A 144,179-nucleotide genomic window follows, 5' to 3' on the forward strand; every position below is an offset into this window, starting at 1 on the left:
CTTTGAATAATGCTGAAATATTACTCAAGATTGGCCAAAACAGGACTGCCCTGAGTTTAAAAAAAAAAAAGACTTGCAAAGTTATTTAATCTGACTATGCTTTGATTTTTTACGAGCAAAATGGGCATAATAAAAAATCCTACTTCAGAAAGTTATAATAAAGATCCAAAGAAATGCTGCATATCAATCATTTAGAACTGGGCAATAAATGTTAACAGGTATGATTATCAGACAACAAAGTTCACCTCTCACAACTGAAGTGTTTCCTGGGCATGACCAGTCAGGTTTTGCCATCTCTAAAACCATTGGCTTCCTAACTCTGTTGTCTCCATAATAAAAACATTTGTTATCTCTTTATACCTCCTGGCACAATTTGTTTTTGTTTTAATAAAATAAAAATAATACAATATTTAATAAAATAAAAATTTTAATAAAAGAAAACTTTTTTGTTTTTAATTTTTTAAATGTTTATTCACTTTTTTTGAGAGAGAGACAGCATGCACAAGTGGGGGAGGGGCAGAGAGAGAGGGAGACACAGAATCCGAAGCAGGCTCCAGGCCCTGAGCTGTCAGCACAGAGCCTCACGTGGGGCTTGAACTCGTGAACAATAAGATTATGACCTGAGCTGAAGTTGGACGCTTAACTGACTGAGCCACACAGCCTCCCCAAAACCTTTTTATTTTGAACTTTTTATTTTGAGATAATTATAGATCCATGTACAGTCGTAAGAAATAATATAGAGGGATCCCACATACCTATTACCCAATTCTCTCCAGGGTAAACAGTTCACAGAACTATATATAGTACAGTATCACAACCAAGATACTGACATTGATAAAATTCAGAGGTCTTCTTCAGATTTCCTCAGTTTTACTTGTACTCATTTATATATGTGTGTGTTTAGTTCTATATAATTGTATCACACATGCAGATCCGTATGTCTAACATCACAGTCTAGATACAGAACAGATCCATCACAAAGACCCCTTGTGCTATACGTGTATAACCATACCCACTTTTCTCCTGCAGCCTCCCCACCTCTCTCCCTAAACTCTGGCAACCACTAATTGGTATTGGGCTTTTCTCATTCAGAGTAATTCATGGCCATTCAACTAGATTGTTGTTTATATCATTCATTTGTTCCTATGTATTGCTGAGTAGTATTTGATGATGTATGTATACCCTGTTAAACTATTCACCCCTCAAAGGACATCTGGATTGTTTGCTGTGCTTCGCTACTAGAAATAAAGCTGTGATGAATATTTGTGTACGGGTTTTGTGTAAATATACGTTTTTGTTTCTCTGGGGTAAATGCCCAAGACAGCGACTTCTGGGTGAGAATGGTAATTACATGTTTAGTTTCATAAGACATTGCTGAGCTCTTTTCCAGAGTGCCCCATTTTACAGCAAGGTATAAGTGATCCAGCTTTTTGGCAGTCTTACCAGCATTTAGTATTATCGTTATTTTTTTTTAAATTTTAGCTTTTCTACTAGGTGTGCAGTAATAACTCATTGTGGCTTTAATTTGCATGTCCCCAGTGACTACTGATGTTAAACATATTTTCATGTGCTTTTTGGCCCTCTGCCTCTCTCCTCATCAGTGAAACATCTCTTCATATATTTTGCCCTTTTTATAATTGGATTATTTGCTCTTTACTGTTGAGCTTGGAGAGTTCTTTATATATTTTAGGTATAAGGATATAAGGCCTTATAGTACATTTTACTTTTAGAGTAAAATATCAATATTGGATTATGAGTAGCATAACATATGTACTAGTAAAATATGTGACAATAGTTGCACAAAGAATGAGAGGAGGTAAATGAAAGTATACTGTGGTATGGTTCTTACGTTCTGTATGAACCGACAGTGGTAATCCGTGCCAAACCATGAGAAGTTAGAGATGCATATTGTAACCACGTAAAAGATGCATCAAGGGGAATCATTAAAAGAGAGAAATATAAGTCAGTAGAAGAGATCAGGCGGACTACCGAAAGATGGCAAGAAAGGAGGACTGAGGGAACAAAGGACAGCTGAAACAACTAGGAAACGAATAACAAAATGACACACATCAACGTAGCCATATCAATTATTGTATCACAGTAAATGTTAGTGGACACGACCTTCAATTTAAAAAGAACTTTTAAAAGGCCCAACTGTTGAGATGTTTACAAGGGACACACATAAGTATAAAATCGTAGATAGGTTATAAGTAAAATGATAGAAAATATTTATTATACAAGCACAGATTATTAGGTGGTGTGGCTATATTAATACTGGACACAATAAACTTCAAAACAAGGAGTACTGCCAGAGATAAAAAGAGACATTATGTTATATAGGTCAATTTATTAAGGAGACCTACCCATCCTATATGCAAAGGTAACTGCTAACAGAGTTTCAAAGTATATGTGGGAAAAAACTGACAAAACTAGATGGAGAAATAGACAAATCCACAATCATATTTTGAGATTCAATACACCACTCTCAGTAAATGACTGTAAAACAAAGGGAAGTATGAAGGATACAGAAGAGTTGAATATTACAAAGAACTCAACGTAGTAAAGAACACACACTGCACACGTCAAATACACTTTTCAAGTGAACATGGGGTATTCATCGAGAGAGACAATATGTTGAGATGTAAGAGCACTCTAAAACTTAAAGCTTTAGGGGTGCCAGGGTGGCTCAGTCAGTTAAGCAGCCGACTTTGGCTCAGGTCATGATCTCGTGGTCTGTGAGTTCGAGCCCTGCGTCGGGCTCTGTGCTGACAGCTCAGAGCCTGGAGCCTGTTTCAGCTTCTGTGTCTCCCTCTCTCTGACCCTCGCCTGTTCATGCTCTGTCTCTCCCTGTCTCAAAAATAAATAAAACATTAAAAAAAAAAAACTTAAAGCTTTAAATCACACAGAATATTGTATGACCACATTGCTAGACATTAATAATAAAAAAGACACCTGGAAAATTTCCAAAGATTTGGAAATGAAGTAACTCAATGACACATGGGTCAAAAAAATCATAAGGGATTACAAATACTTATAACTGAACAACACTGAAAATACCACATGAGAAAATGGACACAGCAAAAACAGCAATATGAAATCCATAGCTTTAACTGCTCATGTTAGGACACAAGCCTATTTACATCTTAAAATGAGAATATAAATGAAATAGATGTCAATATTGAATTTCATTTTACAGTACCTTTGTTCAGACTATTTTCTCTTTGTGAATTGGAAACTGTAAATCAGTGAAATGAAATAAAAAGGCAACTATAGAATAGACCATCAGAGGGCACTATTCTCTAACTCCAGAGGAAAAGCCTTTACTCTGAAACAAGGAAGAAGTATTAGCTCTGCAACAGACCCGAGATAGCATTGAGATTTTATCCCTTTATTTTGAGAATGAGACAATTGAGGTGCGGGGGAAGCAAATGACTTGCCCAACATCATACAAATTTTAGGACTAACGTGAGAATTAGGCACTAGTCTCCTGACTTACAGCACATCATGATTCTTTGTGACATCAGAGACAGACCTAGACTTTCCTATGGGCATATGCTAACAAGCTCTTTTCCACTGGGATTTCCCTGCTATGAGATGTACACCTGAAGTTGCTGAAACTGCTCTCAGGAAAGGTAGGCAAAGAGGGATGGAGAGACCAGGACCTGGTGGCATTTGAGCGCCCAATAAACTGTGCTTGAAATAGTGCCACCTCTTGGATGTTTTGGTTATGCAAACCTGTGTAATTCCTTTCTATTTAAAGCCAGTTGGTACAGGGTTTTCTGTCACTTGCAACCAAGAATCTTGAATATGGGAAGCTCCTCTGCTTTGTCAGAGGGTCAATGGAATTCAGAACATGTGACTTATTTTGGAAAGAGAAAAAAAGGTTCTAGGTAACACCAGGACTGGATTTGCAAGGTGATAACTAAGGACAGAAAAACATATGAGGACATTCTCATGTTTCATTTTCCCCCAGAAATGTTAGTTCCTAAGTTGTGGATACAATTGTTTTTTTTTTTTTTTCTCTGCTGAATTCTTGGTTACATTCTTGGAAGGTAAACTATTTCAAAGACCATTAAGAAAATATGCTGGTAAAAGGTAGATGCATGCTTTGTGACCTTTAATACAATAGTGTCCCCTGACTCTCTATGGGTAAAGAGTAGGGAGTAAAAATACCGAACAGTTGATGTACTTTGCTTTACGTGGGTTATCTCACTTCTACCCCATAGCACCTTTGCAAAGAAATCTCATGTCTCTTTTACAGATGCAATAGAGACAAAGAAGTTATGAACTGCCTAACGTCATCCAGTTAGTATGTATAAATATTAGGACTTGAACTCAAGTCTGTGCTCTTGCTTTATGCTAGATGTGCTTGTATCCCATCTGAACCCAGGCCTCACAAATTTCCTAGGAACTTCAGAACATGATACTTCTGATTGAGATGTTAGCTGTTAATCATCTTTCACTAAGAGGGCATGATGAGGCGTGTTCTCTTACATTGACCCCCTAAGAGGCCTGCTGTAAGAAGCAACAACCTCTCCTTTTCCTGTCTGCCACCTGCTCAGCAGCCATAAAGCAGCAACCATGCACGAATTTATCCCCATTCACATTGGCCAGGCTGGTGTTAAGATTGGCAATGCCTGTTAGGAGTTCTATTGCCTGGAATACGGCATCCAGTCCAATGACCAGATGACAGGTGACAAGACCATTAGGGGAGGAGATGACCCTTAAATACCTTCTTCAGTGAGACAGGTGCTGGCAAGCACGTTCCCGGGGTGGTGTTTGTAGACCTGGAACCCACAGCCATTGATGAAGTTCACACTGGCCCCTACCTCCAGCTTTTCTACCCTGAGAAGCTCATCACAGGCAAGGAAGATGCTGCCAACCCGAGGGCACTACACCGTTGGCAAGGAGATCAGTGACCTTGTCTTGAACCGAATTTGGAAACTGGCCAACCAGTGTACAGGTCTTCAGGGCTTCTTGGTTTCCCATAGCTTTGGAAGGGGAACTGGTTCCAGGTTTACCTCCCTGCTGATGGAACATCTCTCTGTCAATTATGGCAAGAAGTCCAAGCTGGAGTTCTCTATTTACCCAGCCCTCCAGGTTTCCATTGCTGTAGTTGAGCCCTACAACTCCATCTTCACTACACACACCACCCTGGAGCATTCTGATTGTGCCTTCATGGTAGACGATGAGGCCATCTATGACATCTGTCAAATAAACCTCGATACTGGGGCATCTGGGTGGCTCAGTCAGTTAAGCATCTGACATCAGCTCAGATGATGATCTCACGGTTCGTGAGTTTGAGCCTCATGTCAGGCTCTGTGCTGACAGCTCAGAGTCTGAAGCCTGCTTCAGATTCTGTGTCTCCCTCTCTGCCCCTCCCCCATTCATGCTCGGTCTCTGTCAAAAATAAACATTAAAAAAAAGTTGTGTGTGTGTGTGTTTTTTTTTTTTTTGAACCTGGATATTGAATGCCCAACATACACTAACCTGAATAGTTTGATAGGTCAAATTGTGTCCTCGATCACTGCTTCCCTCAGATTTGATGGAGTCCTGAATGTTGATCTGACAGAATTCCGGACCCCACATCCACTTCTTTCTGACCACACATGCCCCTGTCATCTCTGCTGAGAAAGCCAACCATGAGCAGTTTTCTGTAGCAGAGATCACCAAGGCATGCTTTGAGCCAGCCAACCAGATGGTGAAATGGTAAATACATGGCTTGCTGCCTGTTGTACTGTGATGATGTGGTTCCCAAAGATGTCACTAATGTCAATGCCACCATCAAGACCAAGCGCACCATCCAGTTTGTGGACTTGTGCCCACTGGATTCAAAGTTGACATTAATTACCAGCCTCCCACCGTGGTACCTGGTGGAGACCCGGCCAAAGTACAGAGAGTTGTGTGCATGCTGACCAACACCACAGTCATTGCTGAGGCCTGGGATCCCTTGGACCACAAGTTTGACCTGATATATACCAAGCATGCCTTTGTTCACTAGTATGTGGGTGAGGGAATGGAGGAAGGAGAGTCTTCTGAGGCTTGTGAGGACATGGCTGCCTGAGAAGGATTATGAGGAGGTTGCTGTGGATTCTGATGGAAGGAAAGGGTGAAAGGGAGAGGAATACTAAAGTTAAAAATGTTATAAAGATACTGCTTTTACAGGGAAGCTTCTTCTGTTTTAAGAATAAAGGTTGCACTCATAACTGGTGAAGAAATTGAATCAGTTACCAAAAATCTCCCAACAAATAAGACTTCTGGGCCAGATGGCTTCCCAGGGGAATTCTAGCAGACTCATTCTATGAAGCCACCAGAGACCTCACACAAAAAAGGAGAACTACAGGCCAATATCCCTGATGAATATGGATGCAAAAATTCTCAACAAGATACTAGCAAATCGAATTCAAAGCATATAAAAAATTATTCACCATGATCAAGTGGGATTCATTCCTGGGCTGCAGAGCTGGTTCAAAATTCACAAATCAATCAATGTGATACATCACATCAATAAAAGAAAGGATAAGAACCATATGATCCTGTCAATAGATGCAGAAAAAGCATTTGACAAAACATAGCATCCTTTCTTAATAAAAACCTTCAAGAAAGTCATGGTAGAAGGAACATACCTAGACATCATAAAAGCCATATATGAAAAGCCCACAGCTAATATCATCCTCAATGGGGAAAAACTGAGAGCTTTCCCCCTGAGTTCAGGAACACGACAGGGATGTCCATTCTCACCACTGTCGTTTAACATATTGTTGGAAGTCCTGGTGTCAGCAATCAGACAACAGAACGAAATAAAAGGCATCAAAATTGGCAAAGAAGAAGTCAAACTTTAAGTTTTTGCAGATGACATGATACTTTACATGGAAAACCCAAAAGACTCCACCAAAAGGCTGCTAGAACTGATACATGAATTCAACAAAGTTGCAGGGTGCAAAATCAATGTACAGAAATCGGTTGCATTTCTATACACCAATAATGAAGCAACAGAAAGAGAAATAAAGAAATAGATCCCATTTATAATTGCACCAAGAACCATAAAATACCTATGCATAAACCTAACCAAAGTTATAAAAGATATGTATGTTGAAAACTATAGAAAACTTATGAAGGAAATTGAAGAAGACAAAGAAATGGAAAAACTTTCCATGCTCGTGGATTGGAGGAACAAATATTGTTAAAATGTCAATACTATCCAAAGCTATCTACACATTCAATGCAATCCCAATCAAAATTCCACCAGCATTCTTCTCGAAGCTAGAATAAGCAATCCTAAAATTCATATGGAACAACAAAAGACCCAGAATAGCCAAAGTAATATTCAGGAAGAAAATCAAAGCAGGAAGCATCACAATCCCAGACTTTAGCCTCTACTACAAAGCTGTAATCATCAAGACAGTATGGCATTGGCACAAAAACAGACACATAGACCAATGGAATAGAATAGAGAACCCAGAATTGGACCCACAGATGTATGGCCAACTAATCTTTGACAAAGCAGGAAAGAGTATCCATGAGAAAAAAAGTCTCTTTAGCAAGTGGTACTGGGAGAACTGGACAGTGACATGCAGAAGAATGAACCTGGACCACTTTCTTACACCATACACAAAAATAAACTCAAAATGGATGAAAGACCTGAATGTGAGACAGGAAACCATCAAAACCCTGGAGGAGAAAGCAGGCAACAACCTCTTTGATCTCAGCCACAGAAATTTCTTGCTCAACATGTCTCCAAGGGCAAGCGAATCAAAAGCAAAAATGAACTGCTGGGACCTCATCAGGATAAAAAGCTTCTGCACTGCAAAAGAAATAATCAACAAAACAAAGGCAACTTACAGAATGGGAAAAGATGTTTTCAAATGACATATCGGATAAAGGGTTAGTGTCCAAAATCTATAAAGAATTTACCAAACTCAACACCAGAAAAACAAATAATCCAGTGAAGAAATGGGCAGAACACATGAATAGACACTTTTCCAAAGAAGACATCCAGATGGCCAACAGATGCATGAAAAGATGCTCAATGTCACTCATCAGGGAAATACAAATTGAACCCACACTGAGATAACGCCTCACACCAATAAGAGTCGCTAAAATTAACAACTCAAGAAACAACAGATGCTGGCAAGGATGTGGAGAAATGGGAAACCTCTTGCACTGTTGGTGGGAATGCAAACTGGTGCAGCCACTATGGAAAACAGTGTGGAGATTCCTCAAAAAATTAAAAATAGAACTACCTTATGACCCAGCAATAGCACTACTAGGTATTTCTCCAAAGGATACAGGAGTGCTGATTCATAGGGGCACAGTACCCCAATGTTTACAGCAGCACTTTCAACAATAGCCAAATTATGGAAAGAGCCCAAATGTCCAACTGATAAATGAATAAAGAAAATAAGGAATACTTCTTGGCAATGAGAAAGAATGAAATCTTGCCATTTGCAACAATGTGGATGGAACTGGAGGGTATTATGCTAAGTGAAATAAGTCAGAGAAAAACAGATATCCCATGTTTTCACTCATATGTGGATCTTGAGAAACTTAAGACCCCTGGGGGAAGGAAAGGGGGAAAAATGTTACAAACAGAGAGGAAGGGAGGAAAACCATAAGAGACTCTTACATACAAAGAACAATCTGAGGGTGGATTGGGGGATGGGAGAGAGGGGGAAATGAGTGATGGGCATTGAGGAGGGAACTTGGGATGAGCACTGGGTGTTGTATGTAAGCGATCAACCACAGGAATCTACCCCCAAAACCAAGAGCACACTTTACACCCTATATGTTAGCCAATTTGACAATAAATAATATGAAAAAAAAGAATAAAGGTTGAGCTCTGATCAGTTAATTTGTATGTAGCAGTATATACTCTCGTATATAATTACTGACCTATGCTTTAAAACACAGCACTCTGTTACAGATTCAAGCTGTCCATTTCTCTGATAGGTTTGAATACAAGTATTCCCTGTCTTAAGTGAAAAAAAAAAAGGACACAGTGATAGCATAATGTATTCAAAAGGTATACAAAAAATGCAGTTATTCAGTAGATAACCACAGTTTGAGAGAGAGTTTTGCTCAAAAGTTCCTCTCTAAATAATTTTTACCCACTTTTTCCCCCTGTTTTAGGTATAACATACATAAAATGTATAAAGAGAGCTCATCTTAAGTGCACATCTTGGTCACTTTAACATATTAATAACCATGAATCAGATTAAGATGCAGAACATGTCTAACACTGTCGAAGTTTCTTTCATGCCTTTCCATTTGGTGCTAGTCCACTCCTGCCCAGCAGCAACCACTGGTGGGGTTGGATAATGGTTACTTAGTGTTGTCTGTTCTTGAACTTATAAATTGAGTCATACAGTATCTGGTCTTTTTTTTTTTTTTTTATTAATCTGACTTCTTTACTCAACATGAGATTTGTAAGATTCATCCCTTTTGTGAGTAACGGTTCTTTCTTTTCTATCCTTGTACATTGCTCTTTTTTTAAACTGAGGTATAATGACATGTAACATTATCCTAGTTCCAGGTGTATCATTTCATATAAATACTGCAAAATGATTACCACAATGAGTCTAGTTAAATCTGCCACTAAACCTAATGACAACATTTTTTTTTCTTGTAACAAGAACTTTTAAGTCTATTCTCTTAGCAACTTGCAAACAGGCAATATAGTATTATCAACTATCACCATTCTCCCATTTCTCCCATTTCTTCACCCATGGTACCTTCACCCGTTTCTCCCAGCCTTCACCCCCTACTTCTGGAAACCACCAATCTGTTCTCCATATCTATGAGTTTGTGACTGTGTGTATTTAGGACTCCCCATGTAAGTGAGGTCATACTGTATTTTGTCTTTCTCTGACTTATTTCAGTATAATGCCTTCAAGGTCCATCCATGTTGTCACAAATGGCAGTACAGTAAATCCTTGGATTAAGAGTAACTTGTTCTGTGAGTTTTCCACAAGACAAGCAAACATTTCTAATAAATTTTAACTTGATAAACGAGTGATGTTAACTTGCAATACGAGTAGTACATGATGCTGAATATCACATAATCACAGCTGAGCCAATGATTCTTGAAATTCGTGTTGATATACAAGTGCTTTGGATTACAGGCATGTTTCTGGAGCAAATCATGCTTGCAAACCAATGTTTTACTATATTTTCTTCTTTTGATGGCAGAATAGTATTCCATTATGTATGTATATACCACACTTGGTTTATTCATGCATCCACTGATGGGCACTTAGGTTGCTTTCCTGTCTTGGCTATTGTGATAATGCTGCAGTGAACGTGATGGTAAGGGGATGCAGATCTTTTTGTTTTAACTTTCTTCAGTTATATACCCATAGAATTTCTTGATCATATGGTAGTACTAGTTTTAATTTTTTGGGTGACCTCCCCATACTGTTTTCAGTAGTGGATGCAAAAATGTATGCTTCCACCAATAGCACACTAGCAATATCTCCTCTCCACACTCTTGCCAATACTTCTTTCTTTTTGGTAAGAGTCATTTTAACAGGTGTGAGGTGATATCTCACTGTGGTTTTGATTTGCATTTCCCTGATGATTAGTGATGTTGAGCACATTTTCATGTATCTATTGGCCATTTGTATATTTCCTTTGGCAAAATGTCCATGCAGATCCTCTGCCCATTTTTCAGTCAGATGGCTTTTACGGTATTGAGTTGTATAGTTTGGATATTAACATTTCATCAGAAGATTTGCAAATAGTTTCCCTCAGTAAGTTGCGTTCTCATTTTGCTGATGGTTACTTTGCTGTGCAGAAGTTTTTTAGTTTGATGTAGTCCTAGTTGTTTATTTTTGCTTTTTCTGCCTTTGCTTTTGAGGTTGAATCCAAAAAATCATCACCAAGATTAATGTCAAGAAGATAACCACCTTTTTTTCTAAGAGATTTATGCTATCAGGTTTAACATTCAAATATGTAAGTTGTTGTCTTTTGTTTTTGTTTTTTAGAGAGAGAAAGCACATGAGCATGGGAGAAGGGCTGAGGGAGAGGGAGAGGCAGAGAGAGAGAGAGAGACAGAGAGAGAGAGAGAGAGAATCTAAATAGGTGCCACGCATTGTGTGGAGCCCGATGAGAGGCTCAGCCCCACGACCCTGGGACCATGTCCTGAGCCAAAATCAAGAGTTGGATGTTCAATTGACTGAGCTACCTGGTGCCCCTGTAAGTCATTTTTAAAATTGGAATTGACATACAAATGTTACATTAGTTTCAAGTGTACAACATAGTGATTTGACCACTCTGTACATTATGCTGTGCTGACCACAAATGGAGCTCCTATCTGTCACCATACAATATAATTGACTATATTCCTATTCTATACCTTTGATCCCCACGATTTATTCGTTCTCTAAGTGGAAGCCTATACCTCCCACTTAATCTTCACCAATTTTTCCCATCCCCCAGCCCCTTCTCCTCTAGCAACCATGTTTGTCTTTTATGGGTCTGTTTCTGCATATTTGTTTGCCTGCTTGTTCATTAGATTCCACATATAAGTGACATCATGGTATTTGTTTTTCTTTGCCTGACCAATAGGTCACTTAGCATCATTTAGCATAATGCCCTGTAAGTCCATACATATTGTTGCTAATGTCAAGATCTCATTTTTTCTGATGGCTGAGTAATATTTCAGTGTGTGTGTGTGTGTGTGTGTGTGTGTGTGTGTCCATTCATCATCTGTTCCTGTATCAATGGACACATAGGTTGTTTACATATCTTGGCTATTGTAAATAATGTTGCAATAAACATGGGGGTGCTTATATCTTTTCAAATTAATGTTTTCATTTTCTTTGGGTAAATACTCAGTAGTGGAATTACTGGATTATATGACATTTCTATTTTTAACTTTTTTGAGGAAACCCATACTGTTTTCCACTGTGACTATACCAATTTGTATTCCCACCAACAGTGCACAAGGGTTCCCTTTTCTGCACATTCTAACACTTGTTATTTCTTGTCTTTTTTATTCTAGCCATTTGAACATGACTAAGGTCATACCTCATTGTGGTTTTCATTTGCATTTCCTTGATGATTAAGGATGTTGAGCCTCCTTCTTGTTTCTGTTTGCCACCTGTGTGTCTTCTTTGGGAAAGTGTCTATTCAGGTCTTCTGCCCATTTTTTAATCAGACTGTTTATTTTGGTGTTGAGTTGTATAGTTGTATAAGTTCTTTATATATTTTAGACATTAAACCCTTATCAGATATGTCTTTTGCAGATATCTTCTACCATTTGGTAGGTTGTCTTTTGTTTTGTTAATGGTTTCCTTCATTATGTGAAAGCTTTTTATTTTGGTTTAGTCCCACTGGTTTATTTTTGCTTTTGTTTCCTTGCTGAGGAGATATATTGATGAAGATGTTGCCAAGGCTGATGTTAAATAGATTATTATGTTTTCTTATAGGAGTTTTATGGTTTCAGGTCTTACATTTAGGTCTTTAATCCATTTTGAGTTTATTTTTGTGTATAAGAAAGTGGTCCAGTTTCATTCATTTGCATGTAGGTGTCCAGTTTTCCCAGCAGCATTTATCAAAGAAAATACAGTTTTCTCCCCAATTGTATATTCTTGCCTCCTTTGTCACAGATTAATTAACTATATAAGAGTGATTTTAGGAGCATCTGGGTGTCTCAGATGGTTAAGCAACCGACTCTTGATTTTGGCTCAGGTCGTGGTCTTGCTACTAGTGAGTTTGAGCTCTGCATCGGGCTCTCCGCTGATAGCAAGGAGCCTGCTCTCTGCCTCCCTCACTTGCCCTCACTCTCTGCCCCTCCTGCTCGCTTGTGTGCACTCTCTCTCTCAAATAAATAAACATTAAAAATAAATAATAAATGGATGGAGACCTCATGAGGGTCTTCCAATTAAAAAAAATGGGCTTATTTTTGGGCTTTTTATTTTGTTCCATTGACTTATAGGTCTGTATTTATACCATACTGTTTTGAGTAATATAGCTCTGTAGTATATCTGGAAATCTGGTGTTGTGATACCTCCAGCTTTGTTCTTCCTTCTCCAGATTTCTTTGGTTATTTGACATATTTTGTAGTTCCAGACAAATTTTAGTATTTTTTGTTCTATTTCTATGAAAAATTCTATTGGTATTTTGAATCTACTGATTGCTTTGGATAGTACAGACATTTAATGATATTAATTTTTCCAATCCATAAACATGGTATGTCTTTCCATTTGTTTCTGTTATCTTCAATTTCTTACATCAGTGTTTTATAGTTTTCAGAATACAGAGTTTTCACTGCTTTGGTGAAATTTATTCCTAGGTATTTTATTGTTTTTCATGCAGTTGTAAATGGAATTGTTTGTTAATCTTTTTCTGCTACTTCATTATTCATGTATAAAATGGAACCTATTTATGGTATTTTGTATCCTACAACTTTACTAAATTCATTTATTACTTTGAATAGTTTTTTTGTGTGTGTGGAATCTTTAGCATTTTGTATGTATGGTATCATGCCATCTGCAAATAATGACAGATTTACTTCTTACCAATTTGGATGGTTTGTATTTCTTTTTCTCATCTGATTGTTGTGGTTAGTATTTCCAGTACTATCTACAATAAAAGTGGTGTGAGTGAATATCCTGGTCTTGTTTCTGATCTTAGAGGAAAAGCTTTCAGTTTGAAAGCCAAAATCAAGTCTCATCATTGAGTATGATATTATATGATATTAGCTGAGGGTTTTTCATGTATGGACTTATTATTTTTGAGGTCTATTCCCTCTAACCCCATTTTGTTAAGGATTTTCATCATGAACAAATGTTGAATTTTGTCGAATGCTTTTTCAGCATCTATTGAGATGATCACATGATTCTTATTTTTTCTTTTGTTAATGTGGTATTAAACCATTCTTGCATTCCTGGAGTAAATACCACTTGATTATGGTGAATAATCCTTTTAATGTATTGTTGAGTGTGGTTTGCTAATATTTTGTTGACAATTTTTTCATCTGTTTATCAAGGATATTGGCCTGTAGCTTTTTTTTGTTTTTTGTATAGGGTAATGTTGGCCTGTAGAATGTATTTGGAACTTTTCCTTCCTCTTCTGTTTTTGGAACAGTTTGAGAAGAATAGGTATTAACTCTTCTGTACATGTTTGGTAGAATTCACCTATAAAGCCATCTAGTCCTGGACTTTTGTTTGTTGGAAGTTTTTTGATTACCAATTCAATTTTGTTTTTAGTAATTGGTTTGTTTAGATTTTCTATTTCTCCTGATTTAGTTTTGGAAGATTGTATGTTTTGAGGAATTCATCCATTTCTTCTTGGTTGTCCAATTTGGTGGCATATAATTTTTTGTAGTAGTCTCTTACTTATCCTTTGTATTTCTGTGGTGTCAATCATTACTTCTCTTTCATTTCTGATTTTATTTATTTATATGGGTCCTTTTTCTTTTTTTCTTGATGAGTCAGCTAAAGTTTTATCACTTTTATTTATCTTTTCAAAGAAGTAGTCCTTGGTTTCAGGGATCTTTTCTGTTTCTTTTGAAAGTCTCTATGTCATTAATTTCTGCTCTGTTCTTTATTATTACCTTCCTTCTACTAACCTTGGGATTTGTTCTTTTTCTAGTTCCTTTAAGTTTAGATTGTTTGAGATTTTTCTTGTTCCTCAAGGTGGACCTATCTCTATAAATTTTCCTCTTAGGACTGCTTTCACTGGATCCTAAAGATTTTGGACTGCTGTTGGGTGTTCATTTTCCTTTGTTTCCATGAATTTCTAAATTTCCTCTTTGATTTATTGGTTGACTCTTTCATTGTTTAGTAGCATTGTTTAGTAGCATTGATGTCGTTTCATATCACTGTGCCATAAAATGATGCTTAATATGATTTTAATCTCCTTAAATTTATTGAGACTTATTTTGTGGCCTAACGTGTGATCTCTCCTGGAGAATGTTCCATGTACACTTGAAAATAATGTATATTCTGTCATTTTTAGATGGAATGTTCCATATATATTTGTTAAGTCTATCTGGCCTAATGTGTTGTTCAAAAATACTGCTTCCTTATTTATTTTCTGGCTGGCTGATCTATTCACTGAAGTAAGTGGGATGTTAAAGTCCCCTAATATCATTGTTTTACTGTCAGTTTCTCTGTTTATGTCTGTTAATATCTGGTTTATGTATTTAGGTGAGCCTATGTTATGTGCATAGATACTTACAATCGTTTTATCCTCTTCTCTGATCAATCTCTTTATCATTAGTAATGCCCTTATTTGTATCTTGTTACAATTATTGCTTTTTAAGTCAATTTTACCTGATATAAGTATTGCTAACCAGCTTTTTCTCTTCTTTGCCTCCTTCCATTGGCATGGAATATCTTTTCCATCCCCTTAACTTTCAGCCTGTATCTGTCTTTAGATCTGGAGTTTCTCGTACTCAAAAAAAAACAAAAACAAAAACAGGTATTATTATTATCATCATCATCATCATCAACTTAGTCATCCTATGTCTTTTGATTGGAGCAATTAGGGCATTTACATTTATTTTATTATTTTTTTTTAATTTTTTTTTATTTTTTTAAAATTACATCCAAATTAGCATATAGTGAAACAATGATTTCAGGAGTAGATTCCTTAGTGCCCCTTACTCATTTAGCCCATCACCCCTCCTACAACCCTTCCAGTAACCCTCAGTTTGTTTTCCATATTTATGAGTCTCTTCTGTTTTGTCCCCTTCCCTGTTTTTATATTATTTTTATTTCCCTTCCCTTTTGTTCATCTGTTTTGTCTCTTAAAGTCCTCATATGAGTGAAGTTATATGATTTTTGTCTTTCTCTAATTTCACTTAGCATAATACCCTCCAGTTCCATCCACGTAGTTGCAAATGGCAAGATTTCATTCTTTTTGATTGCCAAGTAATACTCCATTTATATATATATACACACACACACACACACACACACACACACACATTTTCTTTATCCATTCATCCATTGATGGACATTTGGGCTCTTTCCATACTTTGGCTATTGTTGATAGTGCTGCTATAAACATGGGGGTGCATGTGTCCCTTCGAAACAGCACACCTGTATCCTGTGGATAAAAGGGCATTTACATTTAAAGTAATTATTGGTAAGTATGTACTTATTGCCATTTTGTTAATTGTTTTTGGGTTATTTTTGCAGTTTTTCCCTGTTCCTTTCTACTTCTGTTTCTCTCTGTCCTCTTTCCTTATGATTGATGACTTTCTTTAGTGTTGTGCTTTTATTCTTTAAAGCTTTTTTTTTTTTTTTTTGTCTATTTAGGTTTTTGGCATGGTTAGCATGAGGTTCATATATAACATCCTAAGAATATAGCAGTCTATGTTGATTGTCATTTAAGTTCATTAAAATCACTAAATTTTTACTCCCCGCCTTTCACATTTTATGTATGTTGTCGTATCTTACATCTTTAAAAAATCCCAATTTTTAGATATAATTGATTTCACTACTTTGTCTTTTAACCTTCATACTAGCTTTGTGATTGCTTATTACCTGTACTGTATGTTTGCTTTTACTCATGAAATTTTTTCTTTTCATAATTTTCTTCCAATCATGACCTTTTCTTATCCACTTAAAGAAGTCCCTTTAATATTTTTTTATAAGGTTCATTTTGTAGTGATGAACCTTTTAAAACTTTTTTCTTTTTGGCTTGGGGAACTCTATTCTGTCCTTCGATTTTGAATGATAACATTGTCAGGTGGAGTATTCTTGGTTGTAAATTTTTTCCTTCAGCTCTTTATTTTTATATTTATTTTTTTAATGTGTATTTATTTTTGACAGAGTGTGAGCAGGGGACGGGCAGAGAGAGAGGGAGACACAGAATCTGAAGCAGGCTCCAGGCTCTGAGCTGTCGGCACAAAGCCTGATGCAGGGCTTGAACTCACAAACCATGAGGTCACGACCTGAGCCAAAGTCAGATGCTTACCCAACTGGGCCATCCGGGTGTCACTCCTTCAGCACTTTAAATATATTGTTCCACTCCCTTCTGGCCTACAGTTTCTGCTGAAAACTCAGCTGATAGGCTTATGGCATTTCCATACGTATGTAACTAGTTGCTTCTCAAAATCTTGCTGTCTCTTTGATCTTTGACATTTTAATTATTAGGTATTGTGGTGTGGACCTGTTTGGGTTCATCTTGTTTGGAACTCTGTGCTTCCTCAACCTGGATGTATATTTTCTTCCCCAGATTAAACAATTCCCCAGCTATTATTAAAATGATTCTTCTGCCCCTTCCTCTCTTCTCCTTCTTGGACCCCTATAATGCAAGTGTTTGTGTGTTTGCAGTTCAAAGGATCTGTTAACATGTCCTCATTTTAAAAACATCTTTTTTCTTTTTGCTGTTCAGTGTAGGTGCTTTCTGTTACCGTCTTCCAGTTCGCTGATCCTTTTTTCTGCATGCTCTAATCTATGAGGATTTTCCATAATATTTTTTATTTCAGTTATTTTTTTCAGCTGATTTTTTAAAATATTTACTATCTCTTAACATTCTGAATTCATCCACTCTTCTCTCCAGTCCAGTGAGCATCTTTATGATCATTACTTTGAAGTCCTTATCAAGTAGGTTGGTTATCTCTGTTTCATTTCTTTTTCTGAGATTTTTGTCTTTTTTCATTTGAAGCGTACTCCTAGGTCTCATTTTGCTTGACTTTTTGTGTTTCTGTAAACTAGGTAGAATAGGTGCTTCTAAACTCCAAGGAGTGTTCTTGTGCACAGTTGTCTCCTGTGTAGGTTATGTGTGCCTGGTGACTTTGGCTGGCTGGAGGTGTGGGGGAGGGGAGATCACAGAGCACTCCACACAGGGAGCGTCCTGGCAGGGTGGCTGGAGCCAAGGTGAGTGCAGGTTAGGTGCCCTGGCAAGGTATGGGGAGCTGAGAGAGTGCAAAGCTGGGATGTTTTGAAATGTTTCGAGATGCTTTGTGCCTGGGTCACTTTGGTGAGATGGCTAGAGCTGTGTGTGTGTTCATTGCGAGTATCCTGGTGTGTGCCCCACTGGGGCCACTTTGGTGCAATGGCTGGGTGTGGTGTGAGTTTGGGGTTGGGACTCTGAGGCAGTGGGCTGGCTAGGATGTCTGGACCTGCACCTGTCCATGCTACTGATGTGGAAGGGGAATGACAACTGTGGTGCTCACCAGGCTCCAACCGAGAGTTCCAGCAGCAGCCCCATTTGGCAGAGTTCGAGGGAGAGAGCTTTTATATTCTGGTTGCCTTTTTAAACCACAGCTTTTTTCTGCCCCCAGGAAGACAAACCTGGTCCCTGCTCCTCAGTACTCTCTCTCCCCAGTGCAGCTCCCAGCATAGGGGGTGGGGGTGCCTTTCATTACTGGGTATCTCTCCCTCACTGTTCTCTCTGTGGTCTTTTGTGCTACAGCTGCTCAGTCAACCCGGGTCTTCAGGGAGCATTGTTCTATATATATAGGCATAAATTTGATGTGTCCCCGGAAAGTGAATTCAGGGTTTTCCATCACCATGTCGTCTTGGACCAGAAAGTCTAGTCTTTCATTCATTAATTTTTGTGTTTGGTGCAAAACAGTAGTCTAGTTTTTTCTTTTGCATGTGGCTAGCCAGTATTCCCAACACCATTTATCAAAGAGATGGTCCTTTTCCCATGGTACATTCTTGGCTCTTTTGCCATAAATTAACCATATATGCATGGGGTTTTTTTGGGGGGGGCAGGGTTAGTCTGTTTCATCAATCTGTGCTTTTATGCCAAATATCATACTATTTGGATTACTACAGCTTTGTAATATAGTTTGAAATCAGAACAAAGCTGGATGCACCATTGCTATATGTTAATACATCTTCCATACTTACCTTTGTAATGTTAAGAGAATGGGGCTTTAGGAATTATCCAGCTAGTTTCAATCTTACCAAGAAAACATGAATAGTCTGAAGAGTGTATTTTTCCCAGTCAAGGTTGCCTACCACAGTCTCCGTGTTTCCAAACCCGACTTCATCAGATTCTCTTCTAATTCACATTTCCTAAGTATCTCTTGGCATGTATGTTCAGAAGTGTTTATAGGGAATTTACACAAAAGCATAATGGAAGAGAGAGCAGCTGGTAAAACTGAGATGGTTTAACAAGGAAAGGGAAGGAAGCTTTAACTTAAATGAAAAGCTTGTTAGCATCTATAAAAATCTTGCAATTAGGCACCCTTTTCATTGTTCTGAAAAGGGCCCCTTATCTAAACCCACACCCCATCCTGAATGTCCACATGTCTCATGATTAATGTTTGTGGAGGTGGTTTAGAAAGAAGCCGCCAAGGCAGGCTTTCTCCCTTTTTAATGGAAAGGCTCATCAACAGCCTCAGGAATAAGCCAGATGGCAGGGGCAGGGGCAACCTGGGACTAGAAGCAGGCCTCTTAGTGATCCAGGAGACCTCGTGGGCAGGAAACTAGACTTTGGGTTAAGTAAATCCAGTTATACTCTAAGTGAGGATCTGAGAGTCAGAAACAGCTGTGGATGAGCCCAAATAGGGAGAAAGCCCTTTTTGCTCTTCTCAATGCTTATCGTCCTGTGCCCCAAATCCTGAGTTGTCTGTTGTGTCCAGGGAGGGTAAAGCTCAGGAAGGGTGGTGTTACTTTCTATGTTCTGGGTTTCAGTAAGAGAAAAATCTAGGTACAACACATTAGAATTAGAAACAAGTGTCATTTGAGACCTAAATGGACATGTCTATAACTGAGGTCCAGAACGTGATCGAAGTCCTTTTTACTCAATGTGGCCCACAGAGCAGTAGCCATGTCTCCTGGGAGTTTGCTAGAAGTAGGGGAACATGGGCCCCACCCCAGGCCCGCTGAGCCAGAATGTGCACTTTACTAAGACCCCTACACATCCGTATGCAGATTAGTCTGACAAGTCCTGCCCTAGAGTCATTCAGATAGTCATCAGTGAGAAAAGTGAACTGACCAGATGAAGGACATCATTACATTACAAGGGGCTGGGGTAGGAGAGAGATGCTGATCCAAAGATACTAGTTGACAACAGCTCCCCGTCGGGCTTATTGATTCAGTCCTTGGTCTCCAGCTTCGAGTGCCCACAGCACCTAAGTGACCCAGTATTGCTCCGTGTGACCAGCCTGAAAGCCGCTTCCAGTGGTTCTTTCAGCCATTGAGCAAGTCCCTCCCCTTTGAGAGCAGGCTTCTTTCTAAAGACATCTGAGGACTGAAACAAGTAACCGTCACAGAAGATCTGGGCTAATTCTGATCCCCATCATGCTGCAGTTAGTTGTGGAACTCACACATTCAAGAGTTTTCAGAATGCTAATTCCATGTTTTATTTCCTCATACCACATTTAGTTCATCTGCCTTTTTACATCCTGATTTACACAAGCAAACTGCAAATGAAAAAACAGGCATTCTTTAATCCTCCAAAATACATGTATGAAACATAGCACAAACCCTAGTATTTATACATACACAGGCTTAGCTGAAGCAGCTTTATCGCAATTTGTTAAAATTAGCATTACAGTTTAAGTGTTTAGGCCTAGAAAGGTTTGCATCATCTACTATACATAGTTATTTCAGAAGCAGTTAGGACTTAACTAATTGGGGAAAAAAACCTTTAACAGAATGCACTAATGACAATTGTGTAAACTTAAATTATTTATAATTAAACATGTAGGGTCCTGATTCACAAAACTTAGTGCACATCATGATTCATTTATGATTTTCACAGAGAAGATAAGCATTATGTAGAATATTCCCTTGGTAAAATCTAGAATGGTTTTTGGAAGAATGTCAATATGCTTACTGGAAACCAGACAAAGAGTAACAGAACAAAAATTTCAGAAACTGCATTTGGTTTGAAAATGTAAGTAGATAGCAGCAATCTGAATCCCCATGGGCCACAACACAAGGGCTGGTGCCATTGCTGACATTACTCTTGGTGTGTACAGGAGGACAAACAATTCTGCCCTTTAAAAAACAAACAAAATCACTTTCCCTAATCACCACAGGTGAACTAGGGATACCAGTCTCCTAATGCCTAAATCAGCAAATTTAAAGAAAAAAAAGTACCTTCAGTTCAATGGACTTTAGAGGTGAAAGCTTGAGGGAGGGTGACCAACCTATTAACTATTCCAATTATAAAAGAAACAACATAGATTACCCTTGAAGCATTTCAATGGATTCGATAGTGATTTTAACTATACAACAAAGGAGACGACTCAGAGAATTCACAAAGCCACCTGTTTTTAAAATGAAGTGATAAATTTCAGTGAATCAGGTCCCTGGTAAAGGCTTTAAAAAAACCAAAAATTTACAGTAAACGCCTTCAACTCTGGAATGCAGGTATAGTACAGTCACCAGTACGTTACATTTACAAAACTGTTTAGTCAATAGGTGTTCCAGAGTAAGAAAATGTACAAGCCAGTTCACAGTGACTTTAGATACAAGGTTATTAAAATACGTTGTTAATCATAAAAATACTTTACTATGTACACGTACACTGTATAAACTCTAGATTTACCTACTGAAGGGAAGCCTCTAAATCCATTTCAGGCCGAGCGGCCCAAGACACAGGGCTGTTCTGGAACTCGGTCTTCATACCACTCACGGGCAGAGCATCACGCGGTCAGTTTTCAATAAAACAGCAATGTGTTTTTCCTTCTACAGAAGGTCAGTTGGAAGGGTCCGTTTTACTTCCACTGTATTTTACTTTCCTAAATGCTGGTCCAAGTAACTCCGGACACTCACACAATTCGTCTGCAATTTGGTTACACTTTAAGATGAGGCTATAGTTCATTTCATCAGTGATTACACTGTCTCCCTTATAGTCAGGATGGTTTGAGATAAACTCTCTCATCCATCGGGCAACTGTCATTAGTTCTCCTGGGGGGAAAAAATTAAGACAACATAAGAGAAGTGTGTTTGTTTTGTTTTGTTAAGTTGCCACTTAATGACCAGCATAAACACAATCCTGAAGAAAAATCAGTATGACCTCCTGGTGTACCCACCAGAGGGTGGGGAGAAAGGTTTTCCAGAAGAATTACTCCAGGGGAAGAATTTTAGGTTGCAGGCAGGTAACTAGAACACATGCATCCCAAGGTTAGATGCACCCACTTGGGGACACAGCCACCTCTTCAGAAATGGGGAGCCACTAGCATGTCACAAAGACGAGGACTAGAGCTAACACTGCCTGCTGTGTGACAGGCAAGCTGGGGAGTGAGCAGATCAAAGTTCTCAGACAAGGGGACATTTTCTTTTCATTCTGTCTATACGAGAAGATGGTCTTAACTAGGGTGGTAATCATTTCACAATATATGTAAATCAAGCCGTCATGCTGTGTACCTTAAACTCACACAGGGATTCATGTCCATTATTCCTCAAAAAAAACTGGAAAGAAATCAAAAAAGGGAACTAACACATGTATTGGAGCACATGTCCTCCTGTTAAGCTGAAGAGCTGCGACTGATGCAGGCACTGTAGGGTATGGAGGTCCCAGAACCATCTTTGATCAAAGAGGTGAAAAAAATAAGGAAAGGAATAGTTAAGAATGAAGGGAGAGATTGGCAGATACACCATCTTTGGAGTGTGTATCCTTTGAGACTCCAGGAAGTTTATGGAAGCCTCAAGTGAAATGTAGATGACATTGTTATTCTTATTCACAGCTGACAGTTCCCTTGTGCTGGGCCCTTGGTAGGCATGGTTGGTCAATGTGATCTCAAAACAAAAAAGAGGATTCTGGGGTGCTCACTGTATGCAAGGTGGCTGAAGAAGCAGACATCGTGGCTGTCACTTATTTAACCTAGAGTTACTTAGCCCTATAGAGCTGTTGATGATGATGTCCAACAAATACAGCTTCCCATAAATGACTAAAAGGCAATTTAGATACTGTATTTCATTGTCCAAGATGCCATCAACTTAAAGATGCACCACTGCTTTATGAACTATTAAGACAAAAAAGTTCTTATAATTAAAATGTCGATGATTATAAGGTGTCTCCTGCAGAGACCTCAATGTGAAAAATACACTGATAAAATATGGTATATTTGAAAAGACTACATTAAGAAACAATTGTAAGATTTTGAGATTCTGCCTCCATTAAGATTTCAAACAAAAGCAAAGGATACCATACCAGATGCTCTCTTCTTAATTAGCTTTAGGTAGTTCAGAATACTACATCTAGTGTCCACATCCACCTCCATGTTTTCAAGGTAAGAGTTCAGAATCGGTATCAGCCCAGGAAACACACCCTCCTAGGAGAAGCGGGACACATAATTAGTGCCCTGCCCACTGGTGCAGGTGGTGAGGTGCAATGGGCAGGGCATCTACCTTCCCGTTGATGATGGTGTCTATGCTCATCAGGGTGTAGTCCTCCGTGGTCAGTTCCGAGGTGTTCTGGACCTTCCCGTAGCCATCCACCACAGTGTTCCCACCTGCCAGATGAAAGGATGGAGGAGCTTTAGGGGCTTGTGAAAGCCTAGAGTGGGTGACCCTGGGGTGCCTGGCTGGCTCAGTAGGGTCAACATCCGACTCTTGATTTCAGCGCAGGTCATGATCTCAGGGTTCATGGGATCGAGCCCCATGTTGGACTCGGTGCTAACAGCCCAGGGCCAGCTTGGGATTCTCTCTCCCCCTCTGTTTGCCCCTCCCTGGCTGGCACCACTTCTCTCAAGATAAACACTTAGAAAATAAAAATAAAATGAGTGACCCTAGAAATCCAAGAGAATGAATACCTTTGCAAATATCTTTCCTGAAATAAAACATTCCCCGCAAGACAGCATCTCGTTTCTGTGCAACTTTCATGTTTTCATCAACCTAAGGGAGAAAAATAATCACGGCTACATCAGAACATTCTTCATCCAACAGAGAAGGGGTGGTGCCTTCCTTGCTTTTGCAATTAAGACTCACCCCCTCAGAATTCTACTTTCACCTTCAATGCTTTCTGGTTGGAACAAGAGACTTCACTTTTTTGTAGGGCCTGGGTCATTCCAACACAGATTAGTATGTGCTTTTTAGTAAGAATGAGAAAACTTTAAGAGAAGTTTACTTTAAAAAAAATCACAACAAAAACTTAAATTCACATAGGCTGTCTGCATTTCAAAATACCTTTGTGACTGAACCTTGTAAGAAATCTGTGGAGGGCAGGTGGTTGGTTCTCTTCACACAGCACAGTGACTCACACAAGATGCCAGGGTTACAAAAAGCAAAAGAACCCAGAGAACTTCTGGCTCAGTGCTATGCCTTCCCTACCACTAGGGTTTTGCTTTCCTCACTGGTGAGGAAAGGAAAAGAGTTGATAGGTAGTCAGATCTGGAATAAGATTAGTCCTCTAAGAACAGAGGGTCACCAGTATGTTTAGCGCTCTAAGAAGAGAGGGTTCAATCAGGTAGTTCTGGCCACATCAACTATTCATGAGCCCCAATATTTTCTTTAAGAAGTACATACCCAGAAGACTGCTAGGTCATGTGGTATGCCCAGGCCACACACCAGACCAGTTAAATCGGAGCTTTTGACTATGGGTCCCGAGTATCAGTGTCTTTATTTTCTATCAAAGCATCGGTGACACATAATGTTATGTTAGTTTCCAGTGTACAACACAGTGATGCAACAACTGTTGTGCTGTGTTCACTGCAAGTATAGCTCCCGTCTGTCACCATATGATACTATTACAGTATCATTGACTATATTCTCTATGCTTCTTTCATCCCGGTGACTTATCCCATAACTGAAGCCTATACCTCCCACTGTCCTTCCCCATTTACTCACTTCCCCACTCCCTCCCCTTTGGCAACCATCAGTTCTCTGTATTTATGGGTCTGTTTTTTGTTCATTTTGCTTTTTTGGATTCCACACAGAAATGAAATCATAAGGTATTTGTCTTTCTCTGATTTAGGGATAATACTCTCTAGGTCCATCCACATTGTTGCAAATGGCAAGACCTCATTCTTTTTTATGGCTGAGCAATATTCCATTGTATATGTATATACCACATCTTTAATCCATCTATTGGGCACTTGAATTGCATCTGTATCTTGGCTACTGTAAATAATACTGCAATAAACATAGTAGGGGTATGTATCTTTTTGAATTAATATTTTCATGTTCTTTGGGTAAATACCCAACAGTTGAATTAACTGAATCATATGGTAATTCTATTTTTAATTTTTTGAGGAACCTCCATACTGTTTTCCATAGTGGCTGCACCAATTTGCATTCCCACCAATAGTGCACAAGGGTTCCTTTTTCTCCACATCCTTGCCAACATTGTTATTTCTTGTATTTTTAATTCTAGCCATTTGACAGGGGTAAAGTGGTATCTCACTGTGGTTTTCATTTGTATTTCCCTGATAATTAGTGATGCTGAAGAATTTTTCATGTCTGTTGGCCATCTGTATGTCTTCTTTGGAAAGATGTCTATTCAGGTCCTCTGTCCATTTTTTAATCAGATAGATTTGAAGTGGGTGGTTTTTTTTTTTTCTTTTTAAGTTTATTTATCTTGAAAGAGAGCAAGGAAGAGCGCACACAAGCAGGAGAGGCAGGGTGAGAGGGAGAGAGAGAGAATCCCAAGCAGGCTCTGCACTGTCAGCACAGAGCCTGATGTGGGGCTCGATCCCATGAACTGTGAGATCACAACCTGAGCGAAAAATCAAGAGTTAGACACTTAACCGACTGAGCCACCCAGCCACCCCTCTTTTGGTGAGATTTTTAAATATATTTTGGATATTAAACCCTTATCACATATATCATTTGCAGATATATTCCCCTATTCAGTAGGTTGCCTTTTTGTTTTGCTGATGATTTTTTTTTCTATGCAAAAGCTTTTTATTTTGAGGTAATCCCAATAGTTGTCTTTGGCTTTTCTTTGCCAGAGGAGACAAATCTAGACAAATATTGCTAACAGTACATGTCAAAGATTAATACTTATGCTTTCAGGTCTCACATTTAGGTCTTTAATCCTTGTTGAGCTGATTTTTGTGTATGAGGTAAGAAAGTCCAGTTTTCCCAACACCGTTTGTTGAGAAGACTGCCTTTTCCTGTATATTCTTGTCTCTTTTTTTGTCATAGATTGCATAAGAATGGGTTTATTTTGGACCTCTCTATTCTGTTCCATTCACCTGTATGTCTATTTTTGGGCCAGTATACCTTACTGTTTCAATTACAATAGCTTTGTAATATGTCATCTTGGAATCTGGAATTGTGTTACCTCCAGCTTTGCTCTTTCTCAAGACTGCTTTGGCTATTTGGGGGAAGTTGGTTTTTTGTTTTTTTTTTTTTTTTTTTTTTTGGTTTGGTTTGGTTCCATACAATTCTAGGGTTATTCTAGTTCTATGAAAAATACTGTTGGTATTTTGATAGGGGTTTATTGAATCTGCAGGTTGCTATGGGTAGTAGAGATATTTTAACAATATTCTTCCAGTCCATAAGCCTGGTATGTCTATTTCTTAGTGTCATCTTCAATTTCTTCCATCAAGAGTATAGGTTTTTCACCTCCTTGGCTAAGTTTATTTCTAGATATTTTATTTTTTTTTGGTTTAACTGAATATAAAATTGTTTTCTTTCTGCTACTTGGTTATTAGTGTATAGAAATGCAACAGACTTTGTATCCTGCAGCTTTACTGAAATCATTTATTATTTCAAATAGGTTTTTCTGGTGGGCTCTTTAGAGTTTTCTACATAGTATCATGTCATCTGCAAATAATGAGTTTTACTCATTCATTACCAATTCAAATGCCTTTGATTTCTTTTTCTTGTCAACTATTAGGACTAGGAGGACTTCCAGGACTATGTTGACTAAGTCTTGTTCCTGATCTTAGAGGAAAAGCTCTCAATTTTTCATCACCAACTAAGATATTAGCTGTGGATTTTCCATACATGGCCTTTACTATGTTGAGGTATGTTCCCCCTCAACCCACTTTACTGGGAGTGTTCATGAATGGATGTTGAATTTTGTCCAATTTTTTTTTCCTGTATCTACTAAAATAAAGATTTTTATTGTTCTCTGTTAATGTGGTCTATCACATTAATTAATTTGCAACTACTGAACCAGCCTGCATCCCCAGAATAAATCTCACTTGATTGTGGTGAATGATCCTTTCAATACGTTGTTGAATATAATTTGCTAATATTTTGTTGAGAACTTTCAGATTTTGTTCATCAAAAGGTATGAGCCTACAGTATCTTCACCTGGTTTTGATAATATAATGTATTCAGAAGCTCTCCTTCCTATTCTATTTTTTGGAACAGTTTGAGGAGAACAAGTATGAACTCTTCCTTAAATGTTTGGTAGAATTCACCTGTAAATCCATCTGGTCCTGGACTTCTGAGTTTTTGCATTACCAATTCAATGCCATTAGTAGTATTTGGTCTGTTCACATTTTCTAGCTCTTCCTGATAGAGTTTTGGAAGATTCTGTTTCTAGGAATGTATTCCATTTCTTCTTGGTTGTCCAATTTGTTGGCATGTAATTTTCTGTTGTAGTCTCTCATAGTCCTTTCTGTGATGTCAGCTGTTACTTCTCATTTCCTCCTTTACTTACTTGTGTCCTTTTTCTTGAGGAATCTAAAGGTGTTTATATTTCATTTATTTTTTTGAAGAGCCAGTTCTTGTTTCATTGATCTTTTCTATTTTTTTAGTGTCCATTTAATTTATTTCTGCTCTGCTCCTTCCTCCTTCTAACTTCGGGCTTTGTTCTCCTTTTTTCTAGGCCATTTAGATGTAAGGCTCTTTGAAATTTTTGTTTCTTGAGGTAGGCCTGCATTGCTGTGAATTTCCTTCTTATAACTTTTCCTCCTTTTCACTCTGTCCCCCAAATTTGGACCATTGTGTAATTTCATTTTCATTTGTCTCCACGTACAAAAACATCTTTATTGTCAATTCTTTATTTTTCCAATGACTTTTTAAGACCCTTAAAGTAGAGCTTTTAAAGTAGTACTTTATTTCCCATAATGAAATTTTAGGAGAATCTTAACATGTACAAGTTAAAGGGTCTTGTTGAACTAGATGGATAGTGCCAAGTCTTTGATTACTGAGCCTGTCTCCCATACTCAATTTCTGTTGTCATGTTTAAGATACATGACCTTCTGAATAATCTAGACACTTCTAGAAACATATCCAAATAACAGTCTAAAATTCCATCATGGCTACGAATGGGTTTTCTTTTCTAAAATTTTTTCTTAGCCTTGATCAAAGTTCACAAAGGACTAGTTTAATTTTTGCTTTTCTGAATTTCTCTTACAAGCATACTGTACTACTGCACTTCATATTCTCAGTTTGACTGCTTAGGTTTACTTTAGTCTTTTATTTTCATTCTCTGATCATATGGCCTGTCAGTTAGTGAGTAACAGACAAGGCACTCTAAGTGATTTACCTCCATGAATCCCACATGTTCTTACAACAGCCGTGTAGCCCACTTCTACACATGCAAATGAAGGCACGGTGATGGTAGCACCTTTGCTCAGCTTAAAAAGCCAGTAAGGAATACAAGTGATTTATGAATTTAATGCTCATAATGCAGCCACATCAGAGACACCACACTACAGTGCCTTTAAATTCTTTTATGCTCCTTAAGAAATGTCTGCTATAGTTAAAGGAATAACAACAACAAAAATCTAACATTATCTTGGAAGAATACAGAAAACTGCTTTCTCTATTTCATTTAATACTTACTTCTCAAATTTTGTTATTAGTTTCTTATTTCTACTATCTCTTTAAAGGTTATTACCTAGCCCTTTGTTTTCCACACTTGTCCTTGTTTTAGGTAGGCAAACACCCTACTTATGCTGTTACTTTCTATCATCTGTTTTAGCTTTTTAGTAGAATAGTCTATTCAAATTTGTTTTTATCTTACTTTCATCATTTTATGTTCTCTGGGCTATACTGTCTTACCACTCTGAATGTGGTTAGTCCCACCCCAAATTTTTGTTCATTAGCACTGGGAAGTTCTTCGTTCTTTTCCCATCCTTTTTAAACTAGCAGGTTAGAGGTAAAAAATCTTACTTCTATACTATTAGTTTTTCTTGCTTTGTTATGAAATTCTCTAAATGTCAAGCATTAAAGGATACCTACTATAAATCTCCTTCCACTTTCCCCTCAGTTGGTAAGAGTTCTGGCATGCTTTTAGCTCTAATAATCTATTGAGGAATAGCCTGGATTTTGAAGTTTGGGAATAGAATTGTTTTCTTTACCTCTATGGATTCTGTGAACTTTTCTCTATCTCTTAGCATTTGATGTTGTAGATGAGGAAGGAGATCAACTAGTTTCTTTTCCTCTTGGTAGCTATCCAATCTGAATTCTCTCTCCTGTTCAAATGGTTGATTTCCTTCTTTAGGATTCAGAAATTCCTAGATTTGGGTTCTTTAAATAGTTGTTTCACCCTTAATGGACTCTTTCAGTCAGAGAAATTTCTATTTCTCTGATTACTGGATCCCATTTTTTTTTTTTTTTTTCAACGTTTATTTATTTTTGGGACAGAGAGAGACAGAGCATGAACGGGGGAGGGGTAGAGAGAGAGGGAGACACAGAATCGGAAACAGGCTCCAGGCTCCGAGCCATCAGCCCAGAGCCCGACCCGGGGCTCGAACTCCCGGACCGCGAGATCGTGACCTGGCTGAAGTCGGACGCTTAACCGACTGCGCCACCCAGGCGCCCCTGGATCCCATTTTTTATATAGATCATTTCTCCTAAAGTATTACAAACATTCAACTTTCCAGAGCAATTCTCCATGTTTCAGTTTTTCCATAATTTCCGTTTCTTTGTCATTCTGAGATAAATCTCAATTTGGTTTCCCAAATCATTAACTAGGATCTTCAGTAACATGGGCTCTACTGGTGAATATATGAAGTTTTAAAAGTGTAGCTTTTTTTAAGAACTCTTCTCCAAATGCTCTCTGGTCCATACGCTTGCTTATTTTACACACATGACTCTTCTCTAGAATTTTTTCAAGGGCACTAATTAGCATTTAAGAATTCTTCCGTTTTTCTTTAATTAACTAGTTCACTGAGGAGAAGGCATTCTGTAAACCCAACTGGGCCCTTTAAGGCTATTAAAAGTTACCCATTTTCTATGGACTTTCAGACACCTATTCATATTTGTTAACAAAGGCTTAGGCAGGTAGCTTACAGGGAATTTTCCTTATATGGGCTGATCCCTCTTGGCAGGGACACCCATATGGGCAAATGGACTCACACAATTCTGTGGCTTACTTTTGGCCTGGGCATTCAGAGCAGGCAGAGATAGGCTGATGGCCAAACTTCCCTCAGGGTGTGTGGGCGGGACAAGTCCCACCTGATGGAGGGAGTAGGCAGTGAGGTGGGAGCAGATGCTGAGTTAGGCATTTATTTCTTTCTTCCATGCTTGCTCTGACAGGGCTGCTATCCTTCTCCTTTCTCTGGAAATAAAACCTCAGCAGACCCCTCACTGGGCCCAACCACCTTTCCCAGACACTTTCTGTGGCCAGAGACCGAGTGGCCCCAGAACCAAAGGTTTCTAGTTAGTTAGCTGCTGCCTCATGGCCTGAAATTGTTCCAAGGCTTTGCTGGGAAACTGCTTCCAGAGAGCTCCTTTTTTGGTTTTGTTGGGCTGAAGCTGATTAACTATTAGTTGTTTTTCTGATAGTCCCATCTACATTGTCCAGAAACACCTCCAGTTTATTCCACCGACGTGACCCTTCCCTGCAGTTATACATTGCCCTCTCAGTTTTAATATGGTCACTAAAGTGGCATTTGGGGGAAAATGAAATCAATATGTGGATTCTAACCATCACCCTGAATTGAAAGCCTCTATAAAAGTGGTTATTCAAAAGCAACCCCAAATCTCTTTCAACTGGGCAAAGGAGCTAGTGTTAGCACTTTGTTTTCGAGGAATCTCCACCAGTGCAGTACCAAAATCTACAGCCTAAGCTTAGGTTTAAAAGGAAAAGAGAATAGAGTGGAGGGAGAAGCATCTTATTCTAAATGGTGAAAATTCAAAATAAGGTCAGATTTAAAATATTATATGTAAACGAGCCATAGATAATCCATAGATACCTAGACTGATCACTGCCCTCAAACACATTCTTACCTTTGATAGTGGAATGAGAAAATCCAGTTTGTATGAAAGGATCACTCTTGTAAGCAGCACCACAAACACCACATATGCAGAGTTCTCAAAGTCTGTTAACTGAACCTACACAAGCAGGAACCCAGAAAAGTTATGGACCAACCACATAAACATGCTCTTCCCTACAGGCCCCTCCTCAGATCATGTCATTCCCAAGCCAGCTCCGACTTCCCCCACCCAGGGCTTGAAGCCCTCTGCCCACAATCTCTTCTCAGAAATCAATCCACCTTAGCTTTTAGACCTGCTTTTATCAAGCACAAAATTGATTTGAATGTCCTTCCAAGAACCTTTGAGAAGAGCATCAGAAGGGTGATGGGCAGAGGACGGGTATATGTAAGTCACTTCCTGCCCAAGTGTATCTTACCTCCATGGGTCGGAATTCTACTCTCCATCCAATGTCAGAGTTTGGAGGAGGCGGCTTAAATCTCATTGTCTGCCAATTTGTGGACTGAATGTTCTATATAAAATCAAACAAATGGAAAATAAAACCAATTTTCCATATGTCCAGTAAAATATTAAGATGGTTTGGTCTTTATTAAGGGATGATTGATTATTCACTGTTAATACCAAGTACTCTTTAATTTACAAATACAAAAAGGTACCATTTGAGATTTTCTTGGTGTGTGACCTGTTAGGTAAACAAACATTTAACAAAAGTTGGGTGATATGCTGGCAGCACAGAAATAACTGAAGCCATCTTTTCATGTGTCATGTTTGAATTTTTCACGTTTATGCAAGCAAGAGAAAATATTGAAAAAAATGCAGAACCAGAGATATAACCAGTCAGAATCCTAAAATAGGGTACTTTAAACCAATTTAAAATTTCTTAATTCTTTACTGCACTAGATAATGAAAGGCATAGGACATTTCTCCTATTACTAGCTGTACACAGGTACAGAAAATGACCTCCATCTTGGTTAGTGAAGTGAAATGCATTTAAAACAGAGGAGATGGGGCGCCTGGATGGCTCAGTCAGTTAAGCGTCTGACTTCGGCTCAGGTCATGATCTCGTGGTTCAATAGTTCAAGCCCCACGTCAGGCTCTGTGCTGACAGCTCAGATCCTAGAGCCTACTTCAGATTCTGTGTGTGTGTGTGTGTGTGTGTGTGTGTGTGTGTGTGTCTCTCTCTGCCCCTCACCTGCTCACACTCTGTCTCTCTCCCAAAAACAAACAAACATTAAAAAAAAAATTAGAGGAGATACCTCAAAATGGTCTGATTCATTGGCATCATCCAAGTGTATTTTCTCTTCAAATAGAGTCAGTGGGTCTCTGATGAAGAGATGAGCGACATGCTGAGCCAGGAGATGATCAATGCCTGTCAAGAGATTACACAGGACTCCCATCAAAGCTGTAGGCTCCACCGTGTCTATGTCCAGTCAGGAGACAGGACAGCTCAGCAGGTGTGAAGAGAGGGCACTGAGAAGCTTAGGAAGTGGCTGGTTAGTTCGGTCTCTGTATGTCACCCACGGTTTTGTTCTACAGACCCTGAGCACACGCCAGAGTTTTATTTGCTACTTACACAATGCCTGGTTGGGGCACTGGTGTGGACCTAGATACAGACCTCCAAAGTAAGTTCCTTTGCTAAAAGCCAAGAAGATCTCAGAATTAGAAACTTGAAACTTTAGGAACAGGCAGCCAAATAAGACAAGTTATAGACTTCACACCAGGAACAGAAACCAGGGGTCGGCAAAGAGTTGTAAAGAATTTTGAAGAACTAAAGGTGTACAATCAAATCTGGAGAACACGAGTGGCTACTCACCTTCCTGCAGCAGCTGTTCGTAGATTTCTTTATCAATTGTCAAGTCGATGTCATTGTATTTCTCCCCACACTCAGATAAATAACTGTCTATTGAATCATATCGGGATTTACTGATCCTATAGCTATTGTTCTTCAGTGGCTAAAATTGAAAAAAATATAAATGAATGCCATAGAAAATAAGCTCTGGAAATAAACTAATGCCCCAAATAGTTCTACTAAAATGATTTTTTATATATAACAGTTACATACAAATGTCCAACCTTAAGATCCTCAAATAAGTTAATCCTGAGAAGTTATTAGGGAAAATTATGTTTTTAACAATTTTGGAAGTAATTTAAGTAGCTGTTCTGATAGGATTTAAATATACTTTTTTTTCTTTTAATTCTTCCTAAGCTAAGAAAATAAATGCAAAGTTTAGAAGCAAACCTATTAATGTAAAACGAAGCTATTAAGATCATTTCTCCTTTACAGTTTCTCTCTCCTTCGGCAACCTGCTGAACAATGTACGAACGCTTACAGCAAGATGAGAGCAGTGGTATTGCAGTCCTGGTGGAGAACATCCAGGGTGCTCGAGAGGGCTTTACAAATCGTGCCCCGGTCCCAGTTCTGGAGATACTGGTGTATTAGATCGAAAATGGGCCTGGGGGACTAGTTTTAATCATGTCCATAGGTGGTTCTGATGCACACTCCAGCTTGGGAGAGGTGAACAGTCATATAAAACAAGAGGCACTAACCTACCCTTATTAGGTAAACCTAACCCCTTTCAATGCGGCAAAATAATCTTTGACAACAGATTCCACAGCAGAAATCTTCATATACAAAATATTCATGTAGCACCAAAAAGCCTTCTGGTAGTAGCAGCCCATCAGCACGGACTTCCAAAATATAGAAAAATAGCACTACTAGTTTTAGAAGAGGATGAAACAAATACAAATTTCATCAACAAGTGATGAAACCTCCTCACCCAAACCAAATCGTTTCCCACGTATTCACCCAACACAAACACTAGGACATCAAAGACAGGTTGATAACCTGTCAATTTCTTCCCATATGTGACTAACCCACTCAAGACAAAAAAAAAAAAAAGGGAGACTTTCAAAATGGCAAATAGTTACAATAACCCCATTTTACCTGCTTGATTTAAAAGGCTATTAAGGAAAATCACTCCCACCTCCAGTCCTCTCTCCTCCCGAGTTCTATCATCTACAGATGCAGAAATCACTCCCCAGCGACAATCAATGTCTGACACATAGCCTCGGTAAAAAGGAGACGCAGCACTCAAAGCCATCTAAAAACAAACAAGAGTCAGCACCTGCAGGTTCAAAGTGTCACATACAAGGTGAGAAAAGCACCATGCAGTTATCTCTGGTCTAGAACAATCAGTTTATGCAACCCCTATGGAGTTATACTCCATCTGTCTGTACCTGCCTTCTCACAGTCAAAGACACCAGAAGAGACTCAAGTTCTTGGATTTGATGCATTTTAATTTTTTTAAAATGTTTTTATTTACTTTTGAGACAGAGACAGAGCATGAGCAGGGGAGGGGCAGAGAGAGAGAGAGGGAGACACAGAATCCGAAGCAGGCTCCAGGCTCTGAACTGTCAGCACAGACCCTGACGCGGGGCTCAAACTCACGGACCGTGAGACCATGACCTGAGCCGAAGTCGGAAGCCTAACCGACTGAGCCACCCAGGCGCTCCGGATTTGATGCATTTTAAATCATCCCCTCTCTCATATGAGAATGTGAAGGATGGGAGGGGGAAATGGCTGCAATCAAACTTAACACTTTAACCCTCAAATGTCTTACTAGCAACAGTAAACTCTTACAGCTTAGAGTCTTAGTCCATTAGCTCTGAATGTGTATTATTTATGTCAGTTCATTTCTGAATGAAGTCTTACGTGAACTTCAATAGCACATGGTCAGCAAATTCTGCACAAGCACCCTCTAGACAAAGAAGCGTTTAAAGTAAGATGTCATTTCTACTTACGACAATTGGACAGATGGTGGCCAGCTGATCATAAAGGTATCTGGCCTCAGATATGCTGCAGGCTTGGAACGTTACCTGTTTAAGAATTGTAAGTTATTAACAACAAATCATGAACATCCTTCCCAAAGATTACTCTGACAAGGAAGATGGCTGGAAAAGGGACCACGGTTACTCCATTGCTAATAACATTTAATACAGAATGTTTTTAAAAAGTTGTCATGGTTGAATTTTGCCAAAATATGGTATTTCACCATGTTCACAACTAATATAAACAACCATTTCCTAAGTTAAGTAAGATTGAAATGTCAGGAAAAAAAAGTAAGACACTCGAGAAATAATGAGTTCAGCAAGGCATTTCCTCTTGTGCTGGCTCATTTCCCTCTATAGCTTTCCATTCACTTCAGTTATAGCTGAAGGGTTATATAAATTTGGGTACAAAAGCGTGGGTTTCAAAGTTCCCTGGCAGCAGTATAAAGTATAGCTTGGAACAGGACATAACTAGAGGAAGAGAGAGTTAGTTAAAATACTGCAACTAACCCGGAAGAACCAAGCACGGCTGGTGCAAGGGGCACACCCAAGTCCAAGCAGCCCCTGGGGGCCGGTGGGGTACAGATAACAAAAGTGTGACTTGAGTTTTGGCTTGGGTGTTCCTACAACAGACAGTGAGCAGAGGCACCAAGACACGATGGGCGTAAAAGGCCAGGAGCAGATAAAGAAGCCCTTTAAAGAGGTGGGGTCTCCAGGGCTGATGCCCAGAAGAAAAGTCTGGGGGTGGAGAAATAGGGAGAAGGCTCAGGTCACGTTCTGAAGATGGACAGGGAGCCCACGTAAGAGGGGCAAGCAGAACACTTAAGAGTAAGGCAGAGAAAAAACATCACATGACTGATTAGCACAAATCTAAAAACAATTACCCGAAAGAAACCAAAAAGGTTCTGCCTGCCTTGGGGTGAGGAGCAGTGGAAGGAAGGGACTGGGAACACAAATCATGACTGTGTTAGCACATCCGTATAAACTGCCAACTGGGAACAGCTTTCATGTCCTCTGTTATTTAACAATGAAAATTTTGAATTTCGTGTTGGTACAGGAGGTGATTTATGAGCTTAATCCTTGAGGAAGCAGCTGAGCGAATATGTTTATTGTTATAATCCCAACCAGGTATTTCCCATAGTTCTAGCCAGGTCTCAGAGGAACTTCTGTTCGAGACTCACAGCCTACCTGCAGAATTCTATTCACGTCAGGGTGGTAACTAATTACAGAAAATAATTATTTAGACAACTTGCTGTAATTTCTGTTAATGATTCAATGCTGTATTTTAATTCAAATGTACTAGCAATTAATCAGTCACTACAAACTAATTCATCATAGACATCAAGGAATAAGCTTATCAAAGGTTAAAATAAAGATTAAGAGGGACTGGTAATTAGGTCACTCTTAACCAAAACAAGGGCAGTTTCTGCAATGTGGTGAGAACTCAGGAATCACCTTGTGCAAGGGAAGTATAAAATGGCAAGTGAGAAAACAGAAGACAGTAAGCTGAGTATTTAGACCCTTCCGAGCTGGGAATCCCCACGAAAATGTGAGTTCTCTGAGGGCAGGGATGGGCCTTGCTGTTCTCTATTCCAAATGTGAAGTAAAGTGACACTTACCTGGTGCTTAATAAGCATTTGTTAAATGAATTCGTGTATCTTGAAGGAAAGAGGGTGCCAAAGAGGAGACTACGGGGGAGTAAAGAAGTTTTATTTTCATAAAATGGTGAGATACTTAAAAAATAGGGACTCTAGAGGCCACATTCAGATGGACGGAGATTAAAAATACCTCAATGTTCCCCAAGTGTTTTGACTGCTGAATTCTCTGAATATGCATCCCTTAGTTTGTTTAGATCCTTTTTTGTTACTCTTGAGGTATAGTAGTGTGTGTCTGTTATTTCTATCTTTAAATAGATACAATGTAAGTGTTTTCTCTCCAGTTTTTTGACTGGCTTCTCTTAGACAGCCTGGCATATACTAGGCAACTCATAGGGAAATCTAGGGGTAAAGTATCCTTAAGAAAATTAGCACCTGGAACTCAATAGTTAAGTCACAACAGTGAAGTGACTTAGTTATTCTAAATCTATTTAGTAACTGGCTTCAGTACTCTAGAGCTATCTTCAAATCAAACAGGACTATGGTTAATGGCTTCAGTGGGGAAAGGAAAACAAAGAATTCTTATGCCTCAAAGTATGAATATTCAGGTTTGGCTTCTGGTGTCCTTTTAAAGTATCATATAGGAGGAGAAGAAATGTCACTAGGAAACAGAGGGGAAAAAAAGAGAAAGTATGAAAAACAGATGTTGGAAACCTGAATCTCTAAAATTTATCTAGAACCCAGTTTTGAAGCCACCTGATTTTCTTAGAGGGGGAAAACCTAGCACAATGTACACCAACTTACTAAGCGATTCCTGAAAAACTCCCCAAGAGTCAAGAATCTGAGCGTGGTTAAATGATTTTTTTGTTTTGTACAATTAAGTCTTCATTAACCTTTAAAAATTACTTTAAAACTTTTTCTGCTTTACTTTGCTAAGTTGTTTCTACTTTTCCACATGAGAGATACAAAACAGGGTTTTCTGTGGGGAGGTATGGAATTCATCTTATTTCCCATACACCATACATGACCTGTGGTAACGACTTTTTAAGTGGAGTATTCAAAGTACGGTCTTGGACATGCCATCGAGAAAAAAGAAACCTTAATCCTAAATCCACAACAAAGCTTAAATTGGACGGAAAAGTGCATCTCCAGGCAATAAAATGTTACTACCCACCATTAGAGCACATTTACTTGTATAGTAGTACAAGGGAAAGACCATCCTGGTGGAATGAAGTGATTGTGCTATCCCTGGCAAGGCTCCTTGGTTTCATATTAAACCAAGAAAAGGCAATCAGTACTCCCATTGCACTGACACAACTTTATTTATTTATTTATTTATTTTATTATTATTTTTTTTCAACGTTCTTTTATTTATTTTTGGGACAGTGAGAGACAGAGCATGAACGGGGGAGGGGCAGAGAGAGAGGGAGACACAGAATCAGAAACAGGCTCTAGGCTCCGAGCCATCAGCCCAGAGCCTGACGCGGGGCTCGAACTCACGCACCTCGAGATCGTGACCTGGCTGAAGTCGGACGCTTAACCGACTGCACCACCCAGGCGCCCCTGACAACTTTAAAGCCATGCACTAAACCCTAGATCTTAATGGTGCTCTTAAAAAACAAACAAACAAACAAAAAACTGGTAATTAAGACAGGAAAGCAGGTATACAGGCCAAAGTCAAAAGCTCCCTTTATGAAATGTGACCATTTGTAAAGAAACCTACTGGCCTATATTTGTTTGGAAGACACACTTTATACTACCTATGTAAGCCAGGAAAATCAGAAAAAAAAAATTATGGTCATGTAGACACATTTAGCATAGAACAATGGGACTCTGGCATTCAATTTTCATTATCCCTAGTTGTAAAAATAAGCACATCGGAGCTATATGTGCAAGAAGGTGCATGGCTATGCTGCAGCTGTTCAAGATGATGGGAATTCTGTGCTTTTGGCCTCTGGGTGCTAAGCAGGCAGAGTGGAGGCCCAGTGACCTCAGAAGGGGGCCGGGCTTTGCACCCTTCCAGGCCTCTAAGGACACCATTTCTAATCTTCAAGTAATTAGAACTGGATACAATCTCCTTAGACAGTAACAAGTAGCCTCTATTTTTATTTGAAAATTTCAATTTGTGCAACTCCTAACTCCTGTTCTAACATGATTTTAAGCAAACGAAGGGTTATTAAAACCAGCACTTCTGTTGACAAAAACAATGAAGTAAATACTAGCTTAGAGTCAGACCCAGAAGGGGCCTTAATATAAATCTTCCTGTTAACGGATAAGAATACCAAGACCAAAAGAAGTGAATGGAGCTCCCCAAATACCTGAGGAGTAACAACTGAGACCCTAGTGCAGGCCCACATGCTGCCTGATAGGTTCTGTGCCCTCCCGCCCAGGTCCTTGGGCACAATGCCTGTGCCAAGGGCATCCACCATCTCATTAGATCCACAGAAAGTTCTAATCAAGTAAACACAGAAAGGCTACCCTACCCCGTGTGACTTAGCCCGGGGCAAGACACACACAGGTGGCTAAATAGTTCTTTTTATGCCACTAGATGGCCTTGCCTGAATATGAAAATTTCAAGTCCAGACAGTCCTTCCCTTGGATCACAAAATCACTGGAGTGCATCCAGAGTTCATTTTCACAAACAGATCTGAATGATGTTACAAGCTCTAAGCCAGACCATCCATCACTAGAAAAGATTAGAGACTCATCATGGAATACTTCACACTGTAAATTAATTAACAATTAATTATATTTGCAGTAAACTGGAGATTCTGTCAATTCTCCATCAAGATAGCTACTAATGAATTTACTAAAATCACTAGTTTTCAGAAAGGCACACTTGGCTTTCAGTTCAACTTGATTAAAACGTTAACTTTTTAAAATGCACATTTATTAAAAAAAAAAAAAAAAAAAGAAGTTAGTAAACAGAAAGGGACAAAGGCACACTGCCTCTCTGTATACTTGAAGCCATACCTGAAGACAGCAATTACCCATCCCAAATCCCATGGCATCCATGTAAATATGATCAGGCTTGGAAGCCCTTGCTGCCTCCTCATCCTCAGGAAATGTTTCCATAAATGGAGATGGTGTATTCTTGTCCTTAAATACTGTATTGTTAAATTAAAAATAAAAAAAGGGAAATGGGTGAGATTCCAGGATGAAACAACAATTCCACAGCTGTCTCTTTCCCACGCTATCGCCTCACTCTGGACTTACTTGGTACATTGATGACAACCTTTTCTCCTCTCCTGTGTCGGATATTTCTTGTTAGGGTACTAAAACAGACAATCAAACGTCAAGAATCGGTTACCTAAGAACATCATGTACAAGAATTTGATCCTATACAAATAAACAGAACGAAACCCTCCCTCAAAGTAATTCTCTGAGGCAATCCTACTGAATATTTATGTGGATCAAGATACTCGAAGGGAATGTTCTGTAAGAAGGCTCTGCGGTCACACCACTTTTTCCCCCTCTTGCTCAAGAATGCCATTCTCCTCCCTGTTCAACCCTGGGTTCCCAGTTCCCTGTAACTTACCAGATCAAATTCAAGTGTCTGGGGTATGCCATGGTCTGGTCTCACTGTATGTTACCGTTCCCTGTGTTAACTACAAAGACGCCAAACTTGAGTACTCACTTTCCCTAGGCATCTCTGGAGCCCCAATACCTTGGTACTGCCCTACCCAAACTGCAACATTAATACTTCTCCTCTAGACCCAGAGTGTCTAATCCAGAAGCCACCGGGCCCACTGTGGCTACTGTGCACTTGAAATGTGGCTAGTCCTAATTAAAATATGGTGTAAAGATAATATACACACCGAATTTGGAAGACTTACTACAAAAATAAAGAGGTCTTATCAATAACTTTAAAATATTGGTTACATGTTGAAATAATTTTGGATAATTAAAGAAAAAATAAAGTCCATCTTTTTTACTTTTTTCACGTGGCTATTAGAAAATTTAAAATTATATCTGGGGCTGTCAGTATGATTCTAGCAGACAGTGGTGATATAGCCTCAGCATGCAGGCCACCTCTTTCACGTGCCTGCTGTGTCCCCTCAGTCAGAAGCATCCTCTTTTCTCCAAGGAGGGTCTCTGGTGCATCTACCTTTTGTCATCCAGCATCATCTACCTTTTCTTGCAGCCGAGTATCTCTATTTTCCCCTTGGCACAATATAACACTTGAAATTGGGAATTATGTCTATAAATCTGTTTTCCCCAAAGTCTCTGCATATAGCAGATGTGCAGACCTGTTAAAGGAGTGAATGCTGACAAGTCCCGTGGTTCCTGCCTGTAGGTGAGGAGCCTAGGTTTAGGCTGTCAGAGGAAACTCAAGGTACAAAGCAAGATCTGACGAGTGTGGGCCCTGAAGCAACTTAAAACCCAGGAATGAAACTACAAACAGACCTAGAAGTTAATAGAGCAGAAGGTACAGAGTTGTACATATTTTGCCTCATTCTAAAGGTATACTGAGTGAGAGGAGTAGATCACTTAGTTATTTCTACCTTTTCTGTCCCTCTCTAAGAGAAAACTTCCCCAAACAGGCATTTAAGGAACTAGGATTGAAAAGAACCTGCACATTAAAGAAGACAATGACTTTAATGTGGATCAAAATATTCTGATGGAATGTTCTCTCAGCAGGCTCTGCAGTAACACCACTTCCTCTGCCTCTTGCTCGAGAATGCTGTCACACACTAAAGAAGCGAATCGCTTTAAGATGACTTGGAAAATGGGCAAGTCAGCCGGGTTCTGAGCAGCATCAAACAACCAACCAAATGAACATATGCCCGCTGGCTTCTCTGGTTAGTTACAAGAGGAGCCTGAACTCTTAACTGCGACAAGGATTCTGGGAAGGAGCACCTTACTCCTAGAAGGCATGGTAATTAGTGAGGCACATCTGCATTCATTCGCAGAGCCATACTCACCTGAAGCGGGGATGCTTGTTTATGGCTTCATCAGGAAAGAAGAGGGACTTGGAAGCTCCTCCTTCGAGTGGATTGGGTTTAAACTCTGGCAGCGTGAACCCAGGACAGCCTAATCTACAACAAATCAAAGAACTAAGTAGGCAGGATTTGTCTTCAAAAGTTAACTGTATCTCACCATCACCGCACCTGTTAAGAACCACGCCTCTCCATGTTACCCACTAAGGAAAGTCAGCACACGGACACCATGTAAATACTTGTTTGTGCTTTACAAACACCCCCTCGGCACTTGGTCTTCTTCAGCATCATCTTTTGTGATTGCAGCCCTTTAGTGACTGTATTAGAGACCTTTCATCCACCTGCAATCTCTACAGAGCTTATTCACCTCCACCCATCTCTTCACTTAATAGCAAGGACCAACAGCACAGAAGTCCCTAGGCTACATCATATCAACTGTCATGGGTTATGGGTTCCCCCTACACAGTTTCTGAGATGTCTTCCTTTACTAGCTCTTATGTCTCGGATTGTCTTTTGACCCCTGCACACCACCACCACCCCCAACCTGTTGATAAGCTTTGTTCAAATATCGTAGGGCTCTCATGTTTTTTGCCTCTCCAGGTCACCTCACGAGTCCATCATGATTAGGTAGTGTCTAGGGGAGCCTCTGTGGCTCAGGTCATGATCTCACGGTTCGTGGGTTTGAGCCCCGTGTCGGGCTCTGTGCTGACAGCTTGGAGCCTGGAGCCTGCTTCAGATTCTGTCTGTCTGTCTGTCTCTCTGCTCCTGTCCTGCTCACACTCTGTGTCTCTCAAAAATAAACATTAAAAAATTAAAAAAAAAAAAAAAAAAAAAAAAAAAGATTAGGTAGTGTCTCTACAGGTGCCCCCATCCACCCCTGAGATCTCCCTCTGATGTCTGAAACCCAACCTTATTATCTTACTTGACCCAAAGAAGAGCTTTAATTCCACGCAAAAATGAAGCTCTGTATCTATCCCTAGAGGTAAAGCTCAAATTCCACATCAACTGCAGTGATGCCACCAGTTCCTCAGGTTAAGAAGTTTAAGGTCATAGTTAAGTGTGCTGGTCTGAGAGAGGACAAAGACTGACAGTTCATGAAGGCAAAACAAGGCAGGCCCTTGTCAGGGCTTTAGATCAGTGGTAGGAAACTTTTGGCCTTAGAGCCAAGACTAGCCCATGCCTTATTTTCAGCCCCTACCTTTTATAAAATAAAGTACCCGTTGGCTGCCCACATCCGCCTTGTGAACAACAATTGAATTTGCTGATCTTATCTGGGAAACAGTTTCCAGCTTTCATGAGGGTTCCTGAGAATTCTTGCACCTATGTCCATTCTCTACTATGAGCCTGCAAACTCAGGAAAAGTCCTGTAAGAGTGGCAAACTTCAATCTTGGGGATTCTTAGCCAACCAGAATTAGGCTGAATGGAAAGGACAAGGAGAATGTGTCTGGCAGGACAAGGCAATCAGAACTCAGATCTTCAGACTCCTATAGCACTGCTTTTCTTCCAGACCAGCACCATCCATCAAAACTCTATGCCACAATAGGAATGTTTAATGTATGTCTGCACTGTCCAATACCCGTGTGTCCCACGCATGTGGCTAGTGAGCACCTGACTTGAAGCTAGTGTGACTGAGGAACTAAATTTTCCATTTAAGTTGGCTTAAATTTAAAAATTCACTTGGCCACTGTTTGGGCTTCGGGATCCATGAGATTTTGCCTCTTTACAGAGAGAAAAATCACACTATTTACACTTAAGAAACCAAGTACTCCTTTCTCTCTTGACCCCAAAAGAAAACTTTCCTTATCATTCATTCACTACGAATATAAGGTGAACCTTCTACAACTAAATAATAATTGTTTCGTTTAACAAATCCAAAAATGCCCTATCAAAAAAATGTATGATGAAGCTTTTTAAAAAAAAAAATCCATTTTTGGAAGAAAACTTATTCTTCTGTCCCAAGTCTCCCTTTATAACTCCTACTGCTTTTGGGATAACAACTCAAATTCTCAGTTAACCTCATCTGGCCCCGCCAACTACGTGCCCAGGCTCCCCTTCACCTGCAGCACCCCGGTCCCACCGGCTAGCCTTCTTTTGGTTCTCTCAAGGCTCCGTGCTTTCCCCATTCATCCTGAGACGTCTACCCACTCTGCTCCCTCTTCCTAGGCCATCCTGCCCCTCCGTACTCCCAATTCCCAACAGGGCTTTGGACTTCATTCCAATCATCAGCCACGCCCCCCCCCCCCCCCCCCCCCAGCAGAGTCCACCCAACAACCTCGTCCCGGTCTCTGTTCCATGTCTTTTCCTCACGGCACTGCCTCGACTTCACGTTCGGTGGATCTGTAGGGATTTGATCACTCGGTCTCCGCACAGGTAAAGACTCTGCCGTTTGCATTTATGACTGCATCCCCACACTGCATGGGTCTGGCATGGAGCAGGCACTCAAGTATCTGAGTGACAGGCACAGTCGTGATTTTTCACCTCCTCAAAAATCTAGGGCAAAGGACCATGCCAACTCTCTTCCAAGCAAACCCATCCACCCTCCTTCAGCTGGGGATTTTCTTTTGGCAGGGAAAGAGGAGCGGCCTGCATAATGGCACGAAGGAATCACAGAAAACAAGACGTCCAAGTTGTTTAAATAGTTTCAACTATTTCTATGTTAAGATGGAGATTTTCTACAAAGAAAATTCCTATTCAGCATCCTTCCCAGACCAGTGATAAGATTCAGAATGCCTATGTTCGTTATACTTTTATCAGGAAAAAAAGGGAGGGTATAAAGATAGTTCTAAGTGTTCCAGTCCAAGGAAACCAATCCCCAAACAAAGCTCTTTTGAACTTTGAGGAGGTAAACACACTTTGCCACAACCTGACAGATATCTAGCATAGATGAACCAGATTGACAATTTGGTAGAACTGCATTCCTATGCAGAACTCCTGGGTTTAATTTTATGCTATTTATAGACCTCCTTCTATGCTAGGAATATAGCTTCACCGTTTATTATTCACTTTACTCGATATTTACTTTTATGAGCTTTCAGCCATAACTAGATTTGAAGACAAACTGTAAATTGCCTTTTCATCACAACACTCAAACATGGCCTGATGACCCCCTCATTCATAGTTAAGATGGATCAATAGTGGACCAGAAGTGCTGATGCCAGCCCTCCAACAGGTGATCCTCCAATCACCACCAATATCACCAATCGCTAGTGGGTACACAGGTTTGGGGAAGCAACTGTCAGAGTTGAGTGAGAAGAGCACATGATAATCATGAGAGACTCTGCTACTCTTTACAGGGTTAGAACTGCGTGGCAGACATGCTGCTCCTACCAGCCGGGCTGGGGCTGGGGCTGGACTCTGCCACAAGGCTATCAGTCACGGGGGTCCCCACGGTCATGCCCACTGAGGCCAGACCAATGCTCTCACCACAATGCTCTGGGCCACCACCCACCAACTGGAACTGGCATGAAATTTTTGCCTGCAGCTCTCACATTACAGATTCTATCAAAGTATGAACTGTCTGTAAAGTATGAGAACTGTACAGTCAAATGCTTGGGTCATGATTTGCTTTTTATAACCTGAAGCTCTGAACTAACTATCTGCTGGGGCATGTTAATATAGGAACTAACCTGGGAAATGAAGTTATTGTGCAAAGAGCCTGATTTTCTCCTAATAAAGAGGTCGCCTCCTTCCGGCGTTTTCTCATGTTGTCTTCAACTGTGTTGAACTCGGACATAGTTCCTCCGTACGGTTGTCCAGGTGTGCCTTCAATCATGTAACTGCCATACTCTGGTCTCCACAGGGTAGGATGGCTACAGAAGAGGGAAAATTCCATTCCATCATATTTTGCTGCTGTCTACTCAATTTTTAGAAGTTTTTAAAAAGTCAATTCAAAAAATTTAGAAACCATTCAGTATAAATGAAGCTAAGAACTCCTTCACAGTTCCCAAAGGCTGGTAATTCTCCAGAGCTCTTTAACCATGTAAGGGTTATAAGTACTGGACCCAAAATATTTTTAAGTAACTGAGAACCACACACAGGGCAATCACTGTCCAAGACAAGCTAGTCCACTTTGCAACAAAGGAGAGGAAGCCTTTGGCCTTAAGGGCTCTTTCAGTTCAATGCTAGACTCCAAACTCAAATGCTGCCTCCCAAAATCGAGTGAGCAGAAAACTGAACTGGAAAGTACATGCCCCTTCACCTCTTTGCCTACTTAAGGAAATACTGCAAAAACATCCCGTCAGCCAAACACCCTCCTCTGTAAGCTCAATCTGGCACCATGGTTTGTGATCTCAGTAACGCTTTGTCAATGGTTTGTTGTTTTTGTTTTTTCTTGTACATTTATTAATATTAAAGAGGTTTTATATTGAGCTCATAGTTCTAAGTGCTTTATAATACGTTAAGATATTAATGTCCACACCCTACATGGAAAGTATTATTATCCCTACTTTACAGGTGAGGAAACTAAGGCACAGAGAAATAACTTGTGCAAGGTTGCACCCAGCTATGAAGTAGGGGAGCCAGGATTTGAATCCAGACAACTTGGGAGGACCAGAACCTGTGCCCTCAACTACTATGCCACCCTGTCTCCTATACATCTGAGGAAAGATTCTATTTTAATAGTTCTATCAGTTTCAGAAACACTGTAACAATCCTTCAGTTTATCAGCTTACTTTGGGTTTGTCCTTTCCCCCTTTTCTTGTAGAGTTTCAAGAACTTCTTCTCCAGACAGGACCAACTGGACTCTCTTATTTTCATGATCAAAAGACACCAACATGTATTCCACCTATTGAAAGTAAAAGAGAGATTAACCTTCTTCCAGACTCAGGTTCAGTGTGACCTTTAGAAGAAGGCAGGAAAATCAAGGTTGGAAAGGGCCCACAGTAACTAGAGACTGTCACATCTGCTTACACTGCACACAATGAGTGTTCTTTTGCATCATATGAAAACCTGGAGAAACTCGTCAGTCAACAGTGGCACTGTTTGAGGACAAGAACTTTTTCCCTAATTATTTCTTTCTCCTGCTCTATTTAATATGCTAAACAAAGGTCAAGATGCCCATTTTCACAGACTGCACTTCAAAAGAAGTATTTCAAAGCTAAGATTCTGTAAATCTCAGTTACACAAAGAAGCTGCATTTTAAAATTTATTTCCTCAAATGGCTTACTGAAGGTAAGTAGTTATCTGGGCATTCTAATCATGGTAGATTAATAACCTGCCAGTGGATAAGGATAAATGGAACTGTAAGTCCCACTATTGGAGAGTTAATTCATAATCATAAACACACCAATATGGAGAGGTTATTTTAGGAGTTTCAACAATTTACTTTTGGTTTCTCATGAGTAACTTAAGACAACTTGCCCACTCTGAAACCATACAAAATTTACAGTGTAAGGTGCACTACTGCATTGATAACACCACCTGGTGGAATTCTGATAAAAATCAGGAGTTAAATACCAAAGTAGGTCTTTTCTGGGTGGAGTACAAATAGAACATGCTTTTGTTTTCCTGAAAACACATGCTTTAAATTATGATAGTATAAATAGTGAAGACTATGAATCACAATTTATGGTTGAAATAAAACATTACCTGTATATAAGTGAAAAGGTATGGAATCAGATCATACAGGCAAACACTTGAGAATACCCTCTGCACAAGATACCGAAACAGAGAAAAGGTAGGAAACTGGTGCCCACAAAGCATACTCAGTTGGCAGATGTATTTTGTTTGACTTATTAAAAAAAAAAAAAAAAAAAGGAAGCAACAATACATCCACTATCTCCACTATCTACCTGACATTTGACATGCAAATCCAGATTTCCAGCCTTAAAAACAAATGTCCAGGGGCACCTAGGTGGCTCAGTCGGTTAAACACTTCAACTCAGGTCTTGAGTGATCTCAGGGTTCCTGGGTCCACGCTGACAATGTGGAGCCTGCTTGGGATTCTCCCTAACCACCCCCACCCCTGGGGCCCCTTTCACGCATGCATGTGTGTGCGTGTGCATGCTCTCTCTCTCTCCGCCCCACCCCCCCCAAATAAGCTCAAAAATTTTTTTTTAATTTAAAAAACAAAAAACTCCACAAATGCCCAAAAGCCCAGTATTGCCCTTTTGAAGGGCAGGGTATGAGCTCCTCTCCTCGGAGGGCCATGCTCTGGTCTGCAGTGGCCTATTCTCTTTACTTATTATGTGTACCTGCCTGGCTTTGGAAGGCATTTCAGTCAGGCGCCCCATCACAGACACAGTAATGTTCAACCGGAGACTGTTTTACACCTCAGCTAAGAGATATAATTATAAAGGAGGAAAGAATGTTAGTAACCATAGGAAATAGCCTAGCAGGTTTAAACAACACACTTTTGAACCAACTTTTATTAGTTGTTACTAGGGACTGAATGTGCTCCACCCAACCCCTACCAAATTCATATGTTGAAGCCCTTAATCCCCAATGGGATAGGATTAGTGCCCTTATTAAAAGAAATGGAAAAGATCACCTCTCTTGCCACCATGTGAGGACACCGCAAGAAGGCAGCTATTCAGAAGCCAGGAAGAGGGCCCTCATCCCAAAATGAATCTGTCCCGACCTTTCACAGTGGACTTCCCAACGTCCAGGACCATGAGAAACAGAAGTCTGTTGTTTAAGCCACCCAGTCTGTGGTGTGTGGTACAGTAGCCTGAACTAAGATAGCAGTTTTATTGATGAGTTTAAGTTCCCATTCTTGTTTTTGTATTAGAACATTTTTAGTTCAAAAAATAGGTAAGACTACTTGGCTTAGCTACATGAAACAGAAATGTGAAATCTGCACTTGTAGGATCACTCAATGTCAAATTCCTGAAAACTGTGGGCGGCAGAATCTGAAACTGCTCCCATATTTAAGCACAGGTTTTCAGATAGTTTCTCCTTCCTCATCAGCAGAGCTGATGGAACAGGAAACTAAGTCTCAGGATAGATACATGAAAATATCCTAAGTAAAAGACACAAATTTACCTTTAAATGAGCATAATGAGAAAGGATAGGCCACGAATTTTCCTATGCAGACCCAACCTCCAAACCATCATTCAAAGTAGGCATCATCACCTATTTTACAGATGTGCTAAGATGTGCACAGAGGCTGAGTAAGCTTGCCCTAGACCACAAATGTCAGAGCAGATGTGAACCCAGCCTGCCTGGCCTCCAGGCTCAGCACACCTTGCTGCTAGGACTATAGAGGATGCCAATCTTGGTTAGTGATGAGAAGCTTTTTAAAGAATCGTTATAAGCCATATGAAGCAGGGACAGAATAGAACACTGGCTGAAAATATAAAAAATGGATTATGACTCAATTTTATGAAATGGACCTGACATTCTACCATAGAAGCTGAAACATCACAGGTACAGTTACAGATTTAAATAGATGCCTCAGCCAATCTCTTAGGCCCAGGACAGAGCTTCTGGCTCTATGATGCCTTACTAACTCTCTCAGGAGTCTTCCTACTTCAGTACTTCCTCCTTTGACCACTGGCTGCAACACGTCTGCAAGGCATCATCTGCTATCTGGGTTATCTTCTTAACCAGATAACATGTTTCCTGTGGGACAGATGAAGAGAGACTTCCTAGCTTACTGGGTTCCCATCATTTATCTATTACCAAAGTGAGTAATAACTTTTGTATCTATGATACAAGCTAAAGTAGAATAAACTCTGGTTGGTTTCCTAGGTTTGAAAAAATTGAAATCCTTAGTTTTCAAAATCACTCTGAGGCCCTAAGTTTAAAGCATGGGAATGACACTGAAGAGCAAAAAGCTCAAACTTGGTCTGAGTTTTAAATATCAGCCAAATGGATGACATTTAAAATGCTTACAAAAGAAATGCTCCTTAATTAAAAAATAATCATCCATGATCTCATTAAGTGAATGAAACAAACACATCAGAATATTTACCAAATGGGGGCGCCTAGGTGGCTCAGTCAATTAAGCATCCGACTTCAGCTCAGGTCATGATCTCACAGTTCAAGCTCACAGTTCAAGCTCCCTGTCCGGTTCTGTGCTGACAGCTCAGAACCTGCTTCAGATTCTGTGTTTCCCTCTCTCTATCTGCCCCTCCCCAGCTCGCTCGCTCTGTCTCTCTGTCTCTCAAAAATAAACATTAAAAAAAAAAAAAAAAAAAAAAAAAAAAAAAGAACATTTACCAAATGAGAAAAAACAAACAAACATACTTTTGGATAAAAATCAAAGATCAGTTAGAAGCCTGAAGAATTTTCTGAATGCTTTTCAAACTCAAATTTAGGGTGTTCTGAAGCAATCACCCCCTATAGTGGCTTTGATTTTCCTGCGTCAGTGCTCAGAATGGTTCCTTCAGCTCCTAGTTTTATCTTTTTTAAAATCTTCCTCGAGGGGCGCCTGGGTGGCTTGGTCGGTTAAGCATCCGACTTCGGCTCAGGTCATGATCTCACGGTCCATGAGTTTGAGCCCCGCGTTGGGCTCTGTGCTGACAGCTCAGAGCCTGGAGCCTGTTTCAGATTCTGTGTCTCCCTCTCTCTCTGCTCCTCCCCTGTTCATGCTCTGTCTCTTTCTGTCTCAAAAATAAATAAACGTTAAAATCTTCCTCGACCCACCTCAATACACTTAAGTTTATTTGTAATTCTAGATCACACAAGCAGTCAAATAATTAACTCAGTCTCTCCTAACAGCCAAACTAGAGCCAAAATGGAGTTTGGTTCAGTGAGCTAGCTGTTCAGTGATAATAAAGTCAAACAGTAAGGCAATGCTTTCCCAATGTAAAATACCTAAAGCCACAGTGACTTTATTATTATCTGGATTTTGTCCCCATCTTAAACCCTTTCTGCAAACAAAGAATGAGAGTAAAAGACAAAATCAAAGAGAAAATAACAAAACAGGATACAGAAGCCCTTCTGAATAAAACAGATTCCAAGGATTAAACCGTACCAGCTTCCTAACTTTGAGTAGCATCTAGGCTGTGTATTCAGAGTTACAGCAACATCTATGTACATTGCATACATACACAATTCCAAGATATTGTAAGTGGACTGCAGAGTAACTAATTCAAATTTGTGTAATCAACATATTTGGAAGTAGCAAAAATAGCCATTGGGCTCTATTCTCAGTACACAGATTACAACTCCCTAAATGTAACTTAGGGACACTGCTACTTGGTACCCATTAGTTATCTTTTTAAATGGGAGAAGAGACACAATAAAAATAACCAACCACTATGTAAGATGCTTATTTTAAAATGTGCACTTTTTCTATACATTAAAAATTTTTTAATTTCATTGTGAAAAAGGCTAAATTTTATCCCACTAGAATAAAAGCCACTAATATCTCTGAGCTGTTGAATCAAAGACAAAGGCACATTCAAAAGACTATTGTGTAGTTTATGTGTTATATAGTGTTGCTAGGAATGACCTGAATACAATAATCCACTAGTTATTCAGTGCAGGTTTCCACAAGCACGAGGTGCTTTATGTTCATCTAAAATTAGGCCAAGAAAAGTAAAGAATCTTAATTGAGGGTGATGTAAGTTCTCAGGACAATGCTGAATATATAGTCGACCGTTAAGCGATCATGGCATCAGAGTTCAAGATAACAATAGTAACTGTTAATATATTCAAGTTTTGTAGGATTTATGTGGTCTTTAAATGACATTTACCACTAGTTTAAAATAAATCTCCTTTGTAAAAAATACTTTTGATACTCTACCATGAAGGTAAGTGTTTCAGAGAGCTTGGAATTTGAGAAAAAGCTAGACATTTTATAAAACACGAATTTTAAGATTTCTACTCTCTGGAAGTAAAAACAGTACTTAATTAGGAAAGCAATCTAGTTCTATAAGGCTCAGAAGCAGTTACAGGCAGTTCCCTATTTAGAGAGATGATACTCTAAGAAATTCTTTTGTCTCCAGCCATCCTCTTGAACTTCAAAATTCAGGGCCAGGTCCTCAGCTCCACTGTTGGCTCTCTTCCAGTGGCCCAAGCAGTAGTCTTGACTCTTGCTAGAATAACCTGCTTCTGAGATGCAGTTTTCTCCTTACACTAACTCCAAAACAAGCCCACAGCCACTTTGAGGGTTAAGGCCCCAGTTAGAGTTGATGACCAATCAGTGCCAAAACCCATGGTCTTGCTCCTCCACCCTCCCCGCCCCCCTTTGTCCTTTCACCCGCTCAACAAGGCCCAGTGTTGGGTAGGTGCTGACAATACTGTGAAGAGTCAGGCAGGTGTGGCTCCTTTTTCTCAAGCTTCCTCCGTTGCTGCTAAAGCCACAGCCAATAACACAGAAGGGTCTGGGTGAGCACTGGAGATAACCAAACAGAGCTGTGCATGTGTAATAGGAGGAGCTGATCCAGTCTAGTTCAGAAGGCTTCCTGGAGGAAAGGGACTGGCCAAAGGGGGGGGGGGTCTATTGATGTTTCAATAACTTCCCACAGGATTCCCATGCTTTCCCCAACCACCATCCTGACTGTAGCATCATCGCCTCTCTGGCTGGTCAGAGATGCAGATAAACTGGGCCCTCCCCAAAGAGATCATGCCATGACAGTCCTTCTCTAGATTATAAGTTATTTTAAAGCTAGCGGCCATGCCTTCTATCCAGAAGACAGTTTTCTCACATGGCAAAATAAAAGGACCAATATTTTTGAGCACTCTCAACCATTCAGTTGGATGGCATCCAATTCCATATGATGGGTACCAGCATGATACCCAAACTTAGAGCACCCCAAGAGGTGTTAGCCACAGTGATGCTTTTTTTTCAACCCCAGTACTTAAATGGGGAAGAGGCAAATGATAAGACCAAAAGAATAGCTGTGCTTAAGATAGTGAATAAACTTACATAAGAAATTCTTACATGAATGTAGTGAAATTTGATATGACTCAGAATCTGGTTTTAAGGTGGACTCCCAGGTTAGACACATCTAACATTACAAATATCAAAACCAGTGTTTTATGTGGTAATGTCTGAGCATTTGGGGGGACCAGTAACTAGGAAGTAGAAACTGGAATACATGTGCTTTTATAGATTCATGTATATGGTGATGTTCTAAACTGTTGATATGTTAGAGTAAACTGCCCTATGTTCCCTAAAGAAATGTTTTAGTAGTTTAGTCTACAGTTATGTCAAATTCTTATAATATTTGATGTATTTTGACTTTCTCTCCTACTGTGAAATGTCATTTCATACCACAGAATTACACAGGGTGTACTCTAGGGAACTTTACACTTTTAGAAACCAAAATAAATGTGGCCTTGCCCTGACCTGGTCTTCTGTTGCCATCCTAGATTAGGACTTAAGCTGACAGAGTAGGTTGCTTTTTATTTATAATATGTTAATCTCAATCTTAACAATGCATAACATCTGTGAATTTCCTGTATGATTAGGTGAAGTAACTTCCTTGAATCATTATCTTGGCCCACACAGAGAAAAATTCTTCACATGCCAACATTAGTAATACGAAGTCTAAGTGAAAAAATTTAAGACTTTAAAAGAGACAAAATGGGAGCTTCTGGGAAGATTATGAGAGAGAATGACACCTTTCACTAAAAGAAAAACAAATTCACACTGTCCATTATAGTAGATAGTAAGCATACGTAGCTATTCCAATTTAGATTTAAAATAAAATTAAAAATTCAGTTCCCAAGTCCCACTGGCCACATAGGGCTCTGGCTACCCTACTGAATAGAGCAAACATTTCTATTACTACAGAGAGTAACATTGAACCTCACTGGACTAAAACCTAAAAGAAACCTCAGTCCTGGAATTGTACATGGGCCTATTAACTCACTACATAGGAAATCCCCAAAAGTACATCTGCTCTTTCATGCTCTATTAACAGCAGGAGACATTTATTTTCTGGGCCTCTGAATTTATGTTCATCAGATTTTTTTTTTAACCATACCACTACACTTCAAGCATATTTCAGTTTCAATTTTCTGATGGTTATAAAGACCACGTTAAGGCATTCCTACCTTCTTTCTGAATCAAACCTAGCAGAACCCAGCCAGTCTTCTCACACAAATTAACCTCACAAAAAGTAATTCATCAAGTAAAGTTACCAAAGGTCATGTTTCCCATGGCCACCAATTTTACACAGGCACTCGACCAAAAAAAAAAAAAAAAAAAACCACCCACAAAAACAAACCCTAAACCTAAACTGCAGACCATTGCTCCTCAAGAAACAATACTGTAAGTATAGTTTTTATTTACCTCAAAACATCTCTTAGATCTGTAGCTTCTGAGTTTTAAGGACAAGTCAATTCCTTGGCTCTTTCCTGCAAACATATTCCTCTGCCAGAGGAATATGGCAGGCCCACCTGGCGGGCAAGTCACGGGGGATGGGGTGGGCAAAGGGAATGGACAACTGGGCCATGTCTGTGGAGCTTCCTGTGGTAGGTGGGCAGACATGGAGAGTCTGTGGGGCAGGGGACAGGTAGGAAGAGGGACAGGCGCTTGAAAGGAGCTGGGCATGGATAGATGTGGGAGAGGGGTGAACTTTGCGGGGCTCGGGGTTGGAGAGGTGGGTGCAACTGACCACTACACCTTCCTGTGTGTGCTCAGGCATGACACAGGCAGTTGACCTGTGTGCCCCAGGCAGCTGGAGCCAGATGCTGAGCCAGAAAATTGGGTGAGTGTGGAGTCCCAGATGGGGTGGCCGGGAGGGGAAGGTAGGCCAGGTCAGGGATGGGCCAGGAGTGAAAACTGGGTTGACATGGGCCAGGCTGTCTGCAGGGGTCAGGGCTCCTCTGCCAGAGGAATACGTCACCACAGGGCTGACAAGAAAAAAGGTATCCTGGTCCCCATCCAGATAAAGGCTGCTTTTGATCAACTATTGCGTAGTGCTCAGTATGGGGAGGTGTGTGTCAAGAACCTCTGAGGTGGCTCCTACCACGTGTGGGCAAGCTTAGGGCTTTAGCAAGGGTCATGCTTGTTGCTGAAGAGAACATGCACCCTCCACGATGGTGCCCAGCTCTGCCCGATGCACTCCTAGAACTGGACAATCAAGAAGACAAGTATAGGGGCGCCTGGGTGGCTCAGTCGGTTAAGCATCCGACTTCGGCTCAGGTCATGATCTCACAGTCTGTGGGTTCGAGCCCTGCATCGGGCTCTGTGCTGACAGCTCAGAGCCTGGAGCCTGCTTCCGATTCTGTGTCTCCCTCTCTCTCTGCCCCTCCCCTGCTCATGCTCTGTCTCTGTCGCAAAAATAAAAACATTAAAAAAAAATTTAAGAAAACAAGTATAATATTTCAAGGTGTGTTTATAAATTCAGTGGGCTTAAATTCAAGGACTGCCAAAAAAAAGTAGAAGAAATTTGGAGTTTTAGTTTTTAGGAACCAGTGGTAGACTAACCCACCAAAGGGGTTAAAAAAAAAAAAAAAGTGCTTTCTAAAGAGACTGAGTGACAGCCAACTGTAAAGCAGATACATTCTACCTCCCAAGTGACCGCTGTGCTCAGGCCCATCTAGGCCCCCAGAGCCAGGGTCATGGGGGGCTGGGGAGAGCATGGATTCAACACCATATTCCACCATCACAAGAATCTGAGCACAGATGCTCTTTCATAATCACATCTCATAAAGGTAGCATCAGGGCTCCACTTCAGGAATGACACCTGGATGTTTGGGCAGATCCCTCCAAGAGAGCAATGCTAACCTCCTTAAGATCAGATTTGGAAGATGGAGACCCTTGTTAATAGAGACTCCTTTCCTGCCATATTTGAAATTCCTGTTAAAGAGTAAGTCAAAGGTCCTGATTTTGGCCCAATACCTGCTGGCCTGGGCTGAGGTTGACGCAGGCTGCATAACTAACAACTGAGATCAGCCTGGGTTTCATATAAAGGGCTCATCCGCATCTGCCTTTTCACCGGGCTCCGTTGCCAGCAGAAGATTAGCTGGGAAGGCTGCAGTCATGTTACTAAACCTGCTAGCATTCATCCTGCAGACCGAGAAATTTACCAAGCATATTCAATATTACAGTTTTGAAAGAATGTTGGCATTTCACTTCTAGAAGGGAATCACTGGCCATCTGGTAACGAAAAATACTTAAACATCTGTGACTCTAAGACATTTGTATTTTTACTCAGAAACAAGAGCCTACTTCCTTCATCACCACCATCCCTACCTCTATTTTTTTCTTCTTTTTCTTTCCACCTTCAATCTCATCTTGTGTTGGAGCCCATGAAAACTGTAACAGAGAGCTTTTCCTCCTGCTCATTTGGGAGCTAGGAGTTCATGTTTTGGTGTCCATCAGTTTCTGGGAAGGAGTACATATAAAAACTGCATGTGGGGTGCCTGGGTGGCTCAGTCAGTTAAGTATCTGACTTGATCTCAGCTCAGGACATGATCTCATGGTTTGTGAGATCAAGCCCCAAATCAGGCTGTGGCTGGCAGCTCAAAATGTGCTTGGGAGTCTCTCTCTCTGTCCCTCCCTTGCTTGCACTCTCTCGTGCTCTCTCAAAGAAACTTAAAAACAAAAACAAAAACAAAACAAAACACCTGCATGCAAAAGTGCCTAAACCAGAAGTATACAGCACCACTCAGATGCTACTGGCTATTGTTTTCTACCTCTTGGGCAGAGGTATATTTATTGAGGCAGAATAGGAGTCTTAGAGGGGTTTTTCAAATGCTAGTTACAAGCCTGAAATGAGCCAAAGTAGGCAGTAATCAACATCACATAAAAATTTTGAAATTGAGGGGTACTGGGGGGCTCAGTCCATTAAGCATCTGACTCTTGGTTTTGGCTCAGGTCATGATCTCACGGTTCGTGAAATTGAGCCCCACGTCAGGCTCTGCGAGGACAGTGTGCAGCCTGCTTGGGATTCTCTCCCCATCTTCTGTCTGCCCCTCCCCTGCTCATGCTCTCTCTCAAAATAAAAAGGTTTTTTTTTTTTTTTTTTTCAAATCAAGAATAAAATACCAGAATGTGTCACTCATGGGAATGGAAATACCATTTCACCAACGTTTTGTTTCATTTGGCATTTGTTTCCAGTACTATTGGTCTCAGTCAAAAGTGAAAGCTCCTAGTGTAGAACGGGGCCTAATTCTGCAATCAGGCAGTCCTGGGTTCCTGCACCAAGCAGATCCAGTCATTCCCTTCCTTGAAACTTTCAAGTGGCTCCCACTGGGCTAAACGACCCAACACCCCTCACCAGGAACATTAAGGCTAGTCTTCCGACCTCTGCCTCCTTTATTTCCCACCTCCCTCCTCCCCATTGTGTTGTGGCCACACTGGCCACACTTCTTTCTCCAAAAACCAAGTCAGGACCTTGACAGCCCTTCTATTCTCTCTGCTTAGAAAGATTTTACCTCAGCCCTGCCAACAGCTAGCTTCTGAGGGTCTCAATGCCACCTTTTCGGAGAAATCTTTGCTGACCACCCACTACCACAACCTTCTTCTTGTCCCCACCCCCAAGAGGCACCAACCTGCTCAGAACAGCCTTAATTTTCCCTCTTTTCTTACAAATATTACAATTATGGACATTTGGAATGTGTTTTAGTCTCTGAGCCTTACTTTCATCATCTGGAAAAATAGGAGGAAAAAAAAAGTCCTTTCCAGCTCTAAACGAGTAAAGGTATCCACTGCTTTTCAAATATTTGAACCAAGCCACTTTGTTGGTAGGAAAGAGCTACATCAGCAGGGGTTTCCCCACTATCTATCTGGAAGTGAAGTGTTCCTATAAAAACTTTCATAAGCAGAACTGGTGTAAGGCGAGGAGCGTTTCTGGTTTTCCAAAAATTCGCGGTAGGCCACTCACTGTTACAAAAGACCTACCTCAGTATGGTAACTTTGTTTTCACAGCAGCAAGAATTCTCTTTAGATTTCTTTCAGTTAGTGAAACACATACTAATCTAATATACGTCTTTTGTAAGAGAAACGCCGTCATGCAAAGTTTCAGAAAGTGAGGGATAACTGTACCTGTTTTTGTTAATTGAAAGAAATCTGAAGGAGATTTTCTGCCTTTACAAAAAGGCAAAGGGTCACCTGGTGGCTCAGTCGGGTAAGCGTCTGACTCTTGATTTCAGCTCCTCAGGTCAAGATCTCACAGCTCTGCACTGATACTGTGGGACCTGCTTGGGATTCTTTCTCTGCCCCTCCCCCGCTCATGCTCTCCCTCTCTCTCAAAATAATTAAAAAAAAAAAAAAAAAAAGGTGAAAACAACATCCCCGCAGCGAGCCCTTATACCAGAGAGCACCTGGAGCAGCTAGAGGGCCCCGCCAGGCCCCTTCCCTGGGAGCCACACCCAGCGTGTCAGCCTCTAGTCACCATAGCTCTAAACTGGGTCAGTGAGCATCTGGGCTTGATCTCGATTTATTCTGGCCACCCATTAGCAAGATATGTCCTAAGGTATCAAAAAAGTCTAAAAGAGGTTATTTGGGGGTCTGGGAATGCTAAAAAATTCTTCCATATAAATAACAGTAATTGCTTCTTCACTTTACACGATTTTGGGTTAGAAAAGATTTCAGAGGGATGCCCTTTCGGAGAGTGGGGGGAAAGCTGTATTTCTACTAAATTTTTCTAGAAAATCTTAGTATATGACCATCCATTGTTCTTTCACTGGTGCAAATACATTACTTACTCGGTGTTGCCAGGAAGGTAATTTTATTCAAATGCATTGTCTTGTTTCCCAAAGCTTACTCCTTTCAAGCACATGATCTCTTAAACATTTTTATGTATATTATCTTTCTAAAATTGATTACAACCTCTTCTGCCATAACAATAGGAAGATCCTAAACACACTGTCACTTTTTATTAAGGCTTTGGAATTCATTAGCTATTTTATTTCTCTAACTAGAATTACAGCAGAGGAAGATCCTTAGAGGAACACCGGGCTGCCGTGTCTAGATATGCTTTTCACAGCTGCTCTCTGAATTGCTTTCTCTTGCTTCTGCCTCAATTGATTTGTATGTAGCTCATCCTAAACTAAGAAACCAGATGCCAAGCTTGCAGCAACTGTGTATAAAGTGAGTGCTCTCTGGGTAAAGGCTTAAGACACTTCTAGGAGTAAAATGCATAAACTTTGTATTTAGAAGCCTTTTGTTTACTTCCTAGTCCTCTCTGTATTTGAGTACTAAAGCCCACAGAGCAGGACCCCTAGATACAACTTAATACAGAAATGGCAGCCTTGGGGGCCAAGAAGAGAGGACCACCATCCTTAGCACAGGCAGCACTACTGAAAGTGTGTTAGATAAAAAGGTACCTTCCAGGGCACCGGGGTGGCTCAGTCATATAAGCATCTGACTTTGGGTCAGGTCATGATCTCACGATTCGTGGGTTCAAGCCCTGCATTGGGCTTGCTGCTGTCAGTGCAGAGCCTGCTTCAGATCCTCTGTTCCTCTCCTTTCTACCCCTCCCCCCATTCACACGGTTCTCTCTCTCTCTCAAAAATAATGAAAGATTAAAAAAAAAAAAAGTACCTTCGGGGCGCCTGGGTGGCTCAGTCGTTTACGTGTCTGACATCGGCTCAGGTCATGATCTTGCAGTTCTGTGAGTTCGAGCCCCATGTCAGGCTCTGTGCTGACAGCTCAGAGCCTGCAGCCTGCTTCAGATTCTGTGTCTCTCTTTCTCTCTCTCTCTCTGCCCCTCCTCAGCTTGCACTCTGTCTCTCTCTCAAAAATAAACACTAGAAAACATAAAAAAAAAAAAAAAAAACAACTACCTTCCAAATACCTGACTTATGTAAATATGTGAACATTTCCAGTGGGAAATGAAGGAAGCACTCCCAAATAACCTCCTTAGGTTTGTCTGAGGTTTAAAGTTCTCAGAGTATATCCTTTCAAACAAAAACTTTTTTTTAAAATAAAAAATGTTAACTTTCTAAGGATTGAAGGTCACTAACTCTTGAAAACACTTCAGACAAGTGCCAGTCAACTTTTACAGGTACTTTAAGATCTTTATGATCTCTCCAGAGCATTAAAATATGTGAAGCCCTGTGTATGGAGCCCATGACCCCTGCAGGTAATCCAAATGGGGCAGAGTCACAGCCTAGATTCTTACTAGCTTCCAAGAAAAGGGTCAGGAAGTCTCTTGCCTAAGGGTTTTAACTCTGCTAAATCAACATCCAGTTAAAAAAAAAAAAAAAAAAAAAAGGCACTAACCAAATCCAATGGACTAAAAAAAGGACCTCAGGGGGAAGGGAGACAAGACCAGTGGGTCTGTGTGAACATTTATGTAATTAGGAACATCTGGTTTGGGGTTCTTTCATAATCTTACTCTGGAAACTACTACCGTATCGCAAATTCTGATCATGACAGACGCAAAAAAAACCTAAGCATAAGGAAACTTTCAGAAGAGTGTCCAACAAAGTACAACTGTAGCCACATATACTCTCCAAGGATATACCAATCCAGATAACCAAGTTTTCTGAATACCTATCAACATGTATCTAAAATGAGTTCTTTTGGCCAGAAGTCTGAGACTTAATCATGTTTCCCCAACTTCTTAAACAATGTCTGAGAACACCAACCTTTAAGTGGAGATTCAGGATCATCATTCTAATATACTCAATCCATTACAATCATTCTAAATATACTACTCCAGAGACAACTTAATAGCCACAAAGGTATTACTTAAGTGATACCCAAACTCACATGCCATCCAGTTCAACTGAAATAGTTCAATTCTGTTTCTTGCTAAAATTATAATCAAGATTTCAAGGACCCTATGAACTGTGAAGATATCCATGGGCTTTGTGCCATTTATTTTGGCCAGAAACCAATTTTTGTTTTTCCCCCCAAGTTCTTAATATGTTTGAGATAGGCTGTTGCCACAGCCTTCAGTTCCTGCCTAACCAGCAAATCCAGTGGCTTCCTTTCAGTTCTTATCCTTCCACACCTCTCAAAAACCTGCGAGCCCTCTTCCTGCACACAGCAGTCTTACTACCCCTCACACCGTTCCCTCTCAGGATGCCACACTTTATCCCTGTCCCTTAAAATGTGTATCCATCATGGGGCGCTGGGGTGGCTCAGTCAGTTAAGTGTCCGACTTAAGCTCAGGTCATGATCTCACAGTAAGTTGGAGCCCCGCGTGGGGCTCTGTGCTGACAGCTCAGAGCCTGGAGCCTGCTTCAGATTCTGTGTCTCCCTCTCTCTCTGCCCCTTCCCCATTCATGCTCGGTCTCTTTCAAAAATAAACATTAAAAAAAAAAATTTTTTTTTTAATGTGTATCCATCCGGGTTCTGAGGTGCTGCCAAGGTTTCCTCTCCCTGGTCTGTCTTGCTCTCCACTTTGGTTTTAACCACCATCTTTAGGCCTGTGGACTTACAGTAGGCCTGGACTCACAATACTAGGTCTCCTGACATGGCCTACTAGCAAGGACCTTCAACAGACTGAACCCAACCCACCTTTCTAGCCTCAACTTCTAGCCATTCCCTTTCCTCTGCTTTGGTCCTGTGTTACAGCAGTACTCTCTCAACTTCAGGCACCTCCATAACCTCACATTTGCACATGCCCTTTCCTTGCCTTTCTCCTTCTCCCTTTGAGTTCCACCAAAAGGTTCACTCCCCATCCCTAAGAACCCCAGGATCTCTAGATGTACGGCAAACTCCTCCTCTCCTCCCTCCCCCTTGTTCACCCACCTTCCACTCGAGTTCAAAAGCAGAGAGCTTTTGATTTCTCTCTTCAACCCCATGACCTAACACAGGAAGCCCTTGATATATAGGAAGTACACACCAAATACTTAATTTAAAAATTATCCAGGGGCGCCTGGGTGGCTCAGTCGGTTAAGCATCTAACTTCAGCTCAGGTCAGGATACTGCGGTTCGTAGGTTCCAGCCCTGCATTGGGTTCTGTGCTGACAACTCATAACTTGGAGCTTGCTTCAGATTCTGTGTCTCCCTCCCTCTCTCTCTGTCCCTCCCCCACTTGCACTCTCTCTCAAAAGTGAACATTAAAAAATTTTTTAAAAATTATCCATCATGTGGAACTAGACTGTATTATACTAAGCCAAATAGATTAGTCAGAGAAAGACAAATATCATATGATTGCACTCATATGTGGAATTTAAGAAACAAAAATAGATGAACATAGGGAAGGAAGGAAAGTAAGATAAGAACAGAGGAAAAAAAAAACCATAAGAGACTAAATACAGAGAACAAACTAAAGGTTGCTGGAGGGGAGGTGGTTGGGGGGATGGGCTAAATGGGTGATGGGCATTAGGAGGGCACTTGTTGGGATGAACACTGGGTGTTATAAATAAGTGATGAATCACTGGGTTCTACTCCTGAAACCATTACTCCACTCTATGTTAACTTGAATTTAAATAAATTAAAAAAATTATCCATCATGAAAATATAGCCTTTAGTGTTTTGCCGTAAGTAAATAAAACCTAAGTATCAGCTTTTCTGAGGAAAACATTTTTGCAATACCATCGTGCTTTTAATAGAAAAGTTGTGGGGCGCCTGAGTGGCTCAGCTGGTTGAGTGTCCATCCAGATCTTGATTTTCGGCTCAGGTCACGATCTCAGGGTCATGGGATCCAACCCTGCATCAGGCTCTGCCCTGAGTATGGAGCCTGCTTAAGATTTTGTATCTCTTTCCGCCACTCTCCCTCGCTTGCACTCACTCTAAAATTAAAAAAAGTTGTGAGGCTCAAATAGGCTCACCTAAGACATTAAAAACAAATTTCTAGAAACCTAATATCTATGACTATATAATTAGATTATTTTGTCAGTAGCCAGTGAAGTACTTTATCTTAGATGAATGCTAAAACCCAAAAGGTGACAGGGTAAGGAAATAAATTCTACCATTTCTTGTACACATTTCCTGATTTTTGTAAGTTGTATGGAATTTAAAGTATTCTGAAACAAATTGTTAAAAGATACAATTAGAAACTATACACACACACACACACACACACATATAGGTCAACATGAAATTCAAAACCAAATGATATGACTTTTTTTTATTAGTCTTACAGATGAGAAATTGTGGTCTAAAGAACTTAAGTTCCATACCTAATATCACACAGTTATTTGGAGGAAGATTCAAGGCTTAGACTTGCATCTTCAAATTAAAGTCCATTCATAAAATGTATGCAAACTTTTAAAATGACTGTATTTTCAACAAATACCCAGTTGTAGGATGAGAACAGTGATGTGAAATGATGAACATGACAACATAAAAGCAAAGAAAATCTTGACTTTAAAAAGTTGCCTAAATCTTGGTTACTGGAGGTATTTTATAACCACAAGGGCAGCCAGCCTCTGGACAAAGTTTCCAAAGGAGGAGCAGAGCTTAAAAAAAAAAAAAAAAAAAAAAAAGAAAGAAAGAAAAAAGAAAGAGAAAAAGACCTCTGCTCAAGATGGAGTAAAAGCAACCAATTTTACCTTCCCTCCTGAAACAACCAAAACCAGAGTATATGAAAGAGCAGCTTTTTCAAGACACTGGTGCCAAAGACACAAAGTGCCAAAGAGAGGTGCACAGATAAACCCAGAGGATCAGCAGAGGGCTCCTCCTTAGGAATTCAGTAGTAAGTCAATCCATACATGAGGCAAGTACCCAAAGCTAGGGCAGAGTTGTATTCCCACAAGCCAGAAAGGAACAACTTCTAATTCAGGGGCACTGGGGCAAATGCTCATAAAGGTCTTGCCTCAGTAGAAGAATTAGCCCTAAACTAGAGACTTCTCTGGATCTGCCTAATTACAAAATCAGGACCTCAAAGGATTAACCTATCTCCAAATTAACTATATTCAAGAACAAAGCTTAAGAATACTCAGGAAAACCCAAGTAACAAGCACCCAACAAGGTAAAGAATCCAATAAAAGATTACCAGGCATGCAAAGAAGCAGTGAAGCATATTCAGAATGAAAAGAATTAAAACTGAACTTAACCTTGAATAGCAAAGATGAAAGTATTAGCAAAGTCACTAAAACAGTTATTAATTACAACTGTATCCCACATGTTCAAAAATGAGGTTAGAATATAAGATAAATATGCAAAAATCAATTTTATTTCAATATATTAGCAATCAATAATCAGAAATTGAAACTTAATAGCATTTACAATAGGAAAAAAATATGAAACCATGATAAACCTAACAAAAGATATGCAAGACTTGTACATTAAGAATGACGAAATACTGGGGCACCTGGGTGGCTCAGGTTAAGCCTTCAACTCTTGATTTTGGCTCAGGTCCTGAGATCAAGCTCCGCATGGACAGTGCAGGAGCCTACTTGGGATTCTCTCTCCTGCTCTGTCTGCCCCTCCCCCACTCCTCTTTCTCTCCACCCCCCCCCCCCAAATAAACTTAAAAAAACAAACAAACTATAAAACACTGATGAGAGAAATTAAAGCTGTACTTGTTCTTGGGTCAGAAGACTCATTATGGTTAAAATGTCAATTCTTCCCAAACTGATCTATGGATTCAATCCAATTGCAGTCAAAACCCCAGGAGGGTTTGTTTGTTTTTGGTAGAAACTGCCAAACTGGTTCTAAAATTCATGTAGAAGTTCAAAGGGCTCAGAAGAGTCAAACCAAACTTTGCTGGAAAAGAACAAAGCTGGAGAGCTAACACTGCCTGATCTCACAATGTATTATAAAGCTACAGCAATAAAAAGAGTGTAGTACAGGCATAAAGATAGACATATAGATCGAATACAAAGAATCCAGAAATAAAACCACACACACAGACAACTGGTATCAGACAAACCACAAAGGCCATATACCTCTGGCAGTGGAGAAAGGATAGTCTTTTCAACAAATTGTGCTGGGGCAACCAAAAGCAACAATCCATACCTTATACCACAGACAAAAGTAATTCAAAATGGGTCGTAAACCTAAATGTAAAGCCTAAGATTATAAAACTTCTAGAAGAAAATAAGGGAGCAAACTTTTGTGATCTTGGATTAAGGAAAGATTTCTTAGATACCACACCAAAAGTATAAAAGAACAAGTGGACAAACTGGACTTCATTAAAATGAACAACTTCTCTGTTCTTCAAAAGACACCATTTGAGGCAATGAAAACAGACTGGGAGAACACATGTGCAATGTCTATTATCTGGGAAGAATTACATCCAAAATATATAAAGAATTCTCAAATTCGGTAACAAGAGAACAACTCAGGGGGCACCTGAGTGGCTCAGTCGATTAAGCGTCCAGCTTCGGCTCAGGTCATGATCTCACGGTTCATGAGTTCAAGTCCCTCATCGGGTTCTGTGCAGCTCAGACCCTGGAGCCTGTTTCAGGTTCTGTGTCTCCCTCTCTCTCTGCCCCTCCCTGTTCACAGTCTCTCTCTTTCTCTCAAAAATAAACATTAAAAAGAAAATGTTTTTAAAGTGTTATAGTTTCCTTAAAAAGTTAAACACATCACTCCTAGGGAATAATCAAGGTAGATAAAAGCATTAAGTACAAAGACATAATGTTCATTTAAATTTTGTTTGTAAAAGCTAAAAATTGGATACAATCTAAACAGTGGATAAACAAATCATAGTATATCCATGCGATGGAATACTACTCAGCAATGAAAGGGATGAACTACTTATACATGCAGCAAAAGGAATGAACCTCAAAATATATATGCAGCTTAAAAAGCCATACCAAAAAAGTACATGCTACAGGGTTTCCTAGATATAAAACTCTTAGGAAATGCAAATTCTATATGGTGACAGAAAGGAGATCATTGGTTGCCTGTGAAGTGGGGAGGAAAGGGGGGTATTACAAAGGGGCACAAGAACATTTTTAGAATGATGGATGTTATTGTGATTGTAGTGATAGTTTCACAGGTGTATACCTATATCAAAACTTATCAAACTGTACATTTTAAATATGTGCAGTTTGATGTTTATCAGTTCATCTAAATAAAGGTGTTGAAATGTTTTTAAAAACCCACCTAACTTGGTTCAATCATGAACCAACAGAGATTACCAAGCTTATTAGAATACGCTCCCATCCAATACCAGCAGCACCCGTAATGCCCCAAATACAGTTTTCTAAATTTAACAACACATTCAGATGCCTGGAGTATATAAAATGTTCAGAAGCACAAATCCATTTTTTCCTTGATTTCACCACTGTGCTTTAGACATATGAATAAATGCTGTAAAACAATGTACACAGTGACGGCAGAGACATAAAGATAAAACAACTTGGGTTTATAGGTCACAAAACACTCAATGACCTATGTAAGAAACCTGAATCTTGACAATGACTATCAAGAAATAGTTGTGCTCAATATCTAATTCTACTAAGTCAGGGTCTAGTAATGTATTTTTAAGACAATTTAGATTGTTAAAAGCAATTTAGAAATACTATAATTACCATCAATACCATCAAAAATAACTAAGCTAATGAAATATATATCTGAATAAACAAATGTAAGTTTGTTAGTTTAAAAATAAACCCTACATACAGGGATTACCTCATTCCCCAATGACTATGGCTATTTTTTTTCTTCAAGTTTGTATTTAAATTCCAGCTAGTTACCATACAGTGTATTCTTAGTTTTAGTTGTAGAATTTAGGGATTCATCACTTACATACAATACCCAGTGCTCATCACAATTGCCCTAATAGCCATCACCTATTGATCCACCCCCTGTCCACCTCCCTTCCAGTAACCCTCAGTTTGTTCTCTATAGCTGAGAATCAGTTTGACCCTGAGTATTTAGATGAGATATAGCAGATATTTTAAAACTTCCAAGTAGGGGCACCTGGGTAGCTCAGTTGGTTAAGTGACTGGCTCTTGATCTGCGTTCAGGTCATGATCTCACTGTTGTGTCACTCTGCACTGACAGCATGGAGCCTGCCTCCAATTCTCTCTTCTCTCTCCCTCTCTCTGCCCCTCTGCCACTCACGCTCTTGCTCACACACTCTCATTCAAACATTAAAAAAAAAAAAAATCTTCCAAGTAAACATTTTAAGTTACCATTTATGAGTCTTTGTTTAGTAAGTTAGGCACTTCCTTGTACACCATTTCATCAACATTATCCTATTTAATCTTAATAACCCTATGAGGTATTATCATCCCTATTTTATAGATAATAAAACTGAGGTTGAGATTAAGCAATTTGTCCAAGCTTCACATTCATTTACACTCAAATGGCTGCTTTTATCCATTCTAGATTTATAGCTCAGGGTTATGTTACTTTTCTTACAGGATCATAAGCTTATTAATCAGCAAGCTATGCATTTTCTAAATAGTCATTTAAGCATTCTTACCCTACACAAGCAAATTTGTAGTTCAAAGTCAATGGATGACCTATCAGCACTGAATATACCCCACCCCAGTTTTACTGGCTTTATGCAAAGAACACACTCAAGTATTAAAGGCATATTATATTTTCCTAAGATCACATGCACTTTTCTGCAAACTACAGGACAATTACCTTCTTAACTTTGACAGCCACTACACTGGGTTAAAAAAAATTAGAAAAATTAAACGTTTGCTTTCAAATGTTGTTTCCTGACACCTTTACAACCTGTAGTGTGAACTGTGCAAAAGGAGATTTGATGAAATCTCATACATCGTAAATAATCCGAAACCTGGTATAACGTGTTTAAGAAATGGACCTGGAGTCAGACAGATTTCAACTCTGATAATGCCTCTGCCATTATTAAGTAGCAGAAAGGCCAGGAAGGTAACTAACACGAGAGTGATTAGGAAAAAATGAAAAGTTGTATTTAGTGCCACGTTTGCAGCATACATTTCCTAAGTTGGTCTTTTAATGAGTACACTCTGGTTATAAACAAAAACTGTACCTGAAAAGTTGTGTGTCAGCTGTGAAAAGGGAAGGGCTTTCTTTTTTGTATACATAGAATGCTTAGCAGGCAGGAGAGCACCCAGGAACATCCATCTTACCTCTCCCCCAAAGCCCCCAACCTGGGGCAAAATGAAGTGTTTTCCTGGTACCCAGGAGTTAGAACGTCTATCTCCTACAGAAACAGAATAAATGGTGGCTAGGGTTAGGACCGGTTAAACCAAAGGTGAAACATGCATCTGTAAGCTGATCTGGGAATCTACTCATGCATAACGTTGTCACAGGAGAATACTTTGGAGTTCCAAAAAGCCAGCGTACACACACCTTTACAGTACGACCCATTTTTATCCCAGCGGCTGGTGGCAGCCTTCTCCTTTCCTCAACAGCCTGAAGATTATCTATCTCCAGGTGAATTTCAAAGAATAACATTCTGGTTTGAAATTATGTACGTTGCTTTTTAAAAATCTTATTCAAATTATACTCAAACTATAGAAGTTAGAAGGGAGATTCCAACCCTGTCATTTTCCAAAAGAGGAAACTGAGGCTCACCATCACACAGGCAGTTTGGCAGGCCTTGGACTACAACATAAGGAAACTACAACTCCAGGGTTCCTTCTGATAAACACTGTCAGGTGTAAATACTGTCATAGTAACTAGGGCAGAGCATTTCCAAGCGGCAGGGTCTCCACGGTTTGAAGGCTTTTTTTTTTTTGGAGGGGGTGGGGTGGAGAAGAGGACTTATGAGTACAACACCAAAATTTCCCAGTAAGAGCAGTAATTTGGTATCACACCAACACAGTCCAAATATCACATCTCAAACACCATTTTCTGTCTGGCAAGGCCATCCTTCATCTCCAGGGCCATACCACCCACCACACCCTTCTCTACTTTTATCTGCCCAGCCTGTTTCTGTTAATTCCCAAGGCTTCTGCATACAAACAGGCTTGCTTGCTGTATGACCCTGCCTGCAGACTTCACTTGGTGGATGTGGTCTGTGAGTCCCTCTGAGCAAGGAATACTGCTAACACTGGAGTGGATGACTGCTCTCCTGCTCTTTTCAAAGGCTCGTCTCATCAAGGAAGCCTCCTGTGATAAATAGGACAGTATGGTTTTCAAACTCCTTAAGTGGCCACCATACTAAGAAATAATTTACATGTGACTCAATACATACCTGCTCAACATGCTCTCAAATAACCCAAAAGTTTGACCTAATACTGTTTGTGGTAATTGGTACTCTTCATCTTATTCCATTTCTTTTTTTCTTTTTTTTAAGTTCTGAAGAGAAGAAAACAAATCTAGGGAAATCCAAATTTATTTCTCAACCCACTAATGGATCGTGACCTGCATGTAATAGTAACGTTTTGGGGCGCCTGGGTGGTAAGTTAAGCGTCCGACTTTGGCTCAGGTCGTGATCTCACAGTTCCTGAGTTCAAGCCCTGCATCAGGCTCTGTGCTGACAGCTTGGAACCTGGAGCCTAGAGCCTGCTTCAGACTGTGTGTCTCCCTCTCTCTCAGTCACTCCCCAGCTGGCACTCTGTCGTGCTCTCTCTCAAAAATAAACATTAAAAAAAAAATTTTTTTTAAGTAGTAACGTTCTGTAATGTAAATGAGTAATTACTTTGACATGATACTAGAAGGAAGCATCAGCAAATATTTAGGCATCAGACTCCTCCCTGCCCCCGTTCAAAACATCACCTTCTCTATCTGCCCAAACAGAGATACCACAATGGAGAATTCGTGCCTGCAATACCACAGGTCAAGGATGTAAGAGAGAACCAACTTCAGGGAACTAAGGTTTCACTTAAGTGCGCCATTTCAGGAGAAGAGTGGGGTCCCCCCTCCCCCGCCTTAACCATCTGAGCAGTCTTCACAATCTCACTTCTTCTCCTTACATCAGGCTGCCTATTTCTAACTTGATTGTCAAAACTTGAGGGTAGGAATTTTACTCTTCCTAAAAACCCTATACTCTGCCCAGACACATGATTGAAGCAGAATTTTCAAGGGGGGCTGGAGAATAGAGGATAGATCGTAAAATGCCCACAATATACAAATGAACATGTATAATATCAGATGCTGTGAAGAAACAAAGAACTTCAGAATAAAACTGAAGAATTACCAGCAAACACAATCCTGTACACCCCTTTTCTGTCCCAAGTATGACAAACCCCTTCTAGTAGAAATGTGAATGACTGATCATTATACTTTTCTAACTTAAAACAGCACAATTCCTTCAACTGTAAAAAAGCAGAATTAACTTCCAATCTTAGACAAACTAGTTTTGCAAGGAGACACAGAGATTCTGCATTGGCGTACCAGCACCTTGACGCTCAGGTCAAGAGTAATAACATGGACTAAAGATAAGCTTACACCTAAGTAAGCCATGGAAGACAGATGGTAAAAACAGACGCACTTTTCAAAAAAAGCATTTAATTATTTGAATTGTATCTACCTGCGACTTTCAAAAACGGAAGGGAGAGCGCAAAACGCTTTGGCAGAAAAAAAACTAAATCCAAAGGGGCAATGCTTTCCAGATCTTTCCCATAAACGACGGTTCAACACACTGAGAATACAAAAACATTTCACCTCTAGGCAGAACACATGTTGAAGCATCGATTTGTAAAGTTTAGACATTGGATCCAGGCCACGGAAAACCACTAACAAATCCCAACTGTGAAGCTTCAAGAATTCCCATTTAGAATTAAACAGGACAAGGAAGTTTCCTTCCCTTTAGGAAAACCGAGCCTTAATTTCTACAGAGGTGGTGCAGCAGAAGAGGGAGGAGGGTGAAGAGGGTGCGAGGTGACTGATGAGAAGTTGGGAGGTTTAAAACGTAATCTGCATGAGATGGGGCAGAAGCGAACATCCTTAAAACCTGACTCCTAGCAGCAATGGGCCTTCTAGGACAACTTTGTGCCTCTCTCACTGATCACAAAAACCCATTTTTACACGGGGCGGTAGATCTCGAAACGCGGCCGGCACATGTATCAGACTGAGAACTCCTAGAAGCACCAAATGTCACACCTGCTCAAGCTCGCGCCCTCCCAGCGCCTACCCCGTTTTTTTGAATAAAGGGGGAAACCCGTTAAGAATGAATGAATGGGATGGAGAAGTCTGGTGAGAAGGCTCAGGCAGGGCCCCACACCCCGGACGCGCGCCAGGCGAGGGCAGGGACAGCTCGTCCGAGGACCCTAGAGGCACACCGGATGACACGGACCACCGTGGGGCCCCGGGGCGCGCCTCGCAGAACAAAGGAGGCGCGGGGTGGCCTGACAGGGGCGCCAGGCGGGGGCGGAGGCCGTGGGCGCTCACCTCGTCGCCCCACTTGAGCACGTCCTTGTGCCGGTCCTTGACGGCGTGGTAGATGTGCAGGAACTGGAGGATCCCGTGCCGCCGCACGTGGTCGGCGTGGCGCTTGGTCTCCTCCCAGCTCAGCGGCGAGCCCTGGGACAGCAGCCCCATGGCTGCCCCCTCCTCCTTCTCGGGGCTGACGGCTGCCGCTCGCTCGGGGCGCTGGGCGCCAGACGGACACTCAGCTGCCCGCACAAGACGCCGGAGGCAGCAGCTGCTCCGCCCCGCGGGGGCGCCCTCGTGCCGCAGCCGGCGGAGAGAGGGAGGGTCCGCTCCTCTCCCGCTCCCCCGCGCGGGTCCTTGCCGCCCAGGTGACCGACTCAGGGGTCCGGCGCACCGCACGGGCACAGAGGCAGAGAGCAGGAGGGCAGACTGGGCGGCTCTCGGCCAGGCGGCCTCGCCAGCTCCGGCTCCCGCCCCGCTCCTGCTCCCAGGCGGTGGCGACAGACCCCACCGCCGCGGTGCGGCAGCGGCTCCCGCTTCTCTTTGCCAGTGTCGTGCACTGGCTTCTTCCTACTTGTGACCAAGACCTGCGCCGCCACCGAGCATGCCCAGTCTTCCTATCTGCTCGCTCGCCGCTCCGAGGTGCGATCCGTAGCTCCGGATTTTATAGACTACGGGCGAGGGGCGGGGAAAGAAGGCGGTGCAGAAGAGGAAGCGTGGCCAAGCGCCCAAAGAAACACTGAGGAGGATGAGGAGGAGGCGTGCGCAGGCGTGGTTGGGGCGGAGTCGAAGGGGAGGAGCTCACCGGGGGCCGGGAGAGTGAATTCGCCCCTCTAAGCAAAGGAAAAGTGTCGAAACTCGATTTCTCTAATCCAAAGGGATAAACTTTGTGTTGGAGAAGAAATGTGATCATTTGAATTAATGAACAACACTCTATATTCTCTGTGAGGTGAGAAAAGCCCTCACACTTATAAAAAAACAGGTGAGGGCAGCCAGGTATGGTAATGACTCTGTAGCTTGGTAGTCAGATAAAACACCTGTTCAATTCTCGTTTCCACTATTTACTGACTGTGGGACCTTGGGCAAGTTATTTCTACACCCGTGTAAACTTATATTAATTCTATCTCTTATGTTGTAAGAGTGTGCACGATGCAGACGTGCATAGAGTTGATGACCAATACATTACCTGGTTATTAAGAGAAATACAAGCTTGTGTATTTATACCATATGTATATATATGACAAGTATTTCTGTATTCTGTAATTATTTGACCTATATTCTTTGCACAGACACCATTCATTGCAACAAAAGGGACTTTGTCAACATCTACAGATGGATTTATTGAAGGAATCTTCTCCAAAAGCATATCCCTCATCCAAACCTAATATTCATGACTAAAATGATGTTCACGTGAGCTTAGAAAAGAGTAGAGGATTTTAGAAGCAGCTGGGGGTTGACCCTATCCTGGTGGGAAAGAGAAGGAAGGCGGTATCTCAGCCCCAAGTTATTGTTCAATAAATATGTGTTGACAGAGTGCTGATGTGTCAGCGAGGGAGAAAGTGACAGCAACTAGATCACACACATGAGGCCAAAAGTGTATTCCATGAACTACAAAGTTAACATTTCTTAAGCACTTATTAACTAACTGCTGAGAGGCTATATGACAGAAGTCCCTTCTCCCACACCCTTCCTATTGGTTGTGCCCCTCTTAGGGCTTGGGGACATGGAAACCCAAGGTTTGGTTATAATGCTACAGTGGAGTGTGTGTATGTGTGTGGGGTGTGGGAGGGGCGTGGATTTGTGGGGGTGTTTGAAGCTCAGGAGAGGTTTCAATCCCCAGCACATAGCAAGGATAAAAACCAAGCTTCATTCTAATTTGTTCACAGCCAACTCGACCTCAGCTGCTGCATCCACTCTTCTTTGTACCCTCTGCACCAACATCACCAGGCTTGTTTGGTCCTGGCTTTCCACTGACTTTTCTGCTTGGAAATCTCCACCTGACACATTCCTGTTTATCTGCTCAGTCCCAGTTATTCCTCTCCTTAATTTGGTTGCATTTGTACATGCCTCTAGTTCTACATTATGATAGAATAATTTTAAAAGTATCTCTACACTGACTTCCTCTGGGATAGAGTTAATTTATGCCTTTTATATCTTCGATTCTAGTAAAGTGCTTCCTATGTATCTTACTTCCTAAGGAAGGCAGGTAGTGTGGGAATCTAGGAGAGCAGTGTTGCTCATGTTTCACATGCAAGTGAGACATCTAAAAGATCATTTTTTATTCTCAAAATCTAGCATTTGCAAAGGCCTGCATTGTTCAATACAATAGCCATCAACTACATGTGGCTACCCAGCATCTGAGGAATGGCTAATTTGACTGTAAAACTAATTTTAGCTTTATTTTAATCCACTGAAATATACATTTCAAACTTGAAATTCCATTTGGTTACTGGAAAACTTTTACATAAATTTGGAGCAGGTTGGGAATATGAATTTACTTTTTTGCCTGTTAATTTTATAAAATGGAAATACAGATTTCCATTGAAATCTTAGTGGCCTAAGAGACCTACTATGAGTGTAATACACATACCAGATTCAAAGACCGTACAAAAATAAGCATGTAGATACCTCATTAATAATTTTATATCAAATTACATGTTGCCCTAACAGTATTTTGGATATGTTAAGATACAGTATGTGCTTAAATTAATTCACCTGTTTCTTTTCCGTTTTTAAAGGTGGTTAATGGGAAATTTAAGATTATCTTTGTGACTCGCATTCCACTTAATTGAAACAGCACAGGTGTAGACATTTACTCTTTGCAAAGCACACACTCTTCTCCTACACCTGCTGCATTTCCTCACAATGCCTGAAGCGGGACTCTTGGGAGAGTGTCAGTTTCATTTTAATGAACAAACAAGTATTGGGGCGGGGGGTTCAGTAAGAGATTTAAGTTCAAGTCTAGCCAAAATTCTATATAGCACTGCATGTAGTGAGAGGGCTGTAATTTGAGTCACTCAGTCCCAGGTTCCGGGTGACACAGAAGGGGGCCTCTCTTATTCGAATTCTAAACCAGCACCCCCGAGAGCCCCTGGGCTCAGGACAATCCCAAATGGGGTGCAGCATGATGGTACTATTTGGCAGTTATGTCAAATGTAAACTGTGGCCGCCACAGTGCCTTAATCAATTGCTGTTACAAGGAGAAAAAATCCCCAGCACAGATCAACGGAATTACAGTCAACAGTCAATCCCCTCTATTTGACAGTGTTTTTCATTTTTAGGTTTACTTCTTCGGTACTTCTACGAGTAGGTTTTCAGCGACTAGCCCCAGACAGATCGTTCAGGGCTTTATGACCACTAACGGGAAACGGTGCCCATAGACTGCAGAGTCAGCTCTCCTTCAGGCCTTGCTCAAAGCGGATTCCCGGTCACATCTTCCGCGGAAAAAAAGCCGGACTCAGTAGGCTCTAACCAACCGTTGCTACTGGCGATCAAGACGACGCTTTCACCTTTCACGCCTCCTAGCCCCGACAGTCGCAAGCCCCGCCTCCAGGGACGCCTGGAAAACTCGGACCACGGAGCAGTGAAGCTGGGGACCCGGAGCAACCGCGCGGCCGAGCTGAGCATGCTCGGAGGGCGGCTCGATAGCGGGAGGAAGCGGCGCGGGCGGCCGGCGCTGCACGCCGCGTCGTTGTTGTGATACAGCCCTCGCCACGTGACTGCGCCGGGCCCGCCTCCAGGCGCGCGGTGCCGCCTCCCCGTGACTCAGCACTTTGTGCCTGTTCTGTGCTAGAGGTCACTGCCGGGGATGCCGCTTGGGGCAAAGTTTTGGCCCTCCACTCCTGACACTCTCCCATCCCCCACACCCGGCTGCTGCTCCTAAGTGTTGCAGCAGCCATTTCAGACTCATTGCTTTTCGGGCCTCTTGAGTACGGAGGAAAAAAATCTATTTCCCTGTGGTCATGCCAGTTCCAATTTTCCCTGAGTCAGCAGCTCCGATGATAGCCTGGAGCTGACTGCCCAAAGATCAAACGAGGAAAGCAGAGGGACTTGTGCCTAAGGGTCTCTAAGGGAGAAATTTGCAGGTTCAGGCCGCTTTGCAGTCACCCGCCCCAGCCCTTACTGCTCTGTTTGGCTTGAACGTCCTCTAGATGGTATCCCGGTGGTCGCAGTAATTTACTCTTCATGGTGCACCTGCTTTATGCCGAGCACTTTGATCTAGTATCCATGGAACAATCCTGGTTGTTGCCATGTTTTATAGATAAGGCAACTGAGATCCAGTAATAGTAACAGGTAGTGGCTACTCAGGGATCTGAACTACAGTGCACTTTCTACTACAACTCATAGTCTGGGTGGAGCTGAAGGCCTCCTTCTGTGGGGCTCCTGTCTTCTTGATGGCACCTCCGCTAAGCCCTCCTCTCCTCTGACATTCCCTTTCCCCCAAAAAACCTCTGTTCTGACGGTGAGGTGTTTAAGATTTTCTTGCTTTGTGTTTTAATTATTGGTAGAAACAACTAGTTGTTTCTCAACTCAAGTGCATACAGTACAAAATGCAAAAGATGCATAAAGGATTTTTTCCCTACCATCGCATTGTACTTAGAATTTGAGTACATTGAAGAAATACCTCAGGGCTTTATCACAGAAGAGCAGTGCCTAAAAGACTGTGGTCTTCACCCTGGCTCAGGGGAGCATGCCCAGTCCTTCTAAGCAAAGTTGTGTTTGTTATCATCAGGGACACTTCCTTCTTCACCTGAGGTTTCTCTGCCAGCCTAAACATTCTCTGATGTCAATACCACTAAGTTAGTTGAAAAAGTGCAATTTTTTTTTTGTATTGTGTAGTATTTCTAACACATGTTGCTGAGATATGTTACTGTCATTCTAAGTCGTCAAAACACTGAACCACCGTCAACTTGATTTTTAAAGCCGACTTTTAGTTCATATGGATTTTTCAAAAATAAAAATGTGCTTATTTTCATATAGTCACAAAAGGTTTGCTCCCTCAAGTGAGGCCTATATTAAGATGAGGAAGCTTGAGTGTAAAGAAGATGGATAGGAGTCAATGGGGTGAGATTAAAGATGTGGGAATGAGAGAGGATGCCTTTAGAAGATCTCTCAGGAGACATGATGGAATCCGGGACACATGTGAAATGGTGAGGTTTTTCATAACAGTATCATGATCTTATCAGATGCTAGGGAAGCAGATAAGGAGGCCAAGATTGATGTGTTGGGACAGGGAAGGTAATAGCTCAGCCTAGTAGATTCACTCTCTTCACTGGAGTATGGTTAAAGAAACACACTTTTTTATTGCAGACATTTCCGAGCAAGCAGAAAAGTACAGAGGACATAGTGTAATGTACCTATTACCCATCTTCAGTATCACCACATAGCTAATCTCATCTCAGGTATTCACCCCCTCCCATTAATTTAAAGCAAATCTCACTGGCATCTGATCTCAGGTAGTTAGCTTTAAGTGACGAATGTAAAAGACAATTTGAGCAATTGGTACTGAGGGATGATCCAGGAAGATGAAAAGGAGAAAGCAATAGGCTAACCCTTAATGGAAGTCAATTTCCTTCATCCTAAAATTGGAGACAGGTGATGTTATCCAATTGTTTTTATTCCAACTTTTCTAGCTATTGTTCTACATTAGGTGACCTTGCATTTGAAAACAAAACTAAAAAACCGTACCTGTCACATGTGGTATAAACTTTCACAGTGGCTGGCATGGGTAATTATTATTGTCAAAGGAGGCCCACTGTCAAATATGAGTAAGGTCTTTAAGGCATGTATTTATGTTTTTGAAGATTCCTATTTTTTCTTCCCATTGCACTCACCTTTATTCACATAGATGTAAGCTTCATTCTAGATTAGATAACACCAAATAATTGACCTTTGGCACACAGCAATTTGTGGATGATGAAATGTGAAAAAGTGCCAATCATAATTACACCTACGTGGAAAGGCAACTATACTGGATACCAAGCAATTTTGCTTCAATAAGACATGTCCAAAAAGCAAAAACAAAAACAAAGGAATAACATAATTGTACTTCCGGGAGGTATTTTTCACACACGATACCCCCTGCTGCTGCTTATTTTAGTACTTAGTTATTTAATAGTTATTTTGAAGGGAAAAATCAACTCACGAAAAACTGCCTATCCTACAATGCACGGGAGAGCCCCACACAAAGAATTATTCAACTCAAAATGTCAACAGTGTGAAGGTTGAGAAACCTTGGTCTACATGTGTTAGCATTAACTCTAAATATTACATGGGTGCCTTTCTTTAAACATTTGTGATGGGCACCTGGGTGGCTCGGTTGGTTAAGCAGCTCAGGTCATGATCTCACGGTTTGTGGGTTCGAGCCCCACATCGATCAGGCTCTGTAATGACAGAGCATGGAACCTACTTTCGGATTCTGTGTCTTCTCTCTCTGCCCCTCATCCACTCACACTCTGTTTCTCAAAAATAAATAAATGTTTATATGTAGCTATTGAATATACCACTAGTCTCCAGTGTGTTGATGGGGCCCATGATAAGAGGGAGTAAGGCCACTTCTTTATCTTGTTTCTCTTTTCCTTGTGGCCACTTCCTGACCTAGCCCTGGTCTACTCTCCTAGTCTTAGTTCTTGTCCATGTGAGACCAGTAATATATCAATATCAATATTAAATTTTTTGAATGTTTATTTGTGAGAGAGAGAGACAGAAATATGCACATGTGCATGCCCATGAACAGGGAGGTGGCAGAGAGGGAGAGAGAGAGAATCCAAAGCAGGCCTGGTGCCGTCAGAGCAGAGCTCTGTGTGGGGCTTGAACTCACGAACCATGAGATCACGACCTCAGCCGAAGTCAGATGCTCAACCAACAGAGCCACACAGATGCCCCACCAATATTAATATTAAACTGCAGAGTTCTTAGTGCCCTGCTTACATTTTTTAAAAATTCAGTTTTAAAGAATAAAAACTCATTAGGTCTTAGAAGCTCTGTTACTACTGGACAGAGAATATGGCATACCAGAAAAGTCTTGGCTTGAGTGTTAGAACTGATTTGGAATCCCAGCTCTGGCCCCTCTAGCTCTGTGACCTTGGGTAAACTCCTGTGCTTGAGTTTCATCATTTGTATAATGGGGGAAAGCAATACTTTGATGAGTGCTTGTAAAGACTGAAAATAACATGCGGAATATCTGACACATATAGTGGGGAGGGGGAGGCTCACTGAATGGTACTTCTTTTTCATCAATTAAGGCAAGGTAGGAATTTTAGGAGACACAACATCACTACGTTCAAGTAGCAGTAAGCTCAGAAAATATCTTTCTGCCACAGATGTTTTCTGCTGTTGCAATGGTAAAAGGTTGCAGTTTCCTGGAAAGACACTCCCCTATTACTCAAAAGCTCAGCACCTGTAAAAGCCAGGGCCACTAAAAACCGTCTCTGGCACTTTAATTTTTAATATTTTGTGATGACAGCCAGTGTTTTCGCTGTAAGAATAGTTTAAGCAAACCTTCACTGGCTCTTCTACCTTCTCCCTCCCCAAATAGACACCTGTACAAAGTAGAGAACAGCTTGCTAGTCAGCAGTCGACTCCGTGGCCTTGGGTAGGAACTTTATGGAGCTATGCTTAAGGTTATCAGGCCACAGCTTATATATAAGGGGATGCCAGTAAGTTCACCAAAGCCAGAGTTGCTATGAAGCATCACTTGGTGTGGACAGCTCTGCTCTGGCACAGTCCAACGGTCACCTTCAGAGGAGTGTTCAGCCAGGGAGATGGGCACCAGATAAACACGTTGTTTTGCTTGTCCTTGATCTAGGGGAGGAAGGGGAACTAGTGATCAGGAAGATTCACATTTATCCCCCCACCCCCCCCACCCCCCCCTGCAAAACAAGGCAGAGCTTCCCAAAAAGCATGGTTTGGAATACTAATGTGCCCTAACTAGCAATGGGATACCAAAATGACATTCCCTTCAGCCTTTGCAATGGCAAAGCAGGACCTGATTTGGGTGGCCAGAGCCTTCTGGTCTGGTCACATCTCACTGTGGACAGCAACATCCTTTACAGTAAAAACATTCTAAGTTTCAAGGTGTGTAATGTTGTGAAAAAGGTTCGGAAAGATTTCTATGAGGTGTTAGCCCATTTTACAGAGGAGGAAGTGGAGGCTCACAGATTAGGAAGCACACTCAAAGGCTAGCCAGAGACTTGTAAATAGCAAGTAAACAGCAGAACTTGGATTTGATTCCAGGTCTCTTTGCCTTCAGAGTCCAAATTCATTCCACTTTCCCTTTCACTGCTGAAAACAAAACTCAATCATATGTATCAACAGTAACACTTAAATTTTGAATAGGCCTTTATGGCCTGCGATGTGCTTTGGCAGAAGAAATGGGGAGTTGAGTGGTGAACGAATGAACATTTCTCTTATACCTATACTGAATCGTTTCCACATACGGGGAACTAATCAGGGTTCACGTTGCCCTCAGCAAGGTCAGGGGCACAGTCCTGTAGTTGAGGGAATGTGTGATGGGGAAATTCACTAGGTTTTCTAAGTTGTAATTAGATTGCAATGGTCATAACAACAGCTAAAACCTTGAATGTGAGAACGTGTCCTTGAAGATAGTATTATTATTGAAGTTAGAGTTAGGCACTATCTTCTAGTTTTCAAATAACTAAGTTTTTTACAGATGTCTTCTAATACTTAAGAACACAGATGAAATATGTCCATAAACTAGCTGTGAAATTAGTACCAGTGTTGGTCTGGGCTACAAAGAACTTTTGGAAGTTTGGACAATATATAAAGTTCTGTGATTATACAACTAAGGCAATTCTCTGCCAGTTGAACTAAATTTGTGTTTATTTAACAAATATGTACTACGTACCCAGTCTGCACGGGTCCTGTTCTTGGTGCCGAAGATACTGGGTGAAAGGGAAGAGCAACATTTCTGTTTTCATGGAGCTTTCTTTCTAGAGTGAGAAGACGGACAATAAACAAGAATATAAACTCAGTAATTTTAGGTGTCATTATGAAGAAAATAATAAAGAGCACCTATTGTTTTTGTGATGATTTATGTGTGTCAGACTGGTTAGTTCTGCTAATGATTTAGCTATGAGTGCTGTGATTTGTACCCTGAAAAAGACACCAGCCCTGGAGAATTTCCCTTTGCTCAGGCTGGGGATAAAATCTCTCAGTTGAAGAATTTTTCCCCCTTTATCTTCAGGTAGGGCATACAGCTTACTTCTTAGATGATTTCAAAATGAGGTAATCAGTGAGGAATGCTATTGAAAGATAGATGCTTTAGTTAACCTTTGATAGTCTCTGGTTTCTGTTATGAATCTACAGACCTTAGAAGCATAATATTTAAAACAGTATGTAAAATCTGAAGGGTTTATGAGAGATTTATAATGGGATTTATTCAGTAAGTCAAAATTGTGTCAAAATGTCAAGGAATATTTGATTTGACGTTAAATTGACTGGACTTGTTACATGATTAGGGTTTTATTTTTTCAAACGTTACTTGGGGATGAAAATGATAATTGATAGCATGCCTTTGCTAACATTACACAATACTATTCTGCAGGCAGACCATATTGATAAAAAGTTCCTAGTGCAGATGGTGGAATGCTTTAGTATTTAAAGCTAAAGAGGAAAAGTGCAAATAATCACATTTTTCAGAAATTTGGTACATTTGATGATGCCAGATTTGTAAGATATAAATAATCTAATCCATACTCAGTATATTACACCCAAAGTGGCTTATGAATCCTATTTTTTTCCTTGTAAGAAAACAATATAAATTGAACAATATAAATTGAAGATGGCATCCTCAATAAGAGTTTTCTCTCTTTTATCTATTCAAAATTTTTCTAGATGGGGGGGCACATGGCTGGCTCGGTCAGTAGAGCACCTGACTCTTGATCTCAGGGTTGTAAACTTGAGCCCCATGTTGGATGTAGAGATTACTTAAGAAAAATAAAATCTTAAAAAAAAATTCTAGATGTAAAAAAGGAGATTCAGGGTCATCGCTTTTTAACTAAAATAACATGACTTGAGGTTTCCAAGTTTTAGTTTTCAAGTTATGGCTAGTTTATACAGTTTTGACTGTTTTATATTCAGATGATTATATGGTAGTTTGTTTAAAAGGCAAAAACATGCCAACGTAAGCCAGCAAATATTTACTTGAACATTTAAAGTCTGTTACCAGCTCAGTTCAGCTAATGTGTTGTTGCATGATTGATGAAAGCTGGCTTTCTTTTAATTGTACTTAGGACACTGCAGAAATAATAAAAAACAATGGCTATTATGTTTCATTTTCTCTGAGGCTTGTAGTTCACTAATGTCATTACTATTGCATTCCCGAGTCCCAGGGGAAGGACACAAAAACTGATGCAGATTATGAGAAGTTACCAGAAAATGGGAGAGAGGAAGAAAGAACAGAGGGAAAAATGAAAGAAAGAAGAAAACGATAATAAGAAGGAAAGGAAAGAAAACAGGAGCAGCATGGGTTAGTGTCTTAGATTCCTGACGTACCAGCTCATTATGATTCACTCACTCATTCCTTCAAATATTCATGTGATAGTGATATTACTTTGGGCAGATAAATTAATTTCTTCACCTGGGTTCTGGAAGAAAGAAAGATTAAGAAAAAAAAGTAAGAGGGGGTGCCTGGGTGGCTCATTCGGTTAAGCCTCCGACTCTTGATTTCTGCTCAGGTCATGATCTCACAGTCACGGGATGAGCCCTGTGCCCGGCTCTGCGCTGAGCGTGGAGCCTGCTTGGGATTTTCTCTGTCTCCTCTTTCTCTCTGCCTCTGTCCCTCTCATGCTCTCTGTCTCTCTCTCAAAAAAATAAATAAATAAACATAAAAAAAAAAAAAGTAAGAGAAGAAACTGGTGGAAATGATCATAATTCCAGCCCTGGTTCATCATCATTGCAAGGGTAAACAACATAACATATATGAAAGTGCTTTGAAAAAATTCTCTATAGAAGAATATTCTCTATGGGTACTATTAATAAGAGGCCCATTCACCATCTAAAACTGTGTTGGAGGTTTTGCAAGTGGCCTTCCAGATGGACTCAGGCCCCAAAGCATAGACAGTAAGATGGACATCTTTTATCTTGGGAGAAAAGCGTGCAGAGTGTCCAATACTCAAGCTGAGTGTATGAGGGTATGGTAGGAGCAGAACAATGTCTCTTCAATGGCCTATGGTAAAATAAAATTAAAAAAAACAACAACACACTATAGCTTTACATATTTAAGATATGATACCTTATTGTTTGGGAAGAAATTTGGTCGATGATTCATTCTACAAAACAGGAAAAGATCAAGGCAGCTGATTCATCCAACTCAAGGCCAGGATCAGATAATTATGGAGGCTGCATTCCATTGACGGAGGCCATAGTGTGGGTCGGTCACTATGTGCACACTCTTAAGTGTCCTTAATTGTAACATTTAATTGTAACAATATGAGGTGGGCGACAGTATCTCCAGTTGAAAAATTTGAGGATTTAAGCCTACTTGTAAAGTGACATAGCTAGTAAATGGCAGAATCTAAATTCAAATCCAGGTGTTCACCACCTTGCTTCTCCCTTTCAGTTCTCTAGGCATCCCTCTGCCACCTGCTCTTCCCCAGTTCCGTAGGAGAACAGAGGTCCCAGGCCCAGGGACCTCCTGCAAAGTCAGCTGTTAGTTCTGAGGACACTGAGGTCAGGGACCTTTCTTTCCCCAGCCCTTCCCCATTTTCTGTAGCATTTCTGGAGAGTGTGGGCATTTCCTCCTCATTTCTTGTGGTGATGGCATCCATCTGGTTGCTTCAGTTTCTGCATCAGTTTCCTGCTTCTCAGTGATGGTCTAGTTCCGGTAGTCAGGGACTACTTTGTGGGGATTAACAGAGGAGCTGGGAAGGGTGGGGGTTCACTAAAAAGAGGCAGGTAGAGTAATAAAGTAAGGGTACTGAGGAAATATGAATAGATCTAATGAATATTTATTAAGTGCCTAGTAGGTGCCAGGTATGGTGCTAGGTGCTTGAACAAAAAGGTGAGCAAAAGGCATGGTAGTTCCTTCACAGTTTACAGCCATGCTGGGTAGGAAGAGACTGGTATTAAATAAAGAGCCATATGAATTAATGCATAATTTAAAATTATTGTGCTTTACGACAGTAAAAGAGTGCCATGACAGAGAATAAGGGGAGGAGGACATAGTTTAGATGGGTCAGGGGGTGGCTGTTTCAGGAAAGGCCTCTCTGGGAAAGTGACATTTAAAACAACATGTTTATCAACTGAATACTGAAATACTTGTATTGTTGAGGATTTCAGAGTAATAAAATTATTAACCTCTGATGAAAGTTACAGGTAATAGTAGGGAATACTTACTTTTATTACACACACAAAGTTTTCCTACAGCTTTTATTTATTTATTTTTATTTATTTATTTTAAATGTTTATTTTTGAGAGAGAGCACAAGTGCGGGCGGGGCAGAGAGAGAAAGAGGGAGACACAGAACCTGAAGCAGGCTCCAGGCTCTGAGCTGTCAGCACAGAGCCTGATTCGAGGCTTCAACTCGGGAACTCCGGATCAGCAAGGTCATGACCTAGGCTGAAGTCGGACACTTAACCAACTGAGCCATCTAGGTACAGTCTACAACTTTTAAAAGTAAATTGCAACTGGCGGCAAGTATTTCTACTATGACGTAATTACACATTTTCAGAAACGATTATTGTCTTTGTATCTCCTGGAGTAAACCATGATAATCACCATTTTTACAGATAAAATACCTATTGTGTTGTGAAGGGATTTCTTTTTTCCTCATATCCCCCAAGTAATCAAAGTTTACTCCTTTCTATACACGTAACAGAAATTCTTTTCTCTCCATTTAATAGATCTGTTTTGGGGCACTTGGGTGGCGCAGTCGGTTAAGCATCCGACTTCAGCCAGGTCACGATCTCAGGGTCCGTGAGTTCGAGCCCCGCATCAGGCTCCGGGCTGATGGCTCGGAGCCTGGAGCCTGTTTCCGATTCTGTGTCTCCCTCTCTCTCTGCTCCTCCCCCGTTCATGCTCTGTCTCTCTCTGTCCCAAAAATAAATAAAAAACGTTGAAAAAAAATTTTTTAATAGGTCTGTTTTAATATTAACATTCTACAATTTGTGGGCTACCTCTCATTTTTAAGTCTTAGGTAAGCACATAGTGTTTTGTGCCCAGTATAATGTTACTTAAATACTTATTTAGGATACACTACATTTTCATAGAGAATAAAGTGATGAAATTTTAGCAACCTTTAATGGTGACCAAATGAAACACTTTGAAAGCTTTTAGAAAGTATATAATAAAATATGTATTTTCCCCCTTTTTGGGATATAAATTATTCGCCTTGTTTTCTATTGAAAGTTACTGCTTAAATAGCTTACGTTAAAAAAAAAAGTTATCTTAATTAGTGGGAAAGACCATTAATCAAAATCTTTTACAATCCATCCTTACCTCTATGCAACGACTTTGTGCAAAACCATACATGTTTATTTCAAAATGTAAAAGTAATGTTTGTAAAGAATCTCACCATCATCAAAGCATTAAAAGCATTTACTTGCTGAGTAACAGGAAAGTTTGTTAAATAGTATAAATAACAAGTTTCCTCAGTTATGATTCTTATTTTTTATAATTTATGATTTCTGAGTTCAAGATTTATTTTATAATCATTTGAAACAGGGTGCTGTTGAAAAAACCAGGAGACTCCGAACAGAAGCGAGGCAAGATTTTATTCACGGCCAGGCCAAACCTGATCTCCTGATCTTAAGGAGAAAAGTGCAGAGAACGGCCCTGAACAAAGGTAGCAGTGAGCTTATATGGATTTTAGCAAGTCAGAATACGTCATTATTTAGTTAACCAATTACAATTTACAACATTTCATGGTAGCCAATTATATTGTGACATAACGACGTTAGTTTTGGCGGGAACCTATCAATTTAAAGGTCTTTGTCCTAAGAGGGTTTAAAATGACCAATCATAGTTAGACACCTGAGATGCTGTAGGGCAGTGAGTACGTGACTTTTTACATGTTGGTCTTGCCTAGGCCAGATCTTGGTAGAGGGGGTGGTGGAGCGTTTTGCATCCTAAGTTATCTGTTTAGTAAGCAGGCGAGGTCACAGAAGTGAGATAGGGCGGTTAGTAATTTCCGATAACCCTAATAGGGAACTACATAAGCTTTTGTCTCAATTATTCATGAAAGGTGTGTTTAAGCCAAACTTATATACAATAAGCTTTCTGATATCTTATAAGTTGACCTATTACACATTGTATATGATCGATGTTATAGGTAGGGTTAAAAAAGTATTTTTCCAAGAAAAAAGAAAACTTATTTAAATCGATGGCGCAGCTTACAACTAATGGCATCTTAGAACTGGCAAAATATAGTGTGAGGTACATACTGGTGTCAAAAAGCAAGTCTTGACTTCACCCATCTGGATTATATACAAAATGAAATACCATTCAATTTTAATACCCAACTTACCACAGTTCTTCTGCTGCATGAATGTCAGAACATGGCAAACTGGAATCAACTGTTGCCACTGGAACAGACTGCTTCTACTGGAAGAAAGGAGGGCTGGTGTGCTGGTAATGTTTCCCTTTTAAATTTTTCGGTTCTTTAAAACCTGGCTAGCTATTCCTTAATTATGCTAAATCCTCTCTGTCAACAATAGCTGTGTGTTTCTGCCTCTTGCCTGGACTCCAACTGATACACATCATTTCCTATCCCTCTGGCTTCTCTCCACCACTGTGTTGTTAGTATCTAGAGTTTGAGTTCTACATTATTAAACAAACTATATATATATATATACATATATATATATATATACACACATATATATACACATATATATATACACACATATATATATACATATATATGTGTATATATATATGTATATATATATGTGTGTGTGTATATGTGTGTATATATATATATATATATTTGTATTTTTAAATTTTTCTCTGTTTATTTTTTGAATAAAAAATGGGGACCTGCATTTCATCTATTTCAGACAAAAAAAATTTTTTTTGACAACTTTTTCAGTTAACAACTTTCTCACTGTATCACTGGCATACAACAAACTATACATATTTAAAGTGTACATTTTGGTAAGTTTTAGTATATGCATACAGTTGTGAAATCACAACCATAATGAAGATAATGAACATATTTATCACCTCCAAAAGTTTTCTTTTGCTCTTTTGTAATCATGCTCTCACACCCTTCCCTGCCTTTCTTCCCCATCTCTAGGCAACCACTGATCTGCTTCTTATCACTACAGGTAAGTTACACTTTCTAGAATTTTATATAAATGGGTCAAACAGTATGTACTCTTTTATTTTGTCTTGTTTATCATTATTAGTTTGTAGCTTGTTCATGTTATTGTATGTATCAATAGTTCATTCCTTTGTATTGCTGACTAGTATTCCATTATATGAACGTGCCGCAATTTACTTATCCATTTACCTGTTAATGGACATTTAGATTGTTTCCAGTTTGGGCTATTGCCAGTAAATTTGCTAGGAACATTCAAGTACAAGTCTTTGTTGTTGTTGTTATTTATAAAGAGCAATGTTTTTTAAGTTTATTTGTTTTTTAGAGACAGTGAGAGTGGGCATGGGTGTGCGTGCACATCAGTGAGGAAGGGGCAGAGAAAGAGGAGGCAGAGAATCCCAAGCAGGCTCCTGGCTGTCACAGCAGAGCCTGATGTGGGGCTGGAACTCACAAACCACAAGATCATGACCTGAACCAAAGTCAGGAGTCCAATGCTTCACCGACTGAGCCACCCAGGCGCCCCTCATGTACAAGTCTTTGAATGAATGTAAACTTTCTTTTTCCTTGGACAACGTGTTGGAGTGGAATGGCTGGTTAGATGGTAGATTTATGTTTAACTTCTTAAGTAACAGCCAAGCTAGTTCTCAAAGTTGTTGAACCACTTCACAACCCAACCAGAAGCATAGGGGAGTTCTAGTTCCTCCAAATTCTTGGCAACACTTGGTATGGTTAGTGTTTGGAGGTATTTCATTATGGTTTTAATTTGCATTTCCCTAATGACTAATTGTGTTGAGTGTCTTTTTCATGTGCTTATTTGCCATCCATATATATTCTTTGGTGAAGTGTCTGCTCAAGATAGACCATATTTGGAGCCATAAGACAAGTCTCCATAAATTTAAAAGGATTCAAGTCATACAAAGTGCGTTTTCAGGCCACAGTGGAATTAAATTTGAAATCAGTAACAAGAGTGATATCTGGAAAACCCTTAAATATTTGGATCCAGTGTTGCTGTTAAAAAATCTGATGCCTGTCTGATTTTTGTAACTTTGTAGGAGATGCTCTTTTTGTCTGGAAGTTCTCAGAATTTTCTCTTTCTCTTTCATGAGCTTAAATTTTCCAAGACCGTATCTGAGTTCTTACTTTTTCTTATTGGGCACTCAATTCTTTGCCTTTGAGTTCTTTCATCTCCCTTTAATTCAGGGATATTTATTTTTATTATTTCCTTTAACATTTTTCCCTCCCCTTATTTTTTTCTCCTTTTGGATTCCTATTTTCCATATGTCAGCTTGTCTACTTTTATCTCTATTTTTATTTCTATAATTATCTCTTATCCCATTTTTTCTCTGCCTTCTGGGAGATTACCTCAGTCTGCTCTTGCAATTTTATAATTTATTCTGTGGCTATGTTCAGCTTGCTATTTATTCCATCTACTATTCTTTCTTTCAAGATATATATATATATATATATATATATATATATATATACTTTTCATTTGGATCTCTTTGTGACTTTTTCTTGCTTCATATTACCAATATCTTTCTTTTTAATGTTTATTTATTTATTTTGAGAGAGAATGCAAGCAGGCAGAGGCAGAGAGAGGGAGACAGAGATTCTGAAGCAGCCTCCAGGCTCTGGGCTGTCAGTGCAGAACCTGATGCGGGGCTCAAACCTACGAACTACAAGATCAGGACATAAGCCGAAGTTGGATGCTTAACAGACTGAGGCACCTAGGTGCCCCTTTATTACCAATATCTTTTTCTTAACTTTGGTTGTGCTTATTTTACATTCTTACTCTGCTTGTTCCAGTTTTTCTGCTTGATACGATATATGTTGTTCAGTTTGTGGTTTTCGCTCTGTAGTGGTTCTAACCTCAGGTATTTCAGGCTGTAAGCTGTATTACCAAGGCTCAGGCCTTAGTTTACGGCTCTTTTGTGATTTTGAGTGGTTAGAAGATGAGTCCCAAGGCACAAAGCCCTGGACACCAGAACTGTGATTAACCACTCATCTGTTCTTCAACAAGCATTCCTCTGGCCAGAATCCTCCTCTAAAGTATTAAAAGGGAGAAGACCATGATCTCACATGTGATCTACTATCCCTTAGGCAGGCTTGCTGAGGATGTGTGAGGAGTGAGTGAGCCTCTCCCGCACCCCTTACCCTTACGAGGGCTATTGTTGCTGCCTTCTGACTCAAGGCGGTCCTGAGATAGGCAGGGATCCAAAGGATCAGAGAAAGGCAGAGCAGAATGTGGCCGGACTCTCTTTCCCTGATACTCCACCTCTGCGTGCGTCTTCACCCAAGGTTTATGATGGACTCTAGTCTCCCCAGGGATTTCTTAGTTTTTAAGATCAATACATTCCTGTCTCTTCTGTCGTTTCCCCAGAGCTAATTCCCTGTGGCCTGCGCCTGGTAAACATCTTGTCTGTATTTCATGGGTTGTCACTGGGGGATAGGTTACTGAGAGATTTTGAATTTTGCTATAAGGAAATTAATCTTGGGATGCCGGTGGCTCAATCGGTTAAGTATCCAGCTCTTGGTTTCGGCTCAGGTCATGATCTCACAGTTCGTGGGTTTGAGCCCCACATCAGCTTCGCACTGGCAGTGAGGAGCCTACTTGGGATTCTCTCTCCTTCTCTCTGCCCCTCCCCCCCCCCCCAATACTGTCTCTCTCTCAAAATAAATAAATAAACTTAAACAAAAAAGAAAATTAATCTGGTAGCAAAGTGAAATAAAAGGAGGAAGCAAACAATTACTAGTATAGGTAAGTAGTAATGAGGTTTGAATTGATAGTTTGTATGTTGAAATGAAAAGACATTTTTTTCTGTGTAAATGATTTGTTAGTTGAGCCCAAACTTGAAGAAGCTGCTGTTTTATTTATTTATTTATTTATTTATTTGAGTGAATTGCAAACTAAGCCCTGGGAGAAATTCAAGATGTTACAGTGAAAAAGGAAGCTAAGTGAGACCAGATTGGAGAGCAAATTGTTATTATTTAAAACTTATGGACCACCCTGGATATGCTAAGTTTTATTTAAGGAAATACTGAAACACGATCCCTACCGTTTAACAACTAACATTTTCAGGAAACGTATATCACATTTCTATGTGTGTTTTACTGCACCCACTGCCAATATTTAAACTTGTTTAATTTGAGGAATTTCCTCTTCTTAGTTTTCTTTCCCTCAATTTTTTTTTGAGAGTTGTTCCCTTTCTTTTTTTTTTTCCATAAAAATTGAGACTATGAACAGATGTCATTGTATATGTTCATATTCTTGGGTTGAAAGTTAGCAATTAAGACACTATCTTTATGCTATGATTCTTCATAAAGCAGGCTAGATGGAGAATTTTTTACCTCCTTGCAACTTTTCAGTGTGTTTGGCCTTCCACTCAATAGTAAAAAATGGTCTATTTTTAATTTAGAAGAAAAGAAAAGAAATTAGTTTGAATAACAGCATGAAAAATTTATGTTAATGATAAACATGAAAAATGTTCAGTCTTAACTCAGACAAACAATTTTTTGTTTTGTTTTTGTTTTTGGACTATCAAACTGCCCCAGAATTATATAGAAAAAGATCTTGGCAGTAAGAAGTCTCATAAAATGCTGATGAGAACGTAACTGCCGACCATACTTATACACACAGCTATAACTGCCTCTGTGTAGCAGGAGAGCCCCACCCCCACCCCATCGCATATACCAGTGCCTCTTAAACTTCAGCATGCATCAGAATCATCCAGACAGCTTGTTAAAACATGGATTGCTGGACCCCACCCCAGAATTCTGATTCAGTAAGTCTAGGGTGATGTCTGAGAACTTGCATTTTTAACAAGTTCCTAGGTTACAGTGACACCTATAGTCCAGGACCAACTTCAAGAACCACTGCCATCTATTAGCTCAATCCTGGCTGTAATGTCGCTGGAGATATTTAAAAGAACACTGTTGCCAGGGGCCGTGGCTGGCTCAGTCGGTAGAGCAGGTGACTCTTGGTCTTGGGGTTGAGAGTTTGAGCCTCTCATTGGGTGTAGAGATTACCTAAAAATAAAATCTTAAAAAACAACAAGAAAAGGAATACTACTGCCAAAAACTACCAGTGTTGAGGTCTACTCTCAGGGATTTTGATTTAATTGGTTGAGAGTGGGGTCTGGAAATCTATGTTTTATAAAAGTTCTTCGGGAGATTCTAAGGCACCCTTAGCATTGAGAAGCACTGCCACATACTCATTCTCCAACCAGCATCCAGAGGAACTCATATAGCTGCTGTTCTACTTCCACTCAAGCCTTTAACCTTAAGGTTTTATAAAAGTATTTTCATTTAAATTCGTCTGCTCATTGGTTCTGGTCACCAGCAAAACCCAAGTCATTATTTACCTTCTCCCTTACTCTTATTGGTTCAGCTGTGAATTCTCTCTTCTGGTTCAATCTCCCCTTTCTCTTCTCCCCTCTCCTCCATCTCTCTCATTTTCCTGTTGCTTCCTCTAGTGTTCTTCACTAACAATTTCGTCTATGCTCTCAGGCTTTCTACCATTGTTTCCCTTGGTCTCCTGGCCTACCTGTAGACTGGCTTGTTTCTGAAGACAGTACTTCCCTGCAGCCCTTTCAAATGCAGGCTGCTAGCTTTCCCACATTCCCTGGGTGTTGGAATCTGGACACCAGTTTGCAGTCTTTTTCCCATTTCACTGCAGCTTCCAGACATTTACTCCTCAACCCTTATGTAAATTTCTTGTGCCTTTGAGGTTAATGCTATCTGGCTATGCCATCTGCCTCTTACATTGCTGTCCACCAACCTCCTTGTCTCTCTATTCATTCACTAAAGTTTGGGCACCTGGCTCTCAGCCTTTGCTTCAACCCTACGCCCTGCCATCACCCTAGGAGATGTCTGCATCCACGTGGATGACCATCTGGCACTCTGGCATCTTCAGTCTTTGGTCTCCTCATTTTCCATGAGCTTTTTCTTGACCCTATCTTCCCATCCAATGTCACTGTTATGCTTTGGGCCTTTGCCATCATGAAGAGCTCACCATCTGTGAATTACTGTCTTCCATCATTCCAGCCCATAGTCAACCACCTAACATCATAATCATAAGAAGCTTATCCAGAATAGGATTTAATTCTCTCTTTTTAGAGGAAGGCCCTGCATGTGGGTACACAACTGGGCACATGTTGCTGATAAAGAGGCAAATAAAATCTTACATTATTTAAAATCTTATATGCAATAAAATTGATGAACTTGTGTACCTAGTATGTGAAATAATGAAATTCAGAAGCCTATTTCAATGAACTTAAATTCTTTTTTTTTTTTTTAATGTTTATTTATTTTGACAGAGAGAGAGAGAGAGCAGGGAAGGGGCAGAGAGAGAGAAACCCAAGCAGGTTCTGCACTGTCAGCACAGAGCCCGATGTAAGGCTCCATCCCACAAACCATAAGATCATGACCTGAACCAAAATCAAGAGTCAGATGCTTAACTGACTGAGCCACCCAGGCACCCCTCAGATTCTCTTTTTTTTTTAGGAAAAAGTAATCTGTTATAAAAGGAGACTCTTTTTGGGGCTTTCTACACAGAAACCTGAAATGGGTAATATATGGCCCTAGGCATCCTAAACTGCCTTACCCAGATACCTCAAAGTTTTACCCCTGACATTTTATCCTTAAGCTAGAGATAGGTAACATTATTATTATGCTTTTCTCAGATATTTAGGTTTTACAGTGAAAAAGTTTCAGATGCCTTTTGAAAAGGTTATGGGCCTTATACAAGGAATCAGCTTTCTATCATCACAACATGATTCTGCGATATGTATTAAGAATATTACAAATGTTTATACCCTTGGACATTTAAAAATTTATTTTATTTTATTTTTTTAGGTTTATTTATTTTGAGAGAGAGAGAGAGAGCGAGAGAGCGAGAGAGAGAGAGAGAGAGAGAGAGAACAAGCAAGTACAAGCAGGGGAGGGGCAGAGAGAGAGGAAGAGAGAGAATCCCAAGCAGGCTCCGTGCTGTCAGCACAGAGCCAGACACAGGGCTTGAACTCACAAACCACGAAATCACGACCTGAGCTGAAATCAAGAGTCAGATGCTCAGTCTATTGACTGAACCACCCAGGCACCCCATACCCTTGGACATTTTTATGGGCAGAGGGAACACAGGATAGGGAGGCAGGGACACATGCGGGCGGGTCCCTTCTATTTATTTCATTCCTTCAGTAAGGGATGTGTGGAAAGGGAGATTGCTTCCCATCTTTTCATCAGGCATAAAACAATGCACAGTGATCTTGAAATTCAGTTCTCTCCAGAGCTATCATTCTCGGTTGGGAGGAAGTTCAGGGATGTTGCAAGGAGACATGTTGACTTATTTATCTACGAACACACTTTGGACTATTTTTTAGTATCTCTGTGTCACTGGCTCATGGTGTTTTGTTTTCCTACTTTTTATGTGTGCATAAGGTCTGGATAGTTTGGCTGGCGATGATGGAAATGAGAGTAGCCTGAAGGGAATGGGTAAGGCACAGCTGATAATTATTCTTTGATAGAGACAGGCATACTCTGGCCCAGGTACAGATATTGGGTGCACAGAAAGATAGCAGATACAGTGGGACAGTGAAAACAGCAGAAGACCAGAAGTCAGAAAATTCAGAGTAAGGATTTTTTGACTTAATAGTCTTGTGACTTGAGACCATTTGCTTAGTTTTTCTGAGCCCCGATTTCATTACCTGTAAAATGGGGCTTGGAGTGTCTCTTTCCTCACAGGGTCGTTGTGAGGATGAAATAAATCACTTAATGTGTGTGAAAGTGCTTTCACAATAGTAAAGTACTACAGAATAAAGGTAAGGTGTTCTTGGAGGGTGGGGCATGGTACTCTCCTGAGCTCAGAGGCGAATTTGAAGATAAGTAGATAAACTGACTTGCGAAATCTGTGAGGCTGACATGTTAGCAATGATCAATTGTAAACTTACAAAAATGGTTGATGGACACCTGGGTGGCTCAGTCAGTTAAGCGTCTGACTCTAGATTTCGGCTTAGGTCATGATCTCACGGTTTGTGAGTTGCAGTCCTGGATCAGGCTCTGCACTGACAGTGTGGAGCCTGCTTGGGACTCTCTCTCTCCCTCTCTCTCTCTCTGCCCCTCCCCAGCTCACTCTCACTCTCTCTCTTTCTCAAAGCAAGTAAATAAAAACTTTAAAAAAATGGTCAAGATAAGTTGTAGTTTGGGGAATTATAAAATGAGTGAAGATGAAGAAAATATCAGAAATTTAGTAATTAATTTTGAAAATATGCTGCATAGTTAAGCTACATCAAATGTTTTACTATGCAAATAAAAACACATATAAGCCCTTTCATAAGACCTTTTTCTTTTAGAATAATGATTTCCTGATTTAAAAATATTCCCTAGATCCCAGTTAGATGTAGGAATGGTTTAGGTGTTCTACTTTTACTTATCAAGAATAATCTTTTATAATTTACTTAAACAATCAAACAAACAATAATCAAGCAAAAAACAAAAGTCGATTCCAAAATCCTCAATCATAATCACATTTTTCTGGCAAAGGTATGGATGTTCCTCCTAAGGAACATATCTCCTAAGTTGTTTTTTTTTTTTAATGTTTATTTATTTTTGGGAGAAAGAGAGAGAGGGAGAGAGAGGAGACATAGAATCAGAAGCAGGCTCCAGGCTCTGAGTTGTCAGCACAGAGCCCCATGTGGGGCTTGAACCCACAAACTATGATATCATTTACCTGAGCTGAATTCAGACGCTCAATGGACTGAGCCACCCAGGCCCCCCCTCATATCTTCCAAGTTTTGACTTCAGTTAGTCCTTTATCCCTCACATCCTGGGCTTCAAAAACCCCATTGCTTGTTTTATGCACACCAGTTCTCAAATTGGGTTCCCTTCCATCATCTCCAAAACCATCTTCTTAACCTATGCTTGTTAACCTATGTTCGTTAACCTTCTGCCTGGGTAACTTCCAGAACCTTCAGTGCAATGTTCTGTGGTCATACTTTGGCGTTGTTTCAAAGCAGTGCAAAATTATTTATTGAATCTTTACTGCTTTCTACTCCTTTGCCTTTTCTTTAAGCTAAACCAATCCTTTTGCCTGTATGTCCACCAAACAGAATGTTTTGTTCATTTTAGGTTTTTAGTACATGTTGAATCCAAGAGAATAGTTTTGTTTATCAAACTTGCAGTGTAAGCTGGACACTATTTGAGCAAACACAAATGTATGTATCCCTGTTTATTATATAAAACATGAGTTTAGAGTTTTTGATTTGAAACCACCATATAGGATGGTGAAAAGCATAACCACTTCCTTCTTCCCGGGAAGCAGGAGCAGTGTCCCAGGAAGCTGGACACTATTTCAGCAATCACAAATGTATGTATTCCTGTTTATTATATAAAACATGAGTTTAGAGTTTTCGATTTGAAACCACCCTATGGGATGGTGAAAAGCATAACACACTCCCTTCTTCCCGGGAAGCAGTTCTTGGGAACTGTAGAGGTTGTCCAGGATCCCAGCAGAGAAGTTGGACTGGTTAGAGGTGACAGTGGAGCTGTGAAGTGGATGAATTTGGCCAAAGGAGCATATGATTGAGAAAGAAAGGAGTAATTTTCTAAAGGGAAGAATGGCAGTTGGGCAAGCTTGGAGGAAGGAGAATGGGAGAGCTGAAATGTGAAAGAATTCAAAAATATTTGTAAGAATGTAAAGTCCATGAGGACAGGGATATTTTTGTCTGTGTTGTCCATGGTTGTATCTATTTCTAGCACCCAGAATAGCACCAGACATGAAACAGACACTCAATAAACATTCGCTAAATGAGTAAGTATATGAGGAATAGATGATTCGTGTGTAAAAGATGTCAGAGAGTGTGAAAAAGGTCAGGGCTAAAACAAAGTCGCACAAACGTCATGGCAAATGCTAGATAATGGGAGATTGAGAAACAGAAACTGAATCTGTTTTTTTGCAAAGCTTGTTGGTTCCTCATCTCCCAAATTCCCCTCAAAATGATCAAATGAATATGTGAATAGGGTGACTCCAAGTCAGCCCTATCCACATGACAGAAATAGCAAGCAATTTTTACTGGATCCTATATGGATGGGTGGTTCTTCATTGGAAGCCCAAGAGTGGAAGTACTCTTGTTCTGAAACCATGACATCTTTGGAATGCAAATGGAAAAGGCCTAGTAGTTTCCCTTTAAGGGGGACAGGCAATGAGGTAGGCAGTGAGGCCATTAGTGGCACATTCTTTGCCCTCTCTCCTGTTCTGCATGTCTTATGAAAGCCTGAAATCACTATTCAGGCTCCATCCAGAGACCACACTCTGTAGGTCATCCCTCCCAGTCTATTAGAAGGCTGTACTGATGTGGGAAACAAAGGCAAATGAAAAACTGAATTTCCTTTCTGCCTACAGTGCATTGACAAGTCCTTGGGACAGGCAGAGTGACATTCCTTTGGAAGCTCAGCTACCTTGATGATGACCCTTTGCTAAGGGCAAAAGGGAAACTTAGGTTAACATTATCCCAACCTTCAAGATTGTGTAAGTCTACTTTAACATATAAAATTCCTTTGGAAACTTCCTTTATCTCTACCCCCAAAGATATATGTCAGCAATCATCCTCCAAGCATATGGCCCCCGGATATGCATCTGAAGAGTCTCTTGACTAAGGTTTTACTAGACAGTTATAAATGACCTTTTCCTAACAATAGCTAGCCCCCTCAAGGCCCTGGAAACCATGTTTCTAAAATTCTTTAGTGACTTGTGCTGTCTCTAATCCCCTCCCAATCTGAGGGTATATAATCAGTCACTCATCACAACCGCGGTGCAACTCTTTCTGCCGATGGATCCTGTCCCTGTGCTTTAACAAAACCATCTTTTTGCACCAAAAATGTCTCAAGAATTCTTTCTTGGCTGTTGGTTCTGAACCCCAAAACTTCAATCCACATCATTTGGCATCCTAACATGGGGTTGAGACTTCTCATCTGGACTCTGAGCCTCGGTACAAACTTGGTGAGTATTTTCTCTTCTCTTCCTTTACTTTCATTTCATTTCAGGGACTTTTCAGGGAGTATGGTCTTATTGGAACAATATTTTCTTTCCCTTTTCTTTTCTTTTCTTTTCTTTTCTTTTCTTTTCTTTTCTTTTGTCAATGTTTATTTATTTTGAGAGTGCATGGGACAAGGGCAGAGAGCAAGGGAGGGAAAGAGAATCCCAAGCAGGCTCCGCAGTATCAGCACAGAGCCCAGTGGAGGACTTGAACCCATGAACTGTGAGATCTTGACCCAAGATCTGAAATCAAGAGTCAGACATTTAACCGACTGAGCCACCCAGGTGTCCCAGTCTTATTGGAACACTTTCATGTCGATTGCTCAGGCTGCAATCCTCTAGCTTGTGGCTACTCTACAGGGAGGGGAAAGCCTGCCTTTTGGCTGGAAGTTAGTACCATGGCCAGAATGGAAAAAAGACCCAGAAACTTGATGCCTTCTTTTTATTCCTGTCCTTGCACAAAGTTGTCTGTCTGGGGCATAGGACAGCCACCTAAATAACCAGGACAATTGCTAATCTTAAGACTCCTATGTGAGGTTTCTTTTTCATTGGTCTAATATGATGCCTTCCACATCCCTGGTCTAGCAGCTTCTGGCCAACAGACTTCCACTGGGAGTGGCCAGAACCCAATTGAATTAAAGCCCAACCAGGGACCATTTCCTAGAGATGTTAGCTATAAAAACTATATGTGTTGGAATGTCATTTAGACTATGATGGACTTCTATCTTTACTGTTTTATCTCAATGTCCGTTAATAACTACTTAAGCTACAGAATTGGGGAATTTCCCCTTGTAAAGCTTTTCTAGTGTTTTCCATGGGTTAAAAACAGCACAACCTTCACAGCAAGGCAATAGCGTGGCCTTCACAGGAAGGCTTGGACATGGTATGGCACAGTATTTCAGTCCATTTACCAGGCACCCATCCGTAGCCTAGATTACAATAGGGAAGGAAGGGGAAGGGAGGGGGAGGCTAGCATCCTTCCTACAGGGCCTTTATGGCAAGATGGTGATCAATACTGATTTTCATTGGAGGGACATCTCTGGTCACTTTTGATATGCAGAACCTCTGACATACCCTGTGTGTGATGCCATCTGGGAGTTAGGGGGGATTTTTGGTAATGGACCCTCTCTCTTTAGTTCTCAAGGACTCATCCTTGGAATGCCTCTTAACCCACTGGAAAAAACTTGGATTACAAAATTTAGAAAAGGACTGGTCTTCTATAACACTGCATGGCCTCAGTAGTATCTATTAGTTAGATCTCTTCTTCAGAAAACAGGGCAAATGTTCAGAGGGACCTTAGGTCCAGGCCTTCAGGGCTCTAAATCAGGACCCGGACCTAAGGGCCTCTTCCAGAATGTGTTTGGTCACTAACCAGGCCAGTAAACTCCCTCCTGATATATTGGATGATAATTATCTAAATAGGCCTCCTCCTAAGAGAAACCAATTGCTTGAGGGAAAAATAGGCCATCCCTAACAAAGGGGATACTGACTCTCTCACTGTTCCTCCTCCTAACAGATGTTGGGCCTTCTCCCTCATTCATTTCCCAGGTTAATGGCTGTAATTTGAGCCAATTGTGGCTAGTCTATCTTAGGACAGAGACTTTAAGGAATATTTCCAAACATCTACTGAAACTCCCTTTGTTTCAGGGAAATTCTCTGTCTTCTCTGGCCCAACATGGACTGCATATTTCCACGTTGGTGGAAAAAAGCCATGGCATCTGCTCATCTGTCTGAGCTGATGAAGTTTAGAACCAGGAACCCTCTTTCTCTGCCTTCTGGTGGCCCCTCACCTCTTCTGCCTGCCCCCCACCGCCTCTCCTGTTTCTGCACCACCTTGGGTGCAGCCTGTATAACTAGTTCCTATACCAACCTTGGTACCTCTGGCACCATTGGCTCCTTCTCCTACCCTTGAGGTCAAGGAGTGAACACCATCCCCCTACGACCACCCACTTCAGGTTTCCCCAGAGGTGCCCCAGGTAAAAATTGACAATGGGGTACAAATTGATTGACTTTTTTAAGCCGATCCAGGTAGAAGAGAATTCTGTATTTAAGCTAATTTAAGTTTGTTGGTTTAAGTAAAATAGACATGTCTTTAGAGTTGTCAGCATTAAATGTGAAACTTTTATTCTACCAAGGTTTATTAAGCTCACGTTATCTCTGTTGCAATTTGTTACCAAAAAGGTGACTTAAAAATGATGGTTAATTTCGTCTGTCTCAAACCTTTTCATGGTTAATTGTTAAGATCACTCTCAAAGTCTTTGGTAACCTGAAACTTTAAAGTTTTGCTTGGATAATAAATTGGGCTGAGTTCATTGGAATCCAGGTTTTTTCCAAATAGGATAATACTAAAGCATTGATTACTAAACATAAGGTTTATTTGCTTTTGACTTCTTATTGCAGAGAAACTAAGGATATTTGGGTCTGTTAGAAAACATGCTTTGTGCTTGACTGATTCATGAATTTGCCGTCTAAAGAATTCTGGTGTAACAGTTCACAACTGATTACTACTTAGTTTTCGCTGGACACTAAGATTTCTAAGAATGCAAAATTCTGCTAAATGTAATGAAGACTGAAATAAGGGAAGCAACTCTGTATGTAAGAAAGTAGGAGATGTGTAAGGATGGTACAAGGAATGGAAATACATTTTTGTTGAAGGTAAAAGAAGGTAATTTTGGCCTAAATGAGACTGATTGGAGAGAAATGGCTTGGGACAAAATCTGAATGTAAAGGAAAGTTGTAGAGGGTTTATGAAGTGGAATCTTTGGAAAGGAATTCTATGTGTGGTCAGGATGGCCTAAGGTGAAAATGAATGAATTTTAAAAGTACACTGGTGGGGCACCTGGGGTGGTTCAGTTGGTTAAGCATCTGACTTTGGCTCAGGTCATGATCTCATGGTTTGGTTTGTGAGTTTGGGCCCCATGTCGGGCTCAGTGCAGAGCCCACTTTGGATCCTCAGTCTCCCTCTCTCTCTCTTTCTCTCTCCTTGCTCCTTCCACCTCTCCCCCCACCTCCTGCTCTTACACATGTGTGTGCACTCTCTTGCGCATTCTCTTTCTCAAAAATAAACATTAAAAGATGAGCACCAGCATAAGATTGAAATTCTGCTTTCTCTTTGTTAAAAAGACAAAGTTTCTTGGACTGTTGGTCTGCTCTTGATCCGAAAATGTAAACCAAGTTGTTTTCTCTTTTCTTTGCCCAGAAAAAAGTTTCTATGTTGTGCCTTTATCAGGTCTTTGGTGAGCTACAATCCTATTTAGGCATGTGCTTTAAAACTTTCTAAGGTTTTAACAAACTTCCCCAAGATTTAAATCATAAATGAAGTCTTTTTGACTAATTAAGCTTGTTAATTTGGTATGCTACATTCTGATATAAGGTCATCACTCAATATTCTGATTATTGAAGTGTTCTGTGTCACAGAAAAAACCAAATATCCTTATCAATTGCATTATAATGAACTCTCATATCAGATCTTTAACAATGTCTATTGCTGAGTTTTTTGTCATTTATAATTGTTCTCATGATCTTACAAAAGGTGTTTCATTTTCAAGGAGACTCATAAAAAGGACTTTTAGGACGAATAGAGATATTTGACATCTTTAAGATCGTAAAACTGAAATGATCTTTAAGATCATAAAACTGAAATGCATTTCCAGAACTAACTAAAAGCTGCAATCAAACTGAAGAAAAATTAGTAAAGTGGGACTAAATACACTGAGAAAAGTGATTATAGTTTTTGTGACTTTTGTTTGAAACATTGTTGGTTCTCTTGTGTTTGCTCTTCCAGATTAAGGAAATTTAAGATATCTCTGATTTAGAGAAACATGATCAAGTATTCACTTGGGAACAAACAGAAGCATTTAACTTTTCTCTCTATCTGAATCCTCTGAAAGTCAAAAGTCTCAGTGGGAAGTCTTTCTTCCATGGCAATCATAGTCATTTGCATAAGTTCGATAGGAATCTGTTCTCCTCGTAACATGATGCCATTGGAAGCACTGGTGATTTTACCTAGATTTGACTGGAATGTCATATTTGACAGAGACATGCACAGACTCAGATATGACCAGACAGCTTTAAGCAAGTAAGGTTGACTTTATGAAACATGGAGCAATAAAGCCCCCGGGAAATGTTGCTTACAGAGTTCCCAGCAGCCTTACCAGGAGAGTAAAGAATGTCACTTCCTGGCAGGTGCAGGAACCTCAGGATGCTTTGAGGACCTCGTGAAGAGGAAACTCCTTAGAAACTTAAGCTATCCTAACCACCTCCCAACCTGAAGGTATAGAATCAGTCACCCATCACAACCCCAGTGCAGCTCTTTCTGCCCATGGGTCCTGTCCCCATGCTTTAATAAAACCACCTTTTTGCACGAAAGATGTCTCATGAATTCTTTCTTGGGCATCGGTTCTGAACCCCAACACTCCAAACCACATCAGTAACTACTGTTTCTATAGCTGCATTTGCCTCAGTCCACAAAGGAAGGAGGAGGAGAGGGGAGGGTCTGAGATCAGCAGGTAGGTACAGTCTAAGCTATGGTTTGAGCTGAAGGGCTGGGTCTGGGATTCAAATGGCAGCCCATGCTTCTCAGGAGACTGCTGATGGATGCCCCCTTACTGGGTTAGGAAAAGCTGAGCAAGAGCAGGGGGAAAGAACACATGTGATCCAGGTGGCCATGGGGAAGAGTAGAGGAAATCAGAAGATCAAGGATGGGGTTTACCTTTTAGTAGCAACAAAGAGAAATCAAGGGAGTGGAGGGTGTACAGAAACCTGGAAGGGAGTGTGACCCAGAAAGGACAGAGGGACATCTCTGAATGCAGTAAAATGAACTGCCACTGCAGTACGAATCAACTCCTTTACAAGTTGACTGAGAATTCTCGCCTTTTCCCTCCCAAGTTCTTTTCCATGCCATAGAGAAGCAAAGTAAGAGATGAGGAAAAAGAGTCAGAGTACAGTGCATGTGTAAAAGCCATCTATAGGCTTGAGTTTCTCTGGTCCACTAATTTCTATTAAGGTGCTTGATGATTGTGACCAGAAAAGAATGATTTTATGGCTCATTAATGAGTATATTAACATATTTCCTCCTACTTCCTAGTGGGGAAGTACATTTTGTTTCTCTTTGCAGGGGTCCATTTTCAACATTTGCTCCTGGGAAATGTTTCTTGTGATAGAACCCAACAGCCAGAGATCACCAGAAACAAATCAATATCTCAGCAAAGTTAATTTTATTCTCTCTCTTGTCTTCTCCCTCCTGGGAGACTGTATTAAACCAACTGAGGGGCGCCTGGGTGGCTCAGTCGGTTAAGAGTCCGACTTTGGCTCAGGTCATGATCTCACGGTCCATGAGTTTGAACCCCGCGTCGGGCTCTGTGCTGACAACTCAGAGCCTGGAGCCTTTCGGATTCTGTGTCTCCCTCTCTCTCTGACCCTCCCCTGTTCATGCTCTGTCTCTCTCTGTCTCAAAAATAAATAAATGTTAAAAAAAATAAAACAAACAAACAAACAAACTGATACCAAAGGTGTGTATGTGCTGAATAAAGATCATTTACAAGCATACTGTTACTTGATGCCCCACAGGTGACACAAAGGAAGAGTTGCCATCATGAAAGAAGATGGGCCAGAATTTGAATAACCCTAATGAAATGCATACTGTAAAGGTCAGGTTTCTTCCCAAGATCTGTGCCCTCTAGCTGTTTCAGTGAAGAGCTGACAAGTATCAGCATATAATGAATATGACTTGGGATGGAGAAGAAAACAATTTATTTATCAAGTCCAAAATCTAGAAACCAATAAAAGTAAACCAAAATGTATGCCTCAGTATGTCATTGTATATTCTGATTGTATGTAATTCTTCCTTTTTTGTATTCTTAGGAAGTCGTGAAAATCAAGATCTGTGAAAATCAGCAGCTTTTTATTCTTGCTGTTTTGATGTTATTAGATTTAGGTGACAAACCATTCATTCATTCAAAAAAAGTTATCATACTGTGAGGGATACAGAAAAGAATCCGACACAGATCCAACCCTTTAGGAACTCAAAGTCCCAAGAATACCCTTCCTCCATGGTGTTTTTTTTTTTTTTTTTTTTTTAAATTTTTTTTAATGTTTATTTATTTTTGAGACAGAGAGAGACAGAGCATGAATGGGGGAGGGGCAGAGAGAGGGAGACACAGGATCGGAAGCAAGCTCCAGGCTCTGAGCCATCAGCCCAGGGCCCGATGCGGGGCTCGAACTCACGGACCGCGAGATCGTGACCTGGCTGAAGTCGGACGCTTAACCGACTGCGCCACCCAGGCGCCCCCTCCATGGTGTTTTAAAACCACCTCTAAAGAAAAGAAAAGGCAGGATGCTTCTTCTTTCAAGATATGGTATATATATGGCTATTATATTTATGATTCCTTTAAACTTAAATTAGGAAGAAGTTCTAGGAGTATTTTGTAGACTAAGAAAAGATAGTTGTCACAGATTGAAAAATAGCCACATATTATTTCATCCCTGTACGTATGCCCATTAGCAATGTGGCTTTCCTGTATTCCCATTCACAGGCTAGCTCTATTTCTCCATCCAGTAAATCTGGGCTCGGCCATGTGACTTGCTTTGCCAACATTAGCCACATTAACAAATGTGCTACAAGTAGACGCTTGAAAAGTGCTTGTGTGTTAGGGCTTATTGTCTTGCTGCACTTGGAACCCTAAGAGAACCATGTGAATGAGCTTGAGCTATTTTGCTGAAGGAAGAAAGACACATGGTCATGTCCATGTCACCCCGCTAACAGATGCCAACCACCATGAGGCTCCCCTGGACCATGCAACTCCAGCTGAGCCGCCTACCACCTGGAGATGTAGGAATGAACCAGCACACATCATCTGAGCAGACCCAGACCACAACTACCCATTGGAAAGCATGCACTGGATTTTTCCCATCCACAGACTTGTGAAAAGTAATAACGTTTCTTGTCTTAAGTCCCTAATTCGAGGTGCTGTTATGCAGTAAAGCTAAATGATACAATAGTATTTCTTAATATGTTAAAACTTTAAAAACTTTAATTTAACCCAATGCAACCATGGGATTAGGATGAAGTAGAAAGTAAAGATATAGTCGTATCCTGTAACATTCCTCAAGACTGCCTATCAATTAAACATTGTATGGTGTGATTGACATACAAAAAGCTATAGACATTTAATGTACACAACCTGATGTGTTTGGGAATTGGTAGAGGTCTCTATTGTTTTTTTTATGATCTCTAGTACAAGATCTGAACTCGAAATTGGTTAGGGGTAAGATTTCTAGCTAGTAGGTGAATAAAAGAACAGCTGAATGTCCCGGCTTTTGTTCAGGCTCTAACATACTATGAGTCAATGTTTGCTTTAGTGAATGATCAGTATTTGTTGCCTTTTAGTTCAACATTGGGCTATGTTTTAAACATGAAAATTACCATGCTGAGTTCTTCCCACCAACCACTCATCACTCAGCTGCTCCTTCCCTCTATGCAATGGCTCCAAGGCATACATTCAAGGAAGTGAATGTTACAGTGCTTGGCTGTAAGCCAGGTGGACACAGCAGTTGTCTCTGTGATGTCTTTGTCACCTTCTATGCCTCCACCTACTTTAATTGAGATTTCTGTTCCACGATGCCAACCAAGTGCTTCTTGTCAAGGTCACAAAGGACTCCATATTGCTAAATCCAATGGACACTTTTCAGTTTCTATTTTAACCTCTCAGCAGTATACGACACTGCTGACCAATCCCTTCTTAAAGTATGTTCCTCCTGTAGCTTCTGTTACCACATTGTTTTCTGGTCTTCTGCCTACTACTCTGAACATTGGGCAGTCTTTTTTGAGGGCCCTTTTGTATCTCTCCATCCTTTAACTATTGGTGTTCCTTTAGGTCGTGTCCTGGGTCACCTTCTCTTCTTGTTCTACACACCCTTCCAGGGCAGTCTCATCTGTGACATACCTTCATGTCTTCTGTGTATTAATCTCTTTCAAATTAAGGTCTCCAGTTAAAATCTCTTTCCTGAGGATCAGAAATCAAGCCATCTATTGAGCAGCTCCTTTTTGCTCTCTCCCAGGCCCCTCAATCTCAACATGTCCAAAACTGAAGGCTGAATCCTTCTCTCCCTCCCCCAGTCCCCAGCCCCTCTATGGTCCCATCTATAGCAGCATGACACCACCATCTATGTGGTTACCCAGAACAGAAGCTCAGGAACCATCCTTGAGGTCTTCCTCAATTAATTAACAAATCCTGCTGGGTCAACCTTCTCCACAGTTCTTGAATAAATCCTGGTCTGTTTAGTTTTCTTTCTCCATTTCAGAGAATTTGTGTTCCCAAATCATCTGCATCTCTATGCCAGCCAAGGCCCAGCCTTTTGAAAGTAAAATGCCAAACACTTGACTCCATTGCTATTTTTATTTTGCCAGATAGTACCTGCCTTGAAGCAGAAAGAAAAATGCCCAGGATGACTTAATCTGAAAGGGCCAGAGGGCATACAAATGTCAGTGGATGTATGTGAAACTTTATTTCAAAATACTATCCAGCCACATCTATAGGAATTTCTACAGCTTAACAATTTCCCCATTTGCTTTTCTAGAGCTCCGTATCTACTTCATAGCAAATAGTAATTATATAAATAGCATAGATTGCTTTTTTTCATCTTCATTTTAGTTTTGAATCACCTATGTTGGAAACTCAGATGTTTGTTTTCTAATCTCTTGCATATCCTTGAAAGATACTTTTCCAGTCTGCAGAGATTTCAAAACTTTTTTTAATGTTTATTTTTGAGGGAGCCACAGTGCGAGTGGAGGAGGGGCAGAGAGAGAGGGAGACACAGAATCCAAAGCAGGCTCCAGGCTCTGAGCTGTCAGCACAGAGCCCAACGCGGGGCTCGAACTCATGAACCACAAGATCATGACCTGAGCTGAAGCCAGACGCTTAACTGACTGAGCCACCCAGGTGCGCCTCCAGTCTGCAGAGATTTTTCATTTCCACATTTGTTTGGCATTTTTCACCCCAAACTGTCTACTGTACACCACAAAATTATAATTTTGTAAAATAAAAGATCACACTCTCAACTGTTTGGTGACTCCTCACTGTTTACAGTTTTGTTTTATTTTGTTCTTTCTCAAAGATAATTACAGATAATTTTTTTTCTGTAAAGATAATGACAATCAAGAGGACCACTTTTGAAAATCTCCCTGTGCAGACATCACTAATATTTTGGACTGAGGAAGAAGATGGGTTATGGGAATATCTTCTCCCAAAATTCTTTTTCACGTATTTCCAAATATTTGTTAGGTACCTTGTGGCAATCAGCAGGCCCACAGAAGATGGCGCTGTGATCTGAGAGCTCTGTGTGGGCTAGAGATCAGAAGATTAAGGACTATATGCACATATGTTTGTAGTTGGTGGGTATATGGGATACCTCTTGTACATCATCTGGCACGAGTGACCAGATGTGTAGGTGTAACTTGGGGGTGCCTGGTCTCAGCTGTACTGTGTATCCCTGGCTGGCCTATTACTTCTCTGTTCTTGCTGTGAAGGATGTCTTCAGGAACTCACTGAGACATTGTGACAGATGCACAAACTAGAAGTATAAGAGAACAACAACATTCCATGGGGCAATCTTAACCAATCAGGGATGGCAGCCAGGGTATAATGTGCATAAGTTTACTTTCATTACTTCTTTTAGCCTCAGTCCCTTGCTCTGTAAACTATAGAGAAAAATTTCTACCTAATAATAAATACCCTCCAGTGTAATGAGGATTAAATGAGATAAAGTATGTATAGGTCTACTAAAGAATAGATGCTCAATAAATGTTAATTGCCCTCTCCTTTCCTACACTTATAAAATTGTGTTAATGAGTGTTACTATTTTGGTTATTTTTTTCACTATTAGGCATTAAAAATAATTTAAAGAGAATAATCTTTTAAACATAAAACTTTTTTTTGTTGTTGATTTTTAAGTAGGCTCCATTTAAGTACTTTTTTTTTTTTTCAAAGTAAAATGGAACCCAAAGTGGGCTTGAACTCACAAGTCTGTGAAATCAAGACCTGAGCTGAGATCAAGAGTCAGACACTCGGGGTGCCTGAGTGGCTCAGACGGTTAAGCGTCTGACTTCGGTTCAGGTCAGGATCTCACAGTTCGTGGTTTGAGCCCTGCGTTGGGCTCTGTGCTGACAGCTCAGAACCTGGACCCTGCTTCAGATTCTGTGTCTCCCTCTCTCTCTCCGCCCTTCCCTCACTAGTGCTCTGTTTCTCTGTGTCTGTCTGTCTGTCTCTCTCTGTCTCAAAAATAAATAAACATTAAGAAAAAAAGAAAAAAAAAAGAGTCAGACACTCAACCAACCAAGCCACCCAGCTGCCCCAAAACATAAAACTCCTTGGAAATTGGAATTGCTAACCAATAATCAATCACTATAGTCAAGAAGTACAGTTGAAAGAACATCCTGTGTATAATCAGAAAAATCTAGATTCTAGTTCTCCTCTCAACTATTACTGCCTATATCACTCTGGACAACTTGTGGCAACTCACAGAACATTGGATAAGGAAATAGGTTTGTTCCAACTCCTAAGCAACGGTTGGCAGGAGGGTGGGAAGCAAGAAGAAGAGACTGTTTAATAGTAACACAGTCAACAGAGAATTTATTTCTAGCTTTCATTCCAAGTAGGAAGTGATTCTCAACAACTAGGTTTAAAAACATACATCATACAAAATGATTTGTGGAAAGGACACCATGACTCCATATTCCACAGATGTAGCAAACAGAGCTCAGTAATTCATAGCCATGTGAGAATTTTGCAGCCAATAATGGGCAAAGAGCTTTATTGTAATTAGCTGATAAAACCTCAGTCTTCAAAGAATTTCTGTGAACAAGCTAAGAAGCAAAACTAACTCCCTGACATCACTTTTAAGGACCCCAAAGCAAGAAGCAGGCATCTAAATGAGTGGGGAAGCAAATTGTGAGTCATACAGAGAATCCAGAATGAACTCCAACTAGTCCCTTTAGGCCACTAAGGATTTTAGGAAAGAAAAGCTGGAGATTATATCAAGACATGCTCTACATCTTTTAGAATTTGTCATAGATGTTTATGGACAGTGAACTGTTTATATGTCTCGTTAATGGGTGTCAGTTCAGTTATTCTCACCAACTTTTATTTCTTTAAAAATACTGAGTTATTTTTGGGTGTCGTTTGAGGTGTTTTCGTGGTGGTAAAAAACATATAACATTAAATGTTCCATCTTCACCATTTTATTTCTTTTTTTTAAGTAAGTTTATTTATTTAAGTAACCTCTACACCTGACATGGGGCTCAAACTCACCACCCCGAGATCAAGAGCCACAGTCTCCACCGGGTAAGCCAGCCAGGTGTCCCTCTATCTTAACCATTTTAGAATGTACCATTTAGAGTTTCAGTAGTGTTAAGGATATTTACATTGTTGGGCAACAGATCTCTAGAAACTTTTCATTTTGCAACACTGAAATTTGACACCCACTAAACAGTAATTCTCCCTTCTTCCTAGCTCTTGGCAATGACTTTTCTACTTTCTATGATTTTGACTACTTTAGATACTTCATTTGAGTGGAAACACATAGTATTTGTTCTTTTGTGACTGACTTATTTCACTTAGCATAATGTCCTCAAGATTCACGCACGGTTGTAGTATGTAACCGGATTTCATTCTTTTTAAGGCTGCAGAACATTCCATTATAAGTATATACCACATTTTCTTTATCCATTCATCTTTCTAAAAAAAACTTTAACTGCAGTAGTTAACATACGGTGTTGTATTAGTTTCCAGTGTATAACAACAGTGAGTCAACACTCATACATCTCCCTGCCCTTATCACAACAAGGGCACTCCTGAATCCCCATCACCTATTTCACCCCCCACCGCCAACGTTTGGTAACCATCAGTTTTTCTCTAGAGTTAGAGTCTGTTTCCTGGTTTGTCTCTGTCTCTCTCTCTGTTTTTTCTCCCTTTGTTCATTGTTTAATTTCCCCCTTTGCTCATTTCATTCATTCCACATATGAGTGAAATCACATGATATTTGTCTTTCTCTAACTGACTGATTTCACTTAGCATAATACTCTCTGGTTCCATCCATGTCATTGCAAATATCCATTTGTCTTTTGATGGATATTTGGGTTGCTTCCACCTCTTGGTTATCGTGAATAATGCTGCCGTGTGTCTGATACTTCTTTGAGATCCTTCTTTGAATTATATATAAAATAATATATATAATATAATGTATAATAATTAATAATATATAATCAGACTATATGTAGTCAGAGTGGAATTGCTGGATCACATAGGAGTTCTATTTTTAAATTTTTGAGAAACGTCTGTACTGTTTTCCGTAACGGCTGCACCATTTTATATTCCCACCAACAGTGCATGAGGGTTTCAATTTCTCTGCACTCTGGTGAACACTTTTAAGTGAGCTTCTCACTGTGGTTGCGATTTACATTTGTCTTATGATTACTAATGTTGAGCATCTTTTCCTGTGCTTGTTGGCCACTCCCATATCTTTGGAAAATTGTCTATTCAAGCCCTTTCTCTATTTTTAAGTCAGGTTATTTTGTTGTTGAGTTGTAGAAATCCCTTATATAGATCCTTTTCTGGATATCAACCTATATATGTCAGATATGTGATTTGCAAATATTTTCTCCCATTTTGTAGGTTCCCTTTTCATTCTGATGATGGTTTCCTTTGATGCACAAAAGTTTTTAACTTTGATGTCATCCCATTTGTCTATTTTCACTTCTGTTGCCTGTGCTTTTGGTGTTGTATCCAAGAAGTCATTGGCAAGTCCAATGTCCTAAAGATTTTCCCTACGTTTTCTTCTGGAGTTTTGTAGTTTTAGGTCTTACCCCTAGGTGGTTAATCCATTTTGAGCTAAGTTTTGCATGTGTTGTAAGGTAAGGGTTCAACTTCATGTTTTTTGGATGTGGATATCCCATTTCTTCCACATCGTTTGTTGAAGAAACTACTCTTTCCCCATGTGTTGTCTTGTTGAAAATCATTTGGCCATATATACAAGGGGTTACTTCTGGGCTTTCTATTCTGTTCTATTGGTCTATCTATGTATCTTTACACCAGTACTACACCATCTTAATTACTTCTGCTTTGTAGTATTATTTGAAATGAGGAAGTATAAGGTTTCCAGCTTTGTTCTTTTTCAAGATTGTTTTGGCTATTTGCGGTCCCTGAAGATTCCATATGAATTTTAGGACTTTTTTTTTTTCCTGCAAAAAATACCTTTGGGATTTTGATAGGGATTGCATTGAATGTGTATATCACCTTGGGTAGTATGGACATTTTAACAATATTGTTTTCCATTCCACGAACAAGGAATGTTTTTCCTTTTTAAGTTTTATTTTTTTGTATCTTTGGGTTTTTCAAACAGTGTTTCATAGTTTTCAGTGTACAAGTCTTTTACCTCCTTGGTTAAGTTTATTTCTAAGTGTTTTATTCTTTTTTTAATGGTATAGTAAATGATTCTTTTTTTTTTTTTTAATGTTTTTTGTTTTTGAGAGAGAGAGAGAGCATGCATATGCATGAGAGAGAAAAGGGGAGGGTCAGAGAGAGAGGAAGAGAGAGAGAATTCCAAACAGGCTCCACACTGTCAGTGCAGAGCCCAACACAGGGCTCGAACCCACCAACCATGAGATCCTGACCTTAGCCGAAATCAAGAGTTGTATGCTTAACTGACTGAGCCACCCAGGCACTCTAGGATTATTTTCTTAATTTCCTTTCCAGATTGGTCACTGGTAATGTATAGAAATGTAACTGATTTTTGCGTGTTGATTTTTTGATCCTGCGTCTTTGTTAATTTCTTTTATTAGTTGTAACAGGCTCATATGTGTGTACATGTATGTGTAGTATTTAGAGTTTTCCATATATAAGATCATGTCATCTTTGAACAGAGATAATTTACTTCTTACTTTCCAATCTGGATGCCTTTTCTTTCTTTCTTTCTTTCTTTCTTTCTTTCTTTCTTTCTTTTGATTTTTGAACATCGGAATTAATATTCTTGTGTGATATAAGGGGCGCCTGGGTGGCTCGGTCCGTTAAGCGTCCGACTTTGGCTCAGGTCATGATCTCACAGTTGGTGAGTTCAAGCCCCGCATCGGGCTCTGTGCTGACAGCTGGGAACCTGGAGCCTGCTTCGGATTCTGTGTCTCCCTCTCTCTCTGCCCCTCCCCTGCTCACGTTCTCCCTCTCTCTATCAAAAATAAACAAACATAAAAAAGAAAAAGATTCTCGTGTGATATGAGGCACCTGGTGAGGAAAAACCAGGGCCTTTGCTACCCTGTATGGCATCTTTGTATAAATAAGAGAAGCAAGCCACTTCTTTCAAGTTGCATCCTGCACCAGGGAACATGATACAGAGAAGAGGGCACAGGATGAATTTCAGTCCCTCTGATCCCCTTGACTAAATGTTCTTGGGTAGGAGACACTTATGCATCATTTCACAACCTTTTGGCCTCACCTTTTATTCCAGCCACAGCTGCAGTGACCAGTTCTGGGCAGGCATTAACCATTTTCATGCAGATGCCCTTGAATAGTGCCTCACCCAACACCCTAGTCCTCTCACTTCCTGCTTTGGGGCTTTTGTGATTCCCTTTATGGGGACACTCATAGGAATCTTCTTGGCACTCACACATATGCAAGATTAAAGCGTGGGGTTGGGAATGGGGAAGAAGGGAAAGAAGGGACAACAGGAGGGCGGCAGTTAATAATGCCCCCTAAGACAACCCTTGACCAACAGGGTAAAAGGGTCAATGAATAAATGCTCTGCCCCCTCCACAAACCTCCATGGAAGTTTCTGAAGACACATTTCATAAGACTTGTTAAAGGGTCCCACAGGATAGACCAATTGATTGTCTGATGTAAGACATGCTCATAGAACTGTATGTAGCAGGGGTGCCTGGGTGGCTCAGTCAGTTAAGCGTCCGACTTCAGCTCAGGTCATGATCTCACACTCTGTGAGTCCGAGCCCCGCATCGGGCTCTGTGCTGACAGCTTGGAGCCTGCTTTGGATTCTGTGTCTCCCTCTCTCTCTGCCCCTCCCTTGCTCATGCTCTGTCTCTGTCTCAAAAATAAATAAAAGCATTAAAAAAAATAAAAAAAGAAAAAAGAACTGTATGTAGCAGTGCAGACAATAACCTCTAACCCCACCTGCTTCAGATTTCACCTTAAAGAGACTCATTTGTTTTGGGTGCTTTACATGCTACATAACCACTTCGTGGTTTCTGAGTTCTTCATCCTCTTTATAAAACAGAAGTAAAAACATTTAACAATGTATTTAAAGTGTAAAGCACTAAATACATTTAAATTATTAAATATAAAACATTCTTTCTGTTCTCAAGTTTCACATCCATTACCATATAAACAAATATGTGCCTTTATAGAAAATCAGTTATACAGATGTCTAGACTCATGATGACAGGGAGTGAGGGTTTTAGACTGAGCTGCTGACTCTAGAGAGAGCTATTTTCTACTTTATCTTTTAATCTATCTAGACAGCAGGATTGTGGAGCTCAATCAGCCTGATTTGGGCTCCATCATGGCCCCACCTTTCCCAAAGTTAATGCCAACTCCTACCCCTTGGTCTGTGTGATTTGGCCTTCCTGCCTGTGTCCCAATGTAAGCACCACTCATCCTAGATGGGTCTTTGAAATCTTTTAGAATTTGATCGTGCCAATCAGGTGAGGGCAGCTTCGATCTGCTCCCCCACCCCCCGGCCCCTGTCACCACCCAAAATTTTACCTTCGCTTCAGTCTCTTCTCTGTCAATGCTTCTATAGGTGCTACTCTGTGATGCCAAAATCGGCCTACAATTAGTTTATTGCTGTATTGGAATTTTATCTTATTTTTGTTTTCACAAATAGCCCGCCATTCACAGATGAGAGAAACTACTACATAAAAACTCTTATGTCTTATATTATTAAAATATAATCGGATTATTGTCATTTGATAAAACACCTTTGCTTCTTCATTTGGCCCTAAATGTTTTTTCATTACTGGAGTCAAACTGGTATCAGAGAAAACTGTAGTTATCTGCTTTTTATAATGCATGATTATCACGTTACTGACTTCACTGTGCTGTTTTTGGTACTGTGAAGTGAAGGCTGGGTGTGTAGGGGCTTAGGTCAAGGCCCTTTCTGCCATTGGCTGTGTGATCTTGGACAGCCACTTAATTTCTCTGGCTCCACCTTCCACCTTTATTAAATGTGACTGTTGGACTAGACATACCACCTGCTCTAAATACTATGAGTGTCTCCTCTCTGCCTTTGGGTTAACTGAGCACCCTGGGTCAAGATGTCAGTATTAGTGTGTCTTACTTTCATATTTTCTCAATTGTCCTTTTCATTGTTTGTTTATTTTAAAGTCACACCAGTACTTTTCTTGGAATCTATGGCATATGTCAAAGGCAAACACACCATGTGTCTTTGCCTGTGTATTTCTATTCATGGAATATCATTAAATGTAGAGACTTCCAGCCCATATTCAAATGTTCTGGTTTTCCATATAGTACAGACTGTTCCACACTTAATGATGGTTCCACTTAACGATTTTTTGACTTTATTAGGGGAGAAAGTGATATGCATTTAGTAGAAACTGTATTTCCAGTTTTGAATTTTGACCTTTTCCTGGACTGATGATATGCAGTATGATGCTGTCTTGTGATGCTGGGCAGTGGCAGCTCCCAGTCAGCCACGCTATGAGTCCAAGATCAAGGTCTTAGAAGCTTTAGTTTCTTCTGAGGCCACTCTCCTCGGCTTGCACATGATCACCTTCTCACTGTGTCCTCACTTGGTCCTTTCTCTATGCCTGTGCATCTCTGGTGACTCTTTGTGTGTCCAGATTTCCTGTTATAAGGGCACTAGTCAGGTTGGATTAAAGCCCACATTAACAGCACTATTTTAATTGATGCACCTCTTTAAAGGACTGTCTCCAGTCACAGTCACATTCTGAGATACTAAGCCTTAAGGCTTCTACATTCAAATTTGGTACGTACAAATTAGTACGTAGCATTCTCCATATAAGGTAAGATAAGATAAGGGAAGATAAGGTAAATCAGCAGCTCCAAGAAGTTTATAAGAATAAGGTTGTGATAAGAAAAGAGCATTTCATAAAAATATATATTGGGAAAAGTCTATTGAATTATTTTAACTTTTCCAATCCATTCTGAGTATGTTAAGATACACTAGGTGTCTCAAAGAGAAAGAAGACCAGACACAATACTCATTTGCTAGGTGTTGGCCAGGCTGATTTTTAGAAGTGTTTTGTCAGTTGCTGAAAGGCATTAAAGTTTCCAGTTATGGCTGTGGATTACTTCTCTCTTCAGTTTTATTGGTTTTTATCCCATGCATTTCAAAGGTCTAATATTAGAAGCATACACATTTAGGAGTATGTCTTCTTGATGAATTGATCCTTTTATTGTATGAAATACTCTTTTGCCTTGAAATCTACTTTGATTGATATTAATATGCCCACAGTAACTTCTCACATTTACTGTTTGCATGATGCATCTTTTTCCTTCACTATATTTGTGTCTTTATAATTAAGTTTCACCCTTTGTAGAGAGTATGTAATTCAGTCTTGCTTTTTAAATTCAAATGCCCTTGAATTAGAGTACACAGTTCATTGATATTTTATGTAGTCATTGAGATGGTTGGGGTTAGCGTCCATCAGTCTGTACTTGTTTTCTGCTTGTCATGGGATCTTTGTTCCTCTGTTATTCCTTTCCTGCTTTCTTTTTGTTTAATTGAATTTTTAACATTCCTACTTATTTCTCCTATTGTTTTTTAAATTTACTGGGGTGGCTAGGTGGCTCAGTGGGTTGAGCATCTGACTTTGGGTCAGGTCATGATCTCCACCTGGGTTTGTGAGTTCATGCCCCACACTGATCTCACTGCTGTCAGTGTGGAGCCCCCTTCAGATCCTCTGTCTCCCTCTCTCTCTGTCCCTCCCCCACTTGTGCTCTCTCTCTCAAAAATAAACTAAACATAAAAAAATTTCTTAAAATTATAGTCTATGTTAAATTTACACTGTAGCACTTCATGTAAAATACAGTTTACAAGAGTATAGTTCCTTTTACTCCATTCTTTATGCTAACTTGTCATCTGTTTTACTTCTATGGGCTTTATAAACCTCATACACAACGTTACTACTTTTGCTTTAAATTGTCTTTTAAAGGAATGAAAAGAAAGATAGCCTTTTAAATATTATCTACATATTTATTAGCTTACATACTTTTCATGCCTTCCTATAAGTCTGAGATTCCATTTGGTTTCATTTTTTCTTTCAGCTTGAAAAATTGTCTTAGCATTTCTATTTTTATAAATCAGCTGACAACAAGTTCTTTCAGTTTTCATTGATCTGAAAAGGTTTTTATTTTACCCTCATTTCGATGATAATTTTGCTGGATATAGCAATTTGAGTTGATGGTGCTTTTTTCCCCTTGGACACTTTAAAATTTCACTTTCTGACTTTTTCCACCACCGTTTTTGCTGAGATACCAGTTTGAGTTTGTATTATAGTTCGCCTGAGCATATACCTTTTTCTCCGGCTTCTGTTAAGATTTTTCCCCTCATCTTTGATTTTTCTGCGTTTTGACTATGAAATGTCTCAGTATGTTTTTCTTTGTGTGTTTATCCTCCATAAGTTTCACCAAGCTTCTTGGATCTGTAAATTGACTTTCCAATAACCAGCTTTAGGAACATTTCATCCATCTTTACTTCAAATATATTTTTTCTGCTCTGTTCTCTTTCTCTTTTCATTTGGGTACTCTCATTATAAATGTTAGATCATTGGTATCTTTCTAGAGATTACCAAGACTCTATTCATTAACAATTTTTTTTTTCTCTTGTTCTTCAGATTGAATGATTTCTTTTGATTTGTCTTCAAGCTCACCAACTTTTTCTTATGCAATTTTTGGTCTGCTGTTATGCTTATTTCATGAATATTGTATTTCAGGTAATGTAATTTACAGGTATAGAATTTCCATTTGGTTATTTAAAAAATTTTTTTTAATGTTTATTTATTTTTGAGAGAGAGAGAGAGAGAGAGACAGAACACAAACAAGGGAGGGACGTAGAGAGAGGGAAACACAGAATCTGAAGCAGGCTCCAGGCTCTGATCTGTCAGCACAGAGCCTGACACAGGGTTCAGACTCATGAGCCATGAAATCATGACCTGAGTCGAAGTCGGATGCTTAACTGTTACCTTAACCAGCTAACTGACTGGTTATTTTTTATAATTTCCATTTTTATGCTGAGATTTCCCAGGTGTTTACTAGTTTACATTTTCTGTTATATCTTTAAACATATTTATAACGGTTACTTTTATGTCCTTGTCTGCCCATCCTAACACTTAGGTCACCTTCGGGTCTATGAACAAAACTTTACGGGCATGCAACTATGCTCACTCATTTACATATTGTCTGTGGCTGCTTCCATGCTACAATGACAGAATTGAGACATTGTGAAAGGGAACATATGACTTGCAAGCCTGGAGTTTTTTCTCTTTGGTCTTGTAAGAAAAATTTTGCCAACTTCTGCTCTAAAGAATGCCCCAGACTTGAGGCCACATTACTTCCTCCAATCACATGGCCTTTCTGGGGTCTCTGGAAGTGATCAAAGAGCCCAGAAAGGTCTCCCACTCTGGCTGGGTTGGAACTCCAAAGCCTCTCAGCACTGAGCTACCTCTGTTAGTACTCAATCCTAGGGCAGCCACTCTCTGCTGGGCCTTACAGAGTTTTGCCCTGCTTATGTGCAGCTCTGCCCTCGGCCAAGGATCTACCAGGAGCTGCCACACAGACTTCTAAGAACTCATCTCTGCAGCTCCTTTCTCTCTGGTGCCATGCCCTACAAATTCCTTTAGCAGCCCTGAACTTCACTCTTGCCCTCTTCAGTGCAGGGCAAAAGGGACATAGAATCTGTGTCTTCTAGAGTCTTCTGTGCCCTTCTAGCACTTCACTTCTTGGCCCTGTGGTTTGGAAGGTTTCCCTAGGCAAAAATCCAGGGTGAATGTGCTGTTCACTTCATGGGCTTCCCTTTTCTCAAGGACCTCTGTCCTGTGCTGCCTGGTGTCCAAGTCTAAAAATAATTGTCTCATTTATTTGTCATTTATTGTTGTTGATGGCAGGAGGGCAAGCCTGGTACTGGTTACTCAGGAAGAAAGTTGCTCTTTATTCCTTTTTTACTCTTTTTTTTTTTTTTTAACGTTTATTTATCTTTGGGACAGAGAGAGACAGAGCATGAACGGGGGAGGGGCAGAGAGAGAGGGAGACACAGAATCGGAAGCAGGCTCCAGGCTCTGAGCCATCAGCCCAGAGCCCGACGCGGGGCTCGAACTCACGGACCGCGAGATCGTGACCTGAGCTGAAGTCGGAAGCCCAACCGACTGAGCCACCCAGGCGCCCCATTATTCCTTTTTTACTCTTACATTTAATCATATGCAATTATGACTGAAATGGCCTCTAAGTTACAGTGAATAAAAGCATAGTCTTAGATGAAATGTGTAAAGACTTTAATTAAATCTACCTAACAACTATATTTCTTTTTTGCTAATTGGGCTATCCCTCTGTCTTTTTACTAAGTAATTGGAGACATCCTCCATTCATGTATTTTGCTTTTGTTTTGGGGAAAAATAAAGATTTAATGACTACCATGCTGTTCTATACTCATAGGAAATGTTCAAACCCATTACAACATCATGTATGTATATTTTACTTTATTTTTATTATTTATTTAGAGAGAGAGGCAGAGAGAGAGCATGCCAGAGGTGGAGAGGGGCAGAGGGAGAGAGAGAGAATCTTAAGCAGAAATTGTGCTGTGCATGGAGCCCAACGTGGGGCTGGATCCCACAACCCTGGGATCATGACCTGAGCCAAAATCAAGAGTCAGATATTCAACCAACTGAGCCACCCAGGCACACCTATTTAATTTTTTAAATTGAACGTTAGTCGACATACAATATTATATTAGTTTTCAGTGTATACCACAGTGATTCGACAATTACATACATTACAAAAAGGTCACCACAATAAGTGTAGTTACCATCAGTCACCCTACAAAGTTACAATGTTATTGACTATATTCCCTGTGCTGTATTTTCAATCCATTATGTATTTATTTTATCCTTTAAAACTACCACTACTAGAAAATAATTCAAAGCTAATAGCACTATTTCCTATGCTAAAAATTTTGTAGAATTGGGAAAATATTATCTCAAACTGTCTATAGACGTCATGTTTTATTGCTGCAGCCTCTTGTCAGGTTGTGCTAGCTGGAGTTTCTGCTGATGGTCCCTAAATTTCAATTTCAGGGAATTGGAAGCAGGTTATTTTCTAGAAGGTACTGCATTATGCTGACTGTGCAAAGTGCCAACATGGATAGCTTAGTTTCTGGGCCACAAAGAAGCTCTAAATTAGCAGATTAATTTGGACTGCTTTCTTAAAATTTCAGTTATTTTACAGTTTACCTCAACTTTAGAACTTCTTGCATCAGGAAATCTTAGTGATTTTACATTACTAAGTACCTCTTAGATGTTAAATTGATAAGCATCAATGTGAATTTTTGGAATAAGCACCCATAGACACAGAGATAAATTCCAGTTCAGAGGAGTAACTGAAGTTCTGAGATGTGTGTAAATCATGTCATAAGAGGAACTACCAAAGGAATTAGGGGTGATGATGAAAGTGTTAAGTGTTCATTTTTCAGCACACTTTAAGGGCTGTTTTAAGTGCAGGAAGGACTATGCAGAGGCTTGCTTAAGCTTTTGAAGTTAATAATAAATTTATTATAGTTACAGATTCAAAACCCTTAAGGTTTGAAGTTCAGCTTACAAATCTTATTTTATTATATATCAAGCACATTTTTGCAATCACTTGTAAGGCTCTTTGACTAATATTTGGCACTATTTATGGATCTGTTTATCAAATATCTTCAAATACTTTACACTGCATTTGTATATTTAATGTATTTCAGGTTAGGTCTTTAGCCTTAAAAATCTTTTGACCAATAAACCTTTCCAAGTGTTTAAATAATTCTTAGAAATCTGATACATTAAACTTATAACAAACTTACAATTCTATTTTTTGGGGGTGGGGGGAAAGCCTGAAAAACAAAATGATTAAAATTAAGGACGTGTGTTCATCCAAAGACACCGCAAAGAGACTGAAAGGCAGGTCACCAAAGGACTTAACACTTGCAATTTGAGTATTGAAAAAGGCCCATGTTAAAATAGGTAAGGAATTCCTAGAAATCAATGAGTGAGGCAGAAGACCTTCCTTAATACTTCCTGACCTTTGAGTGGGGAAGACCTGGAGAGGGGAATCTATGAGGTGAGTGGCTGCTGAGGTAGCTGTTTAGTGATGGTGGCAAGAGGCTGGGGGACAGAGTGTTGGATAATCCCTGGTGGCTCCAGGCCTGGTGGGGGCAGGGAGACGCAGGTAGATGCCCGTGGTGGGGGGGCTCCTCCTCTGTTGCCACCCGTTCCCCTGGGCCTGGGAGACCTCCTCCAGGAGGTGCTGGAAGGTGCTCTGTGGAAACTCTTTCTTCCTCCTCAGAGCACTCCACTCCGGCCTGCCCTCATTTCCTGGCCTCAGGTGGGGTTCCTCAGAATCCCCTTCCACATGCTTAGGCTCTTGCTCCAGTTTCTTCTCCCAGAGTTTCAAGGTCAGTCCAGTCATTTCATCTGCCACCGAGGAGTCCAGCATCCTGGGACGATAAAGAGACAGGGGACACTACAGGCCCACCTTCCCACCTGGTGCTCAGGTTATCTGCAAGAAAGAACTGTTCAGCTGGAGAGTGAACTTAAGATTCTCTTAAATGTTCCAGTGCTTCTTCCCAATGTAGAAGATTTCAACCAAAAATTGTAAGTTGATACTGACTACTCAATTACACATTTAAATTCTAATTAGGGGCCACCTGGATGGCTAAGTCAGTTGAGCATCTGACTTCAGCTTAGGTCATGATCTCATGGTTCGTGAGTCTGAGCCCCGCATCAGGCTCTCTGCTGTTGGCATGAGCCCACTTTGGATCCTCTGTCCCCCATCCCCCTTTCTCTCTTTGCCCTTCCCTCGCTCATTCTCCCTCCCTCCCCCAAAAATAAATAAACAAAACAAAACTTCTAATTAGAAGGTAGACACTCTGATAGACTTATTTCTCCTAAATATTCCTAATACAGAAAGCACTAAATTTGCACACACTCTAGTCTCAATAGAGTAACATATGGCCTTGGTTATCTTAAATATTTCTGTGCTTGGTTCTGAATCCTCTTTGGAGTCAAAAGATACTTCTTCACTATGGAAACCATTTCCTTGTCCCATGCATTTTGGGGCTGACTGTCTCAGCTTGCCTGACGTGGCTTACTGCCTGGAAACTTCAGCCAGAAGAAGGCTTACTGTATATTCTTTTTGGCAATCTTGACGGGACACACTGAGTCCGCTTTTGCAGCTTTGTCATTGACTCTGTGATTTCCGGAGCTAAAAGGTCACTTAGCCCTCAAACCTTTAATTCTCTCTGCAGGGAAGCCTGCAGACCCTCTTCTCTTGACTCTTAACATTTGCGAACAAATACAACAAATACAAGTTGTCTACATACAACTTGGCTGCCCTTTGGGTTTTCTGGAAGCTCGTAAGAGCTATTGCAAATACTGAAGTGATAGCAAATTGAATTTTTGAAATCTCTTCTGGCTTTGTAGACTAGTTGGTTGCAGCTCCAAAGTCATATTCCTGGTAGGTGTGTGACTACAAAGTCATACTCCCGGTAGGCTCCCGGAGAGCCCTTGTAACTGCAGTCACGACAATTCTGTGATTTTCACAGAATAATTTTACGTGTTTATCAGAATCAGGCATCCACAGGTGCCTTTTTGTGTCTACGTAACAGGTGTTTCTCAAACAATCTGGCCATTCAGTTATGATTCATCTTAGTTTACAGTCCTGGGTTATTGTGTTTGTAATGTTCCTCCACTCCTTCCTCCACCACCATCCATTCTCCTGAATCTCTTCTTCTCTCCATTATACACAACAAATGAGTGCCTACTTCAAGCTGGATGTGGTGCTAAAAATAGAAAGGTAAGCGAGATAGGGGAGCCTGGCTGGCTTAGTCACTGGAGCATCTGACTCTTGATTTTGGGGTCAGGAGTTCGAGCTCCACGTCGGGTGTAGAGATTACTTAAAAAAAAAAAAGTTAAAAAGGCAAGCAAGGAAGACGCATATGGTTATTAAACAAATATACCCTAATAACATTTTAAAACTTTAAAAAATTGAGCTATAACTTTTATATCGTAAAACGTACACATCTTAAGGATAAGCTCAATGGGTTACCAATAAATTAGGAGTTATCATAAGTGCCAGGAAACTTATTCAAGGATAATTGCAATTTTACCAATGAGCATATATCCCAAATAAAATCAATGGACTTTGTCTTGAAATGTCAGTTTGAAGGCCATTACTCAGATATTTGTGAGTTGTTGGTTTGGAGCGGGATCAATAAACTATGGCCTATGGGGCAGTGTAGACTATTTCTGTATGGTCTAGGAGCTAAGAATGTCTTAAAATTTTTACATGATTTAAGGCGAGAAGGAGAAGAAGGAACAGAAACTATATGTGAGCAGCAAAGCTTAAAATATTTATTAACTGGAACCTTTACAGAAAAAAATTTGCTGACCCTGAAGCTACAGAGAAAAGAGTTAACTAGAAGCCAAGGATAATGGCTCTTTTTCTTTGCTCTCTAGCCTAGTAAGCCAGATGTGTCAACAGGTTCTCCCTCACTGGCACTGACATGTTGCTTAATCAGAAAAGGGTTTAAATTTTTACTAGCTTATGTCAGCCCCACCTAGTCATATTAAATGCAGGGAAGAGTTTGCTAAAACACCTTGCCAGACCACTAAGCCAGGACACTCAGAGGTGGTGACTCTCAACCTTAAGAAGGCCTGGATTTTTCAGAAATATAGAAATAGTTATGGCTGTGTTTACCTATTTTCAAGGCTATGCGTGTGTTTGGAAGACTTTGCCATAGATATTGGCATCATCTGGAACCTTTGCAGTAGATGGGGGCTGGGGAGAAAGCAGATAAAGTATGCATGGGGCTCTGATTCAGCACATATCCTGCCACATATCCTATCCCTCCTTCTCTCTCTAAATAATCTCTATGCTGTTTCCTCAAGCCTAATCCAGCTCACAGTATGCTTCATTCAGCAGTCAATATCCTACTCTCCAGAGGGAAATTCCAGCTTAAATAAGGCCTGGCTGGCCAGCATTTGGTCTGATTACCAATGGGGGCTACATGGGAATATCTAGGCAGTGTCGGTGTTAGAATTGTAGCTGTGGTTTGGGTTGGTCGATACTGCTGGATCGGCTATGGTTACTGGCATAGAGAGGAGAGGCTAGAAATAACTAAGAGAATGTTTGAGCCCTAACAAAATGGGTGGGTCTCTGGAGAAAGTTTGTCCTGGAAAGGGAAGTAGAGTGTAAGCCAAGAAATTTGTGCAAAAGCCAAGAACAAGAATGACTGGGGTCAGAGACAGATTGCCATTTGTTGGGCTCAAGGCTCGGTTGGGGCACATGGCATTCCAGGCTAGGGGTAGGAAAATGAACTGCAGACCTTATCCATTTGCAGGGTCTCAAACAGCCTTGGGTTGGCTGTTGGAACTGAACTTGTCAGTTGGAGGTTGAATGGCAATTGCTGAGTGTGATTGGGTTGGTAAAGCCCAGGTTTGACAGGACTAAGCTGTTATTGTTATTATTATTACAAAAAGTATTTGATGGCATTTGCCATTTTATTGAGCAATTTCTATGTGCCAGACACCTTATAAATCATATCCCTGCTCCTTACTACAACTTTGAAGCATGTACTATTACCCCTATTTTCCAGAGCAGACAACTGTAGGTCAAGGAAGTGAAGTGACTAACTTGGGCTGGTAAATTGATTTTTTGTTCCAAATCTCTCAGAGCCCTAAGTATAAAACTGCTTAATTTTATGCCTAATGTTCCTTCCCTAAGGGGCATTTAAAAAAATTCTTACAACCATAAAGCAATTACTTATTCTACATCCTGGAATATGGTCCTCCCTAGGGATTTTGGATACAGAATAAATCTAACCTCAGAATCTTCTGACATGTTAGTATAATGTACTTACTTAGCCAATTCTAACTAAACATCTTTTTTATGTCATGCACTGTGCCAGTTGATGAGTGTATGGTAGCAAATGAAATATGCATGGTCACAGCCCTCATTGGGCTTCCAATAAAATGGGTTAGATAGACACTGAACAAGAAAATAAGAGAAGCCTGGGCGGTTCAGTCAGTTAAGTGTCTGACTTTAGCACAGGTCATGGTATCACAGTTTGTGAGTTCCAGTCCTGCTTCAGGCTCTGTGCTGACAGCTCAGAGCCTGGAGTCTGTTTTGGATTCTGTGTCTCCCTCTCTCTCTGCCCCTCCCCTGCTTGTGCTCTGTCTCTGTCTCTCAAAAATGAATAAATGTTAAAAAATTTAAAAAAAAAAGAAAAGAAGATAATAGGTGTGTAATCATAAACTTTGCAATGTCTATCTTAGTTTACTGGGTGATGTGTGAGAGATATTAATAAAGGGATTTACTTAAAAAAATTTTTTTGAGAGAGAGAGACAGAGTGAGGTCAGGGGAACAGCAGAGAGAAAGGGAGACACAGAATCCAAAGCAGGCTCCAGACTCCAAGCTGTTGGCACAGAGCCCAGTGCAGGACTCGAACCCACCAAGCATGAGATCGGGACCTGAGCCAAAGTCAGATACTTAACCGACTGAGCCACCACGTGCCCCTAAGGGGATTTGCTTTAGATTAAGTAATCAGGGAAGGCCTCTTAGAGGAGGTAACATGCCTGAGCCTGAAGGCTGAGCTGGAAGCACCTAGAAGCAATGGTGCTCATGATTTGCCCCTGGGGGACATTCAGCAATGTCTACAGATATTTTGCTTGTCACAAGGTGGGGAGAGGGGGAAGGGGTGGTTTTGCTGGTAGTTTTGCCAGTATCTAGTGAGTAGAGGCCAGAGATGCTATTGAACCTCCTTCAGTGCAAAGGGCAGCCCCTCACGCCAAAGAATTTTCAGGCCCCAAGCGGCCCTGAGATTGAGAAATGACATTTGAGGTAATTCAAAAGTAGTCAGCAAGCTCCCATTTTCCAGGAATTCTCAGATTTACTCCAAACAAGGGGGAATTCTTAGATGAAGCATTGTAATAACACTTTCCTTACCTGCTTTTAGAGTCTAGTAAAAAAGTCCCTAGTACAATTTTAAGCATAAATTAAGCAGGTCAGATGCTGGCTACTGACTCTCTTACATCATTGGATTTTCTAGCAAAAGTTGCCCTTGTCACTTTGATCTTTCACACGTGTCCACGTTTCTTGCTGGGGCTGACTAGGTAACCTCTAGACAGGGTCCGACTAGGTCATTTCTAATGGCTTAATATGTCACTATTCCCAGAACAATGCAGCACTACAGAAATTTCTGTATGTTTTTCTAGACTAAGTAGGAGCAAAAAGGTAAAAAACATTTTGACACAGCTGTCAGCAGGTGACACTGAGCAAGCTTCTAAACATCAATTTTCTTATCCATAACACTGGCATTGCCTTCATGGAACAGTTTCTTGACTATTTTGGTATTGTGGCAATTGAGAGCCGAGGTTGAAAATCCTGACTGCTTCATGGAGGGGATTAAAGAAAATAAAATATAAAGAAAAAAAAAAAAGACATACCTTCTTTCATTCTGCCAATGGTATTTTCTTTTTTTTTTTTTTTTAATTTTTTTTTCAACGTTTATTTATTTTTGGGACAGAGAGAGACAGAGCATGAACGGGGGAGGGGCAGAGAGAGAGGGAGACACAGAATCGGAAACAGGCTCCAGGCTCCGAGCCATCAGCCCAGAGCCTGACGCGGGGCTCGAACTCCCGGACCACAAGATCGTGACCTGGCTGAAGTCGGACGCTTAACCGACTGCGCCACCCAGGCGCCCCAAAATTAAAGTTTTAATTAAAGTAAATTTTAAATTGTGGTAAAATACACATAAAAATTACCATCTTAATCATTTTTAAGTGTATAGTTGAATAGTGTTACGTATATTCACATTGTTGTTCAACCACCAGAACTTTTTCATCTTGCAAAATTGAAAGTCTCTGCCTATTGAACAATAACATCCCTTTCCCCCATCCCTGGCCCTGGTAACCACTGTTCTACTTTCTGTCCTTAGGAATTTGACTGTCCTTGGTACCACATTTAAGTGGAATCATACAGTATTTGTCCTTTTGACTGGCTTATTCAGTTAGCATAATGATTCATCCATGTTGCACTGTGTGTCAGAAGTTCCTTCCTTCTTAAGGCTGAATATATACTATTGCAAATGTACATCATATTTTTTTAGTGTTTATTTATTTTTGAGAGAGAGAGCATGAGCAGGGGAGGGGTAGACAGAGGGAGACACAGAATCTGAAGCAGGCTCCAGGCTGTGAGCTATCAGCACAAAGCCTGATGCGGGGCTCGAACCCATGAACCATGAAATCATGACCTGAGCCAAAGTCAGACACTTAACTGACTGAGCCACCCAGGTGCCCCATGTATACCATAGTTTAATTATCCATCAATCTGTCAATGGATGCTTGGGTTGCTTCCACCTTTTGGCTGTTGTAAATAATACTGCTATGAATGTGGTTATACAATACCTTTTTGAGACCCTGCTTTCAATTCTTTGGCCTATTTGTCCAGAAGTTGAATAACTGGGCTATACAGTAATACCATTTTTGAGTTTTTGAGGAACTGCCATGCTGCTTTCTACGGCAGCTGCACCATTTTGCATTTCCAAGAACCATTCACAGGGATTTAAAAAAATTTTTGATACAAACTTTTACGTACATATACTTGATTGTTAAATATTATAATTTATATGAATTAAGCTAATTCCAATTCACTATATATTATATTTACTTGAACTGCATATGGATTAAAAATAAATATGTTTTATACTAAAATTTATTTTTCAGAAATATGGCATCTAAAAACTGTATGTGATGATAAAATGTTCAGGAAAAGGAGAAAGAATGCATATAGAAATGGATCAAAATTATATGGGGCAGTTACAAGTTTGGCTAGACAGCAAAGCACTTGTACTTCAACCACTGAAGGGGAGCCTGGGTGGCTCAGTTGGTTGAGCGGCCGACTTCGGCTCAGGTCATGATCTCGTGGTCCGTGGGTTCAAACCCCGCATCGGGCTCTGTGTTGACAGCTCAGAGCCTGGAGCCTGTTTCAGATTCTGTGTCTCCCTCTTTCTCTGACCCTCCCCTGTTCATGCTCTCTCTCTCTCTCTGTCTCAAAAATAAATAAATGTTAAAAAAAAATTAAAAAAAATAAGTGAGTCTCTAATATTGACATTGTTAGAATAGAACAAGCAAATCTGTTTTCTAAAGAATCATTTTGAATGTGAAGAAAAATCTGAAGAAAAGAAAATGTACATTTCAGAAACTAGTAACAAGAATATGAGCAAGAGAGCAAGAAAAATGACATTTGTAATAAATTTTAATAATGTTCCATTGTGGCCACCAATTTTCAGTAAAAAAAACTGATGTTAATAAACATAATCCAGGATAGGATCCAGATTATAATGACTTTCACATAGTGGCTGAAGATTTCAAGAGACCATTTTTATTTAAAATTTTTTTTTCCAACATTTATTTATTTTTGGGACAGAGAGAGACAGAGCATGAATGGGCGAGGGGCAGAGAGAGAGGGAGACACAGAATCGGAAACAGGCTCCAGGCTCTGAGCCATCAGCCCAGAGCCCGATGTGGGGCTCGAACTCACGGACCGCGAGATCGTGACCTGGCTGAAGTCGGACGCTTAACCGACTGCGCCACCCAGGCGCCCCGAGACCATTTAAAAAAAAATTATTTAAGGGGGGTGAGGAGAGGGGCAGAGGGAGGGAGAGAGAGAGAGAGAGAGAGAGAGAGAGAGAGAGAGAGAATCTTAAGCAGGCAGCATGCTCAGTGTAGAGCCTGACACAGGGCTCAATCCCATGATCACGACGGGAGCTGAAATCAAAAGCCAAATGCTTAACAACTGAGCCACCCAGCCACCCCTCAAGACACTTAAAAAAAAACTGTTTTAAAGGCAAATAGATTCATTGTGACTGGCTGATTTATTTTAAAAAGTGTTTTTCTTTTTTTTTCATGTGTACTTTTTAGCAGTGATACTACAAAATCAGATATTTGCAACTTAAAAACAGCTTTCAAAGACTGGAAGATTTAAGCATTTTTTTTTCCCATAAAAATGCCTTGTTTTATCATGATGCTTTTCTAAAATGAAAGTGTTTTCAAACTGTTTAATAGATAATACTTAGCAGAAGGAAGTAAAATTAGAGGAAAAAAATGGTGGAATAGTTTGTAAGTGATTTTAGATGTTATATTTGGTGCAAAAATGATTTACCTCTTAGAGAATGGCAAGAAATTATTGGAAGTCTAGATGCTGGAATGTTTCTAAATTTAGTTGAACTTATAGATCATGAATGTCAATAAAGCTATTCACATGGCTATTATAAAAATGAACCCATGATTTACTTGTCTAACAAAATTCAAAACAAATTAGTAATGCTACTAGGAAATCCTAGTAAATCTGAAAACTATTGAGAATAAAGGAAGCAGAGTAATTTTGATTGTACACCTTATATAGCTCATTGTGAACAGGTGTGTCAGATTACTAGGTATATTCACATGATGAATAATGTCATCAATAAAAGAAATTTCTACTGACTTTACTGAAATAAAAAAAAACTGGATATGGCCTATCTTGTGAAACTATTAATAAATTAGAAAAGATAGTATTAACATAAAAATGCTTGTGTCCAGGGGTGTGACAATGGAGCAAACATGGCTGGTGTATACAAGGGTGTACAACCCAGTATTTCCTCCCAAAATTGATTGTCCCAAGTCTGTGCAATACTTAGCTCATAGTTTTAATATGCAAAAATGTTGCTTCTGTGAATTGAAATATAAACTGTCTTGAGTATGGAATAAAGTACATTTACTTTTTTTTTTAATTCAATGACACATGGAACATTATTATGTCTGTTGTAAGAATGATATTATGGAACATCTGAGAGGCATAAAGATCAATTGCACCAAGGGACCTTTTACACAAATTAAAAACACTCACCAAATATTAAAAGATATACTATCGAATGACAAAATACACTATGCTGTAACCAAAAGCATCTTAGTGCAATAGATCACATATTTTATGAAACTTACATGTATGGGATGTTTTAAAGCAACAACAAAAAAGTTAATAAAGCTCTATGTTAAAAACACGTGACTGTACATAATGCTGCATGCTTAATAGAAGGCCTATCCCTTTGCTTATAACAAATGAAAAAATTACTTTTAAAGCATATTTGATGAATGTAAACTTTAACAAAAGATATGAATATATATCCAGAATTTGAAAATAAATGAAAAGAAAAATTAGGAAGTAAGAAATTTACAAATCACTGCATGAGAGTATCAATTATTATGGAAAAAATGCACATCACACAAAAACTATGTCAGTTGGTGAGTTCAAGCCCCGCATGGGGCTCTGTGCTGACAGCTCAGAGCCTGGAGCCTGCTTCAGGTTCTGTGTCTCCCTCTCTCTGCTCTTCCCCTGCTCATGCTCTCTCTCTCTCTCTCTCAAAAATAAATAAACATTAAAAAAAAGCTTTTGGGGAGAGGGGAAAATGGGTGATGAGCATTGAGGAGGGCACTTACTGGGATGAGCACTGGGTGTTGTATGTAAGCGATAAATCACAGGAATCTACCCCCAAAACCAAGAGCACACTGTATACACTGTATGTTAGCCAACTTGATGATAAATTATATTTTTCAAAAAAAAAGCTTTTATTTTTAAGTAATCTCTACATCCAATGTTTGGGTCAAACTCACAACCCTGAGATCGAGAGTCACTTGCTCCACCAACCGAGCCGGGTCTTGATTTAAAAACAAGATTTAAAAAACAATCTCAGAAGTGATCTTGAGATTTAAAAACAAAATTTTTTTTTAATGTTTATTTATTATTGAGAGACAGAGAGAGACAGAGCATCAACATGGGAGGGGCAGAGAGAGAGAGGGAGACACAGAATCTGAAGCAGTCTCCAGACTCCAGCTGCCAGCCCAGAGACCGACATAGGACTTGAACTCGCAAACCGCGAGATCATGACCTGAGCCGAAGTCGGAGGCTTAATGGACTGAGCCACCCAGGCGCCCCGAGATTTTTTTTTTAATGATGCTAATCTTAGTGCAATAATCTTCTACAAAAGAAAATGAGATAAGCAAAGAAGTAGATTTTGAATATATTAATGATGAGTTTGCTTCCATTAAAGCCAAGAAAGTAAAATTACAACAAATTCTGCTTTGGTATAAATATAATTTTTATACTTAATGTGAATTACATCCATTTTTCAAGTCTTCAATATTTTTCAGCCACTTAAATGTTTTAGAAAGAAAATGCCCATAAAATACATAAAAATATGTAGATAGGGGTGCATAGTTTTCCTTTTGCCATAGGCTCCAATATGGCTCCGCACGGCATTGCAGTGGGAATACTGCCCAGCATCGGGAAGGAACAAATACCTGACTGATGTATCTCTAAGGTGTTGCGCAAAGTTGACAAGCCAATTCAGAAGGCCCTAGATGTATGATTCCATTTAGAACATTCGGAAATAGAAAAAACTATAGGAAGGGAAAGGAAGTCACTGGTTGCAAAGGGCTGGGATTGGGGAACGGACTGGCTATGTAGGTACAGGGAAAGATTTGGGGGATGATGGAAGTGTTCAATACCTTGATTGTGGTTGTAGTTCCACAACTGTATGCTTTTGTGAAAACCTATAGAATTGTGAGCACTTATTTTTCTCTATGAGCCTTAGACTTCACAGCAGAGCAGCATGCAAAAAATTCTCTTTGGAGAGGATGACTTTGGCTATGGTAAGTAGCATAAATTGGTGTTAAAGTTTCTAGAAACCAGGAGGCCAGTTTGAATCTGGTATAATAGCCCTTATAGAAACGGTTCACTCTGAATTCCTTTTTGTCCTTCTTGATTATTGTGGTTCTCCACTTTGCCCTACTTCTTTTACGGCCTTTTATCTAACGAACATCTTAGTTGTTTATGGGGTCTTACTGTTCCTTGCAAGTGATAGATCTAAGATGTTAAAGGAGTCCTCCAGAATTGCCTAACTCCACTTGAGGCTGAGAGGGTTCAAGAGACTCTCGGGAGCACATGTTTTTTCAAGGTTAGACTTAATTACCTTTTAGTAAAATCTTGGCATAGGGACAACCATATTCAGGGTGCATGTCAGAGCAAAGGTTTTTAGTCTTTGGAGGTTTTCGCCCACATCTCAATTATGTTTTCCATTATCCTCTTGGCAAGCTAGCTAGATTGCTAAATCACATGGAGTTCTCCTAAGACTTTGTGTATTTGAAGATGTACGTTGTCCTCCCAAGCGACGAACAGTAGTAAACTATTATTACTCTATATTTCTGTAGTTCATTTTACAGATAGATTATATGAATCCTTTTATAGAGGATTGTAACTCAGGGTTGGAAGAAGCTTTAGGGCCTTGTTATTCAAAATGTGGCCCACCATAATGGGGTGCTTGGGTGGCTCAGTTGGTTGAGCCTCCAACTTCGGCTCAGGTCATGATCTCATGGTTTGTGAGTTCGAGCATCACATCGGGCTTGCTGCTGTCAGTGCAGAGCCTGCTTCAGATCCCCTGTCCCTGCTCTCTCTCTGCCTCTACCTTGCACCATCTCTCTTTTGCTGTTTCTCAAAAATAAACAAACACTTAAAAAAAATGTGGTCCACCAGTCAGCATGTGCATCACCCGGAAGTTTGGGAGAAATGCAGAATCTCAGGGCCCAACTCCAGACCTGCTAAATCAGAATGCATAGTTCAGCAACCCCGCCTCCCCATTTGTGTGCACATTTTTGAAGTGTTGGAACACTGCTGTCCTTGTGCTTTGGCCTCATCACTTAGGTGGTGCTCAGCTCTGCCACAGCACCCCTGCAAAGAGCTCAAGCAAGGTGAATTTATTGTATATTGCACCTTCCATTACTATTTATACAACGCTTGTATAATATCTTGTACAACATAATATAGATATGGAACACAATAACGCATTGAATACTTTGGTTGTTATTTATCATGTAAATGAATGTGTTACGGTAGGAGTTTGAAAAGCACATGGAGTATTCACAGGGAACTACTAGATATCATTTGTATGGTAATGCTGAGAAGCCTGCTTAGGTATTTTCAGGTAGAGGATCATCTCTGAGTAACACACAAGATCAAAGACCTCTGCTGCAGCTACTTTACTTACACTGGACATCCTGCGGCGACACAGGTGGGCAAATAGTAACATTAACTTGTACTGGTCAGTGATATTTCTGGGACTAGTCTTAGGACTAGTTTAGCATTCAAATGTATGTAATATTTAAAATTTAGGGGGCGCCTGGGTGGCTCAGTCGGTTAAGCGTCCGACTTTGGCTCAGGTCATGATCTCGCGGTTCATGAGTTCAAGCCCCGCGTCAGGCTCTGTGCTGATGGCTCAGAGCCTGGAGCCTGTTTCAGATTCTGTGTCTCCCTCTCTCTCTGCCCCTCCCCCGTTCATGCTCTGTCTCTCTCTGTCTCAAAAATAAATAAACGTTAAACAAAATTTAAAAAAAATAAAATTTAGAAAGAATTCTTGATGCCCTCCTCATAGGTGACTATAGAAATGGTTTAAATTCCTAATTTTTTTTTGAGGGGGCGGGGAGAGAGAGAGAGATTGACAGTGAATGAGGGAGAGGGGCAGAGGGAAAGAGAGAGAGAATCCCAAGCAGTACAGGGCTTGATCCCACGATGCTGGGATCATGACCTGAGCGGGAATCAAGAGTCAGATGCTCAACCAACTAAGCCACCCAGGCACCCCTAAATTACTCAGTGTTAAGAGGCATATTAATTGTACCTTCTTCCAGGTTCTCAAATGTCCGCATTTTTTTAAACCTGTGATTACTTATGTAATTACCCTGTGCTTTCTGCTAAACTGTGTATTTACATCGAGGTCATCTTTCTAAGTGTGGTTCCACAATCCCCTATTCAAACCATTGAGAAGAAGTTTTTCGGAATTCAGAACTTCAAATATTATTATGTAATATTCCAAGCAGAGCCTGTGACAGCACCCCTTAACCAAACATTAATATTTCTGCAACGTATGAAATAAACATTCACACTAATTCATATGAATGAAGCCTCTAAGTATGTTTTTCTCATGTCAGATCAAGCTTTTGCCACAAAATCAGTTACAACATTTTTTCTGTTTTAATGGTTTTTGTCTTGTTTTTACATTTTGCAAACTGTGGATAAAGGAAGATGGACCTGTTTATCAAAACAAAATGAGAAGACATTTTAGGAGTGCTTTAGTTCACCTTTTGCTTACGAGTAGGGAGGGACTAGGCAAAAATGAAGGTACATAAGATGTTTATCAAAACTAAAATGTGTTGAAATAGTCCATAACTTTCTGAATGTTTAATAAGCAACACGGTCAAAATATCATGTGAGGCCAGGGGTTAACCCTGTCTCTGCTGATGCCAATTCTCACCGGCCCTGTTTCTTTCTGAAAGACGCTAATTTTAGCTAATGAGCCAAATTAAAAATACTTGCTTCATCAGACTATCTTGCCGACTTTGGGGCCACGTGACCCTGTAGCGTTGCATGAGATATATGCAGAGGGTTTCTGGGGAAACTTCTGTTTTCCTGATACAGATCCAGCCTTCTTACTTTCTCTTCTCTTCTCCCTGCCTGGGTGTTGCTGTAGTACGTAGGAGTACAGTGGCTCCCTTGCAACAAAGAAGTGGTCAGCATGAAGATGAAAGCCTCATGTTCAGGATGGTGGAAGTGAAAAGCAGGAAAAGCCTCTTGAGCCTCCAGAGCAACGCTGGACTACTCCAGCTTCTTGTTGCACAGGGCAAGTGTATCATTTAAGATACTGTTTTTGAGTCTGTTATTTGCACCTACACATTCCTAAATGCTGTGCAATATCACTGATTTTTCCCCTCTTTTTTATTTTTATATGCAATAAACTGACTCTACCCATCTGGCTTCCCTGGAATGATAATTATAGCTCTGTACAATGTCCATACCCATTATTACTTGCCTTACCAATTAGAAACACCTTTAACTTGCATTGGTTTTCAAGGCTACCTTTCATCTACCAAGAAAAATTACGGTACAATGCTTCCCTCACCAGTAGCTTTTGTCCACTTCTCTTCAACATGTGTTCACTCTGGTAAAATGATGCCCCTTTTCTCCTAATAAAAATGACTATCAAGCAAGGACTGCAGAGGCTGAAACAAAACATTTAGAATAATTTTTAAAAAATAACTTTTCTAAATAACTTTGGAATAATCAAAAAGTTTTAATTGTCAGTTTCATATTTGTTTCCTTCATTTTTTTGCCTATTCTTAGGCAAAATTTACAACAAAGTTTAGTCAGTAATTGGTCAGCTTTGTATTCAATACAGGTCAAATCAGTAGATTATAATTCAATCATTCCATTTAACTCCCTTCCAAATCTGTATGCTCTTTTTTTTTTATTAAGTTTATTTATTTGGGCACCTGCGTGGCTCAGTCCTTAAGCATCTGACTTTCGCTCACGTCATGATCTCACGATTTGAGAGTTCCAGTCCAACGAACCCCATTTCAGGTGAACACGAGCCCCACGTCCATAAAAACAGGAACCTACTTTGGGTGAGCCCTGTTTCTTTCTCTCCACCCAGTCTCTGCCCCTCAGGGATTCTCTCTCTCTCTCTCTCTCTCTCTCTCTAGCTCTCTGTCCCTCACTCACTTGTGCCCTCTCTCTCTCAAAAAATAGACAAATAAGTAAATAAAGCTTATTTATTATTTTTGAGACAGAGAGACAGAGAGAGAGACAGAGGCAGAGACTATGTGAGTGGGGCAGGGGCAGAGAGAGAGAGAATCCCAAGCAGGTTCTGTGCTGTCAGAGCAGAGCCACACTCAAGGATTGATCTCATGAAAGGTGAGATGGTGACTTGAGCCAAAATAGTCAGACATTTAACCAACTGAGCCATCCAGGCACCTCCAAATCTGTATGTTCTTTTCTTGCCTTATAGATTCTCTTCCTTCTTTTATCTCTTTGACATTTGAAATGTTTGTTTTAGTTCCCTTCAGATGATTCTATAGCATGTAGTTCATTCAGGGTGATTCCTTACATATTGGTGTCTGCCGACTCTCTCCTTGGCCTGTGAGCATATCTTCAGAAGTAATCAAGACCTCTATTTGGGTCCTATTTGATCTCAGGGTGTAGAAGAATCTCCAAGGGTTGGTTTCTTGTTGTAGAAATGTACCCCAACACACATATAATTTAGGATATGATAAAAATGGCCTTTGAAATCAACAGGGAAAAGACAGTTATTTGATAAATGGTATTTGTAAACTTGAATGGTTATCTGGAAAAAGATGAAGTTATATCCTTATCTTATATTTTATACCCAAATAAATTCCAGATGAACCAGACATTTAAACAAACAAACAATTAAAGTGTCAAAAGAATTCATGGGAGAATCTTCTCTTATAATCTTTAAGTGGAAAAGTTATAAGCTACACAATAAAATTCAACTTCATAAAAAATCTGTATGGCAAATGCCAATATGGCAAAGATAAGAGATAAGCAAGAACCTAGGAGAAAATATTTGCAAGACATTTCACAATTAAAGGCTAAATTCTCCAGTATATAAAAAGTATCTTCAAAGAAATAAGCCAACAATCAAATAGGAACATGAATAAAGGTGTAAAAAGATGGTGTATAGAAAAAGATCTACAAATGGCCCTTATACCCATGAACATACACCCAACTGCACTCATAAATGCAAATGAGATCTACAGAGAGGAAATCAGTTTTTTCTTGTCAGATTGGCAAAGATCCTAAGTTTAATAACACTCTATGTTGGCAAATGAATGAGAAAACAGACCCTTGGAGCTTAAACTGGAAAAAACATGTCACTGGAGTAATTTTATAAATGTATAAAAATTGCATATACATTATGTCATTTGACCCAACAAATCCACCTTTAAAAATGTTTTCCCATAGATTTACTTCCCTGTGTGCGAAATAATATATTTAAATGTTTATCATAGCAAAAAATTAGGAAGCAAAAGCTTATCAGTAGGGGACTGGTTCATTAAGGGAAGGTTCTGTGGCAGAGAAAAGATTAGGAAAGTCTTGAATAGGAACAATATCCGTGATATATTTTGTGCGTGTGTGTGTGTGTGTGTGTGTGTGTGTAAAATGCAAACTATAGGTCACTGTGGGTATAGCATTCGGTAGAACTTGTGTGAGGAGGAAAACTATGTATATGCATGTGCATTTGCATGTGTATGAATAAATATTTCTGTAGAGATGCACAAGAAGCTGGTATCATTGCTTGCCTTGGGTAGAAGTGTGAGTGGCTGGAGGTCAGAGCTGAGAGGGAAACACCTTTCAAATGTATTGCATTTTTAAAAATTAAATGGCACTAAAGTATATACTTTAAATATACATTAAAGTACATACTTTAATATATTCAAATTACATAAATCTCAAGAACACACAAAACAAATTATGGTGACAGAGGTAAGAATAGTATTACCTCTATGGGGAGATGTTTACTGGGAACAGGCAAGAGACAGCCTTCTTAGAGGAGCACAGAGATGTCCTCTATCCTGAATTGAACGTTAGTTACGTAGGTAAATGCATGTGGGAGAATCCATCAACTCCACATTTCACATGTGTGCCCTTTACAGGACGTATATTGCACCTCAGTACATTTCTTTAAAGTGTATGCTTTGAGCAAGGAAGTTGATATATACAACTAAATACTAACATTCTGTGGACTCCTTGTTCACTGTAATCTTAGTTCAAGTTATAACTGTTTTCCCTCATTTGGTTTTAAGCTTTTAAAAAAGAGTTTTCATGTAAGAATGTATATGGATGCATATGAATCTCAATGCAGAGAGAAGTTGCTGCCACTCTGTAGTGTTCCATCTCATTTCTTATGAAAAGTAATCCTTTGGTGACTTCATTTCAGTGTCCAGTTATCATTCCATTTTTCTACAGCCATGTTCTGTGTGGATGTGTGTGTGTGTGTGTGTGTGTGTGTGTGTGTACTCATGAATAAGAACATACCCAGGTATGAATAGACCCAAGTCACATGCTCTTAAGAATTTGATATTGGACTTTGCTTCCATATTGAATGAATTTCTAAACATTAGCTCAGTGCAGCTTGAGCACTGTACAATGAGTCAACAAAAGCTCAAATCTAAGAGTGTGAACCAATAACAAATTGCTTTTGAAAAGGAACTTTGATCTTTACCATAACACAGCCTGCTTCCACCATGTAATCTCTCATATTCTTTTTGTGTAACAAGTGTGTTTTCCCGCATGGAATGTTTTTCTAGCAACAGTGGTGAGGTGTGACATGGCAACATGATTGGAGCAACGTTTGGGTCCTAATGGAATAGGAATAAGTGCCAATGACCAAAACATATGATGGTGCTGAGTCACTGTGATTTGGTGATTGTCTAGTGAAAAGGATATACAGAGAGCTTGGCTTTCACTTCCTTTCTTTTGCTGAAATAAGCTGGAGGCACTGTTACATGACTGCCTTTCTTTCACTAAATCTCACATTTCAGGTGCTTCTCCCTCACATAATAAAATGCAAAGCACACAGGTGGCCACCTCCCTAGGGGGAACTGAGCCTGTCTGGCTGCCTCAAAGACTCAACTAGATTTGCCTTGGAATTTTAGGTAGGGGTGGAAGATTGGGATTCATGCTTAGGAATCAGCACACTGAAATTTAATGAGCAAAGGAGTGTGTGTGTGTGTGTGTGTGTGTGTCTTAAACTCACTCCTAGGTAGTTAAGAAACTTATTCAAGGTTGAACAGAGTAGAGGTATTTCAAATTGCTTTAGAAAGAAAATTACAAAAAAACAATCTAGGAACCAGAGAACCTTTTGGAATACCAGTAAGAGGGCTCCAACATAGGTTGAGATGAAGGCCTTTTTGATAAATAACAGCAAGGTCCACCTGGCAAGATTAGCCATGATAGATGTGGTGGTGACAATGTGGATGGAAGAATCAACTGAGACCATCCTTCCTCGGTGCATGTGCGTGTATGTGAAGGTGTGGTGGTGGTGGTGGGCGTATTAGAGTCAAGACTTAGAGTAAGACAATGTTAAGAATGCCAAAGAGTATTGTGATCCCAGGATCCTCTTGGGATAAAAGATGGGCTGGAAGGCTTGGGGCTTCTGAGGGTCTACTGAGTGGCACCCAAATCACCAAATCACTAAAATACATTTTCATTACCTTTATGTTTGTTACTCTTGTCCTTGGTAGCTCTCAGCACAACAGATTGTAGTTATCTGCCAGTTCCATTGGATAGGAAGCTCCTTGACCAAAGGGGACATATTGGATTGATCTCAATACCCCTGATGTTTAGCAAATGTTTCTATTGAGTTAGTAAATAAATCCATCTTCTACTTTTTCTTTAAAACTCTGAGATGTGAAGAAAAACTTAGTGTCTCAGGACTTTTGCTTCTATACTCACACGTTCATACAGAGTAAGCACCATACAAGTGTTAACTATGCTTGCCATGATTACTACTATTTCTAAGTTTTCTTTGAACCCTCATATGTAAATATTTAAACGACTTTGGGGACAGCACAGTGGCTCAGTCAGTTAAGCAGCTGGCTCTTGGTTTCGTCTCAGGTCATGATCTCAGAGTTTGTGGGTTCAAGCCCTGAATTGGGCTCCACACTGTCAGCGGGATTCTCTCTCTCTCTGTATATATATATCTGCCCCTCCCCTGCTCTGTCTCTCTCTCTCTCTCTCAAAATAAATAAATAAGCTTAAACAATAATTTAACTGACTTTGGTATTTTTATCTATTCACATTCCTCTGGTTCCTTCCTTTTATTTTTCATTTTATTTTTAAATTTGTGTGTGTAGTTTTATTTTTTAATTTTTATTTTAAGTAGGTTCCACACCCAATGTAGGGCTTGAACTCACAACCCTGAGCCAACTGAGCCAGCCAGGCAACCCCTCTGGTTCCTTCCTTTTAATTTAACTGTATGCCACGTGGCCTTATACACAAAAATTTTAAGTTTTATTTTCAGAATCCCACTATTTTCTGCACAAATGTTTATATTTCCCATATTTCCTGTTTCTTCCGAACATTTTCCCAATGACTGGAGTCGTGAAAGCCATCCTCAGGAGCTGATTCAATATCTACAGCGCTGGTTAGACACAGTCTCAGGGAGTTTGTAGCCAGTGTGTAGTGTTTGCTCTTAACTTAAAGAGTATCCCTCCCTTGACCTCGCTACAGCATCCAATTGCCATTTCATTTTCCACAACCATGTGTGACAAAGCGGACTTTTCCACCCTACCCACTTTTACCTCAGCTAGCTGCTGCCTGACTTTGGCTTCACTGCTCTTCAGAACACACCACTTCCTCTTTTTTTTTTTTTTAATTTTTTTAAATGTTTATTTACGTTCAAGAGATAGAGTATGAACAGGGGAGGGGCAGAGAGAGAGGGAGACCCAGAATCTGAAGCAGGCTCCAGGCTCTGAGCGGTCAGCACAGTGTCCGACGTGGGGCTGGAACTCATGAACCGAGAGATCATGGCCTGAGCCAAAGTTGAACCCTTAACCGATTGAGCCACACAGGTGCCCCGGAATACACCACTTCCTATAAGGCCTCAGTGCTTTCTTCTGACCTTGAGCCAGTAAGCTCTTTTCATACTCCTCTTTCATGCTTAGTTGGTCTGACATTATTAAAAAAATAAAATAAAACAAAAATCCCTCCTCAACCAAAAGCCTTTTCTTTAAGATAGCCTCTTCTTCCTGACAGGTATGACCCTGAGCTCTTTTTTTTTTTTCAACCCATCTGGTGAACAGGTTAATGCTGATTTTTCTTTGTCACACCCATTATTGGCATCCTTTTGCTTTCTGAGGTGAACCCACGACTCTCTACCCTCTGTAGGTCCTCACGTGTATGGTCCCCTTCCTGTGCATCTTTACCCTGCTCAGGACACTCTTAATTCCACTTGGTTTTCTAAGCCAATTTTAAAACTCATACATTCAAGGAAAAACATAACTTCTTTTTTTTTTAATTTTTAATGTTTATTTATTTATTTATTTATTTATCTTTTTAAGTTTCATTCAGTTTTGAGAGACAGCACATGAACGGGGGTGGGGCAAAGAGAAAGGGAGACACAGGATCTGAAGCAGACTCCAGGCTCTGAGCTGTCAGCCAAGAGCCACACATGGGGCTTGAACTTACAAGCAGCATGATCATGACCTGAACAGAAGTAAGACGCTCAACTGACTGAGCCACCCAGGTGCCCTTTGGAAAAACATATCTTCTTAAATGTTCCCTACTCTAATAACTCCCGTAGGGTTTCTGTGAAAAGTGTTTTCTTTATATAATACTAATGTATCAACACATGTGCACTTCCTAGTAAATATTCTTAACCTTTTGTCTTTTCATGAATGGGTATTGTTCCTTGAGACTCTTTCTTCTATTTGGGTTCTTTCCAAAATGCATAATATAATCTTCCATCCACAATGGATACCAACTAACTGTTGGTTAAAGTAGATAACAATTAAAAATATAATATTCACTCCTGCCAGCTAAGTAAATATTTAACTTACTTAATATGACTCAGTGACAATTTGTTCAGATACTGCAGTTCCCTGCTCTCAGGGAACTGCTGTCTGTTGGTGCTTCTCTGGGTCTTCCGTTCCCACCTAGCTCAGATGTAGAGTGTGGGGCTTATGCAATAGACCAGAACATTGTTCTTATAAATTTTACTACCTATATCACATGCCAACCTATCACAAAAGCCACGTTTTCATTTGCTAGGCTGAAGGCTTATCAAAGAGGTGAGAGATTTATTTGAGAGAGAAGGAACCCATAGAAGATTCTAGTGACAGATTGCTGGGGTTGAAGTTCAGGTTTTGCCATGTTCTAGCTGTGTGATTTTGTACAGTTCCTTAACTTCTTTGTGCCTCAGTTTCCTGTCATAAAAAGGCAGCCATGATAATTGTATTACTCTCCTAGAGTTGTTACGAGGAGCAAATGAGTAAACATATGAAACAGAGGAAGCTCTATGTAGTACAAGCTTCCACTGCCACAACTACTACTATTTTTAGGTTTGCTTTCAGTCTTTGTATGTGGATGTGGATTCAGATGCTACACATAACGATTCATGAAAATGAGTCATTAGGTTGATTCACCCTTAAGAAATAGATTCTGGCAGGTTAGAAGAGCAGACACCAAGTTCCCTCTGCTAAGACAAAGCCAGTGCCAGAAGGGATTGAGGAGAGTGAAAACTAGTTCCTGTTCTAACAACTGCTCTGACTCTTTACAACGGTTGCTGTCAAGACAAGGAAAGGCTGAGGGACTCTTCCAGATTGAAGGAGACGAAAGGGGCAAGGCAGCTAAATGCAACTCAGAACGCTGTGTTGGATCCGGGGTGGCCATAAAGGGCATTGTTCGGAAAACTGGAAGTGTGCGAACAGAAACTGAATGATAAAGAGTGATTATGGCATCAGTACTAAATGTATAACTGCAATGTGGTTATGTTAAGAGGATACTCTTGTTCTGGTTGTGTGTGTGTGTGTGTGTGTGTACACATGGAGAGAGAAAAGAGTGAGATGAGAGAGAGACTGGAAAAGTAAATGTGGCAAAATGTTAACATTTGATGAACCGGGGTAGTATAGGATTCTCTTTCCTGTTTTTGCAACTTTTCTATAAATTCAAAATTATTTTGAAATAAAAAATGAAAAAGAAAATTAGTCCTGTGATTTGAAGACCCAGTTTTCCAACTTAAAAGATGGAGGAGTTTTAATTTATGGTCTTTGAGAAGGATTATAATATTTTCTGAGCTGCAAATTGGCATATTTTGTCTGAAGAGTCTTTTAAGATGCTTTAAATTAAAAAAATCCTCCAAGGATGACAAATTAAGGCACATATTGAATATACTTCTATTGAAAAGAATAAAAATTCATGAGAAAAAATAATTTAATAAACTGCATCTATTGGTTTATAGAAGGGTTGAATTGTCATTTGACCATTTAAAAAAATTTTTTTTCAACGTTTATTTATTTTTGGGACAGAGAGAGACAGAGCATGAACGGGGAGGGTCAGAGAGAGAGGGAGACACAGAATCGGAAACAGGCTCCGTGACCTGGCTGAAGTCGGACACTTAACCGACTGCGCCACCCAGGTGCCCCGATTTGACCATTTTAAAGTCAATGGTATATTGATCCATTTGTATTGTCTGAAGAACTCAGTTTGCTTAACAATGAACTCTTTTCTCAAAATTTTGAAACAACAGACTAATGGATTTGAGTTATCAATTTTGAAACCTCCAATTCATCATAAGTTCTTAATATAAAAAATACAAGAGTACTTAAAAATATAAGTTGACCCCAAAGTGAAAGGACAAGGTTGTATATTTTCTTTAGGTCTGAAATACATTCATAGAATAAAAGTTTATAAGTAAATTTTATCATCTTTGACACACTGTTTCTTTTTTTGTGTCATATCCGGCCATTAAGTTCTCTTTAATATATACTTTTATAATACAAGTTTAATTATCAAAATCATATTACCAAATAGTAGTGAATGTTCAAAACATCGCAAGTTGGCTTCCAGTTTAAAATAGAATGTGCTCTAAGGTACCTGGGTGGCTCAGTTGGTTAGGCGTCTGACTCTGGCTTAGGTCATGATCACATGGTTCGTGAGTTTGAGCCTTGCAGCAGGCTCTACACTGACAGGGTGGAGCCTGCCTGGGAATCTCTCTCTCTCTCTCTCTCTCTCTCTGCCCCTCCCCTCATTCTCAAATAAAAATAAAAAATAAACTTAAAAATAAATAAATAAAATGGAATGTGCTCCAGTGCAATCTCTTCTAGTTTTATGCATCCAGTATCTTACCCCGATGAACCCACATAAAAATGATGAATCCATTATCAATTCCAGTGACACTGGAAATGAAGCTTGAGTGGCAGTCAGAATCGGAGAGGGAATGTCATTAGGTGAAAATCTTACGGAGCTTTCTGAGGATCTCTATCAGGAGCCATCAAAGCTTTACCCCTGACATGGAAGATCTTGCTGGGGGTTGAGAGAGGCTTTGCATACTCCTTGGTTCAAGAACTCAGGACAGTTGCTAGCCAAAAACTGGGCAGCCATTACTCAGCTGTGAGCATTAAAAATAAAAAGATAAACAATGGGGAAAAAAAGGAAGAAGAAGGAAGGCAAGAAAGAAGATAAAGGTAGTGATAACAATGTCATTAAAACCAAAAATAATTTGTCAGGAAAACAAGGATCATTTTATTTTTTTAATATTTTTTTGAGTTTATTTATTTATTTATTTTGAGAGTGAGAGTGTGAACATGAGTGGGGGAGCGGCAGAGAGAAAGGGAGAGGGAGAATCCCAAGCATTCTCTGTGCTGTCAGTACAGAGCCCAATGTGGGGCTTGATCTCATGAATCATGAGATCATGACCTGAGCCGAAATGAAGAGTTGGAGGCTTAAACTACTGAGCCACCCATGCACCCCGACAAGGATTGTTTTATATAGATAAAAGAAGATGTAAAATTCATGAGCCTTCTTAGTAATATAGCCTTAAAAGAAATAAAGAAAAAACTTTCTGGAATATCAAAGAGAAAATGATAAATATAATTGTAAGAGGAATTAAAATATTTTTCTCATGATTTTGTAGAGAGCAAAAAGTAAAATAAGATTGACTCAGTAGGTAGGTATTGAACTTTGTATTTTACAAGCAGAGGCTATACCTTTGCCATGCATCTGTGGACCATTTGCAGCGGCTGGTCATATACTTGGACACAGAAGTCCAATTATATAAGAAAAATGAGAAAATGGGGGCACTTAGGTGGCTCAGTCAGCTGAGCATCCTAATCTTGATTTTGGCTCGGGCCACAGTCTCATGGCTCCTGAGATCAAGCCCCATGTCGGGCTCTGTGCTGACAGTGCAGAGCCTGCTTGGGATTCTCTCTCTCTCTCCCTTTCTCTCTCTCCCTCTCCTGCTCATACTCTCTCTCTCCCTCTCTCTCTCAAAATAAATAAATTTAAAAAAGAGAAAATGTCGTAAACATATTTATATAATCATAGCTAACATACACTAAGAAAGGTTTAAGCAAACAAAACGCTTCAGTCCACGAATTATCTAACAGTTTCCAAAATAGTCTTAGAATATAAACGTTTCCAAAACTCCAAAGTTAATTTATAATCTTTAGGCAGATATTCATTGCAACTCTATTTGTAACAATAAAATGCTGGAAATAATCCAAATGTTTGTCAATAGGGGACTCAGACACTCACCACTGGAGAAGTGTAGCTAGAAATAAGGAGCATCTCTATATGCTTCTATGGATATGTACTCTGTAGAATGTGTTATTACCTGAAAAAAACAAGATGGAAGAAGATATATTTCACTATTTACCCCCAAAATGTGGCAGGGATATGAATATTTGCTTATATTTGAAATCATAACAACAAAAGGGCATAATAAAAACACTGAAAAAAAATTGGTTATATCGGGACTACAGTGAAGGAAACACAGATTGAAAGCTACATTTTGGATTATACCTTGTTTTGTGAATTTGAGTTTGGAACCATTTTTATATCATTATAAAAATCAAATTAAATTTCAAAAGTAATTCCTAAAACAGAAAGATAAAGATTACTGTGTTGAGTTAGTAGCTTAACTATACAAAGATAAATTATTTCAAGGGGCTTAAAAAACACCGATTTAATGTATAACCATTGGGATATATCCTAGGAATAAAAAGAATTCCAAGTACACCTTAATATGATAAATACTACATATACATACACACACATACGCACACGCACATACCTACATACATACATATGTTTTTCCTTGCCAGAATGCTGGAATTTCTGGGATATTCTGATGATTCAGTAGGACAGAATATGGGACAGAATACTGGAAAGTAGCACTTAGAAGATCTAAGATTGTAAATGCTGAATCCACCTAAGGGCTATGTGTTGCTGAAATTTGCAAGGTGACTGTCTTTGCTGGGACCCAAACCTGATAAGAGCAAACATTTTATTGGGAAAATCTTTTAAGTAAAAGAATAGTTATTAAGTGGAGGTGTAGGGTATATTTGAGGTCTTAACCTGTAAACAGAAAGTTGCAAGCAATTCCTGCATAAACTTTCTATCTTAAAAAAAAATATATAGATATAAACGTATCACTATATTAGTCCCTAAAAATCCCATCACTTCCCAGGAGTTCACACTATTCCTGAGATTTGCTTTCATGCAAGATTTTCTAGTGATTTAATAGTCCTTGTTTTCAAACTATCAGGTAGAAAAAATAGTCATTTCATTGGACAATAAGCTACGATTTTGATTCAAAGAAGATTCAGAAGATTCTGAAATGCGCACTGGAGTGTTTTTGGAATGTGATTCAAATGGGTAAAGTTTAAACTGGAAAGAGCAAAAAGTTAAACATTTTCTATTTATAAAAAGTCAAACTATTTTTTCCTCACCTGGTTAAAAAGTTGGTACCAAAGTCACTAAATAGTTTCATATAATAAATAATCCTTTGTTGGATTCATTCCTACTTCTATTTTAGGAACTTATCGTGGTTTTCCCCTTTGGTTACCACCTCTACGTATCTTATGTTATCAAGCTATCTTTCATAAAATCTTCTAAGTGCTCTTTTATTCTTTATGGAAAATAGTGTGGGTGTGGGAATAACTAACTGGTTAAATTTAAAAACCACAATCAAAGACAGACACAGATATGTGACATGTATTACTATCTTCATGTTAACAACCTTATGACATCATTTTCTAAGCTGTTTCTGAGAATGAAATTCCCAGCCACATCATCAGCTAAATTCACTCAAATTCATTATCTGGATTTGGTGTTTCTCCTGCATGGTTAAAGCTTGGAATTTGAAAGCTTGAAATTTCTTGGAATCAAAAGTGATTTAATAAACAAAGTTAATTTCAATGAGTGATAGATTTGAAGTTTTTGCCAACACAGAGTCAAAGAGATCTATTAAGGCTCTAAAATAAGTAATTTTTTAAAAGATATCATTGGACATTTTGGTTCCCCCAAAGGACTCTGAATTGGCTAAGCATTTAATAATAAGAATGACTTTAAACTTTCTTTTCATCTCAGTATATTAAAAAAATCAGTTAATTTAACATCATCAAAGTGTAATTCCCTATTCACATCTTTCTTTCACAATAAAATTTTATCTGCAGAATTCCAGTTTGATCCTTATGCAGCACTGTGCTGAGTTCTCCTGCTCAGCTGCCTGAGGTATTCATCTGAGTCTGTAGTAGGCATATGAAAGCATATTCCACCCATGTGGGACCAGAAGTTACTCCCAGAGCAGAAAGTCTTCTATCCTCAGCCCACTGCCTTGTAAACTTGTCCTTTAACTCCATACACTTTTGGACCTACAGTTACATTAACTCCAAGGAGGC

General features: G+C 40.0%; 1 protein-coding gene, 1 long non-coding RNA gene and 1 pseudogene across 4 annotated transcripts; 1 reads left to right on the forward strand and 2 right to left on the reverse strand.

The window, feature by feature from the left end:
- Positions 1 to 4,581: 4,581 nt before the first annotated feature.
- LOC125165429 (tubulin alpha-1A chain-like) lies at positions 4,582 to 6,131 on the forward strand (annotated as a pseudogene).
- Positions 6,132 to 20,250: 14,119 nt separating this feature from the next.
- Positions 20,251 to 70,953, reverse strand: GCLC (glutamate-cysteine ligase catalytic subunit). 3 transcript variants are annotated; one of them, XM_047858322.1, is made up of 16 exons: positions 70,326 to 70,952; positions 46,021 to 46,133; positions 44,977 to 45,159; positions 41,335 to 41,448; positions 39,626 to 39,684; positions 39,383 to 39,516; positions 34,788 to 34,862; positions 33,971 to 34,087; positions 32,800 to 32,938; positions 32,243 to 32,355; positions 31,405 to 31,497; positions 31,002 to 31,106; positions 23,678 to 23,759; positions 23,274 to 23,377; positions 23,077 to 23,197; positions 20,251 to 21,830 (listed from the first exon to the last, which is right to left on the reverse strand). In XM_047858322.1, exons 1-16 carry the CDS (start codon positions 70,473 to 70,475, stop codon positions 21,619 to 21,621), a joined length of 1,914 nt encoding a protein of 637 aa, XP_047714278.1. In that variant the 5' UTR covers positions 70,476 to 70,952; the 3' UTR covers positions 20,251 to 21,618. The 3 variants fall into 3 exon arrangements, with proteins under 3 accessions (XP_047714278.1, XP_047714280.1, XP_047714279.1); XM_047858324.1 differs by lacking the exon at positions 70,326 to 70,952 and adding an exon at positions 47,546 to 47,611; XM_047858323.1 differs by lacking the exon at positions 33,971 to 34,087 and having other exon boundaries at positions 70,326 to 70,953.
- Positions 70,954 to 77,312: 6,359 nt separating this feature from the next.
- LOC125166556 (uncharacterized) lies at positions 77,313 to 80,928 on the reverse strand. The gene is made up of 3 exons (XR_007152464.1): positions 80,823 to 80,928; positions 79,174 to 79,258; positions 77,313 to 78,110 (listed from the first exon to the last, which is right to left on the reverse strand). It is a non-coding gene; the product is annotated as an uncharacterized LOC125166556 (long non-coding RNA).
- Positions 80,929 to 144,179: the final 63,251 nt, after the last annotated feature.

The sequence above is a fragment of the Prionailurus viverrinus genome, chromosome B2 (genome assembly GCF_022837055.1).
Source record: "Prionailurus viverrinus isolate Anna chromosome B2, UM_Priviv_1.0, whole genome shotgun sequence".
NCBI classification, from domain to species: Eukaryota; Metazoa; Chordata; class Mammalia; order Carnivora; family Felidae; genus Prionailurus; species Prionailurus viverrinus.

Bases quoted from the DNA above. Each gene is read 5' to 3' on its own strand.
- GCLC (XM_047858322.1), bottom strand. From the start codon at position 70,475: ATGGGGCTGCTGTCCCAGGGCTCGCCGCTGAGCTGGGAGGAGACCAAG. The intron at 32,356-32,799 runs GTGAGTAGCCAC...ATCTCTTGACAG, and splicing joins CGAACAGCTGCTGCAGGAAG to GCATTGATCATCTCCTGGCT. The intron at 21,831-23,076 runs GTATGGTATCCT...TTTTCCCCCCAG, and splicing joins AATTAAGAAGAGAGCATCTG to GAGAACTAATGACAGTTGCC.